Source organism: Carcharhinus amblyrhynchos, chromosome 8 (genome assembly GCF_965287045.1).
Source record: "Carcharhinus amblyrhynchos chromosome 8, sCarAmb.v2.hapA, whole genome shotgun sequence".
NCBI classification, from domain to species: Eukaryota; Metazoa; Chordata; class Chondrichthyes; order Carcharhiniformes; family Carcharhinidae; genus Carcharhinus; species Carcharhinus amblyrhynchos.
In genome coordinates this window covers 41,097,464-41,241,642 of record NC_137331.1, presented here as the reverse complement: position 1 = coordinate 41,241,642, position 144,179 = coordinate 41,097,464, and the positions used below count along the sequence as shown (strand labels likewise).

Here is a 144,179-nt window from a genome sequence, read left to right as displayed (position 1 = left end):
GGTTAAAGTCCAACAGGTTTATTTGATAGCAAACGCACAAGCTTTCAGGGTTTGCCCCTTCGTCAGGTGAGCATCACCCCAAAAGCTAGTGGATTTACTATCGAATAAACTGGTTGGGCTTAAACCTGGTGTTCTGAGACTTCATACTGTAATGTGAGAAACACAGGAGTAAGTTTGGGCACAGCAAAATCCCACAAACAGCAATGTGATCATGACCAGGCAATCTGTGCATTTGCAATGTTGACTGAGGGGTATGTACTGACCAGGACACTGGAGAGAGATCCGCTGCCTTCCTTCAAACTAGTACCGGGGATTTTTTTTACATCCATCTAAACAGGCAGTTGGTCTCTTGGTTTAATGTTTCACTGCTGGCAGTGCGGCACCCCCTGCATATGGCACTGGAGTGTCAGGCTTGAGTTTTGTGTTTGAGCCCTGAAGTGGGAACTGAACCCAGAGGCAAAACTGCTGGTAACAGACCTACTGCAGGACACAGCAAAAGGGGTAGGTCAGGGAAGGTATAGCTCCTGCTCTGCCCAAGACCGCAAGAATCTACAAAAGGTCATGAACAAAACCCAGTCCATCACACAAACCAGCCTCCCATCCACTGACTCTGTCTGCACTTCCCACTTGCCTCAGGAAAGCAGCCAGCATAATTAAGGACCCCACACATCCCAGACACTGTCTCTTCCACCTTCTTCCATTGGGAAAAAGATGCAAAAGTCACGTATCAACCCACTCAAGAACAGCTTCTTCCCTGCTGCTGTCAGACTTTTGAATGGACCTACCTTGCATTAAGTTGATCTTTCTCCATACCCTAGCTATGACTGTAACACTACATTCTACAGGCGCCCCTTTCCTTCTCTATGAACAGTATGTTTTGTCTGTGTAGCGTGCAAGAAACAATATTTTTCACTGTATCCCAATACATGTGACAATAATAAATCAATTTAAATCAAATTAATGGGCTCTTACAAAGCCTCAGGCAATTCGATAAGTGGGAGCATTGCTGGGGGAGCAGTTGCCACTGCATCTAGAAACAGGAAGCTTTGTCCTTCTCAAGGGCAATTAGGAATGGGAAACAGTTTCTGACCTAGCCAGCCACACCCACATCCTGTGAAAAAGAATTTTAAAAAAATAAGTTATCGCACAACACAGAATTGAGCAAATTGAGACAAAATCTTGTAGAAATGAATATTAAAGATCCTGGAAGGAAGAGCACTCTCGGAAATTCAACTTAGCCCTCTTATCTCAATGGAAGCTCAGTCACCTTTCACCATCCAACCAATGCCACTTGGAATTCTCCAAGGCACTGGTAGCAGGTGATAGCGGAGAAGCAGTGGCATAGTGGGACCGTCACTGACCAGTATTCCAGACATCAGGGTAATGCTCTGGGGACACAGGTTCGAATCCCAACATGGCAGTTGGTGAAATTTGATTTGAGTGAAAATTTGGAATTAAGAATCTACGGATGACCATGCAACCATTGTCATAGAATCCCTACAGTGCAGAAGGAAACCATTTGGTCCATCGAGTCTGTACTGACCACAATCACACCCAGGCTCTATTCCATATATTTACCCTGCTAATCCCCTGACACTAGGGCCAATTTAGCACGGCCAATCAACTAATCTGCATATCTTGTTGGTTGTTGTAAAAATCCATCTGGTTCACTTATCCTTTAGGGAAGGAAATCTGCCATCCTTACCTGATCTGGCCTACTACATGTGGCTCCAGACCCACAGCAATGTGGTTGGCTCTAAAATGCCACCTTCAGGGGCAATTAGGGATGGGCAATAAATGCTGGCCCAGCCAATGACACCCACATCACATGAAAGAATAAAATAAATGCTTGAGAGGTTCGCCCCTCCACTTACGTTGGCCAGGTTTTGTCAATTACTAGCCCCAGAGTGCGGAAAAATAATGCACCCCCGCAATATCATGCTCTTCAGGATATTGCTTATTGCGGTATTGTGGGCTCGCTTGGTGCCTGTGTCAAGGGGCCCTGACAGGAGTCATGAGCCACGTAGACCAAGTGGTCAACTGATGATGGGCTACTTAAAGGATCACATGACCAGAGCATGGTTAGAACATGTAGATTAGTGAATAAACTATTGATATTCATGGAATTATAGAATCCCTACAGTGCAGAAGGAGACTATCAAGACTGCAACCATCTCACCCAGGCCTTATCTCTGTAACTCCACATATTTATCCTGCTAATCCCTCTAACCCACACATCCCAGGACATCAAAGGTACAATTTAGCATGGCCAATGCACCTAACCTGCACATGTTTGGACTGTGGTAGGAAACCGGAGACCTGGAGGAAACTCACACTGACACGGGGAAAATGTGCAAACTCCACACAGGTAGTGATGACCCAAGCTGGGAGTTGAACCCAGGTCCCTGGCTCTGTAAGGCAGCAGTGCCAACCACTGTGCCACCGTGCTGCCCAAGTGAAGAGAATTTGGTGGGTGTTAAGTCATGCACAGCAGAGATTTGGGTGATCTCAAGTTGATAGAGGGTAGAGTATGAGAGGCCAGCCACAAGATGAGTTGCTGAGTGCTGACATTGAGAGAGCCAGCCCACTGCCAAAACCCCCCTGCTTAATGACATCAGGCAGGCTAAGAAAAGAGAACTCGGTCTCAAGCAGACAGTTACAGTAAAGCCTTTCCGTGTGAATGTAGCTGATTGAAGATCCAGCAATTAGACTTCTAATGGGATCCAAATACTTTTTTGGAGTGCTGTCGCCCCCTAGTGACATTACAGGGGAATGATTCCAATTGCATTTTCAATCAACAGAAAGACTGGAACTCTGTGGAACAGAGTGCAGCATACTGCCTCAATATTACATTCCTGCTCTTGTCTGGATGAAGTTCTGTGTGTATATTTGCTGAATAGAAGATTAAATTTCCAGGGTGGCATGGTGGCACAGTACTTAGCACTGCTGCCTCACCGCTTCAGGGACCTGGGTTCGATTCCCAGCTAGGGTCAGTGTCTGTGTGGAGTTTGCACATTCTCCTCATGTCTGTGTGGATTTCCTGCAGGTGCCCCAGTTTTCTCCCACAGTCTGAAAGGTGTGCTGATTAGGTTAATTAGTCCTATTTGCCCTTTAGTGCTTTGGGATGTAGAGGTTAGGGGGATAGAACATGTTAAGTTGCCCCTTAGTGGCCAAAGATTGGCCATGATAAATTGACCCTAGTGTCAGGGGATTAGCAGGGTAAATATGTGGGGTTTCAGGGATAGGGCCTGGGTGGGATTGTTGTCGGTGCAGACTCGATGGGTCAAATGGCCTCCTTCGGCACTGTAAGGATTCTGCGGGTTTCTATAAAAATCTGCTTCTTTCGCCAGGATCTTGGTCATCTCCCTAATATCCCCTCACTTATTTCGGCGTCAAGATTTTGCTTCATGTAACACATCTGTGAATGATCAGATGTGATAATCCTCAACTCTGCTTTCCCACCTTATCCCCATAACCCTCGATTCCCTCACTGGTTAAAAATCTGTCTATCTCAGCTTTGAACATACTTAGCGACCCATAAGACCGTAAGATCATAAGACATTGGAGCAGAATTAGGCCACTCAACCCGTCGAGTCTGCTCTGCCATTCAGTCATGGCTTATATTTTTCTCATCCTCATTATCCTGTCTTTTCCCCATAACCCCGATCCCTTTATTAATCAAGAACGTTTCTATCTCTGTCTTAAAGACACTCACTGACCTGGCCTCCACAGACTTCTGTGGCAAAGAGTTCCACAGATTCACCACTGAGGAAGAAATTCCTCCTCATCTCTGTTTTAAAGGATCATCCCTTTAGCCTGAGGTTGTGCCCTCTGGTTCTAGTTTTTCCTATTAGTGGAAACATCCTCTCCACATCCATCCCACCCAGGCCTCGCAGTATCCTGTAAATTTCAATAAGATCCCATCTCATCCTTCTAAACTCCAATGAGTACAGACCCAGAGTCCGCAACGTTCCGGCTCTTCATTCCAGGGATCATTCTTGTGAACACCCTCGGGACTCTTTCCAAGGCCAGCACATCCTTCCTTAGATACAGGGCCCAAAGCACTCACAATGCTCCAAATGGGGTCTGACTCAACCTCTACAGCCCCCTATGGTAAAGAATTCCAGATTCACTCCTCTCTGAGAGAAGAAATTCCTCTTCATTTCTGTCTGAAATGGGATAGTCTCCTTACTCTGAGATGATGACTCTGGTCCTAGACTCTCCCACAAGGGGAAACAACCTCTCAGCATCTACCCTGTCAGCTCCCTGAGAATCCAGTATGTCTCAATATGGTCACCTTTCATTCTTCTCAATTCCAATGAGCATAGGCCCAACCTACTCAACCTCTCCTTTTGAGAAAATCCCCCCCATAACCGGGATCAATCTAGTGAACCTTCTCTGGACTGCTTCCACTGCCATAATATCTTTCCTCAGACAAGGGGACCAAACTGTCCATATATGTGCACAGTATGATCTTACAAAATAAAACCTGATGGATCACTGTATACAATGTACGCCTGAATGCCAAGTTCATGTCCCAATGAGGAAAAAGTCACCCCTCATTCCAATGTGAGTGATGTCCCACAAAACAGACATCAACCCACTCCCACCCATCCTTCACTCCTGGGCCTGTCACTCCACTTACTGATTGGCGACAGGAGGGCACAGATCCCACAGCCTGCCAACACTCATTCACAGATCAGGGTCAGGAAAGGTAAGGCAGGTCGCCTCCCCCCCCCACAACATCAGCAGAGCGAGCCTAACCCCACCTCACTGCACTGAACTGTTTGCTTTTCCTTTGTGGGACATGGGTGTCACTGGCTGGCCAGCATTTATTGCCCATCCCTAATTGCCTGAGGGCAGTTGAGAGTCAACCACATTGCTGTGGCCCCGGAGTCACATGTAGGCCAGACCTGGTAAGGATGGCAGATTTCCTTCCCTAAAGTGAACCAGATGGGTTTTTCCAACAATGGTTTCATGATCATCAGTAGATTCTTAATTCCAGATATTTTTTATTGAATTTGCAATCCACCATGTGCCGTGACGGAATTTGAACCGGGTCCCCCAGAATATTATCTAAGTTTCTGGATTAATAATCTAGTGATAATATCAATTGCCCATTGCCTCCCCAGTAAGCATTCCTGTTTCATATAGTGATGGGTGAAAAATATATCATTGAGTTCGATTGGGGGTAATTAAGGGATAGCCATTCGCAGTGCTCTATCTTACCCTAATTGACACTGTTCTTAGAAAGTGATTCTTCAGAAGGTTTTATTCCTGCCAGATGCTGATTTGGTTGACCTTTGAAAGCTTCTCACAGATGCACAGACCCCTGCTTGAAACGGTTGGCTTCTTGGTGTCAGCAGCAGCTCAGCAAGTTGCACTCTTGCTTCTGAATCGGAAACCATCTCCAGAGACTCAAGCACATGAGTCCAGGTAGATGTTCCGGTGCAGCGCTGAGGTGGTGCTGCACTGTTGGAGGTGCTGTCTTTCAGGTGAGATGAAGACCCCCCCTTGCCCTCTCAGGTGGGTGTAAGAGACATTGCGGCACTGCTCCTGGAAGGAGTAGGGGAGTTATATTTATGTTACAGTCACCGCGCCCCCCCCCCCCCCAACGCCCTGCCAACATCACTAAAATAGATTTGCTGGCCGATTTTCAGATTGCTGGTTGTGGGATCTTGCTGTGTGCAAATTGGCAGCCATGTTTCCAACAGTAAACCAGGTCACATTTCACAATTACTTTATTGGCTGCAAAGAACTCTGAGACACCTTGCAGTTGTGGAATGTGCTATATCAATGGTCATCTTTTCTTCTAATATCTGAGAGGATGGGTGTGGCATTACAGTCACATCTGGATGTCTACATTATGAGTAACAACCACAAGTAAGAAACTACAATCCATATTCTTTGTCTGTGCTAGCCAAAAGTCCATTGACTTTGGCGGGTCTGGAAGTTCCCGCCATCAGATGGGTCTGGAATCCTTTTGTATCAATTGCACACTAAGTTTAAAGTTTATTTATTAGTCACAAACAGGCTTACGTTAACACTGCAATGAAGTTACTGCGAAGGTCCCCTAATCACCACACTCCAGCACCCGTTCAGGTAACACTGAGGGAGAATTTAGCATGCCCAATACACCTAACCAGCATGTCTTTCGGACTGTGGGAGGAAATTGGAGCACCCGGAGGAAACCCACGCAGACACGGGGAGAAGGTGCAGGTTCCACACAGACAGTGACCCAAGCCAGGAATCGAACCCGGATCCCTGTGAAGCAGCCGTGCTAACTACTGTGCCACCGTACATCCTCTAGGCCTTTCTATTCAGAATGTCCTAGAGGGGCCATTTCCATTGAGACAACCAATCTTCCCTCAGCTCCCTTATTCTTTCACCTAAAATAACTCCTGTGTCATTTTTATTGTAAAAATAATAAAGAACAATAATAACAAAATGTGTCAAATTAATCTAATATTGTGTACTGAAATAATTCGACATAGTTCAGTTTTAAATGTTATTAATGAATTATCAGTACATTGATATGTAATTGCTTACACTAATTAGATATCTTCTGGTTTCAATATCAACATTGATGCATCCTTTCAGGCAGAGGGAACAAAGCACTGAACAAGGGGGCTAACACAACATGGCTGATCCAGCACAGATGGTTATGTTACTTCAATAATATGGCCAATACTTATTTGGAATCTGAGATAGAATGTAAGTTAGCACCAGAGAACAAACATGGCCATATTACACTCATTAAAGGGCATCTTTCATCCCTTGGACCTTTGGGGTATTTACAGAATGTCTGGAAAAGGCGGTGATGTTGACACAGTTGCCACATGCAGTGTGATTACATAACCTGCAGACTTTCTCCGGACCACACTCCAATCACAGCACACAGGAGAGTGGCATCAGTCTTCTCCAGGAGATCCACACGGCAGGATATTTATAGACAATCCCGTGCTGTCATATGGTTTTTGGGTGTAAACAGAAGATTCGACAGCTCAGTCCGGGCACAAAGCCTTTTGAAGATCTTCCAGATGTTGCCATTTGAGAGATGACCTCTGAGGGAATGCAATCCTCTGGGTTTCCACAAGAAAAAATATGTATCACAGATGAGGGCTGTGAATGCTGACTCTGTCCCTAGGAATATAACAATTCAGCAGGATGGGACCAAAGCGGAGAGGGGATACATCTCAGGAAAGTGCTGAACAGACTTGGAGGGGAAGGTCTTTTCTCACGAAAACTAAAGTCTTGAAGAATGACCTTAGAGGAGTCTTTAAAATTATGAAGTTTATACTTGGCGAAGATATTTTCAATGTTGGCGAAACCAAAACCAGAGGCCATAAACTTAAGATAGTCTCTAATTTAATAGTAATTCACTAACGCCTCTACTTTCTTAGGAAATTAAGGAAATTTGGTATGTTCACTATGAGTTTACACATGCACCATAGAAAGCATTCTTTGTATGGCTCCTGCTCTGCCCAAGACCGCAAGAAAATACAAAGGGTCACGAATGTAGCCCAGTCCATCACTCAAACCAGCCTCCCATTCATTGACTCTGTCTACACTTCCAGCTGCCTCGGCAAGGCAGCCAGCATAATTAAGGACTCCGTGAACCCCAGACATTCTCTCTTCCACCTTCTTCCTTTGGGAAAAAGATACAAAAGTCTAAAGTCACTTACCAACCAACTCCAGAACAGCTTCTTCCCTGCTGCCATCAGACTTTTGAATGGACCTACCTCATGTGAATTTGATCTTTCTCTACGCCATGGCTATGACTGTAACACTACATTCTGCACCCTCTCCTTTCCTTCTCTATGAACAGTATGCTTTGTTTGTATAACGCATAAGGAATAGTCGTTTTCACTGTATACTAACATGTGACAATAATTAATCAAATCAAATCAAATTTCAAAGAAATGTCTTTATCCAGCAAGTGGTTAAACCATGGAACTTGCTACTTGACTGAGAGTTGAGAGTTAAGGTAAATAATATAGATGCATCTATTGAGATGCTAGTTAAGAACCTGCGAGAGGGAGGAAAGCCATGCTGAGATGAACTAAAATTAAATTCTAACTACCTATTAAGACTTTACAAAAATTTACAAAAAACTTTTATTGATAAAATCATGTTCAATACATCTAAATCCCATCAAGGGTTTAACCTCTTATTAAAATAACTTCACTTCCTTATAAAAACAAGCATTTGTATTCATAATCCCACTTCAAAGTCATTGAATCTCTTAATAATCACTTGAGCTGTTAATCAAATTATGAAGCTATGTAATCCCTTGAATTCATACAGTGCAGAAGGAGACTATTTGGCCCATCAAGTCTGCACCAACCACAATCCCACTCAGGCCCTATCAGGCCGCCTTGTTGTCCAACGAGGAGCATACACGCAATGGGTCGTACTTGGGCTGCTCTTGAATGTTCGAGATTGGCCTAGTGCTTCATGTCGTTAGTGTGTGCTTAAACTGGACCAGATGCTGGGCAACACGACAGCCCAGTGACTATCACTGTTTGCTGTGCAGATACATGGATTTGGGCCAGTGTCTGTGGGAGTTTGCGCATTTTTCCCGTGCTTGCGTGGGTTTTCTCCGGGTGCTCCGGTTTCCTCCCACACCCCAAAGATGTGCTATTAGGCTGATTGCAAGTAATAAATTGTCCCTAAATTAGTTTCCCTCAATGTGGATTGCCATAAAAACAATAGATAAGGGTCATGGGTGGAGGAGGGGACTGGTAATATTAAAATGGCGGCGCGGGCTCGTTGGGCCGAAGGACCTCTTTCCCGGGCTGTTTTTGTTCTTTGTTCTTTGTTCTTTATAATTCTACATATTCACCATGCTAATCCCCTGACACTAAGGGTTAATTTAGCATGGCCAATCCACCTAACCTACACATCTTTGGACTTGGGGAGGAAACCAGAGCACCCGGAGGAAACGCACACAGACACAGGGAGAATGTACAAACTCCACACAATCATCTAAGGCTGGAATTGAACTCAGGTCCCTGGTGCTGTGAAGCTAACCACTGTGCCACCCTAGGGAGAATGATAGGTTGTGGGTGCAGTCAAGCAGAATACCTTAGGCTAATGTCAACAAAAATCTCTTGAAATTGTGCTTGGCATGCCCTGTTTTTTGGGTGTCATTTGGTTTCAAAATGGCATCCAGAAATTTCTGACATTTTCACAAAGGGGTTTAACTACCTCACATCCGTCAGAAATACCCAGAGTTGGTAGGTAACCATACCGACCTGCAGGTAATACTGATTTGATGCCAGAACTGGCATTTTGGAGCTCCACGCCCCCAGCCTACACCCACTCCACCCTTAAGCCTCCCACAGGTGAACAGGTGTTCCACAGGCATTCCCCCCACCAGTGCTATTTAGCCTTGATGTGGAGATGCCGGCGTTGGACTGGGGTGGGCACAGTAAGGAGCAACACTCCTAAAGCTTGTGATTCCAAATAAAGTTTAACCTGATGTTGTGAGACTTCTTACTGTGCTATTTGGGGGGAACATCAAATACTCCGAGGCCAGTGGTTGGGTTATTTCTTCAGGCTGTCACCTGGTATGGAGCACAAATGGGAGAGGTCACACAGAGCAGGAGAAGGAGCTGGAATAGGGAGGAGGGAGAAGGAAGGAGGCCTTTCGGGAGGCCATTTATTTATCACATGTTCGTCTTCAGATTATCATCAGCAGGACTTGTTCCCATTCATTCAGTCTGCATAGTAACTATACTAATTTATTGCTTGTTGGGATTTTTCACTGATTTTGCGTGTGGGTATGTGCATTTGTTTGTGTAAATGCATGTGTGCACATGTGTGTGTGTGCATGTGTATGCATGTGTGTTTGCGCATGCATGTGTGCATTTGTGCACTTGTTGCGTACATGATTGTATGTGTGCAGGCACACACACACATACAAACATACATGCAAATACTATGCACACATTTATGCACACAGACAACCAAGTACTCACACATGTACACACATACACACACAAAAACATTTGCAAATTCCATGCATATACACAAACACACATGCAAATACCATGCACACACACACAAGTAGATATACACACATATAAATGCATATACACACACAAACACACATGCAAACTCCATACACACACAAACAAACATGCAAACACCATGAACACATACACCCAAGTATGCATACACATACACACAAACACAAATACACACACATACAGACATACATACTAACACCATGCACACATGTACACAAATACATACACACACACAAACGCACATGCAAACACCATACACACACATATGCACACGCAAGTACACACACACAAACACATATACACATACAGATACACATGCAAACACCATGCACACATGTACACACACATACAAATGCACCTACAATCATGTATACGCACACGTGCACAAATGCACACGTGCATGGACAAACATACATGCACACACACGCGTGTGCATACATGCTTGCGCTTAGACAAATGCACATACCCACACACAATATCAGTGAAAAATCCCAGCAAGCAATAAGTTAGGATAGTTACAATTCAGGCTGAATGAATGGGAACAAGTCCAGCTGATGATAATCTGAAAATTAACATGCGCTATGATGCTGAGAAAGATTACGGGAAAGGAGATTGATTTGAAGCATTTCAGAAAGTGTTTATTTAGACAGGAATGTCAGCCACATTTTCTCCACGAGTCTCCAATGGGCAGCCGCCTCCTTCAGCTGCTGAGCGAAAGGGAAGTTTCCTAGACAGTGACTCAGCCAAAATAAAATCTGGGCAGCTGTATCTGTGTCCTTGCAGGGAAACCTGATCTAATGGGATATGTCATTCCCAAACTCTTCCACTGCTTTTATCTTGGGAGGAGTCACTTGGAAAAATGGATATCCCCCTGCAATCCAGTCAAAGGTTAATTTTGGACCCTTACTGCAGGATTGAGTTCACCCTACAACATTCAGGACAGCTTTTCAGCAAACACTTACTGCAGACTTGTATGGAGTTAGTTTAGAAGCTCACAGTCAAAGGAATAAAAGCAATTAGGAAACAAAAGGGTTCCTCAAGCGGAATGTCACTAGTGTCTCCACTTTCCGGAAGTGGATGAACTTACAGTCAAGCATGAAGACCTGGAGTTGGGATTTTCGTGGAATCAATTGTTTTCTCTCGAAATTGTAATTGGCTGGGAATTCCAAAAAAAACAACTTGCCTTTAGATACAGTAAGAAATCTCACAACATCCGGTTAAAGTCCAAAAGCATCCCACTCACCAGATGAAGGAGCAACGCTCCAAAAGCTCCTTGATTTGATTTTGATTTGAATTATTCTCACATGCATTGACATTCAGTGAAAAGATTGCTTCTTGCGCACTATACAGACAACGCAAACCGTTCATAGAGAAGGAAACAAGACGGTGCAGAATGTAGTGTTACAGTCATAGGTAGGGTGTAAGGAAAGATCAACTTAATGCAAGGTCGGTCCATTCAAAAGTCTAACAGGGAAGAAGCTGTTCTTGAGTCAGTTGGTACGTGACCTTAGACTTCTGTATCTTTACCCCGACGGAAGAAGTTGGAAGAGAGAATGTCCAGGGTGCATGGAGTCCTCAATTATGTTGGCTGCTTTGCCAAGGTAGTGGGAAGTGTAGAGAGTCAATGAAAGGGAGGCTGTTTTGCGTGATGGATTGGGCTACATTCACAACCCTTTGTAGTTCCTTGCAGTCTTGGACAGAGCAGGAGCCATACCAAGATGTGATACAACCAGAAAGAATGCTTTCTATGGTGCATCTGTAAAAGTTGGTGAGGTTCGTAGCTAACATCCCAGATTTCCTTAGTTTTCTGAGAAAGTAGAGGCGTTGGTGGGCTTTCTTAATTATAGTGTCAGCATGAGGGAACCAGGACAGGTTGTTGGTGATCTGGACACCTAAAAACCTGACACTCTTGACCCTTTCTACTTCATCTTTGTTGGTTCCAAATAAACCTGTTGAACTTTAACCTGGTGTTGTGAGACTTCTTACTATGCTCACCCCAGTCCAACGCTGGCATCTCCACATCATGGCATTTAGATAGAAAGAAAGGCATATACTTATTCAGAAACTCTCACAATCGCAGCACGCTTGTTAGATTTTCATGTATCTTTGGACTGTGGTCACAGTCCCAATTCAAAGAGCATTTCTTGTACGGGGATGTGCACTGACCAGCCATACATTAACACAACGTCACATCTAGGACAAGAGGTCATAGTCGTAGGATAAGGGTTGGCAAATTTAAGAGTTGAGGAGAAGCTACTTCTCCCAAAAGTTTGTGAATCCATGGAATTTGCTACCTCAAAGTGCAGTGGATGCTAGGACAATGAGTAAATTTAAGGAGGAGTTAGACAGATTTTTTATTGGTAATGGGTTGAAGGGTTACGGGGAGAAGGCAGGGAAATGGGGATGAGGAGCGTATCAGCCATGATCGAATGGCGGAGCAGACTTGATGGGCCAAATGGCCTAATCCGCTCCACATCTTATGAACTTATAAATAGATACCTGGACAGGTTTTGAGGAACATCTTAAAGGAAGAGAGGGAGACAAAGACTCAAGAACAGCTTCTTACCTTCTGCCATCAGACTTCTGAGTGGACCTATTATACATTAAGCTGATCTTTCTTTGCACCCTCACCGTGGCTGTAATATTATATCCTGCATCCTCCCCTTTCCTTTTCCCCTATGTTCTCTATGGAGCTGCACAGTGGTTAGCACTGATGCCTCACAGCACCTGGTACCTAGATTCGATTCCTGGCTTGGATCGCTGACTGTGCAGATTCTGGACATTCTCCCGTGTCTGCATGGGTTTCCTCCGGGTGCTCCGGTTTCCTCCCACAGTCCGAAAGGTGTACTGGTTAGGTGCATTGGCCATGCTAAATTCTCCCTCACTGTACCCGAACAGATGTTGGAGTGTGGTGGCTTTTCACAGTTACTTCATTGCAGTGTTAATGTAAGCTACTTGTACACTAATAATAAACATTAAAAGGTATGTTTTGTCAGTATAGAAACAATCCTTTTCAAAGTGTCCCAATACATGTGACAATAATAAATCAAATCAAAGAGAAGTTTAGGAATGGAATTTCCAATCCATAGACACAACTGTACTGGGGTAAATCCTGCAACTACTTACTTAACATTCTCCTTTAATATATTTGGTAGCCATCGTTGAACAACACAAGTGCTGATCTCCTGAGCTAACTAGTCAGTACCAAACGATGAAGGTCTCGCTGTTGTCTATTGGAACTGGTTGATGATGGAGGCAAGCAGTTTAGAAGCAGGTGTAGCTAACAGCAATGATAGGTGACAGTCTTTGGCAGTATTTACAGCAGAGGTGTCTGGTATTACACCATCATTTTTCACCGCTGAACTTGCATAATGAAAAGCTAGGAAGCACTGGGGTAGATTTTCAAACTGGAGCCCAAGGTTCAGACTATTATCACAGTTCAGCAAACTACTAACTTAAACAAGATAGCTCATTCAATAGTTACTGCCAGAATCACACATTGTCACGTCTTTATATCACGTGGTTGAATAAACAGTTAATACAACAGAAATTAGACACAAATGTTCATTTAAAGTTAGAGCGAGATTGCGATGCAGGTTGCTCGCGGCACCCAGCTATTTTGCAGGACGGTTTTCTCTCGCTGTCCTTATTCTGAATCACACTGCACCAAGAAAATATAACACTTCACAAAGGTGAACTCATCATAAACTGCCATGTGCGCTATAACTCAGGATATACCCCATACTCTGCATATACCACACAACTCAGCATATACCCCATAACTCAGCATATACCCCATAACCCAGCATATACCACACAACTCAGCATATACTGGGTTACTCACCATAAACAATATGGGTTGGATTTTCTGGCCTCCCTTGTCCCAAAACCGTAAAATAGTGCCCGAGGTCAACAGACCTTTCCATGGTCCACCCTTCACACACCCTGATTCCCGTGGTGGGCGGAACGGTAAAATTTCAGCTTATAACTCAACGTATGCTGAATAACTCGCCTTATATAGTATAGTTTCCCATTTACAATAAAATCCACCATGCACACTCTAACTCACCATGTACAGTTTAATATCTTTCAGCAGTAAAATTGGGAAAGACATCTACACACAAAGGGTGATAGAAGTTTGTAATTTCTATCCAGAAACAGCGATTGATGTCAGATCAATTGTTAATTTTTAGTCTGAGACTGACAGCACATTTGGCCTGTGGGAATCTAAGGGGAGTGGGGTAAAGAGTTAGGTCACAGATCAGAGATGAATGAATTGAATGGTGAAACAAGATCAAAGGACTGAGTGACTTCCTCCTGTTCCCATGTCCCTGTGACATTTCAGACGGCAATGAAATTCAATCAGATTGTGGGATTGGAGTCACATCGAGGCTCAGACAGTGTCACCTGAGCTCTTTCGATTATCAGTCCAGAAAGGGATGAATTAAACTCAGAAACAACGTTTTAAAAATCTTTCCAATTTTAAATGATGGATTTTCATTTAAGGAAAATGCCTGTGTTGGTGGTATGATCATTTAGGTGTGTTTACTTCCTGTGGACATTTAAATAAAAACATAAAAGCATTAGAAACTGAAACATGAGTAGACAACTGGCTCCTCAACTCCTCAGCTCACTATTCAGTAAGAATTTGGCTGTTCTTCTATCTCAGTTCCACCTTCCTGCAATTTTGGGAAAGTGTTCCCCACAAAATGCCGGAATGTTACCATCACATTTCCCCCGGAATCAGGGTAGGCGAGGTTAGCAGAGTAGCATTCTCGGGCAGAATCTTACAAGCTTTGGGTGGGCGTGCCGGTAAAATTCTGGCAAATGTGTCCAGCCAGGAAATCTTTCCAGTCTTCAGGATCTTGACAGAAATTCTGTATTGATTTCCTGGAACTATATTCATATATACAGTAAAAATAAAGGTACAGAGCTAATTCCTTGCCTTGGCTTTTACACATTTCTACTCAACACCAAACTGACCCTAGGTCCCGGTAAGGCGCATCCTTACATCTATGGGTGGGGGGTTTGGCACTCAGCCGCACATTAACCTTGTGTGTCCCAGACCCTTATACTACACACATTATCCTAATATCATAGAATCATAGTACCCCTACAGAGCAGATGGAGGCCATTCAGCCCATTGAGTTTGCACCGACTAATATCCAGTAATTCCCTTAATATCCAAAAATCTACCAATCTCTGCCTTGAATATATTCAATGGCCGAGCTTCCACAGCTCTCTGGGATAGAGATTCTGAGTGAAGAAATCTCTCCTCGGTTCAGTCTCGTATGGACAACCCCTTTTCTTACACGTTGCTCTTTCATACGTGGTTGTAAGCATCTTAACTCAACCTCCATTTTAACCCCTCCCCCCACAACTTGTGGCAAAGGTACAGGAGGGTGGGGTTGACATGGTGTTGGGGGGTTTGAGGGACAGGGTTGACCTCTGATCTTGATGTGGTCTGCCACCTCACCAAGCTGACTGAGATCACACACAGTGAGGCCACTCGGGGCTCCTCCCTGAGGTGTGGAAATCCAATTAGAATGACAGCGCTCTTCACTCCAAGGATTGTGAATCTCTCCTCACTTTGTCCCTCCTTCTTACTCCACCGCCTCACCCTCAATGCTCCCCTTTCACTCCTCCTTTCCTTCACTCCTTCTGTCCCTAACTCCTCCCCTCCTCCTCTTTTCACTCTGAACTCTCACCTTCACCCTCCCTCTCTCGCCCCTCCTGTCCTTCACCCTCATCCTTCCCTCTCGCTCCACCTCCTCACTCCTCCCCCATCTAGTTGCACTGCTCCCACCCCTTGCCTCTTCCTGTCCTTCACTCCTTCCCCTCTCCTCCCCTTAGACTTTTGTATCTTTTTCCCGACGGAAGAAGATGGAAGAGAGAATGTCCGAGGTGCATAGGGCCCTTAATTATGCTGGCTGCTTTGCCGAGGCAGTGGTAAGTGTAGACAGAGTCAATGGACGGGAGGCTGGTTTGCGTGGTGGGACCTCGTGGGTCTTTAACACAATGTGGAGATGCACTCACAGGAAGCATCAGGGTCAGTTAGATGGATACCTGTCTTTGAACACTCCCAGCTAAAATTGGATCTGGAACCCAATGGAGTGGAAGGCCCTGATTTTACCAGCAGGCTCATCCCACTTGAAGAACGGCATCCTCCGTTGGCTTTGGGCACAATCTTACGAGCCTCGGGCGGGCATGTTGGTAAAACTCCGCAACTTTCTGTTTTTTGTTATTTGATATATTCAGTTCCTTTCAAAAACATAATGTAACATCTCACTGCCAAGTTCCAGTCAACGCTGAATCATATACTTCCTTCAGAGATTTGGACTTGGGAACCTGGAGGACTGCCACTCCCACAAGGGGTGCACAATGCCAATGGCTCCAGAGCAAGGTGCACCTCCGCCATACTGCCAGGATCACAATAAGGGAGGCAATGGCCTGGTGGTATTATCGCTAGACAATTAATCCAGAAACTCAGCTAATGTTCTGGGGACCAGGTCGAATCCAACCACAGCAGATGATGGAGTTTGAACTCAATTTTAAAAAATCTGGAATTAAGAATCTACTGATGACCATGAAACCATTGTTGGAAAATCCCATCTGGTTCACTAATGTTCTTTCGGGAAGGAAATCTGCTATCCTTACCCAGTCTGGCCTACATGTGACTCCAGAGCCACAGCAATGTGGTTGACTCTCAACTGCCCTGTAAGGCGATTAGGGACAGGCAATAACTGCTGGCCAGCCAGCAAGGCCCATGTCCCATGAATGAATTTAAAAAAAGGAGCCAGAAGCTGCTTCCTTGTACTGAGTTCTGTTCCCCTTTAATGCGAGGGGATGTGGCAGATGGGGTGGTGGAGGGCAGACCGCCTTTAAGTCTGCTTTATCAGGGGAATGCTTCTTGCCCCCTTCCCCCACTGAGTGTTCAGACAGTCAGCAGTGCAGGGACCTTTGGACCACCAACATAATCAGGTAAATGAGGAGGAAGCACTGGGTTCACACCCTGCCTGCCTCCAGGTGAACCTGCCCTTGAACGGAACCTTTTTGTAACTCATTACGTCTCGAGTCATCTGGGTCTGTTTATTTGCACATTATAAAAGTAGGCACCACATTGAGCCATTTCCGAGCAAGTGAAATCTCTCCAGAGTTCATCACTCCTTTCATAATGACTAAACCTGTGTTTCTTTTCGTGCAGGGAAGTGCAGCCCAGGGAGAGGATCAGCCTTAGTCAATGGCAGAGCAGGCTCAAAGGGCTGAATGGCCTACTCCTGCTCCTATTGCTCATGTCCTTACATGCCAGCAGTGCATCTGCCTTCCCTGGGGAACCTTACTGGCCAAATTTCCATCAAGTGTTGGCAGCAGTACATAGGCTGGACTCACAGATTTAATATAAAAGCTATGATCTTATCTAGCTGTCATTACATTGCTCTTTCAATTATAACAAATTTCATTCTTGGCTATGGTGCCAAACAATTTTATGCAGTTTTCTTTGCCTGTATCGTTTGTTTAAGGACTCATAAATCAAAGGGAACCTCTCAATATTGCTGGCTAACTGATGAGATGCCAGTTTAAAAAACAATTTAAAAGCACAACTTATTTTTATATTTTAATATACTTGTTATAATTTATGTCGAGAAAATGAACCAATTTGGAACTACTTCAGCCATTCCATTTACAGTTTATAATATTTTAGAATCTTTTTTAATCTTGCCCACTTGCTAAGTACCTGCAATTTGATTGGTGGGATAACTATGATTCCTGTTATTTGGAAAGGATCGGTTGGGGGTGTGGGGCAGCAGCAGTCGGGAATGGGACTTGGAAATGGCGTAGCTGAGCGACAAAAGTATACTGCTTTGAAAATTACATGCAACTTTCTTGTTGCACCAGGGGATTTCTTCCCAGTGTCTTGGAGCCAATATTTATGCCTCAACAAACAACACTAAAGCAACTAGTCCAATCATTATTGCATAGGATCTTACTATGCATAAATTTGCTTGACCCCTTTTATTACATTTTTTTTAATTCATATGTGGGACATGGCCATCGCTGGCTGGCCAGCATTTATTGCCCATCCCCAGTTGACCTTGGAGGGCAGTTGAGAGTCAACCACTTTGCTGTGGCTCTGGACTCACACCTAAGACTGCAAGGAACTACAAAAGGTCATGAATGAAGCCCAATCCATCCCACAAACCAGCCTCCCATCCATTGACTCTGTCTACACTTCCTGCTGCCTCAGCAAAGCAGCCAGCATAATCAAGGACCCCACACACCTCAGCCATTCTCTCTTCCACCTTCTTCCGTCGGAAAAAAAGATACAAAAGCCTGAGATCACATACCAACCGACTCAAGAACAGCTTCTTTCCTGCTGCTGTCAGATTTTGAATGGACCTACCTCGCATTAAATTGATCTTTCTCTACCCCTAGCTATGACTGCAACACTACATTTTGCACTCTCTCATTTCCTTCTCTATGAACAGTATGCTTTGTCTGTATAGCACATAAGAAACAATGCTTTTCACTGTATGTTAATACATGTGACAATAATAAATCAAATCAAAAGGCCAAACTGGATAAGGATAACAGATTTCCATCCCTAGAGGACATTAGTGAATCAGATGGGTTTTTCAGACAGTGGTTTCATGGTCATTAGTAGATTCTTAATTCCAGATTTTTTTAATTGAATTCAGATTCCACCTTCTGCCATGGCAGGATGCGAACCCCGGTCCCCAGAACATTAGCTGAACATTTCAGGATTAATAGTCTAGTGATCATACCACTAGCCCATCCTCCCTTTTGGAACAGGAGTTACACTTTTAGAAGTATTTTGTTGGTTGTGGATGTGAAAGGCACAATATAAATCCAAGTCTTTCTTTTCATTGCTCAGTTGTCTGCTGTCTCACTCCCTTGTACTACACGGAGCCAAACATTGGCCTCCTCTGTGAAGCTTAGTGAGTGTGTTTTTCATTCATTCTTGGGGCATGGGCATCACTGGCTGGACCAGAATTTATTGCCCATCCCTAGTTGCCCTTGAACTGTGTGACTTGGTAGGCCATTTAAGAATCAACCATTTTGCAGTAAATCTGGAGTTCTTTCAGACAAGTTAAGGATGGTAGATTTCCTTCCCTAAGGGGCATTAGTGAACCAGGTGGGTTTTTCCGACAATCGACAATGAGTTCATGGTCATCAGTAGACATTTAATTCCAGATTTTTACTGAATTCAAATTTCAACGTGGCCTTGGTGGGATTCGAGCCTGGGTCCCCCAGAGCATTATGCTAGGTCTCTGGATTTCTAGTCCAGTGACAGTATCACTAAGCCACTGCCTCCGATGTTCAGACCTGCAGCAATATGGCTGGCCCTTCATTGCCCTCTGAAATGGCCAAATCACTCAGTTCAAGGGCAATTAGCAATGGGCAGCAAATGCTGGCTTTGGCAGTGACACCTACAGCCCATGAAAGAACAAAATGAAACCAAAGCCAGGACATTATGGTCTGGCCAAAGTACAGGGCGATTTAAATGGCTGGTTATATCTGCCGGCTTGAGATACACTGTGACAAGGTGATAAAATCATGACCCAAAACAAATTCATTAGTCATTCACATTGATGCTGATTGTGGGAGATTGCTACAGGGGAAAGGTTTATGTAAAGCAAACCATACTGTGGGGCGGTCAGCATTTAAAGATGTTTTTGAGGGTAAAGCGTTACAGAAATGAAAAATGACTTTTGAGTTGGGCTTTGGGTTTCAGAGCTGTCAGCGCCATTTCCGTGCTGTCAGAATGAACGCCATAGAAGTGGGCAGTGTGACACATATCTATTCCATCAAACTGGAAAAGAAGCTGCACGGTGTTCTGTGTGGGACCTGTTAAGTTGTGTGTTTCAGCTTTGTTCGCACTTAATGATTCAGTCACTGCAAATTGTGATTAAAAATTGAGCCAGTGGATTCTGGGGTGGGGGGGGAGGGGACGGTGAAACAGGGAGTTATCAAAGAATCCTACAGTGCAGAAGGAGGCTATTTGGCCCATTGAGTCTATACTGACCACAATCCCACCCTGGCCCTGTTCCCGTAACGCCACATCTTTACCTCGCTAATCCCCTGACACTAGGGTCAATTTAGCACAGCCAATCAACTTAACCCACACATCTTTGGAGTGTGGTAAGAAACCGGAGCACCTGAAAGAAACCCGCACAGACACGAGGAGGATGTGCAAACTCCACATGGACAGTGACCCGAGGCTGGGAATCAAACCTGATTCCTGGCGCTGTGAGGCAGCAGTGCTAACCACTGTGCCACCATGCTGCCCCTAATTCGCAATCTTGACTTCAGAATTCCTCTGAAGATTAGTGAATGCATTTTTAATGCTGAACAGTGAAATCCCCAGCAACCCGGGGGGCTCAGTTTGTGCAAGTGTTTTGGAAGCTGGACTCTTCCAGACATGCAGCACCATACCCTGCCACTAGATGGAACTCAAAACAAAGTTTAAACTTTAAACAATAATTTCGAAGTACGCAGATTGCAGGGGCAAGAACATAAGAACATAAGAAATAGGAGCAGGAGTAGGCCAACTAGCCTTCGAGCCTGCCCCGCCATTCAATAAGATCATGGCTGATCTGTCGTGGCTCAGTTCCACATTCCTGCCCTCTCCCCATAACCCTTAATCCCCTCGCTTATCAAAAACCCATCAACCCGCGTCTTAAAAATATTTAGCGAGGTAGCCTCCACCACTTCAACGGGCAGAGAATTCCAGAGATTCACCACCCTTTGAGTGAAGAAGTTCCTCCTCAACTCTGTTCTAAACCGCCCCCCCTTTATCTTGAGGCTGTGCCCCCTAGTCCTACTATCCTTTCTGAGCGGGAAGAGTCTCTCCACCTCTATCCTATCCATCCCATTCATCATCTTATACGTCTCAATGAGATCTCCCCTCATTCTTCTAAACTCTAACGAGTACAAGCCTAATCTATTCAGCCTCTCCTCATAGCTCAACCCCCTCAACTCCGGCATCAGCCTAGTAAACCTCCTCTGCACTCCCTCCAAGGCCAAAATATCCTTGCGTAAGTACGGAGCCCAAAACTGCACACAGTACTCCAGCTGCGGCCTCACCAATGCCCTATACAGCCGCAGCAAGACCTCCTTACTTTTATATTCAATCCCCCTCGCTATGAAGGCCAGCATCCCATTCGCCTTCCTGACCACTTGCTGCACCTGCAAGCTGGGTTTTTGCGACTCATGCACAAGGACCCCGAGGTCCCTCTGCACCGTCGCCTGCTGCAGTTTTTCTCCACGTAAGTAATAATCCTTCCTACCATTATTCCTACCAAAGTGGACCACCTCGCACTTGCCAACATTAAATTCCATTTGCCATTTCCTGGCCCATTCGCCCAGCCTATCTAGATCCTTCTGCAGACTCTCCACACCCTCCACGCAATTTGTCTTTCCACCAATCTTGGTGTCATCAGCAAATTTCGACACCCTACACTCGGTTCCCTCCTCCAGGTCATCTATATAAATGGTAAAAAGCTGAGGCCCCAGCACCGACCCCTGGGGCACTCCACTAGTCACCATCCGCCAATCCGAATAGCACCCATTGACCCCCACTCTCTGCCTCCTATTTGACAACCAGTCCTCTATCCACGCTAACACCCTACCCCCAACTCCATGTCCCCTGACCTTCTGCAATAACCTCTTGTGAGGTACCCTGTCAAACGCCTTCTGAAAATCAAGAAAGACCACATCCACCGGCTCTCCTCTATCCACCGCCGTAGACATGTCCTCATAGAACTCCAGTAAATTTGTCAGACACGACTTCCCTTTAACGAAACCGTGCTGCGTCTGCTCTATCAAGCAATTCCTCTCAAGATGCCTCGCTATTTCCTCCTTGATGACGGATTCTAACATTTTACCTACAACAGACGTTAAACTAACAGGCCTATAATTCCCTGCCTTTTGCCTGGCACCCTTCTTAAACAATGGCGTAACGTTAGCCGTTTTCCAATCTTCCGGCACTTCCCCGGAATCCAGCGACATCTGGAAAATAACCACCAAGGCATCCACTATCACCTCCGCCATTTCTTTCAGAACCCTCGGATGCATTCCATCCGGTCCTGGGGACTTGTCCACAATCAGCCCCTCCAGTCTGTCGAGCACCACCTCTCTAGTAACAGTAATGTTATCGAGGATTGAAAGAAAGCTCAGAGGAGCCATACAACACATTAAAGTCTGATATGCAATTTAATCCTATAACAAAATTAGCTGTAAAAGTATTCCACATATTTTCAGATATACAATAGGAGGATTAATGGGGTAAATACATGGGATTACAGGGAAGTGCCTGGGTGGGATCCTCTGCCAAACCGTCAGTGCAGACCTGATGGGCCAAATGGTCTCCCTCTTCACTGTAAGCATTCGTTCTATGATTAGGATGCTACAGTACCCACCAAAACGTATGAATCATCGAAGAATCATAGAATCCATGCCAAAGATATACGGGTTAATTTGATTGGCCATGCTAAATTGCCCCTTAGTGTCAGGAGGATTTGCAGGGTAAATGCATGGGGCTGTGGGAATAGAACCTGGTGGGACTGTGGTCAGTGCAGGCTCGATGGGCTGAACGGCCTCCTTCTGCACTCTACTGATTCTATGCACAGGATTTTATGACCTCGCTCAAGTGAAACCGGAAATTCCTGCCCAAGGTCAACAGAGATTCCTGTTGTCGGACCCCCGCCCACTCTGATTCTGTGGTGGGTGAGGTGGTAGAGCTCCAGCCTATGACTCTACAACTTGGCCCATCGAGCCTGCACTGACAATCCCACCCTGGCCCTAACCCTGCAACCCCATGTATTTACCCTGATAATCCCCCTGACACCAAGGGGCAATTTAGCCAATCAACCTAACCTGCACATCTTTAGAAATTGAGTGTAAATTCCACCTCCTCCCCCACCTCACAGTGTAGACTGAAGCTCTCCCCTAAAGCCAGTTGTGAAAATTAGGGGCAGTTTTACATTGAAAGTACTTTGGAAAATGTGAATGATAAAGTAATTGTACCTTGCTGAAACTATCAGACACTCTTCTTCCTTTCTGAGCACAGTTCTCACTCAACTTTAGTTCACTAGAGGTTCACTAAGGCTGATACCGGAGATGAGGGGGTTGGACTATGAAGAGAGACTAAATAGACTGGGTCTGTACTCGTTGGAGTTTAGAAGGATGAAGGGGGATCTTATAGAGACGCATAAGATAATGAAGGGGATGGATAGGGTAGAGGTAGAGAGATTCTTCCTACTTAGGAAGGATAGCAGGACTAGAGGACACAGCCTCAAGATAAGGTGGAGGTGCAGTTTTGATCGGAGTTGAGGAGGAACTTCTTCACTCAAAGGGTGGTGAATCTCTGGAATTCTCTGCCCGTTGAAGTGGTGGAAGCTACTTCGCTAAATATATTTAAGTCACTGGTAGATCGGTTTTTGATAGATAGGGGAATTAAGGGCTATGGGGAGAAAGTGGGAAAGTGGAACTGATACACTTCAGATCAGCCATGATCTTACTGAATGGCGGGGCAGGCTCGAAGGGCTAGATGGCCTACTCCTGCTCCTATTTCTTATGTTCTTATGTTCTTAGATGTAAAACCTTATGATTCATAAGCTGGAACCAGAGAACAATGCAGGTAATGCAATATTCAAAATTCAAGATTACCCATCCAGGAATTAGCCCTATACTTGGGACAGAGCTCCCTGACATTTAACTGAACCCATTAGAAATGGTTGGCTGTGTTTTTACACTTCATTGGTTTAACAGAGGGAGACTGCAGCTTTAACAATAATAGGCTATTCACTTTTACTGATTTTAATATTCTATTCATTTTTGCTAAATTATTAAAGATCAAGTACTTAACAGCGAGAGTACATCAAAGGAAAAATGAGTCATTGGATATGAAACTTTGAGGATATGACCTGGTGAGAAATAGAAAGCAGACAGAAAATAAAAACAGTTTATTCCCTCATTCACAGCGATCCCTCACTAAGTTTCAGGGAGAAACATTTACAGTCTCGGGCTGTAGAATGCTCAGATTATCTCTCCCTTCTCTCTTTTTCATCCTTCAAGGCAAAGATGACCAAATTTGTTGTCCAGAGCGTTTAGTAGTGTTCTAGTAGGTACATCTGAGCCTGGAAGATTAGTATAAAGGGTTAATGTTAAATATGTAAATCTATAATCTACATCGTTAGTGATTTTTACACATGCACCATAGAAAGCATTTTTTCTGGTTGTATCACAGCTTGGTATGGATCCTGCTCTGCCCAAGACAGAGCATATAAAGCACAGACAGTTTACAGAATACTGATTAGAATGCGAATGCAAGAAACTACAAAGTATTGTGAATGAAGCCCAATCCATCACACAAACCAGCCTTCCACCCATTGATTCTATCTACACTTTCCACTGCCTCGGAGAAGCAGCCAGCATAATCAAGGACCCCACACACCCGGACACTCTCTCTTCCGTCTTCTTCCATCAGGAAAAAGATACAAAAGTCTGAGATCACGTACCAACTGACTCAAGGACAGCTTCTTCTCTGTTGCTGTCAGACTTTTGAATGCATTAAGTTGATCTTTCTCTACACCCTAGCTATGACTGTAACACTACATTCTGCGCTCTCTCATTTCCTTCCTTGTTAACAGTATGTTTTGTCTGTGTAGTGCACAAGAAACAATATTTTTTACTGTATGTTAATACATGTGACAATAATAAATCAAATCAAATGTAAGATCACACCACTGCAGTGTATACTGAGAGATAGCTCTTATTTAGAGCCTCATGCCAAGCCTGTACTGTACATAGGACAATGTTCAATAAAAGATAAAGTTTGCCAACAACCTAGTCCCCAGCAGCATCTGGAAGCCCAGACAATGAACAACCTCATCTAAAGCTTGCTAAGATAACAGATAAGGTTCTGCTGCAAAAGGTACAGGATACCACAGACAGTTGTGTTTTGAGCAAGTTCCTGGTACAGGATATCCTCTCCTTGCATTTTCTCTCTATCCCCTGATATATGCCCGCTTTTGAAGGAGGTTGCACTGTTTTTTATTTGGTCATGCCAGGTGCTGCAATCCTGGATGGGCAACTCCCAGGACTTAAAGTCAACATCAAAACTCCTGAGGGAAGCCTCTGCCCAGGCCAGCACACAATCCAACCTCCCATCCATTCACTCACCAGTGTCCTGTACAATTGTATACAGCAGATTGCACATCCCTCCCAGTCTCTCTGTTTGAGCACCCCTTTAAAATTATCCCTTTATCACACACTGTCATCAATCCACTCCATATGAAACCCTCATTACACTGCATTGCTGTTCTGGCTTATGGATGTGGTAAAAAGTCTGACAACACCAGGTTTTAGTCCAACCGATTTATTTGATAGTAAACTCACAAGCTTTCGAGGGGATTCCCTCTTCGTCAGGTGAATGGTGAGTTCTGGCCTCAGACAGAGCATATAAAGCACAGACAGTTTACAGAATACTGATTAGAATGCGAATCTTTACACCTAACCTGCTGTTCAAGTCCTAAAGTGGCTGACAATGTGTGTGGAAGGAGCACTGATCACAGGTTAAAGAGATGTGTATTGTCTCCAGACAGTACAGTGAGTGAGGTTTTGCAAACCCAGGCAAGTCACGGGGGTTATAGATAGTGCGACATGAACCCAAGATCCCTGTTGAGACCGTCCTCATGCGTGCGGAACTTGGCTATCAGTGTCTGCTCAGTGACTCTGCGCTGTCGTGTGTCATGAAGGCCGCCTTGGAGAACATTTACCCGAAGGTCAGAGGCTGAATGCCCGTGACCACTGAAGTGTTCGCCAACAGGAAGGGAACAGTCTTGCCTGGTGATTGTCGAGCGATGTTCATTCATCCGTTGTCGTAGCGTCTGCATGGTCTCCCCAATGTACCATGCTTCGGGACATCCTTTCTTGCAACGTATCAGGTAGACAATGTTGGCCGAGTTGCAAGAGTATTTACCGTGTACCTGGTGGATGGTATTCTCACGTGTGATGATGGTATCCATGTCGATGATCCGACATGTCTTGCAGAGGTTGCTGTGGCAGGGTTGTGTGGTATTGTGGTCACTGTTATCCTGAAGGCTGGGTAGTTTGCTGCGAACAATGGTCTGTTTGAGGTTGTGTGGTTGTCTGAAAGCAAGAAGTGGGGGTGTGGGGATAGCCCTGGCGAGATGTTCGTCTTCATCAATGATATGTTGGAGACTCCGGAGAAGATGTCGTAGCTTCTCCGCTCTGGGGAAGTACTGGACGACGAAGGGTACTCTGTCCACTGTGTCCCGTGTTTGTCTTCTGAGGAGATCGGTGCGGTTTTTCAACTCAGCCAACATTGTCTACCTGATACGTTGCAAGAAAGGATGTCCCAAAGCATGGTACATTGGGGAGACCATGCAGACGCTACGACAACGGATGAATGAACATCGCTCGACAATCACCAGGCAAGACTGTTCCCTTCCTGTTGGCGAACACTTCAGTGGTCACGGGCATTCAGCCTCTGACCTTCGGGTAAGCATTCTCCAAGGCGGCCTTCACGACACACGACAGCGCAGAGTCGCTGAACAGAGACTGATAGCCAAGTTCCACACACATGAGACGGTCTCAACAGGGATCTTGGGTTCATGTCGCACTATCTATAACCCCCGTGACTTGCCTGGGTTTGCAAAACCTCACTTACTGTACTGTCTGGAGACAATACACATCTCTTTAACCTGTGATCAGTGCTCCTTCCACTCACATTGTCAGCCACTTTAGGACTTGAACAGCAGGTTAGGTGTAAAGATTCGCATTCTAATCAGTAATCTCTAAACTGTCTGTGCTTTATATGCTCTGTCTGAGGCCAGAACTCTCCATTCACCTGACGAAGAGGGAATCCCCTCGAAAGCTTGTGAGTTTACTATCAAATAAATCGGTTGGACTAAAACCTGGTGTTGTCAGACTTTTTACTGTGTTTACCCCAGTCCAACGCCGGCACATCCACATCATGGATGTGGACCAGCTCACAACTGGTTAAAATTACAACATGCTGATGTGCAGATGGACCTGGGTGTCCTTGTGAATGAATTGCAAAAAGTTGGTTCACAGATGCAGCAGGCAATTAAGAAGACAAGTGGAATTTTGTCCTTCATTGCTAGAGGAGTGGAGTTTAAAAACAGGGAGGTAATATTGCATCTGTATAAGGTGCTGATGAGGCCACACCTGGAGTTTTGTGTATAGTTTTGGCCTTCTCACTTAAGAAAGGATATATTGACACTGGAGGGGGTACAGAGGAGATTCACTAGGTTGATTCCGGAGTTGAGAGGGTTGGCTTATGAGGAGAGAGTGAGCCTATACTCATTGGAATTCAGAAAAATGGGGGAAGATCTTGCAGAAACATATAAGATTATGAAGGGAATAGATAAGAAAGAAGCTCGGAGGTTGTTTCCACTGGCGGGTGAAACTAGAACTGGAGGGCATGGCCTCAAAATAAGGGGAAGCAGATTTAGGACTGAGTTGAGGAGGAACTTCTCCACACAAAGGGTTGTGAATCTGTGGAATTCCCTGCCGAGTGAAGCAGTTGAGTCTACCTCATTAAATGTTTTTAAGGCAAGGATAGATAAGTTTTTGAACAGTAAATGAATTAAGGGCTTTGGTGAGTGGGTGGGTAAGTGGAGCTGAGCCCATGATAAGATCAGCCATGATCTTATTGAATGGAGGAGCAGGCTCGAGAGGCCAGATGGCCAACTCCTGCTCCCAATTCTTATGTTATTCTAAAAACCCAAAATTTCTTCTGTGCCTTCAGCCACATGCCTGGTCCAACTTTCAAATTCTTGAACAATTATGTTTTTTTTTGCATCACTATTGGTCATACTTGGTCAGTTCTGCCTGTCTCTTAACCACAATTTCTCCTCATAGATTCTGTGAGTAATCCCAGGGAGAGAGGAAAAATGAAGGCAGGAGTTATTTTGCCTTATTCTCCTCTACAGGAGAATAGGTAACAGGGCATCCCAAACAAAACCAAATCCAGGCAAGGTGGAAACATTGGACTTCTGAGTTGGATGAGCAAAAGACTGGTAGATGAATTTGTAATAATGCCACAATGGTGAAAATCCCATCACCAAGTTACTTTATTTACACCATACATCTGTCCACAGCGTGCTCTCCAGTTGCTCTGTGCTGAACGTAGGCTGGGAATCTGACACACCTGCTTCAAAACAGAGTATGAGGCTCCCTGATTTAATCATCAGTTAGGACTCATCAGATATCTCTTTTCAATACCAACCAAATAAACAAACTCAAATTAACTTAAGAACAAATTCAAAGGGGCAGCTCCCAAAAAGGAGAGGGAACAGCCCTAACAAAAAACAAAGTTGAAAGGAAACTTAAAACATAATGTGATTATTGGGGTTTATAATACACCCCAGCCCCTGCGGTGCCCAGTGGGCATAGAAGGTGTCAGCTGCGCCCGTGGACACCTTGCTCCCTCTCCAGGGACACCTGGCTGTGAATATAGCCATGGTAGAGGGGCAGACAGTCAGGATGGATGACCCTGTTGATCGCCCACTGCCTAGACCTATTGATGGCGCCCCTCACCAGGCCCAGGAGCAGGTCCATGAGGAGGTCGCCATCCCGACCCTGCCCTCTCCGCACCAGATGCCCAAAGATAATGTCAGAAGTGGGGTTCGACCACATGCCTCCAGTTGGAGACCGGAATACCCGGCCCGCAATGGGAAGGATTGAATCCTTGAGTCTGGCGCCTTAGGCCACTTGGTCATCCTGACAAGTTGGGACTCATCAAATAGTTCATGCTCTAGCAAGCCAACTTCATTAGCCTGGCTGAAGTCATCACAGAACCATATTGGATTTGGCCCTGAGATACTTTCTCAGACTATCACCAGTTTACTTAGGTGGCTTCCCATGATCGGGGCTGACAAAGCACACGTTTACATTCATTTACATTGCTCGGTTTTCTTGGAACAGTTTCTAGGCTGTCTCCAGAGGCTGTAGCTCAGGAAACGCCACTCCCCATTAAGCTTGGGTTGACCAGGAATCTCTCCCACTTCTATCACCTTGCCATTGATGTGTGTGGGAAGGGTTTACAGGTCAATAATCCAATTGGTCCTGTGGTGTGCACATTTCTCTTGTCCGTCAGTTCTGGGGCATGGGAGCAAATGCAGAAGCTCAAAGGCAGAGACGTTACCCATTGCACCAACCACAAGGCTTCCTTCAGATTCCTCAGAGTGTGGGATTAGACATCTCAGAGAAGAATTCCATTCCTCATAGGCATCCAGGACTTCAAGGTAGACTGAAATGCCATTAAGCTAGCCGAGAGGATCAGGTATCAGACAGCACTGCTATCCATTCCTGTCAGATTAAGACTCACTGAGACTTTGTGACTAAATCATACTGAATACATTCCATTTGCAAAACTTCTTCAATGGATTATCAACCAACACCTTATCTTTTTATAGTAGCTTTATTGTGCTAAAACAGCCCAATTCACTTCACAGGGGTTTAACTAACACAATATAACACTGGACCACATAAGAAGTTATTAGGTCAGATGACCAAAGGTTGGAAAAGGGTCAGGTTTTAAGAAGAGTCTTAAAGGAGGAAAGTAAGGTCAAGAGGCTGAGAGGTTCAGGGAGGGAATTCCAGAGATCGGGATGGCTGCTGATGGTGGGGCAATTAAAATCCCAGTGTACTCAAGCAGTCAGAATTCAATGAGTGCAGAGATCATGGGAGATTGTGGGGCTGAGGAGATTACAGAGATAGGGCGAGAGGGTGGGGGAATGCTTTCATGAGGGGATCGGAAAACAAGAATGAGAATTTTCAACTCGTGGTGTTGCTTAACCAGGAGACTATACAAGTCGGCGAGCACAGGGGATGAAAGAAGAACAGGACATGGTGAAAGTTAGGACATGGGCAGCAGTCTCGCATGACTTTCATGGAGGGCAAAATGGGAGATCAACCAGAAGTAGTTTGATTTGATTTGATTTATTATTGTCACATGTATTAGTATACGGTGAAAAGTATTGTTTCTTGCGCGTGATACAGACAAAGCATACCGTTCATAGACAGGGTACTGAGAGAGTGCAGAATATAGTATTACATTCGTAGTTAGGGTGTAGAAAAAGATCAGCTTAATATATGTAGGTCCATTCAAAAGACTGACAGCAGCAGGGAAGAAGCTGTTCTTGAGACAGTTGGTACGTGACCTCAGACTTTTGTATCTTTTCCTGGTGGAAGAAGATGGAAGAGAGAATGCCCGGGCCGCACGGGGTCTTTGACATGCTGGCTGCTTTTCCTGAGGCAGCAGCAAGTGTAGACAGTGTCAATGGATGGGAGGCTGGTTTGCGTGATGGACTGGACTTCGTTCACAACACTTTGTAGTTTCTTGTAGTCTTGGTCAGAGGTGGAGCCATACCAAGCTGTGATACAACCAGAAAGAATACTTTCTATGATGCACCTGTGAAAGTTGGTGAAAATTGGGATTGTCATTTAAATAGAGAGGAATTGCAGAACTGCAAAATACCGAGGAATCTGGGTGTCCCGGTATATGAATCATAAAAATGTTTGTGCACAGGTACAGCAGGTGATTAGGAAGGGAAATAGAATGTTGTTCTTTATTGCAAGGGGGGTAGGATATAAAAGGCTTAGTTACTATATCCAGGGGAATTATGCACAGTTTTGGGCTCCTTACTTAAGAAAGCATATAATTGGTTTAGAAATAGTTTGGAGAAGGTTCATCCATCAAATTCCTGGGATGAGGAGGTTATCTTCTGAGGAAAGGATGGACAAGCTGGACCTGTATCCACTGGAATTTAGAAAAACAATAGATAATATCCCGTAGGTATTCCAATTGCTGAGGTACGATTGGTTCTAAGTATTTACTCAATGGCCCAGAACATCCGGGTTGGCAGAGAATGAATTCAGCGGGCACTGAGCTGAGGCAGTGAATTTTGTAGTTTGAACTGACATGCAACAACCATTGAAGAGACTATACCTGAATATTTGAAAAAGAAAATGAAATGTCGAAGGAAGCCAGTCTCTGAGGAAAATATAGATTACCATCAGTGACACTGGAGTATGTATTGATAACATTTTTCTTGCCAAAAAAAATTTACAGCGGGCACAGTGGTCAGGGAACACTCACAGCGCCAGGGAACCAGTTTCAATTCCAGCCTCAGGTCACTGTCTATGTGGAGTCTTCAGGTTCCCCCTGTGCCTGCGTGGGTTTCTGCCGGGTGCTGTGGTTTCTTCCACAGTCAAAAGATGCGTAGATTAAGTGGATTGGCCATGCTAAATTGCCCCTTAGTGTTCAAACTATGTTAAGGTTAGGTGGATTGACCATGCTAAATTACCCCTTAGTGTCCAGAGATGTGCAGGTTAGATGGATTGGCCATACTAAATTGCCCCTTAGTGTCCAAAAATGTGCAGTTAGGTGGGTTGACCATGCTAAATTGCCCTTTTGTGTCCAAAAATGTGCAGTTAGGTGGGTTGGCCATGCTAAATTGCCCTTTAGTGTCCAAAAATGTGCAGGTTAGATGGATTAGCCACAGGAAACAGAGACCTCTGGTGCACTATGGTATTGGTTGATGGGATGCAGAGATATGTGATGCTGCATTCTGTGAATAAAACTACCATCAGAAAAAATGGTCTGGTTTCATAATTCACCATCTGGCTTGGATCCAATTAACATAGCAAAGCCCAAAATAAATTAAAAATGAAGGAATAAATTTTTAACCAGGTTACAGCAGGTTCATGCTGAGAGACTTCGAGATTCCCCCACAATGCAAACCAATCAGCAGGAGATAATCCCTGGCCAAAATCTCCCACATGAGGATTTGTCCATCAATCCAGTGGACCATGCTAGTATTAAGTGTGGTTTAAGTTTACCAGTGACATAAACGTTTTTTTTGTTCTATTTATTGATTTAATTTTTTTTGGAATCATTACCCCTTTCAGTTCATCATCCTGTTTGGTAACTCAGTGCATTTACTCCTTATCATAAAATTATTACCTTACCGTCATCAAAGGAACATAGAATACAGCAGATTTTTCCAAGTGCCTTCTTGTCTTGCAGGCTACAGTGCGTTGTTGAAGTAATAAACACTGACTGCATTTCTGCGCCGTAACATAGAGTGAATGTTAATGGATATTTAATTATTTTGAACGTGTTTATATCAAGCCATGAACCAACTTATTATGCGAGCTTTATGACACACTGCCGAAGCAGACCGCATTCAACAAAGACGTAACTGAGGAATTTTAACATTTAAATTCCCAGGCCGACTCATTAATAAATACAATTGCTTTTACAGATTTTCAAGATGACAGCTATTTACCTTCTGAAGGAGGACGACGAAGAAAGCAAATTGGGAGTTCTAAGTTCACCCAAAATGGCACAGCAGGGCTTTAGGATCATAAAGAATAAGAACAGGACTCGGCCATTTGGCTCCTCAAGCCTACTCTGTCATTCAATAACATTTGATTTGATTTATTATTATCACATATATTAGTATGCAGTGAAAAGTATTGTTTCTTGTGCACTATACAGACAAAGCATACATAAAGAAGGAAATGAGGGAGTGCAGAATGTAGTGTTGCAGTCATAGTTAGGGTGTAGAGAAAATCAACTTAAGGCAAAGTAAGTTCATTCAAAAGTCTAATGACAACAGGGAAGAAGCTGTTCTTGAGTCGGTTGGGACATGACCTCAGATTTTTGTATCATTTTCTCAACGAAAGGTGGAAGAGAGAATGTCCAGGGTGCGTGGGCTCCATAATTATGCTGGCTGCTTTTCTGAGGCATTGGGAAGTGTAGACAGTGTCAATGGGTGGGAGCTGGTTTGTGTGATGGACTGGATTGTCATTCACAACCCTTTGTATTTTCTTGCAGTCTTGGGCACAGCAGGAGCCATATCAAGTTGTGATGCATCCAGGAAGAATGCTTTCTATGGTACATCTTTAAACGTTGGTGAGAACCGTAGTGGGCATGCCATATTTCCTTAGTCTTCTAAGTAGAGGTGTTGGTGGCCTTTCTTAACTATAGTGTCGGCACGGGCAGACCAGGACAAGTTGTTCGTGATCAGGACACCTAGAAACTTAAAGCCCTGAACCATTTCTACTTCGTCCCCATTGACAGAGACAGGGATATCCTCTAATATGCTTCCTGAAGTCGATGACTATTTTCTTCATTTTGTTGACATTGAGGGAGAGATTATTTTTGTTGCACCAGTTCAACAGATGGCCTTAGCTCCGTGTTTTTACCTGTTCCCCGTAACCCTTGACTCCTCTGTCAATCAAAATTCTGTCTAACTCAGCCTCGAATATATTCAATATTCCAGCCCTCACTGCTCTCTGGGGGAAAGAATTCCAAAGACTAATGATATTCTGAGAGAAGAAATTCCTCCTCACTTCCATCTTCAATGGGAGAGACCTTCTTTTGAAACAGTGCTCCCTAGTCCTAGATTTCCCCACAAAGAGAAAAACTCTCCCAGCACCTACCTTGTCAAGCCCCCTCAGAATCTTTTATGTTCCAATAAGAATGGGGTGGCATTGTGAGACAATGGTTAGCACTGATGCCTCACAGTGCAAGGAACCTGGGTTCAATTCTGGTTCTTGAGTGACTGCCTGTGTGGAGTTTGCACATTCTCCCCATGTCTGTGCAGGTTTCCTCCGGGTGCTCCAGTTTCCTCCCACAATTCAAAGACATGCAGGTTAAGTGGATTAGCCATGCTAAATCACCCTTAGTGTCCAGGATGTGTAGTTTAGGGGGTTAGTGGGTTAAATAGGTGGGGTTTAGGGGATAGGGCCTGGATAGGATGATCTGTCAAAAAGTCAGTGCAGACTTGATGGGCCAACTGGCCTCCTGTAGGGATTCTATGATTCTAAGATCATCTTGCACTCTTCTAAACTTCTTTGAGTATAGACCTAACCTGCTCAACTGTTCCTCTTCATCACAAGCATTAGCCTGTCTCTAAACCAGGGGGATCAGGGAGATCACTGGTTCAATCTGGAATCTGCGCTAAGTCATGTGACCTCAGCTGGACTTGGTACCAGGGTTTAGGGAGGCAGGTTTCAGATCTGGGCCCCACCCCGATCAGGCAGAAAACCACATTGGATTGGTGTATATGAGTGCTGTTAGGGACCAGATCAGAAACTTCAAGGTTTATTATGAAGTTAGACTAGACCCCAACCTTTTTTGATTTTAGCATTAGGGTGAACATAAAGTGCTTCACTCCAGGTGTGATTCGATTGGCTTCTGTTAAAACAAAAGTTATTTAAGAACACAGAATTTAACAAAAAGAATTAGCAAAACTTTTACCAATTAATTTTTTTTAACAGCTGTCCATCTTTATAGATCCAATTTAAGCAATATCCCCACAGACATATATCCTTCTTCAGAACCAATTAGCACCAAAAACAGATAGGCTCACGTAGTTGATAGATTTCAAGACTTTTAGCCCCTCTGGACAGATACAAAAAAAACCCACTTTCTAATTCCCTTACAGCAGTTTTTAGATAAGAATACATCTTCAAATAGCAGAACTTCCAAGAAAGAGATGTAGGGTGAAATTTTCCCATGCTGCCCGCCATAGGAATCGTAATGGGTGGGACAGGATCCATTGATCTCGGGCAGGATTTTCTGGTCTTGGGGCAAGCGCAGCCAGAAAATACCACCCCTACTTTCTGGCAGATTTCAGTCTCCATGCTTCAGAGAGACACCGAGCTATTTCTGCTCTGTGATCCCAAACAGCAACTGCAATGGGTTTTTCTCTATGGGCCTAGCTCCATCCAGTCACCTGGCTTTTTCTCTCAAAACCTAATGAAATTCCATTCTGAAAACATTAAAAATATCAACACTGCATTAGTCCAGATTAAAACAAATATTGAAGCAATTAAGATCAATTATGCTGCTGCAAAGAGACTTCTATGTGTAGACAAAACAGCACTGATAGATAGAACTGCATGCTAAATAAATCCTGCACAAGAAACGTGACACAAATACATTGCTTAAAGGCACAGTATCATCACACAGTATAGACTGATGGATTTATGGAAAATTAACACTTTAATTTTAAAACCAAATGGAGTTGTGAGGTCAGGTGACAATGAAAAACAGATGTTATGGTCACATGAAAAAAACAAGTTTCTGATAAGGGACATTTAATCAGATACATTTTGGAGCAGTGTCAATAGTTAAACTATCAGTTTAACTATCAGTTATTTTTAGTGGCCAGAATTTTACATTCCACCCCAGGAAGTTTCCAAAGTGGGAAGAGAATGAAACTGCAAGCATGGGGTTCCCTTTGGAATCCTGCCTGCCCCTTCCCAGAAACAGGCTCATGCTGTGGTGGACAGAACCTCAGCCTATTTCCGTACTATGACCATTAAATGATCACTTAAGGTCCCAGCCTCAGTTTTTAAGATTGGCGGTGGTCAATTGGAACAGGGTGTCAAATAGAAAAAGTGAACTTCTCCATCTCGGGGCAGGAGGGGAGGCTCTATATGAAGACTCTTTCAGCTTTGGGGTCCCCACCCCTCATGGACCTGGGAACTCCAGCACCAAATTTCAGGCCAGACTATTCTTTGTTCATTCATAGGATAGGGGCATCACTGGCAAGTCTAATATTTATTGCCCATCCTTAATTCCCATTGGGAAGGCAGTGATGAGTCTCTTTCTGAAACTGCTGCGGACTATGTTGTGTAGGCACACCCACAGTGCTGTTAGGGAGGGATGTCCAGGATTGTGACCCAGCAACAATGAAGGAACAGTGGCTATATTTCTGAGTCACGATGGCGTGGGACTCAGAGGGGCACTTAGAGATGATAGGGTTCTTGTACGTTAAGCATGGACTTGCAGATTCTTTTAATCTTTTATCCCCCTCAACAATAGCTAGCGAGTCCTCTCCAATGGAGTTGACTCCTTACTGTGGTATCACAGTCCCAAAGATGATGGCATTCTCCTACATCTCAGTGGACAATTGAGCAAATCAGTTTCCACAATTGGCATTGACAGAAAATTAATTGCAAGGGACCTGATCCCAGCTTTTCTAATATCCATTATTATACAGGGAAGAGATGGTAAGATAGTCCCCCCTTTTTCCCCCCTCTCTCTGACAGGACACAGATGCCCTCTAAAGTGTTTAAACCACCAAAGTGCTGTGACTGTTAGGAACAGACAAATGACAGAATTTTTTGAAAAGTATTTTAAAACATTTACAGCTCGACACCTGAAATGTGTTCGCAACCATGGCCACTCACATTGCCACACACCATATTAGAAAATATAATGATCACAGAAGAGGTAGCATGCACTTAGGTCTTAAAGGTTCCAAAAAAACACTGTCACCTTTGCTTCGCTTGTGACAAAGCCTTGAGATATTACAGGCCTCTGATTCCTTTTGCACTGAAAAAAAAATTGAGTCCCAAGGTTTAGAAAGATGTGTTTGTTGTGGTTTGTTGTTTACAAGTGGCAGATTTCTGATGCTTCACTCCAGTCCAGGTGATCCGGTCATGGCTGTTTGTGGGATCACACTGTGCACAAATTTGCTGCCCTGGTTTTCAGCATTAAAGCAGTAACTGTGCTTCTAAATGACTTGATTTGCCATTGTAAAATCTTTGGGCGCAATTGGAGGGGAGAGGCGGGTAGAGAAGGGAGAACGGGATGTCACGAGAGATACTGGACAAATACAAGGCATTGACAACAAGAGCAGAAAATGCTGGAGTAGAGCCAATGGCCACAATTTTACCGGCACGCCCACCACAATTCTGGGAACAGGCAAGGCTTGGAGAACGGCATTCTCTGTTGGCTTCAGGTGGGATCGTGCAAACTTTGGGTGGACACGCCCGGAAAATTCTGCCCAATGTTTCGAGTCTGGATGATCTTTCATCAGAGTTCTGTTCACTCTCCACAGACGCTGTCAGACCTTCTGAGATTTTCCAGCATTTTCTGTTTTTGTTTCAGGTTCCAGAGTCTGCAGTATTTTGTTTTTATTGAAATACAAGGCATTATCCTCCCAAAAGAAAATTCTACAACCCACTTAAATGTACTGATGAAGGTTATGTTTCCCCCTAAGGGGTTCCTCAAATGGCACTTTTCTAGCACTTTGATTTGAATTTTTTTGATTTGATTTGATTTATTATTGTCACATGTATTGGGATAAAGTGAAAAGTATTGTTTCTTTTGCGCTATACAGACAAAGCCTACCATTCATAGAGTACTTAGGAGACAGCAAGATGGCACAGTGATTAGTACTGCTGCCTCACAATGCCAGGGACCCGGATTCAATTCCTGATTTGGGTCACTGTCTGTGCCGAGTTTTGCACGTTCTCCCCATATCTGCATGGGTTTCCTCCAGGTCCTCCAGTCTCCTCCCACATTCCAAAAGATGTGCTGGTTAGGGTGCATTGGCCAAGCTAAATTCTTCCTCGGTGTACCCAAACAGGCATCAGAATGTGGCAGCTAGGCAATTTTCACAGTAACTTCATTGAAGTGCTAATGTAAACCTACTTGTGACACTAATGAAAAAACTAAACTAAACTAAGCATAGGGGAGAAGGAAAGGAGAGGGTGCAGAAAGTAGTGTCACAGTCACAGCTAGGGTGTAGAGAAAGATCATCTTAATATGTGATAGGTCTATTCAAAAGTCTGACTGCAGCAGGGAAGAAACTATTCTTGAGTCGATTAATACATGACCTCACACTTTTGTATCATTGTATGGTTTAAAGTTTATTTATTATTGTATCGAGATTTAGTGTTTCTTGCACGCTATATAGACAAAGCATACCGTACACAGGAAGGAGAGGAGTGGTTGCAGAATATAATGTTATAGTCATAGCTAGCTAGTAGGGAAAGATCAACTTAATATAAGGTAGGTCCATTCGACAGTCTGATGGCAGCAGGGAAGAAACTATTCTTGAGTCAATTAATACATGACCTTGAGTCAGTTGGTATGTGTCCTCAGACTTTCGTATGATTGTATGGTTTAAAGTTTATTTATTGTTGCCATAAGTAGGCTTACATTAACACTGCAATGAAGTTATTGTGACACTACATCCTGCACCCTCTCCTTTCCTTTCTCCTGCGTTTGGTTTAGTTTATTTATTAGTGTCACATGTGGGTTTACATTAACACTGCAATGAAGTTATTGTGACACTACATCCTGCACCCTCTCTTTTCCTTCTCTCCTGTGTTTGGTTTAGTTTATTTATTAGTGTCACAAGTGGGTTTACATTAACACTGCAATGAAGTTACTATGCCACTACATTCTGCAAGGTCTCCTTTCCTTCTCCCCTATACATGGTTCAGTTTATTTATTAGTGTCATAAGTGGGTTTACATTAACATTGCAATAATGTTACTGTGACACTACATTCCACACCTTCCCCTTTCCTTCTCCCATTTTTGGTTTAGTTTATTTATTAGTGTCACAAGTAGGTTTACATCAACACTGCAATTAAGTTATTGTGACACTACATCGTGCACACTCTCCCCTTTCCTTCTCCCCTTTCTTTCTGATTGTATCACAGCTTGCTATGTCTCCTGCTCTGCCCAAGTCCGCAAGGAACTAGAAAAGGTCGTGAATGTAGCCCAATCCATTACGCAAACCAGCCTCCCATCCATTGACTCTGTCTACACTTCCTGCTGCCTCAGCAAAGCAGCCAGCATAACTAAAGGCCCCACGCACCCCGGACATTCTCTCTTCCACTTTCTTCCTTCAGGAAAAAAATACAAAAGTCTGAGGTCACATACCAACTGGCTCAAGAACAGCTTCTTCCTTGCTGCTGTCAGACCTTTGAATGGACTTACCTTGCATTGTGATTTTTCTCTACACCCTAGCTATGACTGTAACACTACTTTCTGCACTCTCTATGAACGGTATGCTTTGTCTGAATAGCATGCAAGAAACAATACTTTTCACTGTGTGTTGATACATGTGGCAATAATAAATCAAATCAAAACCCTGTATTTGATTTAGTTTATTTATTAGTGTCACAAGCGGGTTTACATTAACACTGCAATGAAGTTACTGTGATATTACATCCTGCACTCTCTCCTTCTCTCCTGTGTTTAGTTTAAAGTTTAATAATTAGTGTCACAAGTGGGCTTACATTAACACTGCAATGAAGTTACTGTGAAAATCCCCTGGGGGTTAGCAAAATGAAAAGATGATGATGTCCCTTTTAAATGTTGTGATTGCCTTGACCAGAGAGAGCAGAGCAGTGGGTGTCACTGTGAAAGCGGCTGGGGCTGTACGCCCTGCTGTTTGCAATTGCTGATGTGTGTCATTTCCTCTCCGTCATCCGAAATCCCCTGTGTGTGTGTGTGTGTGTGTGTGAGTTTCTCTAACTGCGGGGCTTTCCCCGGCCCATGCATCTCACTCTAATCTCTCACCAGAGAAGCCGGGATGTCAGATCCAATGAGTACAGTTGAGGAAGAGCTGCAGGAATGAAAGGCCACTTGGCTTTTGGAGTTCAGTCAACTGATAAGTTCACCCATCGGACATGAAATTAGCCGGTGCAACTCTGCAGGAAAGCTCAGGACATCTTCCAGTCAGGTGTTCTTTTATTGTACTTGCTGGATGAGATGAGATCTTTGTGGCCCCAGCCTTAAATCAAGTAGAAATCGCTCATGGCTGCGAGTGTCAAATTTTTTCTCTCTCAATCTCGCTGCATTTTAAATCGAAATGAAACGATTTAATTTGCACACCGATTCAAAACCCGGGAAAGGAGCATGGGACAGGGGAAATGGATTTAACCGGATTACCCACACAGCGAGGCTGAGTCCAACAAACCTTTTTCACAAATTTGTGCCCATTCAAAACTTATCATTGCAGCAACAATGGTAAGTATTAGATTACCCTATTCCTAATCTTCCTTGACACTTGGGATTAATATGGTTGCTTAGATTATCTTTGCAATGGATGAAATAAAATGCAATTTGACTGCAGTATCAACAAAGGGAGGCCAAAAATCCCACTGGTTTACCTGGGGGGGCGGGGGGAAACCTGTATCCTTATATAATTCAGGTGAAGCCCTAGAGTGACCTTTCAGGTGGATGTTAAAGATCCCCTGGCGCTGTTTTGAAGGGGCAACGGTATTTTTGGTACCACAGTCAATATTTATTTGTCCAACAGTGGTTTAAAAGAACAGATGATTTGGTCATTATGATAATCTTGAAAGCCTGCTATGGGCAAATTGACTTGCGGCAATTCCTACACCACAGACTATCATTACACTTCAAAAGGAGCACTTCATTGGCTCTGGAGTTTTGGGGTGTCAAGAAAGATGATATACAAATGTAGTTATCAATAAACAATACTACACATAGGAATTAGGAACAGATGTAGGCAAATTCAGCCCTCCAAGCCTGCTCCACCATTCAATCAAATTATGGCTGATCTCTCCCTGGTCTCAAATCCACCTCCCCACCTCTTCCCCAATTCCCTTTTTTTTATCAGAAATATTTAAGTTATATGTATTAGTGTAACAAGTAGGTTTCCATTAACACTGCAAAGAAGTTATTGTGAAAATCCACTAGTTGCCACATTCCGGCACCTGTTTGGGTACACTGAGGGAGAATTTAGTGTGGCCAATGCACCTAACCAGTACGTCTTTCAAACTGTGGGAGGAAACTGGAGCATCCGGAGGAAAACTACACAGACACGGGAGAATGTGCAGACTCTGCAGAGGCAGTGACCAGAATCAAACCTGGGTCCCTGACACTGTGAGGCAGCAGTGATAACCACCATGCCATTTATATTCATCTCCTTGAAAAAAATGATTCAGACTCTACCACGCTGTGGGGCAGCGAGTTTCACAAATTCACCACCCTCTGCGAGAAATAGTACCTCCTCTGTTTTAAATCTACCGCCTTGCAAGCTATACCTATGACCTTTTGTTTCAGATTGCCCTACAAAGGGAAACATTTGGTCTACATTTACTTTATCAATGCCTTTTAAAATTTTATATACCAGTTGGGTCAGAAAAAAAGGCCATTTTAGATTCTTGTTAAAACCTCAGGCAGTTTTTTTTTAATGGCAATGGTGGTAATCATCACCTCCTCTGACTTCTAATTCATACATTTGTATGAACACAAAAATTGGGACAGGAGTAGACCATTAGGTCTTGCAAGCTTGCTCTGCCATTCAGTGGGAGAATGGCAGATCTTGAGTTTCATTGTACTTTCCCATCCTCTCTCTATAGCCCTTGATTCTGCAAGCAGCCCAAAATCTACCTGAACCAGTCTTAAATATACTCAACAATTGAGTGTCCACAACCCTCTGGGGTAGAGAATTCCAAAGATTCACAAGCCCTCATCCTTACCTTCACCTCAGTCCCAAATGACTAATGGGTCCCTTCTTCTGTCACTGTGCACCCAACATGTTTCAGATTCCCCCTCCCCAACCCCCCAGTGGAAACAATCTCTGTGCCCAGCCCCTTTCAGGATCTGGATTGTTTCAGTGAGATCGTTTCGCATCTTGTCTGAACTCCAGAGAAATATTAAGGCCCAATATTCTCAGCCTCTCATCACAGGAGAAAACCCTCCCCTCCCTTGTCCCCAACCACCCAAGATGAGACTTGATCAGAACCTTCCCCCACCCCGCCCCACTCCATTATTTACTAGAACAGAAAGGATCAGCAGACTTGATGGATGGAGTTGAGTGGAGAGAGCTGGGGACAGGAAATGCCCTCACAGGAGAGATGAAAGAATACTCCCAGACATATGAAGGGGGGGGGGGGAGCTTTGAGAGCAGCACAATGGTCAGCATTGCTACTGCACAGAGCCAGGGATCGGGTTTGATTCCAGTCTTGGGTCACTGTGTGGAGTTTGCATGTTCTCCCCGGCCTGCGTTGGTTTCCTCCAGGTGGCCTGGTTTCCTCCCACAGTCCAAAGATGTGTAGGTGAGGTGGATTGGCCATGCTGAATTGCCCGTTAATGTACAAAGATATGTGGGTTAGGTGGATCAGCTATGCTAAATTGCCCCTTAGTGTCCAAAGATGTGTAGGTTGGGTGGAATGGCCATGCCAAATTGCCCCATAGTATCCAAAGATGCGCAAGTTAGGCGGAATGGCCATGCTAAATTGCCCCTTTGTGTCCAAAGATATGTAAGTTGATTGGCCATGGTAAATTGCCTCTTCGTGTCCAAAGATGTGCAGGTTAGGTGGATTGGCCATGGGAAATGTGTGGGTTGCAGTGGTCGGGAGGGCCTGGGGTTGGGTTGCTCTTTGGGAGGGGCTAGGTTGGAGGGGCTGAATGGCCTCTTTGTGCCCTGGCGGGGATTTGGCTGCTTGCTTGGTATGCAAATGGAGCTTGCTGACGTTGTGATCATGTGTTCTGGTGGATGTGCCCCTGTGGAGGTTTCCCTCCTGCCTCCGAGCTGGGGCTTTGCTACATTTCGCTGCTGGATTCATTGTAGCCAAGAAAGAGTTACAGAGTAGCGGCGGCTCAGTGCTGTGTATCCTTCACACAGCGGCGGCAGCAACAGCAGCAGGTAAGGAGATTTAACCCCCTGTCTCCCTCCCTCCTTCCCTCACACCCTCCTCCCCCTCCCTCACACCCTCCTCCCGGGGAGGCAGCAACCCAACTCCTTAAACATGTCTCCCATGTCTAAGTGGAGCGAAACATGGCGGCTCCCGCACCCCCCCCCCCCCCCCCCCGGCACACATCTCCTGTCAGCTGTTGTTTTACCAACAAAAAGTGTTAGTGTGTCCCCCCCCACCCCACTTTCTCTCTATCTTTAATTTTCGGAGAGGGATTTTTTTTATTATTGGTCGGCGTTTCATCTTCTTTCATTACAGCAAACAAAGTGGAAGGTTAATAGAGAGAGAGTGTGTGTGTTGTTCTTCTTTCTGAGGGAGCTTGTGCAAATGGTGCCGCCGACTTGTGAGGTAGTTGGGGCGCATTGTGAGGAGGAAATACGCGAGCGGCTGAGGGAGAGACTGGCGGAGAATCGGTGCAAGACTGGTGCAATCGGTGGGGGCGGGGGCTGGGGGGTGGATAGTTGACTGGGGGGGGGGGGTTTGGATTTGTTGCGGGGCTGGAGGGGGGGGGTTTGGATTTGTTGCGGGGCTGGAGGGGGGGGGTTTGGATTTGTTGCGGGGCTGGGGGGGGGTTTGGATTTGTTGCGGGGCTGGGGGGGGGGTTTGGATTTGTTGCGGGGCTGGGGGGGGGGTTTGGATTTGTTGCGGGGCTGGGGGGGGTGGGGTTGTTGCGGGGCTGGGGGGGGGGTTGGATTTGCTGAGGGGGGGTTGGATTTGTTGCGGGGCTGAGGGGGGGGGTTTGGATTTGTTGCGGGGCTGAGGGGGGGGGTTTGGATTTGTTGCGGGGCTGGGGGGGGGGGTTTGGATTTGTTGCTGGGCTGGGGGGGGTTGGATTTGTTGCGGGGCTGAGGGGGGGGTTTGGATTTGCTGAGGGGGGGTTTGGATTTGCTGAGGGGGGGGTTGGATTTGTTGCGGGGCTGAGGGGGGGTTGGATTTGTTGCGGGGCTGAGGGGGGGGGGGTTTGGATTTGCTGAGGGGGGGTTGGATTTGTTGCGGGGCTGGGGGGGGGGTTTGGATTTGTTGCGGGGCTGGGGGGGGGGGTTTGGATTTGTTGCGGGGCTGGGGGGGGGGGTTTGGATTTGTTGCGGGGCTGAGGAGGGGGGTTTGGATTTGCTGAGGGGGGGTTGGATTTGTTGCGGGGCTGAGGGGGGGGGCTTGGATTTGACCAGGGGGTGTTTGGTTGAGATTTGGCGACGGACTAAGGGGGTGTTTCTGCAGAGATTTGACACTCGGGGTAGATTTAGTGCAGATTGGCTTTGGGATGAGGGCGGTCATTGGGGACAGTGATGCTGTCGTTTGTCGTGGACATGGACCCCATCTATTGCAACCTCAAGTTGTGTTTTTAATTTTGACATTTCCAATAAATAATCCTGATCTAATTCAATCAAGAATTTCAGGCCTTCATCTCCCTGAGATAGTGGTCAGTCATTTCACATTTGGGCCAAGTACTACCTTGGGTATGAATCATGGAAAGATGTGCATGGGAAATCAGGCTTTTGTTTGCGTGTGTGTGTGTGATTTTTAAATTTCCAAACTTCAGTTTAAGGTGACAGCATCCAACTGTGTCACCAAAGTAACACACTTAGTCCCCCCTCCCATATAATCATTGAAGACCTGTACTTCAACGTTTACTTATTTATCTCAGTATTATCAGAATGATCGGGCCAGTTGCTTTTTGGTAAAGGAGGATAAATTCTGCACTATAAGGATCTGATTGTAGACATGCTATTTTTCTCTGGCCCATATCATCTGTTTGAAATAGTCAGTCACCTATGTATGCATGCTTTTCTGAAATGGTTTGAAACCACTGCCAATCTATCCGTGAAATGTGCAAATATGTATAAATTACTTGATATGAGATGTAGTGTCTTTTTTTAAAAAAAAACTGCTTGTTGGGCCCTTTGGCAGGCTTGTGCACAAAAGAAAAGAGCAATGTTCACACAGGCCAACATCAGCATTTTGCAAGGTTGGCCTTAGAGAGCACTGAAACAGAGAGAAGGGTTTTATTTTTGTCACCAGGAGTGGAAACAAGTTTTACTATTACTGGGTCCTTCATGAAAACAATGGAAATGGCAGCGGGGGTGGGGGGCACTTTGGTTAATCTGGCAAAATGCAGACTGTTTTCTAAAGATTAAAAAAAATGCATTGTACGAGCCCTGTGGCAATTGCAGTATTCTTTTTCCCTGCTTACTTAAGTCAAAAAATTTAGCAATCTGAAATTATGTTGTACAACAACAATTGCACAAAAAACTAATGAACAGTCAACCAGAACAGAACTATTGTGGAGTCATGAATGTGCAGAACAAAAACTTGTATCAGTTCGCTGCCCCCATCTGCAGTGCAGCTTTTTAATGCCATTTCCCCTTACCCTGGGTTTTGGCAATGCACAGTAACTCCCCAAGTGTGGGGTGCGTTGAGTGTAAATATTAATATTGTTTTCTTGGCCATTTTAAGGGGCTGCCCTGCCAAAATTAAATTCTGCTTTTAAGAAAAGGCACTGCATTTTTTCTCAACCCAAAAAAATTAATTTAAAAAATATGTTGCGATTCTTGGTGTTGCGAGGCCCGAAAACCTTGGAGTTGGACCAGCCTTAGCGGCAACAGTTGCACACTTTCCTGGCCTGCTTTACCCTGTTGTTACACAGGGTTGGATGAAATTTATTGACAACCGCACTAATCTCTTTTCTTTTTTTAAAAAAATTTACATTTTAAACTGTTTTGCTATGAGACTGAATTTATTCATTATCAAGATCTGTGTGTCACTGGCAAGGCCAGCCTTTACCCATTCCCAGTTGCCCTTGAACTGGGTGGCTTGTTCGGCCATTTCAGAGGCACAGTTAAGAATCAAGAGCACATTGTTGTGGGTCTGGAGTCATGCGTAGGCCAGACCAGGTAAGGACAGCAGGTTTGCTCTGCCAAAGGCCATTAGTGACATTAGATGGGTTTGATAGTCTTGGTAATGGTGATCATGAAACTAACATTCAAGTCCAGATTTATTAATTCAGTTCAAATTCCACCAGCTTGCAATAGTGGGATTTGAACATGTTAAGTCTGGGCCTCTGGATTACTAGTCAGTGACAACAACCACTACACCAGTGTCTCTCTCTCTCTCTCTTTTTCCACCCCCCCCCCCCCCCCCCCCCCCCCCCAAAGGAAGAATGTGAATTGATTTTTTTAAAAAGATTTTAAATAAAAGGCAAACAACGGCAGATGTAACATTGAGATCCACACAGAGAACTGGGACATGTTGCTATGTTTCTCTACATCTGCTTTGGGTTTTGGTTTAAAGGAAAAAAGATGAGGAAACTCATGGCTGATGAGGTGATCCAGGGGAGTTGTAACTTGGGTTGGGGGGGAGAAATGGGGGCTTAGAATTTGAAAGTTAATTAAATCTGATGCAAGCTTCATTAACATTTTCTTTTTTTATGGTGAATGACAGCAAAAATCTGGTGTGCAGAATCAATATAAGGATTTTGCTATTCGCAATTAGTGAAAAGGTGTAACTAAATTATGCCTTTTGTAATGCAGGGAGTTGCAATGTTCTAAATAACAAACGTCAGACAAAAATGTATTTAATTTTACTGGCTAGTTGTGAGCAAGTGTGTGTAAATGTTAAGTCATTTTGAGAATTTCTAGTGTGTTACGTGTAACAATCTGCATATTACTAGCAGACATTCGCCTCTGATTAGGGCAATCTGCACTTAATGTACCCATCTCGTGTTTACACTGTTTGCAGTCCCTGATCAGATTGTGTGCCAGGTAGCATTAGATTACCAATTAAACTTGTGTAACGTTTTCCTTGATACATTTTTTTGAAACTGGATTAGATTTATATGTATTATTTATTGGTTTTATAGACATTATGTTCTTATGTCAGGTTTTTTTTAGAATCACATTCAATGTTTACGTGAAGAATTTTATTACAAATTGGCTGTGCATTCGCAGGATGAATGTGTTACTGTGTAATGTGATTTGGAGTTTTAGTTCAAGTTTTGGCTGAAATAAATGTGTAGCATTCTGAACAACTGCAAGACGCCTTGTTATTTACGCGTGGCATGTTTTATAATCTATGACTTTGGTGTTTATCATCATTGTTTTGATATCTTTAGCAGTAGCAGATTCTGTAGTGACAAAATTGTGAACTGGTTACAGTGTGAATTGAAATCTGGTTAGGTTTTTTTTTCCTCAGGGGAATGGCAAATGAATTGAAACCAAAGCTATACAATACTGTGAGACCAACCTTTTCCCTAATTTCCTTACCCTGCAAAGTAACTTGTTATGGGGGGGAGAATAAACTTTGTTTCATAATGAATGTGGCAACTTTCAACTTGAGGAATGTTCTCTGCCCTGCCTTCTGAAGAAGGCTATTTCAGCATCTCTGTGATGCTCAGTGAATAACACTTCCTGCCAAAACAGGATGGTTTTTGTGAATCTAGTAGAAAGGGTCGGTGTGCCAATGGGTATTCCTTTTGCAAAATCTTGAAACCCGTGTTCTGAGGAATCGACCTTGTTTTTTTTAACTGTACAAACGTTTTGGGGCTATCCCACACGACACTGCAAACGCCTCCTCGGCCGTTTATCTCGGATTAAAGGATTGATTGGAGTTGTAGCTTCCACTACCAAAAACAAAGATGGCATGGTGGCACAGTGGTTAGTGCCGCTGCCTCACAGTGCCAGGGACCTGGGTTCAATTCCCGGCTTGGCTTAGGTCTCTCTGCGTGGAGTATTCTCCCCTTGTCTGCGTGAGGTGCTCTGGTTTCCTCCCACAGTCCAAAGATTAGGTGCATTGACCTGAACAGGTGTCAGAGTGCAGCAACTAGGGGAGTTTCACAGTAACTTCATGGCAATGTTAATGTAAGCCTTACATGTAACTAAAAAGAAAACATGTGTTCTGCTCTCTGCAATGCACACAATTTCTGAATTTGTTTGCAAACTTTTCATGTCGGGGGGGGTTTAGCAGTCCGACAATGGCATTCGCCTCCCCTCCCATCGACTAGTTTTTAAATAATGCTTGCTGGCCTGTCTTCGTCTCTGCGCTTGGCCTTTCAACAATATTTGTCTATGCTCTATTTATGATATGTAATGTTCCAATATTCTAATAATGAGAGTACCTGTACAAGTGTTGATGAGCCATGGCATGATGTGAGCTCATGTTGCCCTTGTTGAATGCAGGATAAAGACATTTCTTTTGACTACAGTAGTGACATTATTACGACTACTGAATTAATTTTAATTTTGTTTTCTCAGGATATGAAATCATTTTAGTCTCTCTCTCTCTCTCTCTCTCTCACATTGTTTTCTTACTTTAAATAACTGAAGCTAGTGTGAGAAACATTAAAAAGACCTTCTGCTGAGACTGCGTGGTAGAAAAGCTTGTGGTTTTAGTTTAAAAGCTGAAAAGGTTTTCCGCTTTCAGTGGTTGAAAAAAATAGTGTTTATGTACTTTGTCTTTTCCTGTACACCCAGTATTGCTATTTATTTCAGTGCACCCACTGTATCTCAGCTCATCTTTTTCAATTCTCAGGTCCATGACTCACCAAATCCATTATGGTCGCACTGGGCTGGGTGTCATGTGTTTCAGTGGATCAAAAGCTGTCATTGGGCGGCACCGTGGTTAACACTGCTGCCTCACGATGCCAGGGACCCCTGGGTTCGATTCCCAGCTTGGGTCACTGTCTGTGTGGAGTTTACATGTTCTCCCTGTGTCTGCGGGGGTTTCCTTCCGCTGTCTGAAAGATGCGCTGGTTAGGTGCATTGACCCAAACAGGTGCCGCAGTGTGTCGACTAGGGGAATTTCACAGTAACTTTATTGCAGTGTTAATATAAGGCTTACTTGTGACTAATAAATATATTTTTTATCATTCTGCCCACCGTCTACAAGGCATAAGTCAGGAGAGTGATGAATTGATCATCACTTGCCTGGATGAGTGCAGCTCCAAAAACGCTTCAGAAACTCGACACCATCTATGACGGGCTGTTTGGTGTGGCATCCACCTGATTAAACATTCACTCCCTTCACCACCAAGGCACCAAGTGGCAGCAGTGTGCCGTCTACAAGATGCACAAAGTTCTTTAGAGAGCAGTTCCTTAGCTATGATCATTACCACCTAGAAGGACAAGGGCAACAGACACATGAGAACACAACCACCTAGAGGTTCCCCTCCATGTCATTCACCATCCTGACTTGGAAATATATCAGCTGTTCTTTCAGTGTCGCTGAGTCAGAATCCTGGAATTCCCTCCCTAACAGCACTTTGAATGTACCTACGCCACATGTACTGCAGCGGTTCAAGAAGATGGCTCACCATCACCACCTCAAGGGTGGCATAGTGGTTAGCATGCTCCCTCATAGCGCCAGCGACCTGAGTTCTTATCAAAACAAACTTTATTTAAGAACACAATTAGAATATTGCTTCTCAGCCTTTTGGCTAAAATCAAGGGTAGTATCAACACGCTGTGCTTGGTTGAAGTCATTAGGTTACATTTTAGCTTCGTTTGAAGCACTTTTTAAAAGTGGCATCTCAACCTTTTGGCTAAGCTGCACATGAGATCAAGCCTTGGAGGAAGGGCTGATCCAGTCAGCTTGGATCGTGTAGATCAAGCCCAAGACAGGAGGTGAGAGCCCTGTCTTGTCAGCTTGGATCGGAAATGTCTCAACTTGTTGAGACTCCAGGGACCCGGGTTCAATTCCAACCTCGGGTGACTGTCTGTGTGGAGTTTGCACGTTCTCCCCATGTCTGAGTGGGTTTCCCCCCACAGACCAAAGATGTGTGGGTTAGGTTGATTGGCCATGTTAAATTGCCCCTTAGTGTCAGGAGATTAACAGGGTAAATACTTGGGGTTATGGGGATGGGGCCTGGGTGGGATTGTTGCTGGTGCAGGCTTGATGGGCCAAATGGCTTCCTTCTGCATTGTAGATTCTATGAAGTAGGAATAGGCAACAAGTGCTGACTTAGTGATGCTGTGAATGTTAAGATTTTTAAAAATTCACCAATTTTCTGTTTCAATTCCAACCAATCTGCTCCTCAATTTCACAGCTTATCGTCTATGTAGACTTTAAAAAAAAGGTGCCGCTACAACATGCTTTCTCTCCAATCACTTGCCTGCATCTAGGAGATGGTGGGCTTACAGACAACTGTTTCACATCTTAATTTCTACCCACAAGAACTGTCAGCTCCCATTAATTCTCAGTGATGCATTCCTGGCGTGGAAACATTTGCTCTACAATTTACATAAATGCTGTAGATTTGACAGGAGCCAGAGCTGCCCATTAATAAAGTAATTTGATCAGATATCTTTTTTTGCTATTTGAAATAAGTTCAAAAGTTTTCACAGTTTCGCAGGGAAATAAATCCAAATGAACGTTCAGGTTGGCTGCTGTTTAGCCCTGAGTTCTAAAGAAGGCTGATGAATGAAAATGGGATCATGTGTGCTTGCTTGTGAGAGTTTTGGATAGTTTCATATTACAGTACGTGTACTGTTGCCTTGACAACACAGTCACTAAAACGTCACTGCTTGTGCTCTTATATTCATAACAAAACATGGTTCAGGATGCTTCTCTCTTCTTGCCTTAATGATGCTGCTTGTAAGATTTTGTGTTACTCTGCCTCAAGCGTTGTGTTTACAATATTGGGAAACGTGTCCTGAACAGAACTCATTCTTTTCCACCTCCCCCGCCCCGCTACATTAAATTCCAAGCTCCCTAATTTGTGCTGTAAAGGGTTATTATGAGTTGGTTCTTGAAAGATGGCATTGTGTTTGTGAGTTATCCCCATGTCTTGTCCTTTTTTTTAATCACTTCATGTTGCAGATTGATTTCTGAGGCCTCGTGATGATGTTTTAGCTCTGTTTACCTACAGGGCTTATCCAGAACTTCTATAAACAAAAATCCGAGGTCTAATTTCTTTGTGCTGAGGCAAAGGCAGATGTTGAACAGAGATAGGTTTTTCGTCTGTGGAAAGGAACGATGTCAGTGCTAATCTGTCAAGTCAATTAAACAATTACTTCTCACAAACCCTAACCTGGCATTTAGAACCAATTTAATTCCAATAGGTCTATATCTTAGCCTACCTTTAATGAGGCTTGTGCAGGATGTGGTTGTGTAAGAAGAATGTTGGCTTTAACAAGTCCCCTGCATGACTGAATTTATTTGGGAAGTGGATCTCCTTCATGGCCAAGCGTGGCGACTTGAACAATTATAACATTTTGTGAATAATGTATTTTTCTTTTGCTCCTGCTAAGAATTTGGTCTATCTGTTTTTATTCTTTCACAGGATGTGTGTGGGTCTTGGCCAAAGGGATTTTCACTGTAACATCATTGCAGTGTGAATGTAAGCCTTCTTGTGACTAATTATTAAAAAACTTTATTGCCTGTCTCTAATTGTCCTCAAAAGTGGCGGCGAACCACTTCTGAATCCATGTGATATAGATGCACCCACGGTGCTGTTTGGAAGGGAGTTCTAGGATTTTGATCCATGACAGTGAAGGAATGGTGATGTATTTCCAAGTCAGGATCATGATTGGCTTGGAGGGGACTTTGCAGGTGTTGGTGTTCCCTGTTCCCAGGCATCTGCTGCCCTCGTCCTTCTACCTGGTAAAGATCATGTGTTTGGAAGATGCTATCAAAGGAACCTTGGTGAGTTGCTTCATTGCATCTTGTAGCTGGTACACGCTGCTGCTGAGCATTGGTGATGGAGGGAGTGAATGTTGAAGGTGGTGGAGAAGGTGCCGGTGAAGTAGACTGCTTTGTCCTGGATGGTGTTGAGCTTCTTGAGTATTACTGGGATTGCACTCATCCAGAGTGTTTTCCATTACACTCCTGACTTGTTCCTTGTAGATGGAAGACAGGCATTGGGGAGGACTTTATGTCTGGTACAGTTCAATTTCTAATCCTGATCCAGAATGTTTATGCTGGGGAATTCAGAATGTCAAGAGGAGACAGTCAACGGTTAACCACAGTGCATGGTGGCACAGTGGTTAGCACTGCTGCCTCACAGCACTAAAGACCTGGGTTTGATTCCTGGCTTGGGTTACTGTTTGTCTGGAGTTTGCACATTTCCCCCGTGTCTGCACGAGTTTCCTCCCACTGCAGAGATGCGCGGCTTAGGTTGATTGGCCATGCTAAATTCGCCGTTAGTGTCAGGGAGACTAGTAGGGTAAATATGTCGTGTCATGAGGAGAGGGCCTGGGTGGAATTGTAGTCCGTGCAGACTCGATGGGCTGAATGGCCACCTTCTGCACTGTAGGGATTCTAAATTCCTTGCTGTGCCGAGAACTGACCATCTCAAATGACTGTTATTTATCAGCCTAAGCACAAATGTTATCTGGGTCCTTCTGCATATTGACTGCTTCAGTATCTGAGGAGTTACAGGTGGGACTGAACACTGTAGTCATCAGCGAACGGTCCCATCTGACCTTAGTCAACCAGATGGTTGGGCCTAGAAAATTACTCTGGTGCCTTTGGATTAGCTTGGGAAGCATCTTTGGTATAATCTACCGACAATGAAATTCTTCACTGACGATACAAGTGTTCAGCTGATAGGGGCTGTGCCTGTGACAGCTCCTAACAGGACCTGGATAATAGCCCAGATTGGGCTGCATAGTACCACAATGTTTATGCCCACAAGCGCCAAGATAATGACCATTTTCAACAAGAAAACCCAGCCATCTCCCCCAATCTTCAATGGTACAGCCAAAACCAACATTCACTTCCCTGTGGGTCACCGCTAATCTGAAGCTTAATTAGGCCAAGTCAAATCAGCACCATGACTATGTTTAGGGCAAAGGCTACACACCCTGAGTAGCTCATCTCATTTCCTGCTCAAAGCCCCTTTAATATCTGTACAGCTTGTCTAGATTGTGATGTCTGGATTCCCGCAAGCTGTCAGAATGGGAACTATAACAGGACCATCCAAGGCAAAGCATTGCTCCTGATTTGCTCACTCCATATCAATCCCTTTGACCACTAGTGCACTTCAATGCATGGACTGAGTGGATAGTCAGAAGCTCCTTCCCAGGGTGGAAGAGTCAATTACTAGGGGCATAGGTTTAAGGTGTGAGGGGCAATATTTGAAAGAGATGTGCGAGGCAAGTTTTTTAGAGTGGTGGGTGCCTGGAATCTTGTCGGGGAAGGTAGCGGAAGTAGATACAATAGTGAGTTTTAAGGGGCATCTTGACAAATACATGAATAGGATTGGAATAGAGGGATATTGTCCTCAGAGGATAGGGGGTTTTAGTTTCAAACAGGCAGCATGGTCACTGCAGATTTGGAGGGCTGTAGGGCCTGTTTCTATGCTGTAATTTTCTTTGATCTATCAGGATAGCCAATAATAGTGATATATGAACAATGTGCCAAGGTACTTCCATAGAATCATCCTCTCCTGTGGTCTCCTTGCACTAAGTAGGGCAAGAGCAGCAATGCTCTGAGGAAAACCACCTCCAGATTCCCCTCCTAAGTCTGGCATCATGCTGGCATGGGTATGTATCACTGCCATCCCTTCAGCAAATTAGCATGCTTATACTTCCTTCCTAATAACACTGGTGAGCATACGATCCTTAAAGACTGCAAAAGAAAGAGCTTGTCTTCTCAGGACAAGCAAGAATGGGTAATAAAGTGGCCCCTTGATCAGCCCCATCCCACAGCCTAAAACTGAATGATAAAAAGCAACGTTTTACTGAATGGACCGATTTTTTTTTTTAAGAAGTCAAGGTTGTGCTATCACATCACATCATTTGAGCCTGAGGCAAGCTTTATGACATTACATCCCTTTAAAAGATAGTTGAATAAATTGGCTTATTTTCTGTCCAGTTCTGTGACAAAGATCTTTGAGATTTACACTGGGAAGTAAATGGCTTAAGATGTTGTACAAATTGTCAGATGTTTATAACTGCGTGATTGAGGAAATGAACATTTCAATAACAATGCATTAGGGAGAAAATTAGTTTCACAATTCAGAACAAAGAAATGGATATATTTGTGTAACATGCTATAAAATGTGCTGTTAAACAGACAGTACTAATTCTGTGTTTGCTTACCTTGCATCTTAAAAAGTCCAACAGTATCTTTTTTGTTTTTTTAAAAAGTTGTCGTATTTTATGGGTCATTAAGTAGTCGTGTCTTCTGTTTCATGTTGATTTATTAGTCACTTAAAAAATGGCACTTGCGGCCAAGTCACAATTAGCCAAAGTGTGCAGCAACTGCGAGTTAGATCCTTTAATGTATTCCACTGAAGTTGAGTTAAGAGAGATAAACCCAAACTTCTACAAGCCACTCCAGCCTTTTAACTCTGATTTTGCAAGAATGTCTGCCTTTATTCCAGTGCCACTAGGCAAACAGCAGCATTGTCTGCCAATTTTCTCCAGCATATTTATCATCTTTTGATGCAGAGGCTTTATTTCTCTTCCTTGGACTTTTTTTCCAAAGTGATTTGTGTCACATATCTTCAACTATTTTACTCTCTAAAATAAAATGAAATTGTCATGATAGAAAAAATAAGACTGCATCTGGGTTGATTTAGACACCATGAAGATGTTTAGAAAATCACAACGGACGGGTTAGATGTGTTCAATTTTTTTAATGAAAGCAATTGTTTTGTATTTTCTCTGTATTGACTTTCAGCCGTCAGAAGAAAGATTACAATAAATTATCAATGGGCGAGAAGGCAAAATGAGGGAGCATTTGAATTTTGTGGTTTTGATTGGAGAGCTTTAGTACTTGATCAGAAAGGATAATGGAGAGTTTGAGGCACAATGTAGTTTGCAGTCAAAGCACTTTTGTAAACTTTGCCTACTGAGACGATTCTGTTATTGACTGAGCCCCAATTCTGAGTTGCACTTGTAGATGACATCCGCACTCGGGCTTTCACAGTGCTGTACAAAAGTGAAAGGTGAGGGTTTGTCTGCCTTGGGAGGAGGGGAGATGCACGCTGGTTTGCCACACAATGTGAGACTCAAGTTTATAAGGGTAACAGCCCGCATTGTTAACTATCTTTTTAAATTAATCAAATGTCCCACCCACTTTACAGGAGCATTGCAATACAAAATTTTACACCTAGCCACACAAGATAGTAGGACAGGTCACACAATAACCTTGGTCAGAGAGTAAAATTTAAAGGCGCGTCTTCAAGGAGGAAAGTGGAGAGGTTTCAGGAGCTAGCGCTCTGGGTAGGAGGGAGAAGGCAGCTGAAGCATGGCCAACGATTGTGGAGTGATCTTAAATCGTGGATGCTTGAGGTTAGTATTAGATGAACATTGATATATCTTGAGGGCTTTGGGGCTGGAGGCAATTGCAAAGAGAGGAACGGGTAAGGCCATGAGGGGACTGGGAAAACAAGATTTGAGAATTTTAAAATTGACTTTTTGCTTAACTTGTGAGCCAGTGCAACTCCGGTTAGCAGAAGACAATGATTGAATAAGAGTTGATATGAGTTAGAACACAGACAGCAGAGATTTAGTTGAAGGGTACACTGTCAGAGAGGCGTCTCAAAGGTGCATTGGAGTTGTTGGGTCTCGAAGTAACAGAAGCATGGATGAGAGTTTCAGTGGCAAATGAGTTGAGGAAGGGGCAATGTCTAGCAATGTTAGACATGGAAACTGGTAGCTAGTTTAAAAGAATGGCGTGATTGACCAGATATCTAATATATCAGTATTTTACACCTTTTTAATAGTATGGTTTTAACATCTTTTGAGGGTGCGGATTAAAAAAAAGTGATATTCGGTTTGAGTTTAAAATATACGTAAATCATTCACTTTGCACGTTTTGGGGCCCTCAATCCTGCTTATGCTAATTCTTGCTCATCATAAAGTTAAATAAGTATTGGAGCGTTGGGTGCCTCTGGCATTGGTGATTGGGAGATAACGTGTCAGAAGAAAATAACATATTGATTACGTCAAATGTTTTGGAGGTAGCAGAGATCGAGTGCAGCCTGTTAATATAATGAGTTCTTGGTATAAGTCTTTAATATTAAATTCAGCTTTCAACTTGATAGAATCATAGAATCTCCACAGTGCAGAAGGAGGCCATTCAACCCATCAAGTCCACACCAACCACACTCCCACCCAGGCCCTATTCCCATAACCATATTTACCTTGCCAATTCCTCTGACACTAGGGTCAATTAGCATGGTCAATCCACCTAACCCACACATCTTTTAATACTGTTAACTATTTTAGTTGGGCACATCAGGAGGATGAGGGAATACCTTTTGGTATTCCCACCACAGTAATCAGAGAGTAGAGAGATGCCCCTAATATCTGAGTATGGAATGGTTGCTTAGTGGATAAGAGTGTGGTTATTGATATCAAACAGGGAGATGACGTAAAGGCAGTGTTACTGGACTAGTAATCCAGCAACGTAGGCTAATGCTTTGGGAAACGGATTCAAATCCCACCATGGCAGCTGGCCAAATTAAAAATCCAATTAATGAAATCTGGAATTGAAAGCTAGTCTTAATAGTGACCTGACCATGAAACTATTCAGTTTGTTTTTTTTAAAAAAAGTATGTAGTTTACTAATATCCTTTAGGGAAGGAAAAATGCCATTCGTTCCTGCTCTGACCTACATGACTCCAGACCCACAGCAATGTGGTTAACTCTGAACTGCCCTCTGAAATGGGCTAGCAAGCTACTCAATCCAAGACTAAATAGGGATGGACAAAGAATCCTAGCCCTGCTAGTGATGCCCACATCCCATGTGAGCATCTCTACACGTCCATATAGATCAGGAACAAAAGCTAGCAAAAATAAAAACATGGAATTGGATGCAACTGGAGTTGGGAGAGAGTGAGTAAGGTTAAGGGAACATATTCATTGAGGGGATGTGCTAAGTGATGCCACCAGGGGATCTATACTGGGGCTGTGGCTTTTTGTGATATGCTTTCAAGTCACTGACATGGAAAATGCTGGAAATGATGCAGAGAGTTCTACATCCAAGTTGTGAAGACAGGAGTGAGAAGTTGCAAAGGACAGACTAAGGAATTGGGGAAAAAATAGTGGCAGATGAAGTTCAATTTGAGGTCTTTCACTTGCATCCAAGAAAGATGTCAAAATATTTTCTTAACGGTGAGAAATTTAGCAATTGTGGAGGAGCAGAGCAATTTTGGGCATTTATGTACACAAGTTGTTAAAAATCAGTGTGTAGGAACGAAAAGTAATCGAAAGGCTAAGAGGGTGATTGGCCAAATAGCTTGGCTGGCCTTGTTAAATTGCTCCTTAGTGTTTGGGGGATGTCACGGAGTTCAGCAGGATAAATATGTGGGGTTATGGGGATAGGGCCTGTGTGGGATTGTTGTCGGTAAAGCTGGATGGGCCAAAGGGTTTCCTCCTGTCCTGTAGGTAATCTGTGATTCTATTCTATGTTAGCCTTTATCACAGGGGGAATACAAGGGGCAGAAAGTTGTGCTTCAACTGAACAGAGTCTTGTTCAGACCCCAGCTGGGGGGAGCACTGCATTCAATTCAGAGCATCACACCTGAGGAAGATATCTTGACTTGAGAGAAGGGGATACAGCAGATATATTCACCGAAAAGGTTCTGGGGTTTAGAGGGTTAAATAATGACGACGGTTGCATCGGCCTGGTTTGTGTACCCTTTACTTCAGAAAGTTTGAGGGATGATTTAATCACGCTGTTTTAAAGTGACAAAAGAGTTTGATAGTGATGTTGAATTCTCTGGACCCGATTGTAACTCTGCCTTTTTCAGAGTGAAATCAGAAATCAAAATAAATCTGGGAACCTATTCCTGAATGCTCCCCCATCCCTAAAAGGTCAATTGAAATTTTCATGACTGAGACTATGATAGATTTTTATTAGGAAAGGATATCGAATGGTAGGTATCAGTGATAAATAATTTTGAGGTATCAATTAGTCGTGGCCTGATTGGATAGCCCTGAAGGGCCTCCTGCTTTTCATTCATCTAAAGTGTCTCGTTCTCACCCAAGCTTAGAACAAAGAGGAAAGAGAGATTAATAAGTACACTTCCAGACAGGGTAAAAACAACCCACCTTCAGAATGCAGAATAGACATAGGAGCAGAAAGATCACCATTCGGCCTATTGAGTCTGCTCTGCTGTTCGTGAGATGGTGATTGATTTGATTATCCTCAACTCCACTTTCCCACCTTATCTCCATAACCGTTGATTCTCTTACTGATTAAAAATCTATATCAGCATTGGAACATGTTGACCGATCCAGCCTCTACAGCTCTTTGCAATAAAGAATTCCACATTTACTGCCCGTTCCTGGAGGAGTTAAATACAGCCACCTTTAGATGTTTTCAAACATGACAAATCATGGGACAGAGAATCATGTGAACAAGAAAAGTACTTTGTTAAGCATGACCTTTTACATAGAAACAGAATGTTCTGTGTCTGCAATAGTTTGACAAAGTAGGAATGGTCAGGAGCTTTAAGTTTCTAGGTATCCAGATCACCAGCAACCTGTCCTGGTCTCGCGCTCTCCCTCTCTCTCTTTCTGTTTTTCTCTCTCTCTCTCTCCCTCCCCACCCCATGCTGACATTATTGTTAAGAAAGCCCACCAACCTCTACTTAAAGCTTCTGCTTTCTCAGAAGACTAAGGAAATTTGGCCTGTCCGCTACGACACTCCCAACTTTTACAAATGCACCATAGAAAGCTTTCTTTCAGGTTGTATCAACTTGGTATGGTTCCTACTCTGTCTGAGACTGCAAGAAACTAAAAGGGTTGTGACCAAAGCCCAACCCATCATTCAAACCAGCCTCCTGCCCTCCCATCCATTGACATTTTGTACACTTCCCACTGCCTCGGGAAAGCAGCCAGCGTGATCAAGGACCCTACGCACCCTGGACATGCTCTCTTCCACCTTCTTCTGTTAGGGAAAGGAAACAAAAGTCTGAGGTCACATCCCAGTTGACTCAAACAGCTTCTTCCCATCAGACTTCTGAATGGGCTTACCTCGCATTAAGTTGATCTTTCTGTACACCCTAGCTATGACTGTAATGCTACATTTTGCACCCTCTCCTTTCCTTCTCTATGAACAGTACGGTCTATATAGCGTGCAAGAAACAATACTTTTCACTGTATGTTAATACATGTAACAAATCAAATGAAAAAGCAATGCTTTTTATAATTTACAGACATATGCCTGCTTCTAACCAGAGAGGACTGCTATTTGTGATGCTAATTGTCAATTGATAATTGAATATATAATAGTGCTTCTCAACAGACCAATGCAGATAATAAATTTGAGCTGTCCCAGAGAATTTTTTGCTTGAACATAAGAACATAAGAAATAGGAGCAGGAGTAGGCCATCCAGCCCTTCGAGCCTGCCCCGCCATTCAATAAGATCATGGCTGATCTTGGCTGATCTTGGCTGATCTTGGCTGATCAGTCGCTGCTCAGTTCCACTTTCCCGCTTTCTCCCCATAATCCTTAATCCCCTCTCTTATCAAAAACCCATCAACCCGCGTCTTAAAAATATTTAGCGAGGCAGCCTCCACCACTTCAACGGGCAGAGAATTCCAGAGATTCACCACCCTTTGAGTGAAGAAGTTCCTCCTCAACTCCGTTCTAAACCGCCCCCCCTTTTATCTTGAGGCTGTGCCCCCTAGTCCTACTGTCTTTTTTGAGCGGGAAGAGTCTCTCCACCTCTATCCTATCCATCCCATTCATCATCTTATAAGTCTCAATGAGATCTCCCCTCATTCTTCTAAACTCTAACGAGTACAAGCCCAGTTTATTCAGCCTCTCCTCATAGCTCAACCCCCTCAACTCCGGTATCAGCCTAGTAAACCTCCTCTGCACTCCCCCCAAGGCCAAAATATCTTTGCGCAGGAGTCGTTAGGTGGATTAGCCACGGTAAACTGCATGGCGTTATAGGGATAGAGTGGGAGAGCGGGCCTGGGTAAGATGCTCTTCAGAGTTAGTGAAGATTTGATGGGCTGATGGGCTGAATGGCTTCCTTTTGCATTGTAGGGATTCAGTGATTCAGCTGCCAAGACCCTAAGCACTGGTATTTTCTCTCTAAACCTTTCCATTTCCCTGTTAAGATGCCCCCTTGTAACCTACCTTTGACTAAACTCTAGGTCCTATATATCCCATTAATGTCACTCACCTTTAGAACACCTCTGTGAAGCGCTTTGGGATATTTTATTGTGTTAAAGATGCTATATCAATACAAATTGGTGTGAACCTGGAACTGCTGGAAAGCTTCTGGCTTGACATGAAGTCTTTCCTGTAAGCAGTACCAGTGTTCTTTAATACTTCTGGAAATGAGGAATTTGAAGTCCTTTTCAATACTTGAAATGTAAAATAGCCCTCTGAAATGTACCACACTGGCTGTTATCACCGTTTTGTTAATTGCAGTTCTGCCAACTTTTCTTCCATGTGTGTGTGTCCTTTCTTCGTGGGTGGAATAATTTATTTCCTCTATTAATGTTTATTAACTGCTGTGCCTTTTTAGTTGCACCATTTGGGGGGGGTGGGGTGGAGGGGGGATGAGGGTAGGTTTTAATGTTGAAGCAGCTGTTAGATATGAAGCTGAGTGCATACTGATAGTAATAAACTCCTCGTTCACTAGCAGGAATGTGAGCACTTTAATTGGTGGCTTTATAGAAACTGTCATGAGCGAAAATGGTTACTAGGTAGAAACCAACTAAGCACTTTTTATTGTACAGTTTAACTCTCAGTTGACAAGGCCAGTTTTGTTTTGTTCCTTTTGACTAACTACTGATTAATTCCCAGTGTTTGCCCTGTGAATACAGGCAAAGGTATGTGGGTTAGGTTGATTGGCCATGCTAAATTGACCCTAGTGTCAGGGGATTAGCAGAGTACGTGTATGAGATTAAGGGAATCGGGTATGATTATGGTTGGTGCAGACTCGATGGGCCGAATGGCCTCCTTCTGCAGTGTAGGGATTCTATGATGAAATAGCAGAACGTGACACTTGGGGTCAAACTGCCACTGTATTCATCTTTGCACTTTCAAATCTTGCAAACCAAATAATATGAACCATTCCTAATGCCATAATAGCACTTTCTTGAATAGCTAACTGCACCTCAAATCTCATTTGCCCAAGTTATCTTGATTTGGATCAGTGCCTGGAGTGTGCTGTTGGTAATGTTTAACCCACAAAGTTGGATATTGGCTTATTACTTTCTCAGCCCACTCTGAACCCAGTAGTATTGTAAACGCACCATGACCAACCACCCCCCACCCCAAAGCATCACCTTCAATATGAGGTTGTTATCGTTTGAAGGCGAGGCATTTTTCAAACGTTTGTGACATTCCAACTAAAATATTGGATTTTAGATGACTTCTCACTTTTCAGAAGTGTTGATTTATCCCATCTGTAATGTTTAATGTGTAGACTTCGTAAGCCAGTTGGAGAGCAATTAAGCTGCCTGCGTGTTTTCAGATTGAGACCTCCTTGTGTTCTATCACAATCAGCTTCAAAAGATGTCTGGGTACATGAATCATTAAAATATCATGGATTGGGAGAGAAAATAATCAAGCTTATTTTCTTTTAAAAATCTGGAATTAACCTAATGACCATTGTCGGAAAAACCCATCTGGTTCACTAATATCCTTTAGGGAAGGAAATCTTCAGTCCTTACCTGATCTGGCCTACATGTGACTCCAGAGCCACAATAATGTGGTTGACGTTGTCCTTCAAGGGCAACTAGGAATGGGCAATAAATGCTGGCCAGCCAGTGACGGCCATGGCCCATGAATGAATGGGGAATGGTTTTTTTGGGCTTTGAGTGCTGGTGTAATCATTTGGCTGTCACTGGTTTTGTCTACATGTTCCAGGTGCACCTTAGAAGTGAGGGTTTTATCTTATGTTATCTCTCCCCACCCTTCACTACCCCGTGCTTGCTTATGCCCATTAGTCTGACTTTTTCCCCCACTCTGTGCCAGACCATGGTGAAATTATTGAGTCACGGCTCTAAATCAGTATTGTATTGTACATTAGAAAATAGAATTAAACCCAGTCAGCCAAATTGTGGGATGGGCTGCTATTCAGAAATGACCAGGATTTAAGCCATTGATAGTATGATTTACAGACTACACCTGGATGGAATTGCGGAATCCAATTTACCAAAAACTTTCAAAAATCCCATTACCTTTTCAAATGAAAATAGAGGTTAGCATCTTAAGTCAGCATTGACTGGTACCTCTGATAATCTGCGCTTAGTGTTCCTTGTTGTCTTTGCATTTAATATTCTCAAATTAAAATATTTCTGTTACTTACCCTCCCTTGCAATGATCCAGATCCATTGTCACTTGATAACTTCATCAGATGTCAGGTTAATGAAGACATCAGATATTTTGCCATCCTGGTGGCCCTTGTTAAATATATTCAGAAATACATCCAGAATCCTTACAATGCAGAAAGAGGCCACCTGGCCCATCAAGTCTGTACCAGCTCTCCGAAAGAGCATGCTTCCTCTCTGCCCTATCCCTGTAACCTCGTGCATTCGCCATGGCTAATCCACCTAATGTGCACATTTTTGGACACTTGCGGGGCAATTTAGCATGGCCAATCCACCTAACCATCTTTGACCTGTGGGAGGAAACCCACACAGACACAGGGACAACATGCAGACTCCAAGCTTCTGGAGTTGATAATGACCCAAGCTGGAATTGAACCCGGGTGCCTTGCACTGAGGCAGCAGTGCTAACAACTATGTTGCTGGCAACTATCCAGATTAAAAGCTAGTTATATAATCCTGTCATGTACTTCATAGAATCTATAGTGCAGAAGGAGGCCATATGGCACCTTGAGCCTGCACTGGCCACAATTCCACCCAGGTCCTAGCCCCATAATCCCATGTATTCACCCTGCTAAACCCCCTGACACTAAAGGATAATTTATAATAGCCAATCCACCTAACCCACACATCTTTGGACTGTGGGAGGAAACCAAAGCATCTGGACGAAACCAACGCGGACACACAGAGAACGTGCAAATTCCACACAGACAGTGACCCAAGGCCAGAATTGAACCCGGGTCCTTGGCACTGCGAGGCAGCAGTGCTATCCACTGTGCTACGCTGTCGCCCAAATCAAAGTGGAGAATCTGGGCTTAAAAGGGCTGGCTCTACAATAGAAATTTTCCTTGTCTTTCTCCAGATGCGAGCTATACTGTCAAAGTCAGGTTTGGAGACCGCTGCAGACTTTCTAGTGGTGATTCAGCAATGATGTTGGATTGGGAACTCCTGGCATTTTGACCCAGGGGATTGGACGAACCCAGATATTCACATAAATCATGATATGAGTATGTGATTGGGGGAGGGGTGAAACTGAATGAGACGGACCTCCCGTAACGTTGCTATTGCTGCTCTTCTCCATTGTTAAAGAAGTCATAAGTGGTGAACCTGCTGGCAAGATAATCTTGGTGGGTTGCTGCAGTGCATCATTCAGGAGTGGCACAGTGGTTAGCACAGCTGCCTCTCAGCGCCAGGGACCCAGGTTCAATCCCCAGCTTGTGTGGAGTTTGCACATTCTCCCCGTGTCTGCGTGGGTCTTCTCCCACAGTCCAAAGACGTGCTGGTTAGGTGCATTGGCCATGCTAAATTCTCCCTCAGAGTACCCGACCAGGTGCTGAAGTGTGGATTCATTAGTGCTCGTGTAAACCTACTTGTGACACTAATAAATAAACTTAAAACTGAATTGATTGATGTAATTTCATTCAAGTTGCCCTGACACCACAAATGTATTTTTTCTTTAACAATCAATGCAAGTTCTGAAGCAATGGTTCAGAATGAAGTAATTGGTAGCAACCTCACCTCTGGAGTCACAGGGTTCTCAGTTCAAGTCTCACTCCGGTGATGTGAGTGCAAAAAAATCAAAGTTGATAATCCAGTGCAGAACTGAAGGAAAGCAGCTTTGTCAGGGTGAGACCTTAAATCAAGCTGCCTGCTTGGGTGGATGTGAACGATCCCATGGTACTACTTCGAAGAAGGGCAGCGGAGATATCACCAGTGCTCTGGCTAGTGGCACAAGTCGTTAGCACTGCTGTTTCTCAGTGCCAGGGACCCATAGTTCGAGGTGAAATCCTTACTCTTTTTAAACAAAAGACCCTTCACAGGTCCAAATTTCACTTTCTGTACTTTGGAACTGGATAGGCAGTCCAGACCTCGTTTCCATTGCTTTAGTTAAAGATTTTTTAATTTATTGGTGTCACAAGTAGGTTTACATTAACACTGCAATGAAGTTACTGTGAATATCCCCTAGTTGCCTGTTTGCTCAATACATTGAGGGAGAATTTAGTATGGCCAATGCACCTAGCCTGCATGTCCTTTGGACTGTGGGAGGATACCGGAGGAAACCCATGCAGAAATGGGGAGAACGTGCAAACTCCACACGGACAATGACCCAAGCCGGGAATCGAACCTGGGTCCCTGGCGCTGTGCGGCAGCAGTGTTAACCATTATGCCATCTAATTAATTAGTTAACTCAGTCATTGAAATGCCAAGTCCTGAAAAATGTACAAAATGGAAGTTTGTTCTTTTTGTTTTAGAGTCCATTGTCTGAACAAATGTTGTCTTTTTGAGTGGAACTTTGGAGAGAGAAGATAGTTACGTATTAAGTATTGCAAATGAAATGATTGAATACTGCAGTGAGTTCAGATCAGTTTGTTCCCAATTGCAGGTTCTGAATTCTGACATTTTTAACAGCTCAATTGGAATGGAGTGTGTTGGCAGAAAGAGGGAAACTGGGCAAGGATTATTATTATTTTTATTTTTGCAGGGATTAATGTTTTGTCTTTGTCCTGAATTTGATTTGAGCTGAAACTATGCTTGTGCGCCATAGGAGTTTTCAGAGTCGAGCCGTTGCTCTCTGGAACACCTCCAAGACAAATGAACTTTTACAGGGGAAAGAAACTCTTGGCTCCAAAGTCTTCACAGTGGGTGCAACTTGGAAGTACTGCGATGAAGCCTTGCTCTGGAGCTAGCTTCACTAAATTAAACACACTATTTACCACTAGAACACTGAAGTCATTAGTTGGATAGGTTGACAGGGGGTTTTGGGGTGGGGAGCAGGGAGAACTACCTTCCAAAGAGACTGATCTATGTGAGGGGTACAAAGGTTTAGGTAAAATAACTCCCATCACCTTTTTGAAGATTTTTAAGAGGGTGGCACAATGGTTAGCCCTGCTGCCTCACCACTTCAGGTTCAATTCCCGGTTTGGGTCACTGTGTGGAGTCTGCACGTTCTCCCCATGTCTGTGTGGGTTTCCTCCAGGTGCTCTGGTTTCCTCCCACAGTCCAACGATGTGCAGATTAGGTTGATTGGCCATGCTAAATTGGCCCTTACTGTCCCAGGCTACGTAGGTTAGAGGGATTAGCGGGGTAAATATGTGAGAATTTGGATGGGATTGTTGTCGGTGCAGATTTGATGGGCCAGATGGCCTCTTTCTGCACTGTAGGGATTCTATGATTCTAAGAATGTTTGTTCTGAAAACGTGTATTCTCATGCCAGACAGAATGCAAGTAGATTCTGAGTGAATATCATTATACCCTGTTAATGATGATGTTCAACCCTGACTGATGTAGAGCACTATATATTGCGCCGGTGTAATGTTCCTCTGTTCGCAGCACCCATGACTGCAGCTACATTCGCCCATGCCTGCTGGAAACTGGATTAAGCCCACATCGAGTCTGCCAAAATTAATTTGCCACATGATGTCTCAAGACAGCAGCAAAGGAACCTTTTATCCCATCATCTATTAGCCATGGCTCAATTGGTAGCAACCTCGCCTCTGCAGTCACAGGGTTCTCAGTTCAAGTCCCACTCCAGTGATGTGAGTGCAAAAAAATCAAAGTTGATAATCCAGTGCAGTACAGAAGGAAAGCAGCTCTGTCAGACCTTAAATCAAGCTGTCTGCTTGGGTGGATGTGAACAATCCCATGAAGAAGGGCAGAGGAGTTATCACCAGTGCCCTGGCTAGTGGCACAAGTAGTTAGCACTGTTGTTTCTCAGTGCCAGGGACCCATGGTTCGATTCTTGGCTTGGGTCACTATCTGTGTGGAGTCTGCATGTTCTCCTCATGTTTGCATGGGTTTCCTGCGGGTGCTTCAGTTTCCTCCCACAGTATGAAAGATGTGCTAGTTAGGTGCATTAACTGTGGTAAATCCTCCTTCAGTGTACCTGAATAGGTGCCAGAGTATGGCAGCTAGGGGAGATTTGATTTATTATTGTCACGTGTATTAGTATATAATGAAAAGTATTGTTTCTTATGCGTTATACAGACAAAGCATACCATACATAGAGAAGGAAAGGAGAGAGTGCAGAATGTAGTGTTACAGTCATAGCTAGGGTGTAGAGAAAGATCAAATGAATGCAATATAGGTCCATTCAAAAGTCTGATGGTAGCAGGGAAGACACTCTTCTTGAGTCATCTGGTACGTGTCCTCAGACTTTTGTATCCTTTTTCCTGAAGGAAGCAGATGGAAAAGAGAATGTCCAGGATACGTGGGATCCTTGATGATGCTGTTTGCTTTTCCAAGGCAGCAGGAAGTGTAAACAGAGTCAATGGATGTGAGACTGTTTTGCATGATGGACTGGGCTTTATTCACGACCCTTTATCATTTGTTAGCCAGAGCAGGAGCCATACCAATACTTTCTATGGTGCATCTTGGTGAGAGTCATCGCTGACGTGCCAGATTTCCTTTCCCATGTCTCCTGGGAAAATAGAGGCGTTGTTGGGCTTTCTTAATTATAGTGTCGGCATAAAGGGTCCAGGACAGGTTGGTGACCTGGACACCCAAAAACTCAAAGCTCTCGACCATTTCTACTTCATCCCCATTGACATAGACAGGGGCATGTCCTCCACTATGTTTCCTGAAATCTATGATTTTCTCCTTTGTTTGTTGACACTGAGGGAGCACCAGCTCACCAGATTATCTATCTCTTTCCTGTACTCTGTCTTGTCGTTGTTTGAGATCTGACCCACAACAGTGGTGTCACCAGCAAACTTGAAAATTTTCAGTGATTGCATTGCGGTGTTAATGTAAGTCTACTTGTGACACTAATAAATAAACTTAAAACTTCTTTTTCGGGGCTGTGGGGCGGGTGTGGAAAATTGGTAAGAGAGGTAGAAATACTAATAGGGAGGAGAAGTGTAGTTCTTTATTTAAGCCAACTACAGGATTATTTTTCTAGGCCAATTGATTCTGTGGTGGCCCTGGCTGTTTCCTGCCCAGCACCTTTACAAACATCTCCAATCTTTCCATTAAACGGGAACTTTGGAACACAAAATGTTCCCCCGGCTTTCATTACTCCCAGTACTGAGTGCTCTAGAGTTTGTGCTTTATAGTTACAGAAATGGCTACAAAATTGAGGAGGAAGAAAGAGAAGGTACGCGAGGGGGATCAGGAAATGAAGCTTGCACCATAGTCATGTCCTATGTTAAGTGTGAAATTTTAATAGCTTACTGCCTGGATCTCTGGTAAAAATAGACGTGTGTAGAATGTACTCATATTTTCAGGCAAGCATATTGAACCAATAGTCATGAGCGGGACAGAACTAATCTGTATGCAAGATATCTTGGTGCACTTTAAAGTCTTGCAAAAGATGCGCTACACACTGTCCAGATGGGTACTATCCATTGTAAAAGCCAAAAATACATTGTACTCCTCACATCAGATTCTCAAAACTTTTGATTTTTGGAAGGTTCTGTGGCTTGTCTCAAACTCTCTCAAAGCTTCAGAAAATGCTAAGATAAACCATGTGGCACAATCCAATCCAAAGGATATGTCACCAGTGAAGTAGTTTTATGCTATAAAGGGATTCTTTAACTTGCTGTAATGCTGCTCCCAACAGAATAATTCACCTTATGTTAGTCCTCCGAAAATGGCTAATTGCATTACCTGCAACCCTCCCCGAAATGAGAATTTTTGAACTCCTTGCCCCATTGCAGATCAAATTAACACACTTAGGATATCACAGCTTGCCAGTACAGTTATGACGTGACTAAAAATGGCTTTCGGACCATACTCCAAAAATGACAATAGAACTCTGAAGCATTGGGCAGTGCTAACCACTGTGTCACTATACCATCTGCACAGGCAGCCCTCCCCCAAACTTGCCCATGTCAGCAATGTGCCTTCTACTAATGGAAATCTACCATCTACCACATTCACTGGTCAGTCAGCTCATAATTAGAGTTCTTTGAAGCAACACAGAGGATTGTGGTAGTACGGTTGATTGTGTGTTTACAGGGGAAGGTGGTGGCGTAATGGTAATGTCGCTGGATTAGTGATTCACAGGGCCCCAGGCTAATGCTCTGGGGACATGGGTTCACATCCCATCACAGCAGCTGTTGGAATTTGAATTTGGTTAATAAAATTTGGAATATAAAGCTAGTCTGTGATAGTTGTAAAAACACATCTGGTTCACTGATTGATATCCCTTGGGGAAAGTCCCCACATTGTGCTGCATTGTTTTAAGAGTGTTCAAATCAGCTGATGCCACTTTAGCAATGACCAAACAATGTTGATAAATTCTGATAGATGTCTCTAAAAAAATCATTGATCCCTAAAGATAAAAGGTAAATGTCTTCTGTTGCCTTTCTCTGCACTGATGTAGTATAGTTTGTACATCGGATTATTGATGCACTAACTTGTGATTTGCAGATTTTCAGAGCAATAGCTTGGCTAGAAGCATTCTCTGCTGGGTGTAATCTTACCCACATGCAGAGGACCTTCTGGAAGTGGCCACTCTCAGGTACTGAGAGTGTTGTGATTATGGAAGATGCGTCTGAGCCATTCTCAATCTTCCCCTTAACAAGCATCACCAGACCTGTAGTTATAGACCAGATGCTATAGTTAAGAAAGTCCACCAGTGCCTCTGCTTACTCAGAAGACTAAAGAAATTTGGTATGTCAGCCACAACTCTCACTAACTTTTACACATCACTATAGAAAGCATGCTTTCTGGCTGTGTCACAGCTTGGTATGTCTCCTGCTCTGCCCAGGACCGCAAGGAATGACAAAAGGTCTTGAATGTAGCCCAATCCATCACGCAAACCAGCCTCCCATCAGTTAACTGTGTCTACACTTACCACTGCCTCAGGAATGCAGTCAGCATAATTAAGGACCCCACACACCCTGGACATTCTCTCTTTCACCTTCTTCCATCAGGAAAAAGATAGAAAAGTCCGAGATCATGTACCAACTGACTCGAGAACAACTTCTTCCCTGCCGCTGTCACACTTTGAATGGACTTGCCTTGCATTAAGTTGATCTTTCTCTACACCCTAGCTATGACTGTAATGCTACGTTCTGACTCTCTCCTTCTCTATGAACGGTATGCTTTGTCAGTATAGCACGCAACAGACAATACTTTTCACTGTACGTTAATACGTGACAATAAATCAAATCAAGTTCTACTTCCAGCAATGATTGGTGAACATCCACCAGTCACACAAACCCAAGCTGAATTTCCATAACGAGCTGGCGGTTACAGTGGAAAAGTGTCATGTCACTACTGCTATCTTAGCTAAGATTATTAAGTCAATAGAGAACTGGATTTGAACCTATCTTCGTCAGCAACTCAACTACTTGTTGAAAATTCAGGGAGCCCCCTCCCCAATAATCCTTCACCTGATTGAAGCAAAGAGGAATAACAGATTCTTCAATGACATTCCTTTTTTTTTGTACATAGAATTTGCAGAACAGAAACAGGCCATTCAGTCCATCTGGTCCATGCCTGTATTTATGCTTCACTCTCCTCCTCCTACCCTCCTTTGCCAAATTCTGTCAGCATTATTCTTCCACTCATTTCTGCTTGCTATAGCTGTGCTGTTCGCATCCATCACTGCATCTAATAGTGAGTTCCACACTTTCACACCTTCTGGAGTGAAGAAGTTTCCCCTGAATTTTCTATTCGATTTATGAGAGCATTTAGGACCTCTGGTTTTCATCTTCCCCCAATAAATGGAAAAATCCTTCTCTGCCTGTGCTATAGAGTTCTACAGTTATGATGAAATTCCATTTTTTCATCTCTCTGTTCTATTTTCTAATGATTTTTCACCAGTTTTCATGTCATTTTTCACTCTGTACATTTGCTTTTTGGATTCATATCTGTCTTGAGAGTTTTTATTTGATTTATTGTTGTCATGTGTTAGTATACGGTGAAAAGTATTTCTTTCATGCTATACAGACAAAGCATACTGTTCGTAGAGTACACAGGGGAGAAGGAAAGGAGGGTGCAGAATGTAGTGTTACATTCAAAGCTATGGTGTAAAGAAAGATCAGCTTAATATAAGGTAGATCCATTCAAAAGTCTGATGGCAGCAGGGAAGAAGCTGTTCTTGAGTCGGTTGATAAGTGATCTCCAACTTTTTGTATCTTTTTCCACGATGGAAGAAGGTGGAAGAGATTATGCACGAAGTGATTGGGGTCCTTGATCTGCCAGCCTCTGTCCTGTCCCATTTCGATACTTAAATTTCATGTACTTACCTATCCCTAATTGCCCTTTAGAAGATGGTGGGATCTCTCCAGCCTGTGGTACATAGGCATCCCTATGATGCTGTTAGATAGCAAGTTATAAAAAACGTTCACCTGCGGTTTGATACAACTGAGCAACTCACTAGACCATTTCAAAAGGCAGTTAAGAGTCAAACATATTGCAGTGAGTCTAGAGCCATCAGATGCAGACGGCAGATTTCCTTCCCTAAAGGACATCAGTAAACCAGATGGATTTTTACATAATTTTTGCTTGCTTCATGGTTACAATTCCTGATACTGACTTTTTAATCCAGGTTTATTCAATTCACAGGCAGTGGTTAGCACTGCTGCCTCTTGATGCTCGGGACCCGGGTTTAATCCCTGGCTTGGTCATAAGAACATAAGAAATAGGAGTAGGAGTAGGCCATCTAGCCCTTCGAGCCTGCCCCGCCATTCAATAAGATCATGGCTGATCTGTCGTGGCTCAGTTCCACATTCCCGCCCTCTCCCCATAACCCTTAATCCCCTCGCTTATCAAAAACCCATCAACCCGCGTCTTAAAAATATTTAGCAAGGCAGCCTCCACCACTTCAACGGGCAGAGAATTCCAGAGATTCACCACCCTTTGAGTGAAGAAGTTCCTCCTCAACTCCATTCTAAACCGCCCCCCCCTTTATCATGAGGCTGTGCCCCCTAGTCCTACTGTCCTTTCTGAGCGGGAAGAGTCTCTCCACCTCTATCCTATCCATCCCATTCATCATCTTATACATCTCAGTGAGATCTCCCCTCATTCTTCTAAACTCTAATGAGTACAAGCCTAGTTTATTCAGCCTCTCCTCATAGCTCCACCCCCTCAACTCCGGTATCAGCCTAGTAAACCTCCTCTGCACTCCCTCCAAGGCCAAAATATCCTTGCGTAAGTGCGTGACCAAAACTGCACACAGTACTCCAGCTGCGGCCTCACCAATGCCCTATACAGCTGCAGCAAGACCTCCCTACTTTTCTATTCAATCCCCCTCGCTATGAAGGCCAGCATCCCATTCGCCTTCCTGACCACCTGCTGCACCTGCAGGCTGGGTTTTTGCGACTCATGCACAAGGACCCTGAGGTCCCTCTGCACCGTCGCCTGCTGCAGTTTTTCGCCATGTAAGTAATAGTCCTTCCTACCATTATTCCTACCAAGGTGGACCACCTCGCACTTGCCAACATTAAATTCCATTTGCCAGTTCCTGGCCCATTCGCCCAGCCTATCTAGATCCTTCTGCAGACTCTCCACACCCTCCGCGCAATTTGCCGTTCCACCAATCTTGGTGTCATTGTCTGTACGTTCTCCCTTTCTCCTGCTTGGGTTTCCTCTGGGTGCTTCGGTTTCCTCCCACAGTCCAAAGATGCACAGATTAGGTTGATTGGCCATGCTAAATTGCCATTGAGTATCCTGGTATGCGTAGGTTAGAGGGATTAGCAGGGTAAATTTGTGGAGTTACAGGGATAGGGCCTATGTGAAATTGTTGTCGGTATGGACTTGATGGGCTGAATGGCCTCCTGCACTGTAGGAACTCTATGAACTGAATTTAAATTCTCTAGCTGCCGTGCTGGGATTCAAACCAATTTCCCCAGATCATGAGTGCGGGTGTCTGGACTAACAAGTCAGCAAAATGATGGTATGCTATTGTATCCCATGTTTAAGAAAATGGAGAAGAAATATCTTATTTATGGAAAAGCTTTTTACATGTACTTATTATCAATATCAGTGTTCCTCATCTGGTAGTCTTCGGTTTATATAATTGAATCATTGAAGACTTTGGATTTAGTCGGTTCCCACATGAGGGTAGATTTCTTAAGACGACAGCATTTGTTGTCTGAACTGCGCTACGTGGGAAAGGTCAAACAAACACATTGTCAAACAGAGCATTGTGCTGGGTAGTCTCAGTGAAAATGTTGCTGGAATCTCAACCATAGTGCCGGAGTTCAAATTCCAGCCTTGACTGACATCCCCACAAAGAAAGCCAGCCTTTTGCCAGTTTCCCGGCAGGGTAACTTAAATGGAACTTATTATTGCAGAAAGCCGTTCAGTTCCCTCTGTTAGGGAGTAAAGAGGATGGAGGGGGGTGGCAGGGTTTAAAGTTGGCAGGACCAGACACATCTCTGCGGTTTTCAATCATATATCAGCGGCAACTCCACCGCGCTCTGTTTGTGAAACTGGGGGAATAGGGGCAGAAAAAAACAGCTGTTGAATTTGAACCAGAGATACGGGAGAAAATACATTTGAAATGTATTCTCTCTCTCCGCGGTTCAAGAGCGTTGGCTTTTATTATTTTGGGCAATTGCCCACATACGGTACCAATGAATAAATTATGGTTTCAACACTGACTAACTACCAAAATCAAATCACTTTGTTACTTCGAGCTTATTTGTAAAAGAGAGGTTTTAAGTGTAGATGGTTCTATTCCAGTGTTTATTGAATAGAATATAGATAATTTGACATTAGTTTGGAATTCTAACAATTCATTCCTGTTTTATAGTCATACTCATTCCAAGCAAAACATTTCTTTAGCAAATTGATTATGCAGTTGTAAGATGCAGTTTAATTGACAAAATTATAAACCTTTTCATGCAAAAATCATTTTTGCACAATTTTACAATTGGCACACTGGGGATATTAAAAATTGCAATTGGTGTGCAAATGGGCCTTTCTTTGCTAAATTGTGCAATTATTGTTAATAGTTTCTAACCATGCATAACCTCCATTGACTATTATGAGTTGGGGTTTTAAGGGATGAATGAATAGAGCTGTAATGAAGGATTGGGTGCTTTGAAGTTCCATTTGTTCAACTTGGCTTCAACAATCATATGTCAACTACAAAGCTTTAACTCTGGCCTTATTTCCTGCTGTCTTTGGATGCTTGCACAATAGTATGTCTAAAGCCTCAAGCCAGCTAAGCTAAAACAAAACCAAAAATGCCTTATTAAACCCTTTGCCAGATTAACATTTGATGAACATTATATGTCAATATAATAAAATTATTGATAGCCAACATGAGAAGGCTCAATTATTGTGCCCATTTACATCTCCATAACATTGCCTGATTTTGTCCTTGTCTCACCTGCTGCTGAAACACGTTTATCATTGTTTTTGTTACCTCTAAACTTGACTGTTCTAATGCACTCCTGGCTGCTCTGCCACATGCTAATCTTGTAAATGCGACCTTATCCAAAACTCTGCTGCCCATGTCCAAGCTCGCACCAGAACTTGTTCCCCTGATGCCCCTTTGCTCACAAGTCACAAGGCTCCCACTCGAGCAACATCTTGATTTTAAAATGCTTACCTTTGTTTTAAAATTCCTCTACGGCCTCACTCTCTCACGCAATCACTCTCTCTCTTGCTCATTTCCCCCCCCTCCCGCCCCTCAAAACTCTGCAATCTCCTTCAGTCCCACAACCCTTCAAGATGTGTCTAATTCTGTCCTCTCAAACTCATCAGATTACAACTACTGTATCAGAAAAAATTAACTTCAGCTGCTGTGTCCAAAACTCTGACATTCCCAGCCTAAACCCCTCTACCTTTCCAACTTCAACGATCACCTGACCTAATAATTGGTTCAGTGTCGTATTTTGTTTTCTAACACTCCCGCAAAGTGCCTAGGGGGATTGTTTTTACATTTAAAGGTGCTATATGAATATATATTGTTACCAAATAAGATTAACGCAAAATACGTATAGAAGTCAGGGAGATTCCATCTGGAACATTCTATTTTTAATATGTCATTTCCAGTGCAAAGTACCAACCAACTCGAGAACAGTTTCTTCCCTGCTGCCATTGGACTTTTACTACCTCCTTTTTATTCCATCCTTAAGTTACAAAGCCAATGCTCAGAGTGGACCAAATGGGTAAAGTCAAATCCATTCCTCACTCACTCCAAAAGCCAAATTCAAACTGAATCCAATTCACGGTCTCCACAACAGAGACAAGCTGATGAGGTAAGGCATTGCATCCCATCTTGGGCTTGATCTTAACTAAAAAGCCGATAGTATTAAATGTGGGATGAGTTACATTGCGAGATGTATATGTGGAATATGGCTCTCGTGGTTTAATTCCCCCCTAAACACTCTCTCTCTCTCCCTTTCTCTCTCTTTTTTTTCCCCCCTGCCCCTGAAACTCCTTCAGAGTGAGGGTCACTGCCATTGTACTAGGTGTTTGATATTTGGCTTGGGGTGGGTGGGATAACAGACACAAGAAGAAAATACTTTTGACAGTGGGCAATCCTTTGTTCCTTGGGGATTACAATGTGGCCGTATGACTCAGTCTCACTTGCAGAGAAAATCCCTTTTTGTTACCCCCCCCCCCCCAGTCTTTAATCACATGGGCATAAAACTATTTCCTGTCTACTCCCCCTGCCCTCCCCAGTCCCCATTAATAAAGAAACATTGGGTTGCCAGCTGATAACTGAAACAAAGCTTTCCCCCATTGAAGAAGGGCCAGAAGAATAAAGAACTCGATCACAATGTGAAAGTAACGTTATGAGAGGAGAACGAATGACGTTATTCCTGTTATTAATGATGCACTCCAGCTCTTGTGGTGACAGTGATAGAGTTGTGTTTTTCCTGGAGGTGGTTTGATCTTGCATTTGCCCAAATTTAATTATTTAAAAACTCTTGTTACCATTTAAACAATCACCTTTTATTTAGAAAGAAATCATGTATGGTTAGAAATGTCTAGACAGGTTTTACATGAGTTGTCGTTATTCACAAAGCTTTCTGCGTATTTGCCTTGATTCTTGTGGTGAATCATTATGGCTGAGCTATGAAAATCATTCGCTGTAGTTAACCACAACATTGCATTCCGATTTTGTCACAGCTCTTTTGGAAATCATCACATTTCAGTATTTTTCCTTTTGAGAAGAAGTTAGATGCAAAATTTCAACATGCTCCCCGCCACCCTGTGTGGTGTAATGGCCTGAATCAAATTTGGACCTAATTACCTTTCAGCATTAGGCAAGCAGCAACACTGCTCAAAATTAATATTAGTATAATATCAAACGTCTGGAATTCATGGTTAGTGACCAATCTTTGCATTTGTTGTGTGACTTTCCCCTTGCCCAATACTATGAGTGGCCAAGTCAAGGGGACCTGTCATCAAGTGGGGTAAGCAACCAATCACATTGGAGGACTGAGGTGAGGAGAAATTTCTTCACCCAGAGGCTGGTGAATGTATGGAATTCACTCCTACAGAAAGTAGTTGAGGCCAAAATGTTGTCTGATTGAGAAGGAATTGGATATGGCTCTTGGGGCGAAAGGGAATCAAGGGATTGGGGAGGAAAGGAGAAGGCGGGGATCAAGAAATTGAATTTGATGATCAAAATGAATGGGGGCGCAGGCTCAAAGGGCCGACTGATATATTCCTGCTTCTAGTTTCTATGTTTCTATTCATACAGATCACAAACAGGAAGTAAGGCGCGCTGATTTATCCTTCATTTCGAATTGAAAACTTTCAGAGAGCAAAATAAATGATTGGGTCATACACATGGGATTGTAGAGGAAGCTGAAGGGTCACAGACCTTTTATATAAAAAAAAGTTATTTTTTAAATATTCATTATAGAAAAATTTGACATACCAGAAATATAAAATTTAGTTTCTTATAGGGCCAGTTGTGGCTATTGAATAATGAGGAAGTGTACACTGTTTAAGATGCAGTTACACATTCCACATGGTTTAAACAGTTCACTTTCTTTTTCAACAAGGCTGGCAAGTTTTATTTGATTTTATGGGATGTGGGCATTGCTGACTAGGTCCAGCATTTATTGCTCATCCTTAGTTGCCCTTGAGAAGGTGGTGGTGAGATGCCATTTTGAAACACCACAGTCCCTGAGGTGTAGGCAAGTTCCTGTCCTTTCAGGGATTTCTACTTGATTGCAGTTAGAATGCAATGCCAATGTTTCTCTTTCTCTCTCTCTTTCCTCTCCCCCCCCCCCCCCCCCCCGCCCCCAGCCCACCCCACCCCACAGTGTTGAGAACTGTCAAATCACTGGCATATTCTGGATTTCAGCATTTAACTGCGCACATGGATCCCGGAAGTTTCTGTCAGTTTTGCAGGAGTAATAATGGGGAATGCTGAGAGTTTCATTGTCAACATTACTGCAAAATCTTGGGTCAAAATGGTTTCATGACTGCTAAAAATCTAAGGACTCCAGTAGCTACAAATCTTGTGGCTCAGAGTTTAGAGTCAGAGAGTTGTAGTGGTTTACAGCATGGAAACAGGCCATTCGGCCCTACTTGCCCATGTCACTTTTTTTTAAATCGCTAAGCTCGTCCTAATTGCCCACGTTTGGCCCATATCCTTCTATACCGAATTTACCCATGTAACAATCCAAATGCTTTTTAAAGAGACAAAATTATATTTTATGACTTTTTTGTGGACTAACATTTGAGGCAGAGAATTTTTATAAGAGGCAAGTTTGTCTGAATCTCAGGCCACAGTTCAAACATGCAGATGTGTTGCATTTAGTTGAGTATCAATATATGGATAGCGTAGGATTTTCATTCATTTATAGGATCACTCGTATCACTGCCAAGGCCCAGCATTTATTGCCCATTCTTAATTGCCCTCAAGAGGGTAGTGGTGAACAGCTTTGCTGCAATCTGTGATGTCGGTGCATCTACAAATGCTGTTTGAGAGGGAGTTGCAGAATTTTGACCCCATGAAGGAAAAGTGATATAGTTCCAAGTTAGGAACTTCAAAGCACTTTTGACTTTAATCATTGATGCAGTAAAGCGCTATTAATTAAACCCATTAACTTTCCATAGGCAACTCCTACTTTAAACTGCAAAACAAAATTTGCTTTTTAATGACAACCAGAAGCCCCAATTCTGTTACATTAATCAGTTTGTTAAGTAGACAATTCAAAGTTTAACAGTTCCCAGTTGTTTACTTCTGTTTTCTTTTCCCAATACTGTCTTCCATCATGAGAGATTTCGCTGAGAATTCTCCCCCTGACCACACGCAGGATAATCCTCCAAGCTTACTTTCAACCCCCCTCACAAGTTTGGTTTTCAAACTACATGCAAGCAAGCTCGCACCCACCTTCCAAGTGGCGAGCGATAGAGCCAGCATTTTCTCTGGCCTTCACGCTGAGCCAGCATCCATCTTTTTGCTCCCCAGCTCCCAGCGGGTCTGCTGCAGAACAGAGACACCAAAAACTGCAACTGTTCATCTGCCTGTGATATCTCCACATTCACAGTGAAGCATGCAACCTGATCTCAATGGTTTCATCTACCCTCCTCCCCATGGCAACAGGAAACACAGTAGCCTTGTGTCTAAGCAGAAATGTTAATCAACTATCTCTGAACTAGCACCGCTCTTCAGATTGGAAACGAAGGTTCCAATCTGAAGAGCGATTGGAAGACCTTTCTTGCTTTTTGGAGACTCTTCGTAGTGGACTTGGAGAAACAGCAATCATTGTCCCCAGGTGTTAACATTTGGCACCTCCCTGTCAGTGACACCATGTGACTTTCCTTTTGATCCAACAATCAACTCACCCAGATTCCCTTTCGTACAGATTCCGGCTTGACTCTCATGACTCTTTCCATCAACCTGTGTTTTAAAAGAATCAGCCTCAGATTATAACACTTACAAACCAAAAGCAATAGTCCTAAAGCATAATCCTCTAAACATCACACAAGTAACAAGAAATGATACAGAAAGCAATCCTTTTTGAGCTCAAGACAAAGGTGGAGGAATCTTTTGAGCAATGTGCAAACATAACTTATCTTTTGATTTACAATAGTCCTAAGTCCCTACGGAGTTAACATCTTGCTTTAAACATGGTTGGTTTTGTGGGCATCTTTACTATTCACAATTGCATCCATAACAGGATGGGGAATCATTACCTTAAGGCTTTTGTTGTCAATCAGTGTCAGTATTTGTCACTTAAGAGTCATCTTTGCAAGCCTTGACCTGACTAGTGAATTGTCTCATGGTTCATTAACTTTGCCTGCAAGCCAGGCTGCATGATGTATCTAATCTTGCCATTCTAGTCCAAAGTATTCCATTCAAGTAGGTAAAGCTGCTTTTTGTTACATTATATTTAGGCTCCCTTCCACTCCCAAGGTTAGGAATTAAGGGGTCCTTGAAGAAGTAAGTGATGCACAAATAAAGGATGAAGATATACTCAAAAAGCAGAAGTTTAAACTAAAGACACAGAAGCTGAGTTAGTTGTGAGTAACTATCTGAGTAAACCTACTTGAATTTTGAGTGGTCAATATTTGCATTTTGGCAATATTTCAGAATATGTATTTCCTTAAGTCCGAGAACCAGAACTTGTTGTTTATTGAGATGTATGTTGGAATCCAAATACTTTTTGTTAAATGATTGGTACGGTTTGTCATCTTAGGGAAGCTGTGCAAAGGGAGCTTTGACAATGCACTTTGAACAGAGTTTGACAATGACGTGATCATGTTTATTTTAAATTTTTGCTTTTGATATCCGTGTATTTTCTGAATTGAGCTTTTCTGACCCAAGCTGTATGTTGCTGATCTTCATCTAAATGATGCAGATTAAAATTTCATTTGAAACTTGGAGTTACATGCCCTCAGTGATGGCATGCCTTTAAATTTTTTTGATTTTATCTCAAAATGACGATGCATAGAACTGATTTTGCAATGGGTGATTCTTGAGTATAATGAATGTTTTGGCATCTGCAAAACTGCTAATTGCTGTAGTTGCTTTATTCTTCAATATTAGCCAACCTAAAATTATATTCTGGCCCCTACGCTACTTGCCAGATACTAACTACAGCAGGCTGTATGGGTGTAGCTTTCATATTACAAAATGTCCCATGATGGTCACTGTTTAAATAAAGTTTGTCTGCTGGCCCCCCACACATTATAACCAGGCCAAGGGACTTAGGAGGAGGCTATTCAGCCCTTTGAGCTGGCTCTGCTGTCCAATAAGATCACAGCTGATCTGACTGTGGCCTCAACTCCACTGTCCTGTCTGTCCCCTATTGTTCAAATCTTATCGGCAATGATTACCAGCTTGGTACAAAGAGAAGGGGAGGAAATCCTGTCTGTATTAGTAATCCACTTGTTAGACAGTGTACATATAAATCATACATCCAGTTAGAACATAAGCATGAAGCTTGTATCAAAACTGCGGTCTAAATGCACTCACTCCCTTTGGTTTCAATGATAATTCCTGAGTAATCACAGAATGAAAAAGATATTCCCCAAGAAAAGGGAGCTAATGCTGGCTGTGTGTTTATCTTCCATCTGTATGCCATCTCCATGTCTTCCAACACAGGGTCTTCCTCTTCTGCGTGGGTTAATCTCTGGAGTTTTACTGCAGTTGGAATCTCCCTGAGTCTCCCATTCTCCTGTTCTTTATCTCTTCCAGGATATGCTGCCACTTCATTGTTGGTTCAAACTTCTTCACCTATTTTGTATTTCCCCTCATTGGCCCCAGCACAAGGTCCCATGTAGGATTACCTCATTGATCTCTGGCTAAATAAGGGCTTATGCCTTACAATGCTTCCTTTTATAACTAAGTAACTTAATCCGTTCAAGCCAGTTTCAAGTTTAAGATTACAGCCAAAGTAGCCTTTGCAAACATTATCTGCCCCTTTCAGCCCCTGGCCAACAGCGCCTCCACTCCCTCCTCCCCCCAAATAACCTGTGACTCCCTTGTTGCTAGATCAAGAATCCAACTCCAAAAGCGCAAATGCTGGAAAATCTCAGCAGGTCTGGCAGCATCCGTAAGGAGAGAAAAGACCCGATGTTTTGAGTCCGGATGACCCTTTGTCAAAACATTGCCCTTATTCTCTCTCCACAGATGTTGTCAGACCTGCTGAGATTTTCGAGCATTTTCTCTTGGTTTCAAATTTCAGCATCTGCAATTATTTACTTTTGTAAGAATCCAACTCCCCCTTAAATTGATCCACTCGTACAGCCTCCACTGCTTTCTGGGGAAGAAACATCTACAGATTAACCATCCTCAGAGCATGAACAATCTTCCTCATCTCCATTTGAAAATAAAATCTCTTTAACTGTGACCACTGTTCTAACTTTCCCTATGAGGGAGACACCACCACCACCACCCTGGCCAATAGTGTGGTTCCAGAGAGAGGTTTTAAAACCTCAGGAAAAGAGAGCCTCAGAGAAGGAATCCAAGATGTCCAGAGGGAGAGCCACCAATGATGGAGCGCTGAAAGTCTCGTGATCTGGGAGAACAAAAGTAGATAAGCCCAGATAACTGGGAGGGTTGTGATTTGGTGGGGGTGGCAGGGGAGATCATGAAGGAATTTGGGAGCAAGGATGACAACTTTTAACGTGGAGGCCAATGTAGGTCAGCGAGAACAGGGTTAATGGGTGAACAGGAAGTGGTGTAAGATTGGGCATGGGCAGCAGAGTTTTGGATGATGTCCACTTTATAAGAGGTAGAACATTTGAGATCAGTCTGGAAGTGCGCAAGGGTTAAGCATAACAGTGAGCAATGCTGCTTTTTGAAATACTTTTTTTTTATTGTCCTATCTATATGTAAAGCAACTGTTTTATTATGAAGGTTGTTTCTTGTTTAATCAGCCATTTTTAATGGGTAGCACCCTCTTGCCTACAAGTCAAAACGCTAAGAGTTTATTTCAGGACTTGAAGATAAGTCAACCCTGAAACTCTTGACAAGCTGCTCTGAAGGAGAGCTGCTTTCTGGAGAAAAGCCTTCTACAGACTAAGCATCTTCAGAGCATGAACAAGTTTCCTCACCTCCATCTTAAAGTAAAATCTCTTTAGCTGCGTCCTCTACGTTGACGTGGTGGAGGCTACCTCGCTAAACATTTTTAAGACGCGGGTTGATGGGTTTTTGATAAGAGAGGGGATTAAGGGTTATGGGGAGAGGGTGGGAATGTGGAACTGAGCCACGACAGATCAGCCATGATCTTATTGAATGGCGGGGCAGGCTCGAGGGGCCGGATGGCCTACTCCTGCTCCTATTTCTTATGTTCTTATGTTCTCTGGTTCTAACTTTTCCTACAAGGGAGCACATCCCCGCTGTTATCAATTCTATGGAGAACTTCCAGTGTCTTGTATGTTTTCAAGCTGGCCAGTAGCTTGCTTCCAGAGAGAGGTTTTAAAACCCAAAGGAAAGAGAGCCCTCTGAGAAGGAATTCCAGCACTTGGGTTCAAGTTGTTCAGAAGCAAAGCCACCAATGATGGAGGTCCAAAAGTCAGATGTTTCAGGAGATCAGAATTAAATGAGCCCAGATAACTGGGTGAGTTGTACTTTCACATGAGACTTTGGGGACCCACCTGCCCTTTTGGTTGGGCACAAAAGATGCTGATGTAGTGGTAATGTCAACGAGCTAGTAATCCAAAGGCCCAGGCTAATGGCATGGAGACATGGGTTCAAATCCCACCACGGCATTTAAATGGCAGAATTTAAATTCCACGAATTAAACCTGGAATTATAAAACTGGTCTTGGTAATGGTGACCATGAACCCACCATTGATTGTTGTTTTAAAAAAAACCTACCTAGTTGATGAATCTGCTATCTCTGCCTGGTTAGCAATGACTGTTAACTGCCCCTGAAATGGGCAGCAAGTCATTCCATTCAAGGAAAATTGTGAATGGGGCAACTAATGCTGGCCTTGCTGCCATATCCCTTGGAAGAATGAATCTGAAAAAAAAATCCAATAGCAATCATAGAATGCAAAAGGAGGCCATTTGGCCCATCGAGTTTGCACCACCCACAATACCATCCAAGTCCTACTCCCTACATTAGCTAGTCCCCCTGATAGCAAGGGACAATTTAGCGTGGTCAATCCACCTAACCTGCACATCTTTGGACTGTGGGAGGAAACTGGAGCACCCGGAGGAAACCCACTCAGACATGGGGAGAATTTGCAAACTCTGCACAGACAGTGACCCAAGTTGGGAATCAAACCCAGGTCCCTGGCGCTATGAGGCAGCCATGCTAACCACTGTGCCACAATGCCACCCTGTAAAATTGAATTCAAATTTCTCCATTTTTTCCATTTTCCTCCAATATTCAGAAGAGAAGCAGGGTCATTCTCTCCAGTGTCCTGAGCCACACCTATTCCTCAGTCCGTGTCACCAAAACTAGATTATTAAGTCAATATCACATAGCTGTTTGTGGGAGTTTGCTGTGCACAAACTGGCTGTCAATTCTCCTAAACTACAACACTTGAAGTACTCCTTTGGCCATTCCTTTTAACTTTGCTTTTCAACCAATCTTCCTGCATCTCTTCCCTACCAGACCCCTTTTTACCCCTATTGTAGAATGATAAAATTCGCTGCAGCACAGAGGCAGGCGATTTGACCCATGGCGATTGCGTCACTCCCTCTGCACTTTCTCCTTGACTCTGAAAATGTTTGCTCTTCACATCACCAAACAATTTCTTTTGGGACGTGCTGAGGTCATGAAAGCCACTACAGGATATACACACATGCCGTTGAAAAGCGGGAGTAGGCCATTCAGTCCCTCAGTCCGTTTAATAAGATCATGGCTGATCTGATAGTAATATCAAATCTGCATCTCACTCAATCCTGCCGCCTTCTGTTTACCAACAATCTGAGCACTCTGTACCTGGAAGCAAAGGCTCACAATTTTCTGAGAAAAGATTTTGTCTCTTCTCCATTGTGAGTCTTTCTTTTTGATAGCTTTGTTCTGGTTCCTTCTCTATTAGTTCTCTTCTGCTGTTCAAATGTGCTTACATTTAATTTTACTTCTGTCTCTCTCATGCTAATCGCATTCAGATACCTGTTACTAATTTCTCCTGTTATTGCTAGATGGGGTGCTGGTTGTTAAGTGCGAGGTCAGTATGATTCAGCTGTTTCCAGTTCGGTTTTGCCTGATGTGGAGATGCCATTGAAGTTTATTTAATCCCACCAGCCAGTCCTTTTAATTTTGCTTTTCAACTAGCCTTCGCTGAATCTTAGTGACCCCTTTTTACCCCCCCCCCCCCCGGCTAGGGTATTATGGAATGATACATTGGTTACAGCACAGAGGGAAGTGATTTGACCCATTGTGTCCATGCCGACTGCCTGCAAGAGCAACTTGACTAGTCCCAATCCTCCTATACTTTCTCCTTAACTCTGCAAATGTTTGCTCTTCAGATAATCAAACAATTCCCTCTCACGAGTAACGATTGAATCAGCCTCAATTGCACCCTCTGGCAGTGCATTCCAGATCCTGACCACTTGCTGCATTTATAAAAAGACAGTTTCCCTCGAGTCGCCTTTAGAACCTTTTTAACCAGCCTTTTCCTGCTGGCGAAAGAGCTAGGAACTTGTTTTTCCCCTTATTTGTTCTTTCAGACGTCTCGTGGTCTTGAATACCTCAATGGAACCTTCCCTCAATCTTTTCTCCCATAAACATTTGCTGCAAAGATTGCATCATGTGTAAAACTCAGATGAATATCAGCTTTCCATTCTGTGCCTTGGAATGGATGAGGTTAGTTGTTTACATAGAAGCAGGAGGAAGCCATTTGGCCCTTTTTGAGCCTGTTCCATCACTCATTATGATCATTAGAGTTGATATCCTGATCCGCTCTCCCCACGCAGCCACCTCCCCCCCTGCCAAAATCCCTTGATCCCTTTAGCCCCAAGAACTACATTGAGTTCCTTCTTGAAATCACACAGTAGTTTGGCCTCAGCTACTTTCTGTGGTAGTGAATTTCACCAATGGGTGAAGAAATTTCTTCTTTCCTCAATCCTAAAAGGTTCACCCTTTATCCTCAAACTATGTCCTCTAGTTCTGGACTCTTCCCCCTGCAATCTGGAACGTTCTTTCCAAAACTATGGTGAGAGGATTGAGCTAACATTTCAAATCTGGATGAGCTTTTGCCAGAGCACGAAGCTATTGTCTATTGCCATGATGCTCTTGAGGGAAGGAAATCTGCCATCCTTGCCCAGTTGGCCTACATGTGAGCCCAAACCCACAGCAATGTGGTTGACTCTTAACTGCCCTCAGGAATGGGCAGTAAATGTTGGGCCCAGCCAGTGATGTCCAAATCCCATGAACGAATAAAGAGGGAAAAAAAGGTGATAGTGGAATTATAATCGTGGAAATTTCACAGTTAACCAACAGTGAAGAAATGCAATTTCAGTATTCTTGCTCCCTCCGACTAGTTGAATCTAAAATGGATTTGCATTTCTGTAGCACTTTCCACAGCCTCCAGGTGTCCCGGGACACTTTACAGCCAATGGGGTGCTTTTTGAAGAGAAATTGCTGCTGTGGTGTGGAAGGCATTGGGGGAAAGTTGATTTCTTCAGACAGCAGTCATCAGATAATGTTCTTTTTATTGGTGTTGGTTACGTATTGGGAAACTTCGCTTGCTCCTCTTCAAATATCACCATGAAACCATTACAACCTCCTGAGGCCATAAGACATGAGCAAAATTAGACCACTCAGCCCATCAAATCTTCTCTGCCATTCAGTCATGGCTGATTTTTTTTTCTTATCCCCATTCTCCTGCCTTTTTCCTCTAATCCCTGATCCCTTTATTAATCAAGAACCTGTCTATCTTTGTCTTAAAGAAACTCAGTGACCTGGCCTCCACAGCCTTCTGCAGCAAAGATTCCACAGATTCATCACTCTTTGACCGAAGAAATTCCTCCTCATCTCTATTTTAAAGGATCGTCCCTTTAGCCTGATGTTGTGCCCTCCGGTTCTAGTTTTTCCTAGACCAGAGCCGCAGTTTAAAAAGTGGGACCTCCTCCCTCGGTAATGCACTGAGAAGTATCAGTTTAGGTAATTATGTCCTGGGTTGTGACTTGAACTCACAACTTGAGGCCTGAATGCTATCCATAAAGTCGGGGCTGACTCTGAGCTTATTTCCTCTCTGCTCGCTCTTGATCATCGAAGTGCTTGCCGCTTCAACGTTGTTCTTTTTCCACTTTCGCCCATTCCCTGTTGTGAAAGGTCATAGAGGTTTACAGTGTGGAAACAGGCCCTTCAACCCAACTTGTCCATGCTGCCCTTTTTTTTTTAACCCGTCAGCTAGTCCCAATTGCCCGCATTTGGCCCATATCCCTCTATACTCCTTTTACCCATGTAACTGTCTAAATGCTTTTCAAAAGACAAAATTGTAACCACCTCTACTATTACCTCTGGCAGCTTGTTCCAGACACTCACCACCCTCTGTGTGAAAGAATTGCCTCTCTGGACCCTTCTGTATCCCTTCCCTCTCACCTTAAACCTATGCCTTCTAGTTTTAGAATTCCCCTACCTTTGGGAAAAGATATTGGTTATCTAGCTGATCCATGCCCCAAAGAAATGCAATTTCAGCCAGAAAGGTCTTATATAAATGGATGGCACAGTGGTTAGCACTGCTGCCTCATGGCGCCAGCAACATGGGTTTGATTCCCAGCTTGGATCACTGTCTGTTGGAATCTGCACATTCTCTCCGTGTCTGTGTGCATTTTCTCCGGGTGCTCCGGTTTCCCCCCACAGTCCGAAAGACATGCTGGTTAGATGCTTGGCCATGCTAAATTTTCCCTCAGCATACCCAAACAGGCGCCGGAGTGCGGCGACTCGGGAATTTTCAGAGTAACTTAATTAATGTGTTAATGTAAGATTACTTGTGACACTTACAAACTTTAAATGTGAGATACGTTTCTGAACTTTGGATTGTTTGGGGTTATTGGTCCTGATATTATTTGGGTTTCCCGTATATGTGAGCTTTATACCTCTCCTTTTCTCTACTCTGTACAGCTTAGCACTTTGGAATTCTAGAAACCTTTTAGTGCAGGAAACCATTTCGCCCATCGAGCCAGCATCAACAACAATCCCACCCAGGTCTTATCTGCACAACCCCACGTATGTACCCTGTCAACCGCCCTGGCACTGAGGGGCAATTTAGCATGGCCAGCCAACCTAACCTATCTATGACTGTGACACTACATTCTGCACTCTCTTGTTTCCTTCTCTATGAATAGTATGCTTTGTCTGTACAGCGCACAAGAAACAATATTTTTCACTATGTTAAAATATGTGACTATAATAAATCAAATCAAATCTTTGAAGTGTGGGAGGAAGCCGGAGCACCTGAAGTAAACCCACAAAGACACAGGGAGAAAGTGCAAACTCCACAGTCACCCGAGGCTGCAATTGAACCCGGGTCCCTGGCGCTGTGAGGCAGCAATGCTAACCACCATGCCACCATGCTACTCAAATCAAAAATATTGATGAGCCATCTCATTGAGAGATTGGAGGACTTGCTGGAGCAAAAAAAAAAGAAGAGACCCACAGAAATAACGAGAGCAATAGTGATGGGGGGAGGTAGAGATGAGGCATGATGCAGGCACTTCGACAAAAAAAACACGCAGAATGAGGGGAAGAGAAAGAAATAGAGAGAATCAGAAAGGAAAGGAACATATCAGCAAGAGAAGAACTTTATTTTTCTTTGTAGATCGGTTTTGCTTTGGAAGTAAAATTATCATTAAATTTGTGTTTATTTACGTAAGGCATTATAGTTAGCTAATAGAAGTCATAAGAAATTTATGCACATTCAGAGCTCCCGCTTGACTTCGGATGCCAAAAACTTAGAGTGAAGTGAACAATGGCTTAACAGTTTAACTAATGATTTAGAGAAACAAAGAGGAAAAGTGAATGGTTATTTTAAAAGAAAAGCCATAGAAATTCCATCCCCATTTATCACCAAGCCTACAGGGCGTAGATCAGCTACATACTCAACATCTTTTCCCAAAGGTAGGGGAGTCTAAAACTAGAGAACGTAGGGGAGAGATACAAAAGGGTCCAGAGGTGCAGTTTTTTCACACACAGGGTAGTGTCTTGAACAAGCTGCCAGAGGTAGTAGTAGAGGCGGGTACAATTTTGTCTTTTAAGAAACATTTAGGCACTTACATGGGTAAGATGGATGTAGAGGGATATGGGCCAAACACGGATAATTGGGACTAGCTTAGGCGCTGAAGGGCCTTTTTCAATGCTGTAAACCTCTATGACTCTGACTCTATGATTCTAGTGGTCTTGTTGGCAAAAGCACCAGCCAGTTAGTGACTGTTGACCCAAGATAAGGGATAGAATTTTCCGACAGCAGGACTTGTGTCTCCTGTCAGTGGACTTCTGAACGGCATGCCACATTTTCCAGTCGCACACAGTCCATTACAGGTCCATGGTAGCCAGGAACCAGATGAGAGTAGCTCAAGCTTCACTAAATCTGTGATTTAGACTGATAATGAGAGCCAGCGATTAAGCAAATTTTGCTGAAAAGAGAGGTGTTGCTGAAGCTTTTCAACTTGTGTTAATCAGGACAAATGCAAGAATACCAAATTTCAAACAAACAAAAAACAGTTTATGCTACAGGAGAAAAGGGCGCTGATTGGTTGGCAAGTCAACTGACTGGTTGAGGCGTTGCCATGGAGAAAACAACGGGGAACAATAGGTTTCCCAAGTTCCTGGCTAATTCATAAAATGTTTAAGTATTATAGTAATGTTGTGTTAATTTTGTTTTTTCTGCCTATGAAGGTATGCCAGTTCTTGCAAGTGAAAACAAACCATGTGATGAGTTTGATGGATTATTTTGAGTTGATTGTTGGTGCAGCTTTTAGCATGTTAAGAATCATTCAGCAAGGGTTACCTCACCAATTTCTTCTGTATGAAATTTTCTGAGTGCTTACACATGTTCCAGGTATTATATTCCATGATTCCATCCATTGTCCTGCATAATATGTCATCTTGATCATAATCTATTGGGATGTAGAATGCGTAGTGTTAATTGTCTTCCACACAGCTGATAATGTAGATCATTGAGATAAGTAGCAATAGCTTTGCAAAAGGTATTTGGATTGTGCTTGACTGTGCACATGTATTTGTGTCTGAAAGAGGTGTGAATAGCATTCTGGTACTCGTAGTGATGTCCTCTACTTTGTTACAAATTGCCGAGTAACACAGCCCCACAGTGTATGAAGGTTCTGTAGTCCCAATGAGTGAATTGCTTTGTTCGTTCCCTGACATGGGGAACAATACTGTCCAATCTATAACTCAACCCTGTATGGGATCATAAGCAATCAGAGCAGGAGTTGACCCTTCAGCTCATCAGGTCATTGGGCATGGTGGCACAATGATTAGCGTTGATGCCTCACAGCGCCAGGGAGCCAGGTTCGATTCCTGGCTTGGGCTACTGTCTGTGTGGAGTCTGCATGTTCTCTCCATGTCTGTGTGGGTTTCCTCCCACAATTGAGTATTAGATTGATTGGCCATGCTAAATTGCCTTTAGTGTCAGGGTAAGTAAGTAGGGTTATGAGGATAGGGCCTAGGTGGGATTGCAGTCAGTGCAGAGGCGATGACCTGAAGGTCTCCTTCTGCACAGTAGGGATTCTATGATTCTACTCTGCCATTCAATATGATCATGGCTGATCTGACTGTGGCCTCAACTCCCATTTTCCTGCCTGTTCCCCAGAGCATCAAACTCCCTTGTCCACCAAAGCTCTGTTTAATTCAGCCTGGATTAAATTCAGTGACTCAGTCTGCCCTGAGGAAGAGAATTCCAAAGATTACTGACCCTTTGGGAGAAGAGATTTCCTCTGTATCTTTGCCTTAAATGGGAGGTCCTTTTTGTTGAACTATGGCTTGTGTGAGAGTTTGAATCATTCCATTCAGATCTCATTGTCTTGTTTGCTTCCAGTGGATGCTGGCAATGAGGTGTATGCTTCAGTCTGTACCCTGAAGGTTAAAGGTTGAAACCAACTAGCTTAACAGCTGCTTGTTGCAACATTCTCACCTCCGCAGTCCACCCTGTGGAAGGGGATCCCCAGGTTGGACATTGTTGTCCCAGATTGGGAGAATAGGAGCCAAGGAGTTTGTTCATATGAGCATTTTATATACTGTGCAGTGGACATTGTCATCACCAGCTTTGTACACCAGTATGGACAACAAATTACTCGCCAAAGATAAAAACATTTCTGAAATTAGTGACTGACAAAGCAAGGCACTGGAATGGGTGGCACAGTGGTTAGCACTGCTGCCTCTCAGCGCCAGGGACCCGGGTTTGATTCCCAGCTTGGGTCACTGTGTGTCGAGTCTGCACATTCTCCCCATGTTTAGGTGCTCCAGTTTCCCCCCACAGTCTGAAAGACGTGCTGATTAGGAGCATTGGCCATGCTAAATTCTCCCTCAGTGTACCTGAACAGGTGCCAGAGTGTGGCAACTAGGGGATTTTCACAGTAACTTCATTGCAGTGTTAATGTAAACTGACTTGTGATACTAATAAGTAAACTTGCGTCATTAGGAAGACAAATAGAATGTTGTCATTACAGTAAGAGGAGTTGAATACAAACCACAGATGTTTTGCTTCAGTTGTATCAGGTATTAATAGTGAGGCCAAATCCAGACTACTGTGCACAGTTATAGTTTCCTTATTTAAGAGGATATAATTATGTTAGAAGCAGTTCAGAGAAGGTTCATTTGACTGATGCCTGGGATTGGAGGTGGGTTGTTATTGTATGTGGAAAGCTTGGGCAGGTTGAGCCTATATCCATTGTTTAAGTTTATTTATTTTTGTCACAAGTAGGCTTACATTTACACTGCAATGAAGTTACTGTGAAAATCTCCTAGTCGCCGCACTCCAGCACTCTGTTCGGGTACACTGAGGGAGAATTTAGCATGGTCAATACACCTGACCAGCACATCTTTCAGACGGAGGAAACTGGAGCACTGGAGGAAACTTGCACAGACCTGGGGAGAACGTGCAGACTTGGCACAGACAGTGAGCCAAGCTGGGGATTGAACCTGGGACTTTGACACTGTCAGGCAGCAGTGCTAACCACCGTGCTGCCCATTGGAGTGGCGATCTGATTGAAACGTGTGATGTTCTTCAGGAACTTAACAGGGTGGATCTTGATCAGATGTTTTGCCTTAGGGGAGAGACTAGAACTAGGGGCCATAGTTTTAAAATAAGGGGGTCTTCCATTTAAGACGGAAACAAGGAGAATTGTTTTTCTGAGGGTTATGGGTCTGTGCACCCCTTCCTCCAGAGAGCAGTGGAGGTTGGTTCATTGAATAAGTTCAAGGCTGGGTTAGATTCTTGACTGAGAAAAGAGTTATAGGGGAAGGATGTGGTGTTGAGCCCACAGTCAGATCAGCAGTGATCTTATTGATGAGGAACCAAATGGCGTATTTCTAATTCACACACAGCAGCTCATCATCAACTAGGAAACTAACAAAAATAACCATCAAATATACTCCTTCTGTAGAGCAAACACATTCATACTTCTTCAAACTTTAAATTGGCTGTGTCTTCAACTCAACAAATGTACAGGTAAATTATTGCCTGCTGTAAATTGAGTGGAATTAACCTGCTGAAAATAGCAAGATGTGCAACATCAGTAACAGGCTGCACATTTGCATGTTCTCTATCACAGTAATCTCGGTCCTCACTGTTTGAATGCAAACCTTCCATGGCAAGGGTCAGAACCAGGTGAGGGAGCAGTGATTGCAGCTTAGCACCCTGGAGGGGCCAGAACCAGGCTGAGGGGGCAGAGTCTGTATCTCAGCACCCTGGAGGGGCAATCAGCCTCATGGTAGATGTATCTCTGTGTCATAGCTCTTTACATGTGAACCTTGACTGAATAAATTAACCTGATAAGAAGCATTACACTTAAATCTCTGGGTTGACATGTGACACAGTTCTTCTGTTGTAATGAGACAGCAGCAACTTGCATTTGTTCTTAAAGTTTATTTATTAGTGTCACAAATAGGCTTACATTAACATTGCAATGAAGTTACTGTGCAAATCCTAGTCACCACACTCCAGTATTCCGGTACATTGGTCATGCTAAATTCTTTCTCAATGTAGCTAACCAGCACGTCTTTTGGATTGTGGGATGAAACAAAGCACCCAGAGGAAACCCACACAGACACGGGGAGAATGTGCAACATCTGCACAGACAGGGACCCAAGTCGCGAATTAAACCTGGGTCCCTGGCGCTGTGAGGCAGCAGTGCTAACCACTGTGCTGCCATGCTGCCCATGTAGCACTTTTAACGTTGTTAACAAATTGCCAGGATCATCGTCAAATGTAATTTGACACTGCAACATATAAGGAGATGCTTGCACAAATGACACAACGTTTGGTCAGAGGGGGTGGTTTTTAGGAATATCTTAAAGGGGATCGCGGCAGAAAGGTGTACAGAGGGAGTTTCAGGACTTAAAGCCCAGGCGGTTGAAGGCACAGCTACTACAACAGTGTAACAGTTAAAAATTGGGGGATGCGTGCATTAAGCCAAAAATGAAGCAACGACGATAATTTAAAGACTTGTAGCACTGGAAAAGGTTCCAGAAATGATGCAATGGAGGAATTTGAAAAGCAGGATGAGAATTTTAAATTTGAGGGGAGGCGTTTGTCCCGCATATTCCGAAGCTATGAACAGCAGCTGTTGGCAGCATCTACTTGGAGACTTGTATATAAACACACTCATGTATCCAGAATTTGTCCGTTGGTAGCAACTGTGTGAAGAGCCTAAAAATCAGCCTGCTAAAACCACAGTTTGGTGATGAATGGCATGCCCAGGTTATGGTCAAGAGCAGAGTCATGATGTGGAGATGTCGGCATTGGACTAGGGTAAGCACAGCAAGAAGTAACAAGAGCACAGTGCTATTGCTATTCATACAAATAATTCAATGAGAGGTCCTGTTTACGGCTGTTAAGAAGTGTTTTAAGACAGCACCAAAGGAGTCTATTTGGCCCATCGTGTTTGTGCTGGCGCTCTCAAAGAGTAATTAAGTTTGTCGTAAGCCCCTGCCATGTTTACTATTCAGTATTTACCCAATTCCTTCCCTTTTGTTAGGTAGGATTGGATCTGCTTCCACCACCCTTTCAGACAGTGCATTCCAAGTCCTAACTGTCAGTTATATGCAAGGAAATTCTCTCATGTTGCTGCTGGTTGTTTTGCAATATTGTGTGTACTGTCAGACACAATTGCTTTTGCAGTTGTCAAATGACTGCTCACCTTGGGGTGGTAAAATCCAGGGTAGGTGAGCTGCCTCAAGACAAAATGCCCATTTCTTGGACGTTTGCACAGAATTGATTAATTGTTAAACTAAACCTGCTCAACTGATGCCTAGCATGTTTTGATGGGATGAGGGCATCCCAAGTATAAACCAGCCAGCAGAATTAAGGACCCCTCGCACCCCGGGCATTCTCTCTTCCCTCTTCTTCCATCGGGAAATCAATACAAAAATCTGAGGTCACGTACCAACTGACTCAGCTTCTTCCCTGCTGCTGTCAGACTTTTGAGTGGACCTACCTTGCGCTAAGTTAATATGTTCTTATGTTCTTACACCTTAGCTGTGACTGTAACACTATGTTCTGCACCCTTTCTTAACCTTTTGTATGAATGGCATGCTTTGTCTATATAGCATGCAAGAAACAATACTTTTCACTGTGTACTAATATACGTAACAAATCAAATCAAGTGCTAGGTGAGCATTTATTGCCTATCCCTAATTACCCCAGAGGAGGTAGCTATGAGCTGCCTTTTTGAACCTCTAGAGCCTGAGGTGTAGGTCCATCCACAGTGCTGATAGGGAAGGAATTCCAAGGTTCTGACCTAGCGAAAGTGAAGGAACAGTGATACATATCCAAGTCAGCTTGGTTGTTGTGGCTTGGAAGGAAACTTGCAAGTTTAGTAGTGTTTAATAACACTATTATTCCCAGGAAACTCATCTTCAAATTCTGTGGCCTGGGCCTTGGCACCTCCCTCTGCAACTGGATCCTGAATTTCCTAACTCTCAGACCGCAATCAGTAAGGATAGGCAACAACATCTCCTCCATGATCATCCTCAACACCGGTGTTTCACAAGGCTGGGTTCCTAGCCTCCTACTATACTTTTTATACACTCATAACTGTGGCAAAATTCCCCTCCAATTTGCTTCTCAAATTTGCTGATGGTACTACCGTTGTGGGTCAGATCTCAGACAGTGATGAGACAGAGTACAGGAATGAGATAGAGAATCTGGTGATCTGGTACGGCAACAATAATCTCTCCCTCAATGTCAACAAAGCAAAAGAGATTGTCATTGATTTTAGGAAGCATAAAGGAGAACATGCCCCTGTCTACATCAACGGGGATGAAGTAGAAAGGATCGAGGGCTTCAAGTTTTCAGGTGTCCAGATCACTACAACCTGTCCTGGTCCCCCCCATGCTGACAGTATAGTTGAGAAAGCCCACCAATGTCTCTACTTTCTCAGAAGACTAAGGAAATTTTGGCATGTCAGCAATGACTTTCAGATGTACCATAGAAAGCATTGTTCCTGGTTGTGTCACAGTTGGGATAGCTCCTGCTCTGCCCAAGACCGCAAGGAACTATAAAAGGCAGAGAACGTAACCCAATCCACCACGCAAACTAGCCTCCCATCCATTGACTCTTTGCCGAGGCTTCCCAATGCCTCGGCAAAGTAACCAGCATAATTAAGGACACCATGCACCCCACACTTTCTCTCTTCCACTTTCTTCTGTTGGGAAAAAGATACAAAAGTCTGAGGTCATGTACCAACCGACTTAAGAACAGCTTCTTCCCTGCTGCTGTCAGACTTTTGAATGGACCTATCTTGCATTAAGTTGATCTTTCTGTACAGCCTAGCTATGACTGTAACACTACATTCTGCACTTCTCTGTAAAGGTATGTTTTGTCTGCAAAGCATGCAATAAGCAATACTTTTCACTGTATGTCAAACATGTGGCAATAATAAATCAAATCAAGTGGTGGTGTTCCCAGGTATCTGCTCCCTTGCTCTTTCTGGATGGCAAAGGGTGTGGATTTGGAAGGTACCACCGAAGAACCCTCTTGATGAATTGTTGCAGTGCACCTTGTAGATGGCGCATGTTGCTGCTTATGTGTGTTGATGGTGGAGGGATTGAATGATGCAGATTGTGGATGTGGCACTGATCAAGCGGGGCTGCTTTCTCCTGGATGGTGTCAAGCTTTTTCAGTGTTATTGGAGTTGCACCATCCAGGCAAATGGCAAGTATTCCATCATACTCCTGATGTGTGTTTTGTAGATAGTGGACAGGAGGTGAATTACTGTCTGTGGCATTCCTAGCCTTTGACCTGCTTTTGTAGCCAAGTTCACCTTCTAGTCAATGATAACCCCCAGGATATTGATAAGAAGAGGGAGTGATTCAACAATGGGGAACAAAATGTCAGATTCTGTTGTAGAAATGGACAAACCTTGTGGTGGAAGCGAACAGTGAAGTCACAGATTCGAGTTCTAATCAGCAACACCACTGCAGTGTGTTAAATTCCCAATTGTTCTTTAACGCGGTGTGGTCTAACCACACAACTTCCCATACTTGAGCATCAGTGACAACTTTAAAGGTGCAGATTGGCTCACTAGTTTGAGTTAATCATTGGGTATGTCACAGAACCGATTTGCACCTCGCAGTGTGAGTCATTTAGATTTGAAAACGTTTAAGAAAATAACTGTGTAGGTTTACAAAAAAACTCCCGTTGGTGTTCTTTAGGAAGTAAGATCCTGCATCTCTTGCAATCAAGAGGTATTGAAAACATTGTATTATGAGTTTAAAATCAGCCTTACAAGAACAGGTGCAACTAACAATACAGCAATTTGCACTAAGTGTTTTTTTTTAAAAAAAAATTTATACTGGGCTACCGTATTTTGATTATTTCAAGTAATTTGCTTCCTTCACAACACACAATGCCTGGTGAGTGCTGGCTGCTCTCTCATAGTAAATAGCTTGTATTAACAATATTACTGCAAAGACTGACGCAGGTAAAAAAGATGGAAAGTTTAAACTCTTGTGGTTTAATGGATCTTCACCTTGTCTGCCAAATATGCATGCTGTTGGTTCAGATTATTAAAGTGCAGCCATCGAAGGCATTACAAGCATGCGTGTGTGTTTAAAAGATTCAGCTGTAGTAACTCATGGTGTAATTCCACAGGCCACGGCAAACCATGGAATATAACATATTCAATCGCTGTCAAAAGGGTAATGCTATCCATCCATTACACTTGCAGGTTCTGTGAGTTTTTGCAATGCACTTGCAGTTATTACAAATTCTTAGACAGTGTTACACCCTAGACGGAGGATCTGTGGGCCTGTCTGACTACGGGAAGCAACTGTATATCTGAGCCAATCAGACAGATGAATGCTTACTGAGCCACACAGAGTCTAAACCAGGAAGTGTGAATTATGATAGTGAAATCATACACTGAAAGCTAAATGGAGTAGAGTCCTTACAGTGCATAAAGAGGCCACTTGTCCCATCAAGCCTGCCCCAACAACAATCCCACCCAGGTCCTATCCCTGTAATCCCACCTATTTACCCCACTAATCCCACTGACGCTAAGGGGCAATTTAGAATAGTCAATCAACCTAACCCACTCATCTTTGGAGTGTGGGAGGAAACCGGAACACCCGGAGGAAACCCACGCATACACGGGGAGAACATGCAAACTCCAGACACACAGTGACCCAAGGCCAGAATTGAACTTGGGTACCTGGCACTGTGAGGCAGCAGTGCTAACCACTGTACAACCGTGCCACCCAGAAGTCGCAAAGAAATGTGGGATTAAAATCTCAGACAATAATTAAAAACATTAAGGAATGAGATTCCACAGTTTGTTAGTGTCACAAGTAGAACATAGAACATTACAGCGCAGAACAGACCCTTCGGCCCACGATGTTGCGCTGACCAGTTTTTTTAAAAAAAAAACACTGACCCACTAATCTAAACCAATCCCTTTTTGTCCATAAACCTATCCACAGATCTCTTAAACGCCCCCAAAGTAGGCTTACATTAACACTGCAATGAAGTTATAGTGAAAATCCCCGAGTTGCCACACTCCAGTCCCTGTTTGGGAGCACTGAGGAAGAATTTAGCCTGGCCAATGCATCTAATTAGCACGTCTTTCAGAGGAAGGGAACCAGAGCACCCAGAGGAAACCTACGCAGATACAGGGAGAACACGCAGACTCCAAATAGACAGTGACCCAAGCCAGGAATTGAACCCGGGTCCCTGGCGCTGAGAGGCAGCAGTGCCACCGTGTGTTTATTTTCAATCCCAGAGTCATTGGGGCTTATTAGCTGTCAACTGTTCAGTTGAACAGACCGACCATATCTTGTTCTGCTGTTTGGTGGGTAAGGAATTTCCTGCTCTATGTTCCACTGCTGAGCGCCTCAGCGAGGTACCAGTGGAGATCAGTCTTCAGAGAAACAGGACGTCTCGGAATGCACTTTCTGACTTCAGCTTGTAACTGTGCTTGTGTAGACACTGGAAATTGCTGCCCTAGTTATTCTTTAATGACAGTGAACCTCTCAGTTGTTTTTTCCTCCAACCCCAGCACCTTTTAATTGTGATCTGAATTTGACCAAGGCGTGACTGGGCTCTTTAACATTTCTGGTATAATCGGGAAGGATAGATGCGGGAAAAAGGTGGTGGGTGGAATTCAGTTCCTTAATGCAAGGTTCGGGGGATTTCTTTCAAAAGCTTTTGTTTGGTTTGAGATGTGAATAAAGAAGAAAACTATAAAAGTTGCCCAAAATGAGAATGGAGGGATACTGGCAATAATACGGAGATGAATTAAAAGCTGTAGTTGGCAATCCTCCATCTGAGTCAGATGGTAGACACCCAGTCTTTTGGGGGTGGAGTAATTTCATATGATGCGTTTCTGCTGATGGCCAAAACGACCAGCCCATGAGAGGCAGGTTCTACCACCCGTTCTGCATGTGAAGTCAACTCTGGTAGTTGTCAACATCAGTGGGAGCTTTGTCTTTGAGAGGACAGGCTCACATTCCTGATTTTGTCCTTGCACAAGATGCCCCGAATGTACCTTAAACAGCAAAGGTGAAACTTGTGAAGAATCAGAGAATCCCCACAGTGCAGTAGGAGGCCATTTGGCCCATTGAGTCTTCACTGACTCTTCAACCAAGCATCTTGCATAGTACCAACACCCACCCCTCCTCCCCCCCACCCCTCCGTTTCCCCCTAACTCCATGCATTTACCCTGCTAATTCCCCTAACTTGCGCATCTTGCGACACTAAGGGGCAATTTAGTATGGCCAATCCACCTAACCTGCATATCTTTGGAGTGTGGGAGGAAACCAGAGCAGCCGGAGGAAACCCACATGGACATGGGGAGAACATGCAAACTCCACGCAGACAGTCACCTGAGGCCAGAATTGAACCTGGGTTCCTAGGCCAGAATTGAACCTGGGTTCCTGGCACTGAGAGGCAGCAGTGCTTTTTGTTAAAACAAAATTTTTCAAGATGGCGCCAGAGCAAGATGACTTCTTGAAAGCTGTGCTCAGCATACCTTCCAATTCTATCCTTTATTCTCTTTCTGTATTTCTAAACCTTAATTCTAACTCTTTTAAATTCTCTAACAATGCTCAAATTATCTTTCTCTACACCCTATCTATGACTGTAACGCTACATTCTGCACTCTCTCTCCTTTCCTTCTTTATGAATGGTATGCTTTGTCTGTATAGCATGCAAGAAACAATACTTTTCACTGTATACTAAAGCATGTGACGATAATAAATCAAATCAAATGTGCCACTGTGCTGCCCCAAGAACATTAGCTGAGTTTCTGGTTTAATAGTCCAGTGATTAAACCACCAGGCCAGTGCCTCCCCCTTTGTTGAGCTTCCTTTCATGATGGCTGTAAATTGTCCATATCTCAGGACCAGAGCCTCGAGAGCATAAAAACAGAAAGTGCAGCATCCATAGCTGTCTATTTCGACTCCTGTTTTGACTCGCTCACATTTTTCCAGCATTTTTTGATATTTCAGATCTCCAGCATCCGCAATATTTTGCTTTTGTCGTAAACTGATAAGTTTGATGTAGATAAATGAAAGAAACATACAGAAACAACTGAAGCGTAATAATGATTGACTTTAAGTAGCCGAAGATCAACAGAGTGGGGTGAAAGTGGAGAGGGATTTATTTCTACAATGTGTTTTTTTTAAGATCAGTGCGTTATTTATCCAATAAGGAAGGAAGGCATTGCCAAATCAAAATTAGTAAGTAGGTTATGGAGGTGAGGGTAAGGGAAAATCTATGATGCAAGCTAGGGCTTGAAACAAAATAGGAGCGGGAGCAGTTGAGGATGAAGGAGTCTAACTGAAATAACATTTCAATGAGAGGAAACTAGACGAGGTGAATTTGCAGCATGGTAGCCAGTGTATGGAAAACCTGCTAACAGAAGAGTATAAACATTAAAAATAATTGCTGTGGATGTGGTTGATACAGAAAGGGCCGCAGTTGTAGTCCATCCTAGGCTGCACTGAAGTGGACCTGGCCGCGACCCCCTCCTTTAAACTGCTGTAGCCCTGCTGATCGAAGCTGGTCCCACGATGATGTTGCGTTGGGAATTCCAGTCCAATAATGGTGAGGGAATGGAGGCCTATGTCCAAGTTGGGATGATGTGCAACTTGGGGAAAGTTCATATTAATGGTGTTCACATGATCTTATCCTTGGTAAATGATGGAGTTAACTTGGCTGGGAGCTGATGTTGAATTGAGTTTGATGACTTGCTGCAGTCCATCCTGTAACTGCCACACGCTGCAACCATGGCGCATGGGTTGTGGTGCAGTCCATGTGGGGAGTCAAGTGGGCTGGGTGTATATCAAGTGCAGTGTCTTGTTTCTGAGAGTTATATCTGCACCCCAACCAAATGAGTTATGAGTATTGAATTGGAAATTGTTAACTGAGCTTGCGTTACTGGACTAATAATCTCGAGACCTAGACTAATGCTTGCTTAACACCAGGATCCAAAGCTATGGTGAGCTAAAGTAATCTGCAGGAAATTTAGACCTGTGTGCCCATTGACAAGATCCCATTGTATATTGAACATAATATCAAAGCTCAGCCAGGCAGTGAAGGATAGACAAGTTTCTGTACAGATCTCATCCTGTGTGGTATAAAGATACAAAGAGCTTCTACAGATTTTTTTTAACAACTCCTTTCCCAAGATCTTTTGTCAGGCATTTTAGTGTTAACAGGGAAAAAAATTACAGAATGATGTAGCACCAAAAGGTGGTCATTCAGCCCATCTTGCCTGTCCCAGCTCTTTGAAAGAGCTGTCAAATGTGTCCAACTCCCCGGCCCCCTTCCCCACAGCCTTGCAAACTTCTCCTCTTCAAGTACTTATCCAGTGCCCTTTTTGTAAGCTCCCATCAAATCTGCTTCCACTGCCCTTTTGTTCTGGATCACAATTACACATAGAAGCTAGGGGCAGGAGTAAGCCATTCGGCCCTTCCAGCCTCCTCCTCCTCTTCATTTTAATCATGGCTGATAATCAAACCCAACTCCCCCTTCCGTCCCCCGACTCGAAATCCCTTGATTACTTTAGCTCCAAGAGCCATATCTAACTTCTTCTTGAAATCTCTCAATGTTTTGGCCTCAACTACTTTCTGTGGTAGTGAATTCCACACATTCACCACCCTCTGGGCAAGGAAACTTCTCCTGATCTCAGAACTAAAAGGTTAACTCCTTATCCTCAAACTATGACCCCTAGTTCTGGACTTCCCCACCATCGGGAACATCCTTTCTGAATCTACCCTGTCTAACTGTGTTAGAGTTTTATAAGTTTCTATGAGACCCGTCTCACTCTTCTAAACTCCAGTGAATATAATCTTAACCCTACTTGCTGCGTAAAGGAAAAATCGTGGTATTCCTTCCTGAAAATTGGTTTCCACATGTGGATTGTAAGTGATGAATGATGATACTCCAGTGTGTATTTTGTATTAAGGCTGCCCTTTCAGTTAAGTTTGAGTTTTGGGTTCTGTTCTCTTCTGCTGTATGAATTTTAGACTGCATTTGAGTTATTTTATGCCGCGCCAACCACTTGCTGGGCCTTCCCAGATGATACTTGCATCCCTGTTCTCCTCTGACAATGTCAGTAACTCAAAATGACTTGCATTTCCATCAACCGCCCCCACCCAACGAGGCCTCAGAACACAACTTGCCTGCTCCACACAATATTGTTTCAGTTGGGTGGGGGAGAAGAGGAGAGAGAGGGGCCATGTCACATGACAGCACTCTGTCCTGACCAATTGTAGTGTTAAATTACCCTAACCCTGTATCTTTCCTGTGGGCCTGTTAACGAGTAATGAATTGTTACGGGGACTGAAACCTGACTTGACATAAAATGGCATGACATTGAGCGGGGGGCGGTCATTTCTTTGTGCTTGTTACTGCTCTGAAGGCTTGGGGCCTTGAATTTTCCCAGCATAATGGCTGAACATGTCTCGACAATAATTTTCTCTGTTACGATGGCATAACGTGCCCTTGGCAGTGGATGCTAAAATCTTGGACTGTTAATGGGTGCATTTTATTTTCTTCTGCTGTTTGTTTGCAGCCAGCCAGTTCTGATCTGGAACAAACTGGTTACCTGCATTAAAACCTCATTTACCAAATTGAACCAAAATATTACACTCCACCCAAATCAAATTGACTCATAGCAGTTTCTCGCCCCAGTGTGCGCAGAGTTGGGGGGAGGCGCGTGCATGCGATTCTCTCCCTGGTGGGGGGTGTGCGTGCAAATCACCTGATGATGGAGCAGCGTCCCGAAAGCTTGTGATACCAAATAGACCTGTTGGACTTTAATCTGTTGTTGTGAGATCTATTTAAGGATTAGGATTTAACTGTTTTTTAGTAGGGGTGAAAGGCATTTTAATTGCAGGTGGCATATTATCAGTGTAGTGTAAGTGGAAGTCATCACATTGATCTGCAAGTGCAGATAAATGTTTTGATTTGATCCATTTATTTTCACATACATTGGGATACATTGAGAAGTATTGTTTCTTGCACGCTATCCAGACAAAGCATAGTAGGTAGGGGAGAAGGAAAAGAGAGTGTGCACAATGTAATGTTACAGTCATAGCTAGGATGTAGAGAAAGATCAATTAAATGTCCATTCAAAAGTCTGACAGCAATAGGGAAGAAGCTGTTCTTGAGTCAGTTGGTATGTCACCTCAGACTTTTGTATCTTATTCCCCACAGAAGAAGGTGGAAGAGAGAATATCTGGGTGCGTGGGGTCCTTAATTATGCTGACTGCTTTTCTGAGGCTGCAGGAAGTGTAGATGGAGTCAATGGGATGGGAGGCTGGTTTGCATGACGGACCGTGATACAATTCTTAGGAAGAGAAATACAGATCTCTTGGAAAATATGTGTCTGAATGGGTGAAGGAGCAGAAGGGCTTGGGATACAGATGCACAAATCACTGAAAGTTCAACAGAGATAGAACTGAAAAGCAGAGAAGTTTGAGTAAACTAACACAGAGCTGTGGTTAGAACACAATTAGAGTTTTGTAAACAATTCTAGTCTCCGATGCCCCTTTTTAAAAAAGGAGGCAGTGAAGTTACAATTTAATTTAATTCAATTAAGGGAGTAGAATCAGAATGTGGAGGAGGGATGGGGGGGATATGGGCAGCCAAGCATGTGGGCTTTCCTTTCAGACCTGCGAAGAGGAAATACTCCTGCTTCTCTTGTGTTGTAATTAAAAAGCGATGGTCCGATGCATTACTTTAGATAAAATCTTATTTCGTTTTGGCCTTACTGTGCGATGATTTAATGATATTTTCTTCTGACTTTTAGGGGTTCTCGCTGACTATCTGGCCGTTTATACACATTCTTCTATTCGTGAGAAAGGATAAAAAGCAGAAATGCTTCTGCCGTTAACGGGAGCTGAAGTGGTGAGTTCTATTTAATCATCCAGTATTAAGCTAACTTTTTGTTCCAAATATATGCAGTGAGCACCTGTGCAACGGCCATATTCTTCACATATAAAAGCAGAATTGTTACAATTTTACAGCACAGCTGGAAGCCATTCAACCCACTGTTGCTGTGTTGTCTCTTCACCTGAGCCATCCCAAGTTGCATCCGCTGTTCTCTTGGTCCTTGGCCTTTATCTTCCTCTTAATTTGTTCTCGCGATGTGGGCATCATTGGCCAGGCCAGCATTTATTGCCCTTGAGAAGGTGGTGGTGAGCCGCATGGTGTAAGTACACCCACAGTGCTCTTAGGAATGAAGTTCCAGGATTTGAACTCAGCAACAGTGAAGGGGCACCTATACATTTCCAAGTCAGGATGGTGTGAGGCTTGAAGGAGAATATGCAAGCTGGTAGAGTTCCCATGCGTCTACTGCCCTTGTCCTTCAAAATGGTGGAGGTGATGGGTGTGGGAAATGCTGTCAAAGGAGTCTTGATGAGTTGCTGCAATGCATCTTGTAGATGGTAAAAATTGCTGGCACATGGGAGTGAAATAATAATGAAATAATTTATAGCGCGGAGGATAGAATATAAAAGATAATGAATAATGAAGGGGATAGATAGGGTAGAGGTAGAGAGATTCTTCCCGCTTAGAAAGGATAGCAGGACTAGAGGGTACAGCCTCAAGATAAGGGGGGGGAGGGGATGCAATTTGGATTGGACTTGTGGAGGAACTTCTTCACTCAAAGGGTGGTGAATCTCTGGAATTCTCTGCCTGTTGAAGTGGTGGAGGCTACTTCGCTAAATATATTTAAGTCATGGGTAGATATAGGTTTCTGATAGACAAGTGAATTAAGGGTTTTGGGGAGAAAGCAGGAAAGTGGAACTGATCCACTTTAGATCAGCCATGATCTTATTGGATGGCGGGGCAGGCTCGAAGTGCTAGATGGCCTACTCCTGCTCCTATTTCTTATGTTCTTATGTTCGTATGAGTGGATGTTGAAGGTAGTGGATCAGGTGCCAATCAAATGGGCTGTTTCCACCTGGATGTGTGGGGCTTCTTGAGTGTTGTTGGAGCTGCACTCACCCAGGTAAGTGGGGAGTATTCCATCACACTCCTGACTTGTGCCTTGTATTAGATGATGGACAGGCTTCAGGGATTCAGGATGTGAGTTACTCATAGAATCCCTATAATGCAAAAAGCTTTCATTCAGCCCATCACATCTGCACCAACCACAATCCCACTGAGGCCCCAATCCCACAACCCCACATATTTACCCCTTGATACTAGGGTCAATTTAGCATGGCCAATCAACCTAACCTGCACATCTTTGGACTGTGGGAAGAAACCGAAGCACCTGGAGGAAACCCATGCAGACACGGAGAGAATGTGCAAACTCCACAAGGCTGGAATTGAACTCAGGTCCCTAGTGCTGTGAGGCAGCAGTACTAACCACCGTGCTGTCCCTCATCGTAGGAATCCCAGCCTCTGATCTGCTCTTGTAGCCACAGTGTTTACTGATCCAGGTTAGATATTTATTGTGAAAAGAAGTGCGAAGCCCTTTGATTCAGCCAAGCTTTGGGCCAAAGTGTAATCTAGTCATTAAGGGATTTCAGCAGAAACCTCTCTTCCTGACTCTAGCACAGCAAGTTATTGAAGCAGAGTATGAATGCACTTCAAGGAAAACGTATGAAGGAGAAAGGAATTAAGGATATGCTGATAGTTATATAGGGAAAAACAGGAGGTCAGAGTGGAGTTATTTGATTTATCATTGTTTCATGTATTGGTGTACGGTGAAAAGTATTGTTTCTTGCGTGCCATACAGACAAAGCATACCAACCATAGGGGAGAGGAAAAAGCAAAGGTGCAAAGTTTGGTGAGTATAAACGGCATTATGGTTGGGCCAAATGGTCTGTTCCTGCTCTGTAAGTAATTTTAATGTAAAAAGTTTCCATTTTCCTAAAGCTTTTCTTACCCTCTACCCACAGCCTTAGTGACCATTAAAAACTGATGACCTCCCACCATTTGAATCCCCAAATGGAGAAAATAAATCTTCCCTCTTCACCCTTATCAAAAACCTTTGTAATTTTAAAAAACCTTGTGCTAAATCATGTTGCCTTCTGTATCTCAGTGGAAATGTCCTCATATTTCATATCCTTTATTACTAGCCACATTAACCATTCCTACCCACCCTTAACTAACTGGCTTGCTTTGACCATTTTAAAAGGTAGTTGCAAGCCTGGAGTCACCTATAGGCTAGACAAGCTTAGGGCAGCGAATATTCTTCCCTAAAGAGCATTACTGATATTACTATCTCTGTAGAGAGTGGCCATCTAAAAGAACCACAGGACAAGATTTCAATTTTTAAGACTGTTAGTGTACTAGACAAACTGTTAGTGTACTAGACAAACTGTTAGTGTACTAGACAAACTGTTAGTGTACTAGACAAACTGTTAGTGTACTAGACAAACTGTTAGTGTACTAGACAAACTGTTAGTGTACTAGACAAACTGTTAGTGTACTAGACAAACTGTTAGTGTACTAGACAAACTGTTAGTGTACTAGACAAACTGTTAGTGTACTAGACAAACTGTTAGTGTACTAGACAAACTATAAGCAGCAATGACTAAAAACTATTTTGTCACAACTTGTGCTCTAAACGATAAAAAATAAATTATCCATTTAACTTTGTGTGACCAACCAAAAATTTCCTGCTTTGGTTATGTTAGTCTTTAAGTTAACACTTGGTTCTCCAGGAAACTGCCTAAAATTATTCTCCATTCCCAATGGCTTGCTTCCTTTTTCCCATTTCCAGGCATATAACTTCTGTTCCCAGAACTGACTTTCACTGTGTGGGTTATGGTGGCAATTGCTTCTCTCTAGGCCAAGCTAGGCAAGCCTTCTAGCCTCCTTTAAATCACCAAAAACCTAATCTCTTCATCTGCGCTTGATCTCCCACCTGCATTCTATGTAGTGACCAAAAAAATCTGCATTTTCTCTGCTTCGTATGCAGGGTTGGCTGCCTCAATCTCATACTTTTGTCTCTCAGCTGCAGACGGTTTCGAAGATATCTCTGAAACTCTCAGATCCCAAAGTCCACCTCCATAGTAACATGAATCAAATAAGCCATGTATCCAGGTGGAAATGTGAATTGGCTATCCTCTCAGCTCCCAACTCTATTCTACCTTTGAATTACGCAGGCAGTTCAAAGTATAACCATTTATAAAACCTGACATTCCTAACACCTGTCTACCAGACTTGGAGGCTAACGGTCCATCCACAGTCAGCACAACTGTCTACAGGTGTGAACATCTTGCACCCTTTTTCCCAGTAAGATGACCTGGGCCCCTTTAACAACCAAACCACACAGGCTTATTGTCGGGCAGAATTTGGAGTAAGCCACTCTATTCCATTTTATCTAACAATCTTATAAACTTGGTGATTGTTGTTGTGAACCCAGTAGATTTTTAGGACAATCTGATAGTTTTGTGGTTGCCATGACTAATGTTAGCTTTTCATTCCCAATTTAGTTAATTAACTGAATTTAAGTTTCCTAGCAGCCAGGATGGAGAGTTCCATGTTCTCCAGATCATCAGTCCAAACCTCAGGGCTACTAGTCCAGTAGCTTCATCAATAACCTGGTGTTCCCAACTGGTGACTGAAAGAACATTTACTCACTAATTTGGGAGTCTATAGAAACAAGGAAGATAAGAGCTGGAGGAGGCCATTTGGCCTTTCGAGCTTGCTTCGCCATTCATTGCAATCATGGCTGATCATCCAACTCAATAGCCTAATCCTGCTTTTTTTCCCCATAATCTTGGATCCCATTCGGCCCAAGTGCTATATCCAGCTGCCTCTTGAATACATTCGGTGTTTTGGCATCAACTACTTCCTGTGGTAATGAATTCCACAGGCTCCCTGCTCTTTGGGTGAAGAAATGTCTCCTCACCTCTGTCCTAAATGATCTATCCCGATTCCTCAGACTGTGATCCCTGGTTCTGGACTCCCTCACCATTGGGTATGCCCTCCCTTCATCTACCCTGCCTAGTCCTGTTAGAATTTTATAAGTCTTTAAGAATCCCTCTCTCAATCCATCATACAAACCAACCTCCCATCCATTGACTCTGTCTTGGCAAAGCAGCCAGCATAATTAAGGACCCCACACACCCTGGACGTTCTCCCTTCCACCTTCTTTCTTTGGGAAAAAGATTCAAAAGCCTGAGGTCACGTACCAACCGACTCAAGCACAGCTTCTTCTCTGCTGCTGTCAGACTTTTGAATGGACTTTGCATTGAATTGATTTTTCTCTACAACCTAGCTATGTCTGTAACATTACATTCTACACTGTCTCGTTTCCTTTTCTATGAATGGTATGTTTTGTCTGTATAGCGGGCAAGAAACAGTACTTTTCACTTCATGTTAATACATGTGACAATAGTAAATCAAATCATTCGTCTGAACTCCAGCAAAAATAATCCTAACCTAGTCAATCCCTCCTTGCACATCAGTCCCGCCATCCCCGGAATCAGCCTGGTAAACCTTTGCTGCACTCCCTCAATCAAGAACATCCCTATGATACTCCCTGTACCAGTCCATAAAATCCAAATATCACTGTTTTAACTAGCCAAGCACAATAGCAGAGTTTTTCAGAAGCAGATGCAATAATAACCAAAAATATAAACTTAAATGAAAAATCTACAGGACTGTGGAGGAGGGCAAATTGGATAGCTCTTATAAAGAGCTATCACGAGTATAATGGGCCGAGTGGTGGGTCTGCTGTGTTTGTATGGCTCTATAGTGATGAGAGCTCACTGGACCTTAGATGTACTGCATTGCAATGTGGTGCTGTCTTAGCCAATAAGCTTAGCAAGTTCAAAGGCTTTCGGCTTCCTAACTTCATGGCAGAAGCTTCCATCAATGAAGAGGCAGTAAGGTGTTCTGAGTAGAACTTTCTCTTGTACGATGTTCTGCCCCAGCGACGACAGCAATGTGAAGTAATGCAATCATCCCATTGTTCTCATTCATGAGATCACAGGAAGCAGCGAGCAAAGTTCTCTCCAAAATGTCTGACTCTGACCAGCAGCAGTAAGGCTGGGAACGGGAATTGAAAAGATATCTTGGAAAACAAGAGTATGTGAATCTATACCTTCCTCCATGGCTTTCAGAAGTATGGTGTAATCCTCAGTTGGATAACATTGTCCCATTTCTGTATTGAGATACAAGAAAAGAAGTGGGTTTTGGAAATTAATTTTGATTTCATGTATATAAAGTCACACCTTGACTGTAACTTCCCCCTCAAATTAATTGGGATCCTTTCTCTTAGCCATTATGAGTCCCGTCATCCCTTGTTGATAACAGTGAAGTCGTTCTGTCACAGCCTTGAGAACAGATGAAGACTATGAATAGGTAAGATTTCTTTTCTTACACTATCGAAGTAATAGGAATTACTTGCAAGCAGTTACTGTTATAATTACAAATGTAATGGCAGAGATTGAGATGCATGTATGTTGTATGTAGTGCAGGGAATGTTTTTAATTATGTTTCATAATGGCCTTTCTATGAGAAAGTGGAGGTTTTGTGGCGTGCCGGATAGTGTCCCTACATCTGGAACAGAAGTTCCAGGCTCGAGTCCCACTTCAGGACTTGACAGCCACGGAGGGTGTGTTCGTAATGTGGCCAAACAGGTTAGTCACCAGCCTGTAAATGCTTTAGTTGTCCCTGATGCTAAACGGTATGAACAAGAGATTCCTGGGGAGCTATGCAGCAGAAGGCAGCCTAACAATAAACCACTGCCGCCAACACCCTCTCTTTTTTGTTATTCGCTCATGAATGTAGATGTCACCAGCATTTATTACCCATCCGTAACTGCCCTCCATTTTTTTTAGAGGGGCATTTAAGAGTTGACTGCATTGCTGTGGCTCTGGAGTCACATGTAGGCCAGAGCGGGTGAGGACGGCAGATTTCCTCTTCTAAAAGGAAATTAGTGAACCAGATGGGTTTTTTTTTGACAATCGACAGTGGCTTCATGGCTATTAGTAGATTCTTAATTCCAGATTTTTATTGAGTTCAGCTTTCACCATCTGCCATGATGGGATTCGAACCCAGGTCCCCCAGACCGTTACCCTGGGTTTCTAGATCACTAATCCAGTGGCAATAACAGGACACCACTGCCTGCCCTCGAAGGCGTGATAGTAGGAGGAGGAATTATGAACAAACTGAAGCAATTGAGTTTACATCCTGCCGGCAGCTTTGTCTTCATTCAACATCATCACCCAAGCTGTGAGAAACAGTTGCCATCACAGAAAACGTAATCCCTCCGCAATCAATACAAAGATTTCTGTTTGTCCCTGGCCTAAATGGTTTTGTGGCTCTGCAACCGGGAAGGCTGTGGCCTTTGAACACTGGGTTGACATTGAGCAGGGTAAGCAAATCCCCCAGTCGGAGTGGAGAAGCCACTCCTTGACTGGCTGTCTTGGTGAGGGTGGAGTGGGAAGGTGATGACTTATTTTAAATCCAGCCAGTTACTGGATTTGAAATAAGAAATGTAGTTGCCTTGTCCTGGCAGTGGAGAGAATCTCCTTGAGGGATGCACCTCGCCCCACAATCCAGACACACACGCCCATTGGTTCAGAAATGCGCCTAATTGGCGACTGGTTTTGAATCTAAGTGGCGGCAATTTTAATTCTCAAAAACCCCCAGTAACTGCTTTGAAGATGCTCGTTAGCTTCAAGGTGCTGGAAGAACCTTTTGACTTTGAACTGGAGTTTCTGCAGAGAGCCTCCTGGTGAGAATTAGTTATCCAGATGTTCCCTTAAATTGGTAAGATCATGAAAATAACTATATTTGTCTGTATAAGGGTATCGGCATTGTAATTCAGTTATAGTGAACCATTTGTTCCTTATGCAAAGGGTTCAGTATAACTCCTGTAGAGATGTAGTGTCAATGTCATTCAATTGTTTACTTCTAATAAATTAGTTTTTTGGTGTTTTTGGTGAGGTCTCCTGTGTCTCTGCCATGTTCCACAATTTGGAGGATCTTTTGAAGACCTGGGATAAATCTAGGAGCTACACTAACTATGGATGGCACAGTGGTTAGCCTCACAACTCCAGGGACCCAGGTTTGATTTCCAGCTTGGGTCATTGTGTGTGCTGAGTTTACACGTTTCCCCCCATGTCTGCATGGGCTTCCTCTGGGTGCTCCGGTTTCCTCCCACAGTATGAAAGATGTACTGGTTAGGTGCATTGGCCATGCTAAATTCTCCTTTAGTGTACCTGAAAGTGTGGGGTTCAGGGCATTTTCACAGCAACCTCATTGCAGTGTCATTGTAAGCCTATTTGTGACACTAATAAATAAATAATTTCAACACATCCATTAGGATCAATTCTTTGTTGGGAAGAAAGGCTGGAACCCTAAATAGAGAACAAGGACAGTACAAATCTTGAATTACAAGGAGCTATAAGCGTAAGATAGAATGTAGAATTGGAAAAGCTGGAATTAGAATGCAAAGAGCATCATGTGTTGTTAAGTTCAGGAAAAGGGTTTGCACAGGGTAGAGTGTTAAATATGGTAAAGTGATGAATTGAGCCAATTACATCCAACCTAATCTTATTGACCAAGTCAAAACTAGGTTTCAATCAGCCACAATTCTGATTTTTTTAAAGGGCACAATTTCAGTTTTGTGAAGAAATCTAAAGCTGGTGATGATTGTTGGAGCAGAATCCAATTGTTGCCTTGCATTGTTGCCTTTGGCACAAAGGCTTCCATTGTTCACATCTGCTCCGAGTTCCATCTGGTGAAGTCAACTACAATTGAACTGAACAGAGAGAAAATGCAAACTGATACTGATGTGTTTTTCGATAGAAAGCTGCGTTCAGCAGTTTACAACAATAGCTTGAATTTATGTAGTACCTTTAACTAGTAAAATTCAACATAATTTGACTTTGGGTGACACAGTGGTTAGCACAGCTGTCTCTCAGCTCCAGGGACCTGGGTTCAATTCTGGCCTCGGGTGACTCTGTGTAAGGTTTGCACATTCTCCCCATGTCTGCGTGGGTTTCCTCTGGGTACTCCAGTTTCCTCCCACAGTCCAAAGATGTGTGAGTTAGATTGATTGGACATGCTAAATTATGTTGTAGGTTGAGACTCAATGGGCCAAATGACCTCCTCCTGCACTTTAGGGATTCTATGTTTCTATGAATCACCTTGACAGAAATGACCAAAAGGTTGGTCAAAGAAATAGATTAAAGGAGCTTCTTTTGATTTGATTTATTTTTGTCATATTTATTAGTATACTGTGAAAAGTATTGTTCCTTGCGCGCTGTACAAACAAAGCTACCGTTCATAGAGAAGGAAAGGAGAGGGTGCAGAATGTAATGTTACATTCATTGCCAGACTGTAGAGAAAAATCAACTTAATACAAGGTAGGTCCATTCAAAAGTCTGATGGCAGCAGGGAAGAAACTGCTCTTAAGTGGGTTGGTACGCAACCTGAGTCTTTTGTATCTTTTTCCCGATGGAAGAAGGTGGAAGAGAGAATGTCCGGGGTGTGTGGGGTCCTTGATAAAGCTGACTGCTTTTCTGAGGCAATAGTAAGTGTTGACGGTGTTAGTAGATGGGAGGCTGGTTTGAGTGATGGACTGAGCTTCATTCACAACCTGTTGTAGTTTATTGCAGTCTTGAACAGAGCTGGAGCCATACCAAGCTGTGATACATCTGGAAAGAATGCTTTCTATGGTGCGCAAGTAAAAGTTGGTGAGAGCTGTAGCTGACATGCTGAATTTCTTTAGCATGAGGAAATAAGGTGGAGGGGGGTTACATGTAATTGTTTAAGGAGGAAATTCCAGAGGTAACAGGCCAGACATTTGAAGGCAAAGCTGACAGAGGTGGAGTGATTAAAAGCAGGGGTATGCCAAGAGGCCTGGATTGGCGATGCAGAGAGATCTTGGAGGATCATTGGGTTGGAGGAGAAGCTGGAGTTAGGCAGAGGCTATGGAGGGATTTGAAACCGAAAGTGTTGAGAATTTAAAATCGTGGCATTGCTCTGTCTGATGTCAATTCGGATCAGCTGGCACAGTGGGTGGTTGGTTTACTCTTGGTAATAACTCAGTACAAATAAAGAAAATTACAGCACAGGAACAGGCCCTTCAGCCCTCCAAGCCTGCACTGACCATGCTGCCCGACTTAACTAAAATCCCTACCCTTTGGGGATCATATTCCTCTATTCCCATCCTATTCGTGTATTTGTCAAGACGCCCCTTTAAAGTCATTACTATATCCAGTTCCACTAGTCTCCCGGGCAGTGAGTTCCAGGCACCCACCACCCTCTGTGTAAAGCAAAAAAATCTGTCTCATACATCTCCTTTAAACTTTGCTGAAGTGGTGAAAGAACACTGGTTTTGTGGATTTCCATATTGGGTCATTTAAAAGAGGCATTGATTTGGGTGATGCCAAATACAAGCAAACTAATGCATGATGTAGGAGAAGGAAAGTAACCCTGATCCCCAGTAACCATAGCCCACCCTCTTAATAAATCCTAACCCTTCAACCTGTTATTACAAAATCAATATCATCAGATTGAAAGAGAGAAGAGACCATTCATCTCACTTAAAATCATCAGTCTAAAAAAAAATCTTTATTTCCCCCACCTCCAATTAAATGATTTTCTGACTGGTACATGAACTAGTTCCATATTATGAGGAGGTCCCTGAAGTAAGATGCCCAAAATTTGCCTTTCACTCCCCCGAACCTGTGTCTCTCAGCCCATTATCAGCCTCTGAGTCAGTAGCCCCTGGGTTTAAAAGTTTATTTATTAGTGTCACAATTAGGCTTACATTAACACCGTAGTAAAATTACTGTGAAAATCCCATAGTCACCACAGTCCAGCACCTGTTCGGGTACACTGAGGGAGAATTTAGCGTGGCCAATCAAACTAACCAGCATGTCTTTCTGACTGTGGGAGGAAACCCACGCAGACACGGGGAGAAAGTGCAAACTCTACATAGACAGTGACCCAAGCTAGGAATTGAACCAAGATCACTGGTGCTGCGAGGCAGCAGTGCTAACCACTGTGTCACCATGCTGCCCCTTGAGTTTCACGCCAAAATCAATATCTAGGCAGATACTGATCGCACTGTCGGCAGGTCGGTGCCAAGGCAGTGCCGCGCTGTCGGCAGGTCATAAGAACATAAGAAATGAAAGCAGGAGTAGGCCATCTTGCCCTTCGAGCCTGCCCCGCCATTCAATAAGATCATGGCTGATCTGAAGTGGCTCAGTTCCACTTTCCCACTTTCTCCCCATAGCCCTTAATTCCCTTGCCTACCAAAAACCTATCTACCCGTGTCTTAAATTTATTTAGCGCGGTAGCCTCCACCACTTCAATGGGCAGAGAATTCCAGAGATTCGCCACCCTTTGAGTGAAGAAGTTCCTCCTCAACTCCGTTCTAAACTCCAAACCCCCCCCCTTATCTTGAGGCTGTGCCCTCTAGTCCTGTTGTCCTTTCTGAGCGGGAAGAATCTCTCTACCTCTACCCTATCCATCCCCTTCATTATCTTATACGTCTCTATAAGATCCCCCCTCATCCTCTAAACTCCAACAAGTATAGACCCAGTCTATTTAGTCTCTCTTCATAGTCCAACCCCCTCATCTCCGGTATCAGCCTAGTGAACCTCCTCTGCACTCCCTTCAAGGCCAAAATATCCTTGTGCAAGTGCAGCAACCAAAACTGCACACAGGTCGGTGCCGAAAGAGCGCTGTGCTCTCGTCTTTGGGATGAAACATTACACCGAGGCTCCATCTGTCCTTGGCTGGATGTGAAAGATTTCGCGGTGCTGTTTGATGAAATTCTCCCTGATGTGTTGGCGATGTTTATCCCTCAACCAACATTATGGAATGGATTATCCGGTCACATTGCTGTTTGTGGGAATTTGCTGTGCACAAATTGCTTTCCTCATCTCCTGCATTATAACAGTGACTGCACTTCACACATTTAAACAACACCCTTTATATGACGCCTTTAATGTTGTGGAAAGTCCATGGCAGTTCATTGTTATCCTGAGCTCATGGAAAGATGCAACATAAATGCAAGTTCTTCCTTTATACACTTACCCTGGGCTAGTGTTTTGAACATACTTTCTCTGTAACACTTCTGCTTGAAAATCATCCTGAAACAGGTTATTTTGACTTCTGACAGACTCCAGCGACATGCTCTTATTTCTTTGTCACTCTTCAATAAGCATATAAAGAAAGGAACTGATTGAGACTGGCAGGTCATTCTCCTAGTGTGACTGGTGCAACTCACTTGCCTTCAACCAATGCTTTGCACGAAAATGAAGTACCCGCATCTTGGCTTCGTAACACCCCTACCTGTCAGCCAACAAATGTATTAGTTTGTCATTACTGATTTCCTTCTCTCCCACCTCCACCCCACCCCTTGCATAATTGTAAACTCTTAGTGGGAGCTTATTTCTTTACTCCCATGACTCCATGGCACTTTTCTGCTGGACATTCGTGTATTTGCACATTCTGGTGTATCCAGGCAAAGGTTTGGGAAAACCTTTGCCCTGTGCTGCCTGAGCTGCACTTTGCGAGGTTAAGATTATTTCCTGTGACATGCTCAGTGAAAATGAAAATGTAAAGTGGCAGCCCCCTTCTCACGTGAGACTGGTGATTCTTTACAATTTGGCTCAAGCTGGCTGCATCTGCTACAGGACTTGACTGCTGGCTTCAGGGCAATGCTGTTTCCCAGCTGAATCACTGTAAACTCAAAACCCATTTTAAAAAAAAAAAATTCCCAACTAAACTAACAAATGTATTCAAAAGTGAAAGTTGGCAGTGTTGAAATAATTCATCTGTCAAAATATCTCAAAGGTAAAGAACGTTTCCCCGTGCTTTTGTTTTCTAGTCGCTACTAGAAGATTTAATGGTGAATTGACTACTTGCAAAATAAAGATTGTTTCCTGCTCATTCAAAGATAAATGGCCTCATGATGCCTAATATTTTAGAATTGATTTCCTGTCCTTCTAAAATAATTGAGCACGAAGTAGGACACTTCTTGTAGGCCAAATTGCCATCAAACTTGGCCTTTTGGGCCTTTGTTTTATCTCTTAATCTTTTAAAGTTCAAGTTGCTAAACCAGATCTTTGCTGTCTTTCCTCAAGTTTGTTCAATGAATTGCTTTTGATGATTTGAGATTTCAGTCTTGTCAAGTGGAAGTTATTTTTTTTAATTCAAATGCATTGAGGTACGCTGTGAGTGAGTTTAGCATTATCTTTTGACAGGTACAGAACATTTGAGTGAATCATGCAATCACTGGAATAAATTTGTTACCAGTACAATATAATCTAATAATGTAGAAGCTGTATACACTCCTTGGGATTTTAGCGAAGATGTAGGCCCATTTTTTGTGGAAGAAATACTGAGTGAACCTGTCAGTGCTTGCCAGTATCAAAGAGGAAATCGGCCACAGACATCTGGTATTTGGACAAACGCAATTAAACTTGGATGCTGGAATTACTGTCCGAGTGGTACAGCTCCTTCAACGACTTCACTAAATGAGCATCTCTCTGAGGAATTCCGCATTCAAACTTGCTGTACTTACCCAATAGCCACATGAGAAAAAGTTGGGACTCGTCCCTTCAAGTGTAAGTGGATTCTTTATGGAATGATAAGTCATCGAGATTACTACTGAACGATTCCTCTGGCACAGAAACTTTAAAGACTGTGATCTTATTCCTTCAGATTTATTCCTTGGAACATAGGAGAATGAGGGGTGACCTTATTGAGGCATATAAAATCATTGAGGGATATAGATGGGACTGATGCACATAGTCTTTCTGCCAGGGAAGGGGAATTAAAAACTAGAAGGCATAGGTTTAAGTTGAGCGGGTAAAGATTTAAAGGGACCTGAGGAGCAACTTTATGCAAAGGGTGGTGCATGTGTGGAATGAGCTGCCTGAGCAAGTGGTTGAGGCAGGTACAATAGCAGCATCTGGATAAGTACGTGGATAGGAAAGGATTAGAGGGATATGGGCCAAATTGGGACTGGCTGGGAGGGCACTGTAGTCGGCATGGACCATTTGGGCTGAAGGGCCTGTTTTCTGTTCTGCATCAGTCTATGACTGAGTTAGTGGAGTTTTTGAAAAACACATATGTTTTTTCACTCTCTTTCAATCCCATCTCTCTTTTTTTTTCTCCTTATACATAGCTTGACAAAATAAATAGCCAAACTTCTATTCCCCTTGTTTAGATGATGTATGACTCAGAAAGGACCATTCAACATGTCTAAGGAAATGCTATTGTTTGCCAGTTCAAACGGGTCCCTTTCAGAGGGCATTTCACTATTTTGGCCCTTGAAGTGCAATTATGGTAGCGCAAGGCTAACCCTTAACCCATTGCTATCTCCCCATTGCCCTGTGTCTTCCTCTGCCTCAAATATTTTTTCCTATTTTCCCTCAAAAGGTAGGAAGAATTTGCCTCAGCCACACTCTGTGGCAAAGCAATCCTTGTTCCACCAGCCTTCTGCATATGGAACGTTCTAATATCTCCTCAGTCCAGTTAATAATGACTCCTAATCACTGGCTTCCTGATGGGAGAAAATGCTCTTTTCTCGCTCATTGCAACAAAGCTAAAGCAAGATATTAGAAACGGAATGAACTTGCATTTATATCACATCCTTGGGACATCCCAAAGTGCTTTACAGCCTGTCAAATACCTTTGAAATGTAATTACTGTGGTTAACTAGACCACCAGTTTGTACGTTGCAAGGCCTCAAACAACAGTGAGATAAATGATCATTTTTCTTTGGTGACGTTCCTTGAGGGTTAAGTATTGACAATGGCGGTTAGTTCTTGACTCCATTTTCTCTACTCAAATGAAAATATTCCCATGCTTCCAGTGGGAATATTCTGCATAATCTGCATGCTCATGAAACTGTTTTAAATGTTCTTTCTGTAGTGGATATGCCAGGCCTTGCAGTTATAAGATGTATTGGTGCAATTCTGCTGCCAATGGCTCAGAAGGCCCCCATGGATGTCCAGTGTTGATCACTAGATCTTCTCTTGATCTGCCTCACTTCGCACATTGTGCACCTAACACAATGGAAGGTTTGAAGACGAGATTCTGTCTCTTGGTCACTCCTGGGCAGACACGTCTGCAACAGGCAGCTAGTTGAGGAACAGGTTGAGTAGGTTGTTCCATTGTGTTCAACGTCCTCTGCAGCTTTGGTCTGACAGCATTGTCCTTGGGGACCTGGGCAGCTGAGGGAGCGGCGGTGCTACTGAGCTCTTCTTGGAGATGGATGTTCTCCATCGAGAATACATTCTGTACCTTTGCTACTCTTAGTGGTGTTCAACATGTAGAAGAACTAATTTCCCGGCTGTAGGAGGGTGATAGGTTTTTGATTTGATTCATCATTGTCACATGTATTAACATGAGTGAAAAGTATTAGTTCTTGCACACTATACTGACAAAGCATACCGTTCGTAGAGAAGGAAATGCTAGAGTGCAGAATGGGGTATTTCAGTCATAGCTAGGATGTAGAGAAAGATCAACTTAATGCAAGATAGATCCAGTCAAAAGTCTGACAGCAGCAGGGAAGAATCTGTTCTTAAGTCGGTTGGTACATGACCTCAGACTTTTGTATCTTTTTCTGATGGAAGAAGGTGGAAAAGAGAATGTCTGGGATGTGTGGGATCCTTAATTATGCTGGCTGCTTTGCTGAGACAGAGGGAAGTGTAGACAGAGTCAACGGATGGGAGACTGGTTTGCATGATGGATTGGGCTACATTCACAACCTTTTGTATTTCCTTGCAGTCTTGGGCAGAGTAGGAGCCATACTAAGCTGTGATACAGCCGGAAAGAATACTTTCTATGGTGCATCTGAAAAAGTTGATGAGAGTCATAGCTAACGTGCCAAATTTCCTTTCGTCCAAGGTGGTGAGCAAAACGAAGTCTCCTTGTGTGTATTTGACCTGATACCATTAGATGTGATGGGGTGTGGAGTGATGAGTCTTTGAGGGGAGAGAAGCAGAAGGGTTAGGCAGGGGTTTAGTGCTTAGAGTGAATTTAGAGGATTCCAGTGTATCCCCCCTGCCCCATCTGAGACTGAGACTAGATAGTTTGTCATCCCTTGGGTCTATCCTCCACCACCTGCAGGGTGTTGTTTGTACTCGGGTTGATCTTGGAATGGATGAAGTCATCCAGTTTCATTGCCTTGCTGTTACTGTAAATGAACTGCCCATCCTCCTGCCAATTTCTCTCCATTGACCTCTATAACACACACCAAGTTGTACCAAAAACTGTGTTTTAATTTCTTCTGCCTTCTTAATTTCCCATTCTCCCTTTCCATCTGCAAGCATTGACTCATTGCTGTGTAATGCATCCCCTTATGCTTCACCTTTAATCTCGTTGCCGCATAAGGAGATATCTGGGCAAGTGACCAATGCTTTGGTAGGTTTTAAAATTAGGAGGGGAGAGACACAGGGTTTAGTACTCAAAAGTAGCTGAAAACATAGTGACAATGATTTGTAATACTATGTCAAGCATGTTACATCCATCCAGGCCTAAAGTGATTCGTAATGTTTTTGAATCCAGCAAAGCAGCTGGTAAAAATGAGTTTGCAATATTGCAAGTGGATTCAGATTTAACTCAGACTGCTAGTTACATCATTATCACCTCTTCTCTTTTATTTAGCTCTGTTAATAAGCCCATTTAAGTCATCCTCACTCGTGTGTTTATCCAGACTCCCAGTTTTAAAGTTTATTTATTAGTGTCACAAGTAGGCTTACATTAATACTGCAATGAAGTTACAGTGAAAATCCCCTAGTCACCACACTCCAGTGCCTGTTTGGGTACACGGAGGGAGAATTTAGCATGGCCAATGCACCCTAACCAGCACGTCTTTCAGATTATGGGAGGAAACCAGAGGAAACCCACGCAGACACTGGGAGAACGTGCAAACTCCACACACATGGTGATTCTTTCCAGGTCCCGGGCTCTGAGAGGCGGCAGTGCTCACCACTGTGCCACCGTGCTGCCCCATCAAGTTTAAGGCAGTTTTAAGTGCAGAAGATGCAAAACCCTGCACCTAACCTCACCCCACCTGTGTCCCCACACTAGGTGACAGTGTGTCTCCATTTCTCAGTGCCGGCCTTTACTTGAAAAGGCCAGGAGTCAAAGAAAACCAAACAAAGTTGGCACCTGTGTAACTTCAAACAGTCCTGAGGGAATTCAGATGTCCCTAATAATCAAGCTGCTTTCTAAACCCTTCACTATCTTGGCCTGGACCTATTTTGAATCCATCTTTCGGTGCTGTATAGGTATTTAATTTTTTTTCTAAAGAAAGCTGTGATTTAACTGTCCTGTATTGCAGGTAAAATTCTCTGGTGATGTGGGCCAACAAAGCTGCTGGCTGCAGCTGATGGGAATCAGTGAAATCTGAGTTACTGCAATCTGGAGTTGCCACTTCCCGAAGGAGGGCACTGGTTCACCGAGCTCTCGAGAGTGCCGCTCGCCAACTGCTGCCCCGCCCCCCCCGGCATCAGACACTCATGGCTAGTAAACGGAAGTCAACGACCCCTTGCATGGTGCGCGCTACGGATGTCTTGGAGCAGGACCCAGACATGGAAGTGGATGGGAACGCGGGCGAGAGGTCCCCCCGCCAGTTGTCAGATGAAAGCTGGCAGGCGGATAATGGTGTAAGCGACGGGGATCAGATTGTAGAGAAAACTGCCTTAGACAATCAACAGACCAAGAAATTAGAGGGAGGTTATGAATGTAAATACTGCACCTTTGAATCACAGGACTTGAATGAGTTTACAGAACATGTCGATACGATACACCCGAACGTTATCCTCAATCCATTTTATGTCTGTGCGGTTTGTAATTTTACAACAAAAAGGTACGACACCTTTACGGATCACAATGGCCGACATCACCAAGGCGAAAGCAACTTCAAGTTGAAGTTGATAAAACGCAATAATCAGACTATTCTTGAGCAAACAATTGAAGACTCCACTAACATTGGGAGCACGGACAGAGAGGAAATTCCTCCAGCCGGAATCTCAATAAGTAAAACTCCAATCATGAAAATGATTAAAAGCAAAGCAGACGGTAAAAGAATCAACGTGTTGCCACGAGTGAAGGATGAATATAGTACTAAGCAAGAAAACAGAACAGACACTGACGTCATCCACAACGCCAATGGTGGATTACTTATTCCAGAAACTGTGATTAAGGATGGAGTGCCTCATGTGATGCCATCTATACAGCCACCACCAAACATCAACCTAATACCCAAAGTCATGATCCCCATGCATGGCTCCAAGTATAACGCTGCTATGGATGTTAACAAAAACCTCATTGGTTCCTTCAATAAATTCCCTTACCCTACACAGGCAGAGCTATCCTGGCTGACAGCTGTCTCAAAGCATCCGGAAGAACAAATCAAAATGTGGTTCTCCACCCAGCGTCTTAAACATGGTATCAGCTGGGCCCCCGAGGAGGTGGAAGAGGCCAGGAAAATGATGTTCAATGGCACCATTCAGACGCCGACCATCACGGTGATGCCGGCACAGGTGCCATCCTCCACCAAAGGCGCGACGCAGCAGGTTATTCAGACAGGAGTGCCGTGCCAGTTAGTTGGCCAGACCGGCATTGTCTGGACGCAAGTGGCCAATGGGTCAACAGTGTCCTGCTCTCCCATCACCCTGACGGTATCTGCTGGCGCCAGCGCTAGCCAGGCCCAGTCCCAGAAACGGAGCTTACCACCCCCACAAGCAACCGGGGACCCAAAACGGGCAAACGTAGTGCAGGTTTGCCAGCTCGCCTCGCAGGGCAATTCCGTCCTGTTCTCCCCGAGCGCCACGGATATCAACACCAGCCGGAAGAAGACCAAGGAGCAGATGGCGGAGCTGAAAGCCAGCTTTGCCATCAGCCAGTTCCCTGACGACGAAGAGGTTTTCCGGCTCATGCAGGTGACTAAACTCTCCAGGGCGGAGATCAAGAAATGGTTCAGTGATAATCGCTACCGCACCCAAAAAGGTCATTCCAGCCATGCCGCTCATGAAATCGTGGTCACCATCCCCCAGGACCCTCCTTCGGGGGGCCACCCGAATCGGAAATCTGTGTGGAATAGCTTCTCTGATTTTGCGCCGCAGAGATTCAAAGAGAAAAGCACAGACCAGCTGAAGGTGCTGGAGGAGAGCTTTCAATCTAGCTCCTTCCCGACGGACGAGGAGAAAGAGCGATTGCGGTCAGAGTCCAAACTGACCAGGAGGGAGATCGATGCCTGGTTCTCTGAGCGGAGAAAACTGAGAGACTCGCTGGAAGGAACAATCCTCGAAACGAGCAGGCCATTCCTCAGTCAGGATGTGAAACCAGAGACTATAAAATCAGAAGGACATGATGTAGCTGACAATAGCCAGACAAAAACGTCCCTTTCGGGACCAAATTACCCAGGGACTCCTCCACCAAGTGTAGGCGTACAGCACATGAAAACGACCAGTCCAATTGACAAAACTCACAAGAAAAGCCAGGAACAGCTGCACATCCTAAAGAGTGCGTTTGTGCGGACACAGTGGCCAACAGTAGAGCAATATGACAGTCTAGCGGTACAAAGTGGGCTGCCAAGAAATGACATTGTCCGTTGGTTTGGCGACAACAGATATGCAATTAAGAATGGCAACTTGAAATGGCTTGACCAGTACCAAAGAGCAAACACGGAGAGTCACAATGGCCAGAACAACCTCAATGGCAGTGAGCGAAGAGGAAGTAGCAGAGGACACAAAGCAGCTGGAGTCTGGGGTGGAGTGGGACATTCGACACACAGCCGGGCTGGGAAAACTGTCCTATTCCAGTATTACCTACGGCACAGGCAGCTTCGGGAGGAAGACCTCGATGAGTTGGTCTCAAAATCCAACATGAGCTACGAGCAGGTCAGGGACTGGTTTGCAGAAAAACAAACAGAAGATGCCATGGACACATCAGAGAGCAATAGCAGAGACGGCCAATATAGTGAGGATGAGGATGAGGACTGGGGTGAGGTAGAGGACATCAGTGAGAGAGATGAAAATGTTGTCTCTGAATACACGGGCAGCTGGGCGCACACGCCACAATGTGGCTCAACTGAGTTTAATGAACTGGATTCTGAAAGAATGTCTGCTGAAAATCCTGCAATATAGCTAAGGTAAAGGACTTAATTATTTAATTTTCCATCCACTCGCAGTTGGTTTCTTGGATAGAACCATGTGTTGAGACTGTACGCACACTGAATGAGAACATTAGAGATGAGAACTGCAGACCGGTTAGCCCTCAAAGCCTGCTCAGCCATTCAGTAAAATCATTGTCAATCTTCTACCTCAACTCCACTTTCCTGTACTCTTTTCCCCGTATCCCTCAATCCCCTCAGTGTCTAGAATATCAATTGCTCTTTGCCTGGAATGTACTTGGCATCCACAGTTCCCTAGAATAGAAGGGTTCACAGCCCTCTTGAGTGAAACAATCCTTTATCCTGAGAGTGTGACCAATGTGCCCCCAGGGCCGTACAATCAAGCAGCTGCCCAAATATTTGGGCACAGCCAAATACAGGTTGGTCCCTTTAAGTTAAAGGGCGCTCTGCGCAAATCTCACACCCACGAGTAAGAAGTAGAGGATATGTTGATTGTGCCCTTATTTACCTGCCAGGGGAACGAAGCCTTTCCGCAGCAACTCCCCTGTCAAGCCACTTCAGAACTTTATATGTTCTGCTGAGGTAATTTCTCTCTGCTAAACTCTTAAGGAATAGAAATGGCCCAGTCTGCTCAATCTCTTTCTGTAGGAGAATCCCCTCATCCCAGGAATCAGGCCTCTGAACCTTTGACAAGGGGTCATCTGGACTCAAAACAACAGCTCTTTTCTCTCCTTAGATGGTGCCAGACCTGCTGAGATTTTCCAGCATTTTCTCTTTTGGTCTCTGAACCTTTTATGGCTCTCCATCTCAGGCAAGGAGATCTGACCATAGGATGTACCACTCCAAGGATAGTTTCACCAAAGCCCTCCAGGAATGTAGGGTGACCTCTTTACTCTGGTACTCCATACCCTTTATAATAAAGGCTACATACCATTTGCTTTTGCCAGATGGCATTTTGTGGTCACATCAGTGAGTCCAGTTCAGTTTTCTTGGTATTAGCCCTTGATTTGGCAGAGTGAATGAAAAGAGAATGGAATCTTTTTAATGCTGACTGAAGAGTTTGATTCTCCAGCAGCGTAGATCGTAAATCTCCATAAAGAACCATTGAAATAAATGTGATTTGCCGCACTCACCTGCCCTTGCCTTCATAACCCTGTAAAATTTCTGCCTTCTAGTACTTATCTGATTCCCTTTTGAAAGATACTGTTGAATCTGTTTCCACTGCCCTTTCAGACAGCACATTTCAGATCATCGTAACTCACTGTGACTTGTATTTAAAAAAATGTTTCCCTATGTCTCCTCTGGTTCTTTCGCTAATCCCAATTAAATCTGTGCCTGTCTGGTTTCTGACCCACCCTGCCAGTGAAGGTAAGCAGATTATATACAACTTATTTTGGTTTGTATAAATCCAGTCACTTTCTGTGCGTTGACCTATGAGAAGGCTGCTCTGACATCTATAATGGTGACCTCAGATGCAGGTTCTTCCAGGGTGGAGGACATATACTGGCTAACTTCACGCTCAGAATGGACAGAGAATGCATTGGGCTCATTAGAGAGGAGTGCGCTGGAACCAGGAACCTAATGAATGGTTGGATCAGTACTGGTGTGTAATAGCACTGAGCAGATACATGCTGGTTTATTGTTCCAGTAGATCTGTATTCCTGTAGGTACCTGTGCTGTTCAAATCTATATCTACAGATGTAAACATATTATATAAATTTTAAAATCCACATGATTCTTTAAACTAGAGCAATGTGTTTAGCTACGAGTTTTAGAAATGGCACGGTGAGCACACATCACCCTGAGCCTAAAACTAAAATCATTTATTATTTTTGAGACGTATTAATCCTATATTTATAATCATGTTGACATTTTTCTCCATGGGATGTGGATGTCGCTGGCAAGGTGAATATTTATTTCCTGCCCCTTTTGCCCTCCAAGGTGGTGGTGAGTGGCCGCCTTGCGCTGTGCAGTTCATGCAGTGTAGGTACACCCACAGTGCTGATAGGGAGGGAGTTTGATTACTTGGGGTTACAAGGATAGGACCTGGGTGGGATTGTTGTCAGTGCAGACTTGATGGACTGAATGGCCTCCTGCACTGTGGGATTCAATGACTTTGGGCTTTTGATCCAGCAACAGTGAAGGAATATTCCTGAAAGTCCCTCAGAACAGCTGCATTCAAATAGCACCTTTTTAATTTTTGTCCCAGTGCACTGAAAGGTGCATTATCGGGTTGGGGGATGCAGGGAGAATTGCTTTTAAGCCACATTTGAAAGAGATAACTGCCAAAATCTTGCTGACGTTTCCACTTGCGGGATCTTATGGTCCCAGCAACGGCGCATTGCTGTTGGTGAGAGGTGGGTGTTCAACCGGAAACTGCATTGACAACAGCAGGACCATAAGATCCCACTACTGAGTGGTGCACTGACCTGCTCTCTCCCACCACCACCACCACCACCATCCCCATGCAAAACACACTGTGGGGAGGGAGAAAGATCCTGCCCATAATTAAATGCTCATGTTAAATGAGTTCTCCTATTGGAGACCTAGCTGTGGACTCTATAATGTCTCTCGCCTGACGGATAATATTGAATTATTTTTCTGTTGTCCTGGAATCATGACGATGTCTTCAACAGGATCAAGTATTCTCTTTAAGGGGAGAGTTTGTGTCTGTCATGAACGTGGAATTGGCTGGCTAGAGTAGACATTATCATTCTGACTCTCCCTCAGGTACGGAGTTAGTTCGAGAGCAAATTGTTCCCCCGACCTCAGTTTGCTCGAATTTTGTGCTATCTGGATGAGCGTTACTTCAGTTTGCTGAATCTTGTACCATGTTTTGTAACATGATCTTTCTGTTCTGTGTGACATCTTATCAAGATTCCACCACTGTACAGTCGTCCCTTTAGAAATCGTTTGAGTTGTTGTGCTCTCCTGCATATTCGCAATTTCTGGTTTTTGCTGACACTTGTGTAAATTCTACAAAGTTGTTCAACGTTAGTATTCAGTTTGAAAATGACTAACTCTGGTAGGAGACGAGTGTGAGCTATGGCTCAATGAGCAGCACACACACCTCAGAGTCACAAGGGTAGTTGTTCAAGACCCACTCCAGCAACTTAAGTACCAGTTAACACTCTAGTGCAGCACTGCGGGAATGCTACACAGTCGGATTTGCTGTCTTCCAAACGAAATGTTAATCTGAGGACCTGTCTGTCTCTATTGGCCCTATTTGGAAGGAGGGAAAAGGGCTGGAGTTAATGCCCTGTAACCTGGCTAATAGTTATCCTTTTAACCACACCACAGAAACAGATTACCTGGTCGTCGTCACATTGCTGTTTATGGGATCTTGCTGTGTGTAATTTGGCTGCTGAGTTTCCTACATTATAACAGTGACTATATTTTGAAAAGTTCAGCATTGTCTGTAAAGTGTTTTGGGGGCATCCTGTCATGATGGAAGGTGCTACAGAAATGCAAATCCTCCATAGTAGGTACTGCCGCCCCTCCTTCACAAGCTCTCCTGAGGGTAAGACTTCACAAAGGTGACCAAAGGAACCCAGAACAGAGAGCATCAGTGGCAGCAACATCGCAAAGATTTCCCTCCAATGTAGGAGTTGAGTTGCAGCCTCTGTGTCTTGGGTGGCAGGGAGAAACGGAAACTGTCTTCAACAATCAGTCTTTGAAGTTTCTCATCCCGTTCCATACAGCTCAGTGAAGATTTTGAACACTTTCATGGTACCTTCCAAAAAATTGCAATTCAAGCTGCGTACCATTTCTCTCAAACCTTTGGTTCATTCATAATGAAAAGGTGGAATCCTGCTGAAGAAATAAATGTCGTCTTTGAAGAATGATGATGCTGTCAGTACCAGTGATATAGGCATCTCAGCACAAACAGGCTATTCAGTACTTACCCAGCTTCTCCTTGCATATACCCGACCCATGGAGGTTTGCGCTGGGGGAGAGGCGGTGGTGCTTGCGGGTAACTTTACCTAGCACGTAGGTATAAAGATGAGAGGAATGTTGTGATGTCTCCATCCTGTGTGGGCCAAGGGTCTCCTGGCACTCAGTGTGCAGATTCAGAAATGATGAAGGTTGTCTTTGCCTATGGTACGATGCCCTCTACAAAACTAAACAGTTCCAAAAGAGGCAGGAGGGAACACAGTCCAATGGTGACAAACAGAAAACAGACTGTACTGGCCTTCATATAGACCAAAGAACAAAAAAAAGTACAGCACAGGAACAGGCCCTTCAGCCCTCCAAGTCCATGCTGTTCATGATGCCCTAACTAAACTATAAAAATCATCTGCCCTTACTGTATCCCTCTATTCTCTCCCTATTCATGTGCCCTTCCAAATGTCTCTTAAATGTTGCTAATGTGCCTGCTTCCACCATCTCCCCTGGCAGTGCATTCCAGGCACCCACCACTCTGTGTGAAAAACTTGCCCTGCTTCCCTTAAACTACCCCCCCTCACATTGAATCTGTGCCTCCTTGTTATTGACACTTTCACCCTGGGGAAAAAAGCCAGTGACCATCCACCTTATTGATGCCTCTCATAATTTTGTAGAGCTCTGTTAGGCCTCCCCTCAGCCTCTGTCTTTTCAGTGAAACAATCCTAATTTATTCAACCTCTCCTCATAGCCAGTACCCTCAAGATCAAACAACATCCTGGTGAATCTTCTTTGCACTTTCTCCAAAGCTTCCACATCCTTCTGGTAGTGAAAGATCAAAATGTGACCTATCCAGTTCCTCATGTATTACTTGTTTCCTCTTTCACTGATATTTTCTATGGCACTAATATTGTCCATGCCTGGTTGCCTAATGTGAATGTGGGATCACTTTAACAACTTACTGCTATCACTTTATTCCATTGACATTGAGACTTCTTCTTAAATCTTTATAAAGACAAAATGGTTTACAGATTGAGGATTCTTTTTCCTGATTTACATCTCTCAAACACTTTGGGACATGTTTCTACATTTAAAAAAACTCTAAAAACACACATGGTTATTAGATTATTAGAAACATAGAACAGTACAGGCCCTTTGGCCCTCGATTTTGTGCCGAGCTTTGTCCAAAACCAAGGTCAAGCTGTCCCACTCATTATTAATAACCCATTGCTGGAAAATAGTATTAGGATGGGTGTTTGATGACCACCACATTCATGATGAGCTGAAGGGCCTCTTTCTGTGCTGTGAAACTCTATGAACTCTAAATTTGGGAGAGGAATTAAAAAGTGTTCATGATTCACAACCCTAAACAAAAACCTTTTTTTAGTTTTTTTTTAATTTCTGTATACAGTGTGACTTTTCCATGTGCAATTCTCAGTGCTCTCCTCAAGCTAGTCTAAAGATTTAAAGTTTATTTATTAGTGTCACAAGTGGGCTTGCGTTAACACTACAATGAAGTTATTGTGAAAATCCCCTAGTTGCCCCACTCCGGCCCCTGTTCAGGTACACTGGCCACACTAAGTTCTCCCTCAATGTACCTAACCAGCACATCTTTTGGACTGTGGGAGGAAACTGGAGCACCCGGAGGAGACCCACACAGACATGAGGTGAACATGCAGATTCTGCACAGTGACCGAACCCAGGTCTCTGGCACTGTGAGGCAGCAGTGCTCACCACTGTCCCACCCTTCTAAGACGAGGATGATAAACTTTAGCTTTCAATTTTTTTTTTTGCTCACTTCTTTCCTGCTTACCTCCCCAACTCCCCACCTCAGGTCAGGAAACCGTGTGGGGGAGAATCAGAAGGGGTGGGAGGGTGAACGCAGTGCGTCATAAGTCATTTGCAAAATAGCTTGGCCAGATTTGATGTAGGGACTTGCCCTTTATATTGTTTTTTTAAAGCATGTAACACCTTGTTTGTTTCACCTCCATAGGAAACCAAATGAGAAAAGTTCTGACACAAATAGAAACATCTTGTCTAAAGGAAACGACTATTTCTATTCTCCACAACGCAAGGAGAATAATGGAGAACTTCATCTCTGACTATATACTGTGTGAGATTGCAAACATGGAGACAGAATAAGGACTGACTTCCCGTTCGAGCATCTGTCGGAGAGCGAGAGATTCGGTTATATCCATAGTGCCAAAGTTTTACTACTGTAATCAAAAAGGGTCTTTGTAAATATTTTTTTCTGTTTTTGAACAGATTTGTACAATTTAGGAATTTTATTACATTTATAATTGGTGAGAGTTGAACTTTGCCGATCAGGGTGTGCCCTTAGAGTCCCCACTGGTTTTAGAGTTAGTTACCACTACAGACACTCTACATTTGACATCTTTTACACTCACTACTTTTACAAAAAAAAACTGAACTCCTAGCCAAAGAGGGCTGAGATACTGAATGACGAAAATTATGTTCGAGTCCCAGTAACATCTTTTAAGTCTTTGATGTATAAAATGGCAGGAAAAGATATTTTAACAAGCACATTATTAGAAGCTTGATATTGTAAGAGGCTACATTTGTATTGTAATGCAAACTGCTCTGGCCAGCCTCCAGTCAGCTAGCAATGTGCAATATTGACTTACTTATGTCAGTATACTAACATAATTGAAGTTGCAGTAACTTGTTTCCTCCTATCTTTCGCAAGATTACATATTCAAAAGAATAAAAAAAAGTGTTGTCCCCAGTCTGAATTTTTGCAATTATTTCACTAAACCTGGCAACCAACAGAGTAAGGGTTCACACTATAAGTTGCGTTTCTGAGTCAAATTCCACAGATGGACTGAGTTTGATATGGGTGGCACAGTGGTCAACACTGCTGCTTCACATCATTAGGAACCCAGGTTCAATTCCTGCCTTGGGTGACTGTATGTGTGGAGTTTGCACATTCTCCCCATGTCTGCATGGGTTTCCTCCTGGTGCTCCAGTTTCCTCCCCCAGGCGAAAGGATATGTGGGTTGTGTGGATTGCCCCTTAGTGTACAAAGGACAATTAGCGGGGTCAATGTAAGACGTTAGGGGGATAGGGCAGGAGGAGGAAAGGTTGGGTTGGGATGCTCTGTCGGAGTGTTGGTGCAGATGCTGTGGGCTGAATGTCCTCCTTCTGCACTGTAGTGATTCTATGGCTCAGTGAGCTGAAAGGATGGAGCATTCAACTCGATAGGGTGTAAATTTGAATCTCCACCCTGGTGTCAAGATTCTTATCCTGTTACCCACGCTGTAATGGCATGCTGGGTGAGATTGGAACTCCTTCAAAGCTCATCCAGAAGAGGGGGATCATCACAGCTGAGAACTATTCTTACCCTCCAGAAAGTAACTGTTTTGGGGAACAGTCAAAAAGAATTAGTGCCAGGTGTGAAATTCAGAAACACAAAGGGTGGGAGGAGTTTGGAGCACACTTTAGATGTTAATGTTAAATCTACAATTGAGTAATGTTTTAGTTGCCAAAGATATTAAGGGTTATGGGGCAAAGGCAGATAAGTCATAGATCAGTTATGATCACAACAGTTGAACAGACTCAATTGGGTGGCAAAATAGTTAGCACTGCTGCTTCTCAGCACCAGGGACCCAGGTTCAATTCCTCAGGTGACTGTGTGGAGTTTGCATGTTCTCCCCATGTCTGCATAGGCTTCTTCTGGATGCTCTGGTTTCCTCCCACAAAGATGTGCAGGTTAGGTTAATTAGCCATGCTAAATTGCCCCTTAGTATCAGGGGTATTAGCAGGGTACATACATGAGGTTATGGGGATTGGGTCTGGCTGGGATTGCTATCAGTTCAGGCTTGATGGGCAGAATGGTCTCCTTCAGTACTGTAGGAATTCTATGATTCAATTCTATGGGCTGAATAGCCTCTTATACTTTCAGCTGAAAGAGGGTAGACCCTGTTTTTATTTTCAGGGATAGTGTCCAAATGCAAGTGCAAAAGGAACATATAATGGTGCGTTGCGTTAAAAACTGGGATAAAAAGGGTAACTAAGCACATTACTGGAAAAATGGCGTAATGAAGCTGTAGATATGTGTTGCAATTAAAGGCAGGGAGAAAGCTAATTAAGACATCCTGATGCATGACTTTGAATCAAAGCACTGGGTGTATACTTAATCACATCTGAATAACAAACAATGCTATTGATCCTAAATTATAATACTTAATATGATCTCATTGAGTTTGCTGGATCCATATTTGTTATACATGCATGTGTTGCGTTAACAATTGTGAAGGCTAAGTGAAAACATCATCTTATTAGATTCCACTGCTGCTACTGTGTGTGCTATAATACCACATGGATTTTTAAAATAATGCTAATAACAATTTTACCTCTATTTGTGGTTTTTCTAATTAAATGATTCTCCTATTTCTATGATAGGCTTATATATACTGGTGGAAAATCCAATTTTTCCACCATTCAAGAACAAAGCAGTTGATTTAATTGGCACAAATTCACCACCTTAAACACACACATGCCCTCCACCACACATGGATAGTGGCAACTGTGTGTTCTATCTCTACCATCCAGAAGGACAAAGGTCAAAGGTGGCGATGCATGGGTACATCACCACCATTCCTCCTGGCTGCACACCACCCTGAACTGGAACTGCCTCACCCTATTCCTTCATTGTCACTGGGTCAAAATCATGGTGAATTCCCTTCCTAACACCACCTGAACTGCAGTGGTTCAAGGGTGAATGGGATAAGCAATAAATACCCACATCCTGTGAACAAATAAAAAAATGCACTGCACCATTAGAAAAGTAAAAAGTTTACAAAAAAAAACCCAATGTTGACATGTTTAATAATCAACCCCCAGCTTTCTCTGGGAGTCCAAAGTTTTCACCCTAATGTTATTTTGTAGAATTACAGTAACAACTTTTATTCATCACTTTGTGGTTAGAACATAAGAAATAGGAGCAGGAGTAGGCCATCTAGCCCTTCGAGCCTGCCCCGCCATTCAATGACATCATGGCTGATCTGTCGTGGCTCAGTTCCACATTCCCGCCCTCTCCCCATAACCTTTAATCCCCTCTCTTATCAAAAACCCATCAACCTGCGTCTTAAAAATATTTAGCGAGGCAGCCTCCACCACTTCAACGGGCAGAGAATTCCAGAGATTCACCACCCTTTGAGTGAAGAAGTTCTTCCTCAACTCCGTTCTAAACCGCCCCCCCTTTATCTTGAGGCTGTGCCCCCTAGTCCTACTATCCTTTCTGAGCGGGAAGAGCCTCTCCACCTCTATCCTATCCATCCCATTCATCATCTTATACGTCTCAATGAGATCTCCCCTCATTCTTCTAAACTCTAACGAGTACAAGCCTAGTTTATTCAGCCTCTCCTCATAGCTCAACCCCCTCAACTCCGGTATCAGCCTAGTAAACCTCCTCTGCACTCCCTCCAAGGCCAAAATATCCTTGCGTAAGTACGGCGCCCAAAACTGCACACAGTACTCCAGCTGCGGCCTCACCAATGCCCTATACAGCCGCAGCGCACCATCGCCTGCTGCAGTTTTTTGCCACATAAGTAATAGTCCTTCCTACCATTATTCCTACCAAAGTGGACCACCTCGCACTTGCCAGCATTAAATTCTATTTGCCATTTCCTGGCCCATTCACCCAGCCTATCTAGATCCTTCTGCAGACTCTCCACACCCTCCGCGCAATTTGCCGTTCCACCAATCTTGGTGTCATCAGCAAATTTCGACACCATACACTCGGTTCCCTCCTCCAGATCATCTATATAAATGGTAAATAGCTGAGGCCCCAGCACCGACCCCTGGGGCACTCCACTAGTCACCAACCGCCAATCCAAATAGCACCCATTGACCCCCACTCTCTGCCTCCTATTTGACAACCAATCCTCTATCCACACTAACACCCTACCCCCAACTCCATGTCCCCTGACCTTCTGCAATAACCTCTTGTGAGGTACCTTGTCAAATGCCTTCTGAAAATCAAGAAAGACCACACCCACCGGCTCTCCTTTATCCACCGCCCTAGACACATCCTCATAGAACTCCAGTAAATTTGTCAGACATGACTTCCCTTTAACGAAACCGTGCTGCGTCTGCTCTATCAAGCAATTCCCTTCAAGATGCCTCGCTATTTCCTCCTTGATGACGGATTCTAACATTTTACCTACAACAGACGTTAAACTAACAGGCCTATAATTCCCTGCCTTTTGCCTGGCACCCTTCTTAAACAACGGTGTAACATTAGCCGTTTTCCAATCTTCCGGCACTTCCCCGGAATCCAGCGACGTCTGGAAAATAACCACCAAGGCATCCACTATCACCTCCGCCATTTCTTTCAGAACCCTCGGATGCATTCCATCCAGTCCTGGGGACTTGTCCACAATCTGCCCCTCCAGTCTGTCGAGCACCGCCTCTCTAGTAACAGTAATGTCATTGAGACCCTCCAGTCCTACCACCTTTCCATCTCTAACACCCGGCAAATTATTCACGTCCTCCTCCGTGAAGACCGAAACAGAAACGTTATTCAAGACCTCAGCCATATCCCCATCCCCTACCACTAAGTCCCCCCTCTCATCCTCTAAGGGTCCAACGTTCACCCTAGCCAGCCTCTTCCTTTTTATATATTTATAAAAACTCTTGCTATCCTTTTTTATATTAAGCGCTAGCCCAGCTTCATAGTTTCTCCTACCCTTCTTTATCAACTTCTTTGTCAATCTTTGTTGACATTTAAACCTCTCCCAATCCTCTTCTCGCCCACTACTCTTAGCTACTCTAAACGCCTCCGCTTTTAATTTAACACTTTCCTTCACCTCCTTCATTATCCACGGCTTATTACCTCTCCTCCTACGGTCCTTTTTGACCATTGGAATAAATTTCTGCTGAGCACCAAGAAAGATCTCCTTTAAGATCCTCCACTGCTCCTCAGCAGACCTACCTTCCAACGCGCTCCCCCAGTCAACATTCACCAATTCTTCTCTCATCCTGCCGTACTCCCCTCTGTTCAAACAAAGGACGCGTGTCCGGGAACCCACTTTCTCCTCCTCCATCTGCACCAGAAACTCCACCATACAATGATCACTCTCCCCAAGAGGATCCTTCACCGCAAGGTCCCTAATTCTACCCGCCTCATTACATAACACCAGATCAAAGATAGCTCGCTCCCTCGTCGGCTCCAACACACACTGTTCAAGGAAACTATCCCGGCAGCATTCCAAGAACTCCTCCTCGAGCCCACCGTGTCCAACATGGGTCGACCAATCAATATGCAGATTGAAATCCCCCATAATTACGGCCGTCCCATTCCTGCATGCCGCACTTATTTGCGTGTTAACAGCCCACCCCACCTCCAGATCATTATTCGGGGGCGTATAGACGACACCCACCAGTGTCTTCCTCCCTTTGCTGTTCCTAATCTCTACCCACAATGTTCCACTTGTAAAACATTTTTTTAAAATACTCTTATTCAATTTAATTACTGAGCTAACATCGCATCAGACTTGTGCCAAAGAAAATGGAACTCTATCTCAATTGTGTTCACTTTATAATTCCTCCAAGTTTAATTGTAAACAGGTTTGCATTCCTCAGATAATTGCATTTGACAATGGAATTTCTAACCAGAAGAATGATTTATAAATTAAGTGAAATGGGTGGGTTGCAGGGCAGAAAGCTGGGGCGGGATTAATGTTACAGAAATATGTTAACTCCAATGAGTATGCTATCTTGTTAAGTTCCTGAAATTCCACTCTGTCTTCGGAATGCTTTGATTTTACTTCAGTTTAGCTTTTTGTTAAACCAAACTCAGCATTACATGATGGAATTATCATCTGTACACAACATCTTTCTGGATGGTAGAGGTTAGGAAGGTGCTGTCAGGGTGGGTTGCTGCAGTGCATCTTGTAGATAGTACACAATACTAACACTGTCCGCATAGTGGAGGTTGTGTGTCTTTAAGGTGATGAATGGGTCCAATCAAATCAACTGTTATATAGAACCCTTTGAACATTCTCGATCAGCTCCTTGTTGTTTGTGTTCACTGCACAAGAACACTCACAATTCCTTCCCACTTGGTATTCAAAAGGCTAGTGTTGAAGTGAAAGCAAATTGGATGATTCTTGATGATCGTGCAGTGGTTAGCACTGCTATCTCACAGCATCAGGGACCCAGGTTCAATAATCAGAATCCTACAGTGCAGAAGGACTGTACCGATTCTGCATCGACCATAATCCCATCCAGGCCCTATTCCCATAACCCCATGCATTTGCCCTTGCTAATCCCCCTGACTCTAAGAGGCGATTAAGCATTGCTGGTCCAACCAACCAATACATCTTTGGATTGAGGGAGGAAACTGGAGTAACCAGAGGAAACCCACGCAGGCACGAGGAGAATGTGCAAACTCCACTCAGTGACCCAAGCTGGGAATCAAAGTTGCGTCCCTGGTGCTGTGAAGCAGCAGTGTTAACCACTGTGGCTTGGGTGACTGTGTGGAGTTTGCTTGCCATCCCTTATTGCCTTGAGGCACTCACCTGATGAAGATGCAGCGCTCTGAAAGCTCGTGCTACCAAATAAACCTGTTGGACTTTAACCCGGTGTTTTGAGATTTTTTTACTGTGCCCAACCCAGTCCAACACCGGCATCTCCACATCATGCTTTGAGGAAAGTAGTGCTGATCCACAATCTCAAACCACTTCAATCCTTGAGTTGTAGGTACACCCACAGTGCTGTTGGGGAGAGAGTTCCAGGATTTTGACCCAGAGACAGTGAAAGAATGGCGATTATAGATCCAGGTGAGGATGTGTTCATTGCCCTCCTATAGAGTTCACAGGTGCAGTCAAAGGAACCTTTGCGAATTGGTGTCTGGAGCCACAGTGTGTGTTCTTTTCATACTGCTGCATAAAATTGGTTAAACTTTCAGAATGTGATTTTTTAAATTTGATTTATTATTTTCACGTGTATTAACATGCAGTGAAAAGTATTATTTCTTGCACGCAATACAGACAAAACATACTGTTCATAAAGAAGGAAACGAGAGAGTGCAGAATCTATGTTACAGTCATAGTTAGGGTGTAGAGAAAGATCAACTTAATGCAAGGTAAGTCCATTCAAAAGTCTGACAGCAGCAGGGAAGAAGCTGTTCTTGAGTCGGTTGATACATGACCTCAGACTTCTGTATCTTTTTGCTGAAGGAAGAAAGTGGAAGAGAAAATGTCCGGGGTGTGTGGGGTCCTTAATTAAGCTGGCTAGTTTGCCGAGACAGTGGGAAGTGTAGACAGAGTCAATGGATAGGAGGCTGGTTTGCGTGATGGATTGGACTACATTCACAATCTTTTGTAGTTCCTTGCAGTCTTGGGCAGAGCAGGAACCATACCAGGCTGTGAAATAACCAGAAAGAATGCTTTCTATGGTACATCCATAAAAGTTGATGAGAGTCGTAGCTGACATGCCAAATTTCCTTAGTCTTCTGAGAAAGTAGAAGCGTTGGTGGGCTTTCTTAACTATAGTATCGGCATGGGGGGGGAACCAGGAACAGGTTGTTGGTGGTCTGGACATCTAAAAACCTGAAGCTCTTGACCCTTTCTGCTTTGTCCCCATTGATGTAAACAGGGGCATGTTTTCCTTTATGCTTCCTGAAGTCAATGACAATCTTCTTCATTTTATTGTTCTACCTTGAGTCATACATACGTAGCTCTCTATTAAATGTACTTAACTATCTAACATCTGTTGATTCACACCAAACCTTGGAAGGAATCTTTCAGATGACACTCTGTCAATGAACAACGTTTTCGTTTGGCTACATTATTGTTACAAAGCAGTGGGTGTTTTACTCTGGAATTGGCTGTGCCATTCCTGATCTTGAATACTTGATGCCAGTTTCTACAGTGGGGTGGTTAGGTGAGGCATTCTAATTCCACATCATAATTTAGTGCAAAAACTAGCCAGAAGCAATAGGACAAGCAGTTCTTCATGGGGCATAATGAAGAAAAACTGTAGTTTGTACAGTATAGTAAGAGAGGTTCTATAAGACCGTAAGACTGTGGCACAGTGGTTAGCACTGCTGCCTCATACCCCAGAGGCCTGGGTTCAATTCCCAGCTGGGGTCACTGTTTGTGTGGAGCTTGCATGTTCTCCCCTATGTCTGTGTGGGTTTTCTCCCACACTCCATAGATTTGCAGGTTAGGTTGATTGGCCGTGCTAAATTGACCCTAGTGTCAGAGGGATTAGCAGGGTAAATGTGTGTGGTTATGGGAATAGGCTCTGGGTGGGTTTGTGGCTGGTACAGATTTGATGGGCCAAATGGCCTCCTTCTGCATTAATAAAAAAAATAGGAGTAGACCATTCAACTCATTGGGTCTGCTCTGCCATTCGGTGACACCATGACTGATCTGATGTGACAATCCTCAGCTTCACTTTCCTGGCTTATCCCCATAACTCTTGATTCCCTTACTGCTGAAAAATCTATCTCAGCCTTGAATATATTTAATTAACATAAAAAATTCTACATTTTTGCCTATTTTCAATAAACAGAACAAGATCGACATGACATTTTTCACTTGAGTAAGATCACAGTAGAAAATAAATGACTGGGTTGTTGTGAAGTAGCTTGTAAATTTGATTGTTTTTCATTGTGCATGCTGGCATATTCATCTTAAACTCCTTGTTTTGTCACTCTTCTGATTTACCAAACTAATTATCACAATAGAAGCAACTTACTGCGGATGCTGGAATCTGAAACCAAAAGAGAAAATGCTGGAAACTTTCAGCTGATCTGATTGGAAAATGTGCCTTGGAATTAATATTTTTCCTGATAATTGGGCTTTTTACCCCCATATTGAAGGACAGTCAACACCACACAAATCAACCTTATATCAGTCCGTTATTGCACAGTGTGTCAATTTAATACCTTCAGGAATAATTGTGCTGGTTAAAGGCACTGTTATACTGTATTTGTTGAAACTCTGTGCACACCTCCATTGTGTTTGTCAGTTATCCCTGTAATTGCTATGTTAAATGCGAGTGAATTATGTTGCGGTCTCAACTAACGTCAAAGCATTTGGACTACTTTGGTGGCACAGTGGTTAGCACTGCTGCCTCACAGCATCAGGGACCTGGGTTCAATTCCTGGCTTGGATCACTGGAATTTGCATGTTCTCCCTGTGTGTGCATGGGTTCCCTCCGGGTGCTCTAGTTTCCTGCCACAGTCCAAAAAACAGGCTGGCTAGGTGCACTGGCTGTCCTAAATTCCCCTTCAGTGTACCCAAACCTGCGCCGAAGTGTGGTGACTAGGGGATTTTCACAGTAACTTCATTGCAGTGTTAATGTAAGCCTACTTGGGACTAATAAATAAACTTTAATTTTTGCCATCTGTGTTCCACAAAAACACTGAAACTTAATTTGAGCCATTTATCAACTTCTTGGTCTTGATGTGGGAAAGATGATCAGGCTGGTGGGGGGAGGTGGTGATGTCCACTCTATCGTATTCCATTCTTGGATCTTAAGCCAAAGTTATGACTATTTCAACCGATGGATATCAGATGTACCTTCCAGCATCAGAGATTTTGAATAACTTGTACCTACTCTTTTGAGTTTGTCACATCATTAAGCTATTCTTCGAGTAAAATGGTGTTTTCCAGGTGAGTGTCAATCAACTGGGGCTTCTGTGAAGTGGGAGAAGGTCATTTTTGTCTCCGTTTTCCCCTTGCCCCACACTTTACTAAAGGGCAGCTGGTCATCATATACATCATTCTGCCAGATGAGATCTATTGGAGACTCTTTTGGGAAGCATTTAGTTAAAACTTATTCTTTAAGTTTACTTATTCATGTCACAAGTAGGCTTACATTAACACTGCAATGAAGTTACTGTGAAAATCCTCTAGTCACCACATTCCGTACCTGTTCAGGTACACTGAGGGAGAATTTAGCATGGCCAATCCACCTAACCAGCACATCTTTCAGGCTGTGGGAGGAAACCAGAGCACCCTGAGGAAACCCACACAGACACAGGGAGAATGTGCAGACTCCACATAGACAGTGACCCAAGCCAGAAATTGAACCCAGGTCCCTGGCACTGTGAAGCAGCAGTGCTAATCACTGTGGTGCTGAAGTGTAGCCTCGCCAAAATCTTACAACTAGTCCTGTATCCACAGAATACCATTGTGCAAAAGAGCCCCTTCAGCCCATTGAGTCTACCAATGTAGGAAAGGTCCTGACCTGCCCACCTAATCCCAGTTGCCAGCACTTGGCCCATAGCCTCGAAAGTATTTATCCAGGTACTTTACAGTCATCCAGACACTTCACACCCATGGGTATGTGAACTAGAGATCTTCATTGCATTTTATTTTTATTTAAATCTATTTGTTCTAAAATAGCTATTCTCGGAACGCAGAAGGAATTGGAAGGCGGGTCCCTTGCTCAAATATTAATGAATGCGAGGTCTTAGCTTTGGAGAAATTTGGCTATGAGTGAGGAAGCTACAAATTCTGAGTCAGGGGAATAGCTAAGGTATTTAATGAGGGAGCTTTGTTGTTTTTGCAATGTCATCAATACATGCTTCTTAGCTGCTTTATTTCTGAAAAGTTAATTTCGGATGTTTGGAGCCCACATGAGTCCACCATTCGGGTTATGGTGCAGCTTTGGTGACGTTTCGTTCTCACCAGATTTAAATGCACGTTGAAAGATGCACATCAAAGAGATAATACTTCTGATTGTATTCCTAAATGAGAACATGAAATGTGAATAAAATACAAAAGACATTGATCTGTCTTAACAATCCTGCTCTTATGATTCATGCTTCATTTACATTTTGAAAACAATGGATCTTCTTCATAATATCTACATAGAATCCCTCCAGAGAAGGAGGCCATTCGGCCCATCAACAACAATCCCATCCAGGCCCCATTCCAGCAACCCCATCTATTTACCCTGCTAATCCCCCTGACACTAAGGGCAATTTAGCAGAGCCTGGCTGACACAGTGGTTAACACTGCTGCCTCACAGCACCAGGGATTCAGCTTTGATTCCAGTCTGTGTGGAATCTGAACATTCTTCCTGTGTCTGCATGGGTTTCCTCCGGGTGCTGCAGTTTCTTCCTACAATCTGCAACATGTGCTGGTTAGTTGCATTGGGCGTGCTAAATTATCCCTCAATGTAGCCAAATAGGCGCTGGAGTGTGGTGACTAGGGGAATTTCACAGTAATTTCATTGTAGTGTTAGTGTAAGCTTACTTGTGACGAATAAATAAATTTTAAACAATCTAGCTAAGCAGCATGTCTTTCAGACTGTGGGAGGAAACTGGAGAACCCAGAGGAAACCCAAGCAGACAACGTGCAAATTCCACGCGCACAATGACCCAAGCCAGGGATTGAACCTGGGTCCCTGGCACTGTGATGCAGCAGTGCTAACCCCTGTGCCACTGTGTCATCCACATTGTTGTTAATAGCAAGGTTTTTCTTAAATTTTTGCAAAAGGATTCATCAAGAATTGCAGAAACCCCTTCCCTGGAAATGGGATCATGTTATCATTACAGCAGTTTGTTTTCATTTGTTTATGGGATGTTGATGTCGCTGGTTAGGCCTATTCCTAATTGTGCTTGAGGATGCATTGAACCGCTGCAGTCCATGTGGTGTCAGTCCTGTTAGGGAGGGAATTCCAGGATTCTGATCAAATGACAGTGAAGGATGTGTGTCACCTGGAGAGGGAAATTGCAGATGACAATGTTCCTACGCATCTGCCGCCCTTGTTCTTCTAGATGGTAGAGGTCATGGGTTTGGATGATGCATTCAAAGGTGCCTTGATGAATTCTTGTATCTTGTAGATAACACACACTACATCTGTGTTGGAGGCACTGAATGTTGAAGGTAGTGGATGAGGTATTGTTCAAATTGGCTGCTTTGTCCTGGCTGGCACAGAGCTTCTAGAGTATTGTTGGAGCTGCACTCATCCAGGCAAGTGGACAGTATTCTATCACAATCCTGACTTTTATCTTGTAGATCATGGACAGGTTTTGGGGAGTCAGAAGGTGAGTTACTCTCCACAGAATTCCCAGCCTTTGACCTGCTCGTGTAGCTATAGTATTCATACAGTTGGTCTAGTTCAGTTTCTGTTTGATGGCAATCCCCTAGAACATTGTTCATTGGGGATTCAGTGATGATGTCATTGAATGTCGAGATGTTTAGATTCTCAATTGTTGGAAATAGTCATTGCCTGGCCCTGTGTGATGCAAATATTACTTGCCTCTTATCAACCCAAGCCTGAATGTTGATCAGGTCTCACTGCATAGACACACACATCAGTATGTGAAGTGGTAAATAGCTCTGAACGTTGTACCATCACCAGCCAACATCCCCCTTCTGACCGTAAAAGAATAATTTATTGAACGTGATGCCCTGTGAAACTCTAAAATATATACCTCAATAAATTTCCAATTTAAATGGAAAATTGCATTTGACTGCTCATTAAATAAGATTTGAGAGGTCAACCCCTCAGTGTTTCTGTGCCTAAGGACTGACTTTAATAAGCTGTACACAGTTTGGATTCTTTAATTTGGTCACTTGAGACTGAGGAAAAGCATACTGCCAAAGTGTAAACTAGCTGATTCGCTAACAGGTGTGATAATGATAGATGAATGTTCCCAATTCTTTCATTTATAAAAATGCTGGATAAAATGTCACAAGAGTCATGCTTTCAATGGCTTGTGATAAACCACTTGCCAAAGCAGCATGCACCTTGGCAATTTTGATTTCACATGCAGACTGTTTCTTTATCTGTAGAGGTAAAGTCACCATAGTCCCAAATGACCATAGGTTGCTCTCCCCTTTGAGGGAGGAAGAGCTGACTGGTGATTTAACGCAAGGATCACCATACCTCAGGCAAGGGACAAGATTGAGAAAGGGGAGGATCTTCATGAATAACCTCAGGTGTTATAGGCCTTTGAGCCTGCTCTGCCATTTATCACAAGCATGGCTGATCGTCCAACTCAATAGCTTTATCCTTTCACCCAATGGCCTTTGATCCTATTCAGCCCAGGTGCTATAATCTAGCTGCCTCTTGAAAACACTAATGTATTGATGCCATTCACTTCAACCATTCTACATGGCATCAAGTTCCACATTGTTTCTCCCAGATTTCTGATATCACTGCTCACCATGGAACCAGGTGCACGAGTGAGCTATAAATGCAAGCAAGAATAGGCCTGCCCCAACTTCCAGTCATTAACTTGCAGGGGAGTAGATAGGTTAAGGATGGTAGAACAAGTTTAGCCTCTAGCAGTTTGCCATTTCCTCAAGTCTTTATTTTGCTGCTTGTTAGCTTAGTTTTGATTTCTTCGGGGGGCCACATTGATTGCAATAGACTGCATCTACATTTCACACCTCCTCTGCAAGGTTACCCAGAAGCATGAGCCACACGCTTGTATAAATATTATGCATAGAACAAAATGTAAACTACTGAAAGGCTTCTACTGATTTTAGAATTTCAGCAGTTTAAGATTTAATTACAAAAGCGTAAATCCTTTTTATACAAAACAGCTCAAGGGATCAATATACACCAGGTGTATAACCATTGCGGTTTCACCAATTATCTTTTATTTATACATTCAACCTTCCTCTTTGGAAGAGACTAACTAGCACAAAAAAATCTCAACCTATCACACTGCAAAAAGAAATAATCTTCCATGGGTGGCAGAGAAAGAAAAAAATCAACCATTCCTCATCCATCAGGAACATCCTGTGATTTAAGAAAAGGTTAAATATGGTTTCTGGGTGCATACACAACACATTCCAATCCAGGCTTAAAAAGAAACCTTAGGCACCAAATTTAAACTAAGCACAAAGAAATGGGAGGTTCGAAATTCATTAATAATGGAAGCCTGTAATCTACAGGCAATCTAGCAAGACTGTGCTACATTGCTGTCCTCAGTCTCTATAGTCACAGTCTAGGGGCACAACTCAGTTCATTCCTCGTGTACCTGCCTGGATTCAAAAACTACTTAGCTTTGACAGCCTGGGTTGAAAGAGCAACTGAGCTGAGAGAGTCGACACACTCACACATTAACTTTCGACTTGGAGGTGAATTAAACAGAACACAGTCTGCCTTAATCTGGAAGAGTGTGTTAATTCGCTAATTCCACACCCCCACTTCCTAAAAAAAGGATGAGGGTCAACAAATAGGCACTGCGCTATTAACCGTGACTCCATTCAGTCGCAAAGTTCACCCCTGTACAATTTGCTGGCAGTGACAATGGAAATGGTTTATTCAGAACCAGACAGTGCAGTTAGTGCTATCACTTCAGTGCTCAGTACACTAGCTGCTTTCCCGCAGCATGCGGGCAATCAATGGAATGTAGCTCTGAGGTGCACCAGGACAGCGAATTACATACCTGTAATTCTGTCCCCACTGTAAAACATTGCACACTCTATGCCACTGTTTGTATTTCCATTGTAAATACCAGCAAACTTTCTCCCAATAGAAATTCCACATTTAGAATGGAAAGCTTTTCAGACTCCTCCTGCTACATGTGGCATTGCACTGCCTCCACTGACAGCAAATGGTAACTGCAGGCAACCAGTTTCTCTTATAAATAAGGACATAGGAATTTAGAATATAAAAAGTTGACAGGAGGAGCGGACGTAAGACATACATGAGGCTACTTAGAGGTATGAAATTTAGAAGTGTTTTTGTTTTGTTTTAAGATGAATGTGACCTGTGACAAAGCTGATTTTATAAAACGATACACTATATTTCTGTTAAGCATCGAGTACAATTGAAGGAGGAAACATTACCGTGTTGAAGCGATGTCTCTCTCTTTGGCACTTCTAGTCTCCTTTCCCCACCCCCACCCCCCCTCCCCCCCGCCCTGACCCCAACTGCTTTTGTAAGGGAGTTGAGATAGCAACTTTTGTAAATATATTCCTGAGTCTCTGCCACCTTTTCATACACAACTTCCAACTCAGAGCAAGGAGTTGGACAACAGGGCACCAAGGGACAGCGATGGCAGAAGTCTTCTCTCCATGAAGGGCCCCATGTCATTATCAATCCTTTTTTCCCCCCACAAGCCAGCACCAAATGCAGGAGTTCACATCCTGCAGTGGATAGCTTGAGCATGACACTGGCAAATGGCCCAGTCTGCCAGCCTCACCCTGGTGCCAGAGACCCAGACAAGAGGCAGTAGGAAAGAATCAAAAACAGAAGGGAAGAGAGCAGGCTAAATGGGCCAAATGGCCTACTCTCACTGCTAATGCAGATGTATACATGTCGATATAATCAGTTTACTGAGCAGTCTCACCTACCCCTGAAAAAAAAATGCTGTTATTCATGACATTCGTCACTCAGGATTCAGGAGCATCGTCCCAAATTATTTTAAGATCTCCAATGCAGGCAAAAATACAATTTGGCAATAACTCTGCATATGGCTAAGAAATTAGCAAAAAAATTAATCGTAACTCTCGATTTGCTGACGGACTTTCTATTTTTCCACCCTTGCTGAATAAAGGAAAAGAACAGAAAGAACCAATTAAGCACACCGCAGAAAGGTGCAAAAGAATCATGCATAGCGACACAGTGAAACATCCCACTTCCGAAGGGGTGCTGGGGTGATCGGCGGGAGTCAATACTGTGTTTCTGAATATGATCCCTCACTGGAGGGTGTTGCACTGCTCTGTGATCTGCTGACAGCTCCCCCCCCTCCCCACGTCTCTTCCAAAACCTCTTGGAAAAGTAACTCCAGCTTTCCATTCTCATAAAATCACACAATGCAGAAGGAGGCCATTTGACCCATCCAGTCTGCACCAATCACAATCCCACCCCAGGCCCTATCCTCATAACCCCATATATTTACCCTAATTCCCCTGGCATTAGGGACAATCAACCTAACCCGCAAATCTCAGCAGTTGTAGATCCAGGAAAGTTGATTATAAAACTGAGACAAAATGCTGAACAGATGTGTTTGCCCCAAGTGATTTCTCTTGCTGACCCAATCACTGCAGGCCCTGCCTGCTCAAACAGTAGAGGAATCAGTGATTCGAGGAACCCTGCCTTTCCTGATTGTCTCTGGTATGCCTGAAGGAGGAATTTAGCCTGTTAAAGTGGGTAGTTAAAGTTCAACTTTAGTAACTAGAAGAATACCCGCCTGTGCTTAAAATAAAATCAGATTACAAACTCTCACACTACAAAACCTTAACATTAGTTTCTGCTTTAAAGATCAGATTTATGGTACTTAGTCTACAGGAGATTTACATTTGTACAGTTCCATATCAATATGTTTTGTCCTTTCTTTTACAGCTAAGTAGACATGGCATCTCTACTAGCATCCCACAATCAAGTGTAGCTGTGCTCCCAGAACACATGATACTCTGTCAACACACACTGTATTGTCAATGATGCAATTGCAGTTGTTGGGGCTCGTCTGATAGAAAAAGAATGTTCAGTTGTCTCCTAGTCTTTGACCTTGACCCCAGAAATAGCCTCGCCCCCATCGGTTCCCCTGGTCTTCAGCTGGCGGTCTCCTGCTCTGTGGTCGGATTCCAAATCCGGACACGCCCCCCCTCCTCGGGGGAAACCATCGACTCCTGCAGCAGGGCAAACAGGAGATGGATAAGGGTAAGGCCAGTTTATCAAATATTCTCTCAAAAAATGACAACCAAAATGCTTAAAGATTCAACAAATCAGTCAGTGCCAAGCTATATTTACTTACAGAAACTGTGGTGTAGAAAGAAATGTTCTCCCACCATATTCTTGAGGGTATTTAAACATCAGGACATAGTACATGTGGCCAACAAAGATACCAACAAGCTCATCCATTACCCTGTCAAAGTTAAAAAATTAATAGAAACCCAAAAATATCCAGCAGCTTTTCAGGAAAATAGTGCAGGCTACAGAGCTTCGAGAAAATTACTGAAAACCTGAGAGAGAGAGAGAGAAAAGCACTGAAATTTTAAACCTATTACCTGAACAAAGCATTAAACTTAACTGCAACACTGAAAGAACAAACCACACTTTTGACAGGAATCCATCTATCGCTGACACCCGAGTTTGAGTTGTAATGTCGAGAGGTTCATGAACCAGACAAGACTGTCTCTCTCTGAAGCTTCCTATCCACCAGCCTGAGTTGTGATAATGTACAAAGCTTTGGGATGTGCCGCACTGGCATCAGGTCAGCACACAGGATAGTACAAGTGCAGATTCCACACTCACACCCAGCCCCCCCCAAAATGCTGAAACCAGCTAACTATAAAAACACATTTACCAGAAACTCAAATTTCTTTTTAAAATGCATACAGAACACAGAACTCTGTGTACCCATTTATCTGGGTAATGGACTCAATGGCCAGAGTCCTACCTGAAGTCAGAACGTTGAGCCTTGGAACATGATCTCTTTATGAGATTCCATGTCAAACTTTCAC

At 43.6% G+C, this 144,179-nt stretch overlaps 2 protein-coding genes across 5 annotated transcripts in view; one reads left to right on the top strand and one right to left on the bottom strand.

Annotated features, from left to right (window-relative positions):
* The first annotated feature begins 39,681 nt into the window (after nucleotides 1–39,681).
* zhx2a (zinc fingers and homeoboxes 2a) lies at nucleotides 39,682–127,573 on the top strand. 4 transcript variants are annotated; one of them, XM_080193934.1, is made up of 6 exons: nucleotides 42,407–42,548; nucleotides 101,611–101,708; nucleotides 103,549–103,599; nucleotides 107,047–107,129; nucleotides 118,090–120,903; nucleotides 126,761–127,573. In XM_080193934.1, exon 5 carries the CDS (start codon nucleotides 118,268–118,270, stop codon nucleotides 120,896–120,898), a length of 2,631 nt encoding a protein of 876 aa, XP_080050060.1. In that variant the 5' UTR covers nucleotides 42,407–42,548; nucleotides 101,611–101,708; nucleotides 103,549–103,599; nucleotides 107,047–107,129; nucleotides 118,090–118,267; the 3' UTR covers nucleotides 120,899–120,903; nucleotides 126,761–127,573. The 4 variants fall into 4 exon arrangements, with proteins under 4 accessions (XP_080050061.1, XP_080050060.1, XP_080050059.1 ...); XM_080193935.1 differs by lacking the exons at nucleotides 42,407–42,548; nucleotides 103,549–103,599 and adding an exon at nucleotides 39,682–39,898; XM_080193933.1 differs by lacking the exon at nucleotides 103,549–103,599.
* A 14,059-nt stretch (nucleotides 127,574–141,632) lies between these two features.
* Nucleotides 141,633–144,179, bottom strand: part of derl1 (derlin 1) — an 18,293-nt gene continuing 15,746 nt past the window's right edge. The window contains exons 7-8 of the mRNA XM_080193932.1: nucleotides 143,471–143,581; nucleotides 141,633–143,345 (exon numbers count right to left, since the gene is read on the bottom strand). Coding sequence (XP_080050058.1) covers nucleotides 143,201–143,345; nucleotides 143,471–143,581 — 256 coding nt within the window. The 3' untranslated portion in view covers nucleotides 141,633–143,200. The remainder of the gene's footprint in view (nucleotides 143,346–143,470; nucleotides 143,582–144,179) is intronic.

Excerpts from the sequence above, each read along its gene's own strand:
- zhx2a (XM_080193935.1), top strand. The coding sequence starts at position 118,268 with ATGGCTAGTAAACGGAAGTCAACGACCCCTTGCATGGTGCGCGCTACG.